The sequence below is a fragment of the Aotus nancymaae genome, unplaced genomic scaffold (assembly GCF_030222135.1).
Source record: "Aotus nancymaae isolate 86718 unplaced genomic scaffold, 86718_ANA_hifiasm-v0.15.2.pri h1tg000049l, whole genome shotgun sequence".
Taxonomy (NCBI): domain Eukaryota; kingdom Metazoa; phylum Chordata; class Mammalia; order Primates; family Aotidae; genus Aotus; species Aotus nancymaae.
The window spans coordinates 26,932,760-27,058,895 of NW_026988463.1; the positions used below are offsets into that span (position 1 = coordinate 26,932,760).

Consider the following 126,136-nt stretch of genomic DNA (forward strand, 5'->3'; position numbering starts at 1 on the left):
AAATAATCATTCCCCAGGAAGGCGGTCGATTACATTTAACATCTTTAAACCCACAAATGCAAAAAGGCCTGTTTTCTGCAAGCCAGGCTTCTCCCCTGAGGATTCTACTTCAGCTGACACTGTGGAGCTATTTGCAATGCAGGGCTGTCCTGTGTAACACTGGAGAAGCCATAAACTTCCTGCTGCTGGAGGACAGTAACACTTATGTGTCTCCACGCACAGGCATGGATAGGTGGCCAAGTGTGATGTCAAGTTAAAAAGGGCAAGTAGAGGCTGGGCACGGTGGCTCATGCCTGTAATCCCAGCACTTTTGGGAGACTGAGGCGGGTGAATTACAAGGTCAGGAGTTCAAGACCAGCCTGGCCAAGATGGTGAAACCCCGTCTCTACTGAAAATACAAAAATTAGCCAGGCGTGGTGGCAGGTGTCTGTTAATCCCAGCTACTCGGGAGGCTGAGGCAGAGAATCACTTGAACCCAGGAAGCAGAGGTTGCAGTGAGCAGAAATCGTGCCACAGCACTCCAGCTGGGCAACAGAGGGAGACTCTGTCTCAAAAAAAAAAAGGCAAATAGAGGCTGGGCACAGTGGCTTATGCTTGTAATCCCAGGACTTTGGGAGGCTGAGGATGGGGGAATCACTTGAGCCCAAGGGTTCAACACCAGCCTGGGCAACATCATAAAACCCTGTCTCTTCGAAAGATATAAAAATTAGCTGGGTGTGGTGGCATACACCTGTAGTCTCAGATACTTGGGAGGCTGAGGTGGGAGGATTGCTTTAGTCCAAAAGGTAGAGGCTGCAGTGAGCTATGATTGTACTACTGCACTCCAGCCTGGGTGACAGAGCAAGATCCTGTCTCAAAAAAGGCGGGGGATGGGAGGACAGTAGCATGTATGATGAAATAACCTATGGGATACAACCCCATTTTTGCCAAATAATAGTAAAATACAGCAGTGATAGTACTGTATATTAGTATATGAGAGATACATATAAAACAGCAACTTTGGCCGGGCGCGGTGGCTCACGCCTATAATCCCAGCACTTTGGGAGGCCGAGCAGGGTGGATCACGAGGTCAAGAGATCGAGACCATCCTGGTCAACATGGTGAAACCCCGTCTCTGCTAAAAAAATACAAAAAATTAGCTGGGCATGGTGGCACACGCCTGTAATCCCAGCTAGTCAGGAGGCTGAGGCAGGAGAATTGCCTGAACCCAGGAGGTGGAGGTTGCAGTGAGCCGAGATTGCGCCATTGCACTCCAGCCTGGGTAACAAGAGTGAAACTCTGTCTCAAAAAAAAAAAACAGCAACTTTGGGTTAGAGAGCTGGTTTGTACAGTGATTGGTAATTTTCATGTATTTCTATATGTATACTTTGTAAATAATACTTTTTTTTTTTTTTTTTTTTTTGAAATGGAGTTTCGCTCTTGTTACCCAGGCTGGAGTGCAATAGCGCGATCTCGGCTCACCGCAACCTCCGCCTCCTGGGTTCAGGCAATTCTCCTGCCTCAGCCTCCTGAGTAGCTGGGATTACAGGCACGCGCCACCATGCCCAGCTAATTTTTTGTATTTTTAGTAGAGATGGGGTTTCACCATGTTGACCAGGATGGTCTCGATCTCTTGACCTTGTGATCCACCCACCTCGGCCTCCCAAAGTGCTGGGATTATAGGCGTGAGCCACCGCGCCCGGCAATAATACTTTTTGTAATCAGAAAAAACATATAGGTTTTAAAAGATACCCAGCTCTTGCCGGGTGCAGTGGCTCATGCCTGTAATCTCAGCACTTTGGGAGGCCCAGATGGGCGGATCACCTGAGGTCAGGAGTTCAAGACCAGCCATGGCCAACATGGTGAAACCCCTGTCTCTACTAAAAATATAAAAATTAGCCAGATGTGGTGGTGGGCACCTGTAATCCCAGCTACTTGGGAAGCTGAGGCAGGAGAATTGCTTGAACCTGGGAGGCGGAGGTTGCAGTGAGCTGAGATCGCACCATTGCATTCCAGCCTGGGCAAAAGTGAGACTCCATCTCAAAAAAAAAAAAAAAAAAAAGAGAGACCCTTAGGCCAGGCAGGGTTGCTCACACCTGTAATCCCAGCACTTTGGGAGGCCAAGGTGGGCAGATCATGAGGTCAGGAGTTCGAGACCAGCCTGACCAATATGGTGAAACCCCACGTCTACTAAAAATACAAAAATTAGCTGGGTGTAGTGGCATGCACCTGTAATCCCAGCTACTCAGGAGGCTGAAGCAGGAGACTTGCTTGAATCGGGGAGGTGGAGGTTGCAGTGAGCCGAGCTCATACCATTGTATTCCAGCCTGGGTAACAAGAGCAAAACTCTGTCTCAGAAAAAAAAAAAAAAAACCAGCTCTCCAGGAGTTCGAGGCTGCAGTGAGCTATGATTGTGCCACTGCACTCTAGCCTGGGTGACAGACCAAGACTCTGTCTCTAAAAACAAACAAAAATCCATGGCCGGGCATGGTGACTCACGCCTGTAATCCCAGCACTTTGGGAGGCCAAGGCGGGTGGATCATTTGAGGTCAGGAATTCAAGACCAGCCTGGCAAACATGGTGAAACCTCATGTCTACTAAAAATACAAAAATTAGCTGGGCAGTAGTGGTGCACGCCTACTCAGGAGGCTGAGGCAGGAGAATTGCTTGAGCCTGGGAGGCAGAGGTTGCGATGAGCCCAGATCTCACCACTGCACTCCAGCTTGGGTGAGAGTGAGATCTTGTTTCAAAACAACAATAACAACAAAAAACAAAAAACTCGGCTGGACACAGTGGCTCACGTCTGTAATCCCAGCACTTTGGGGAGGCCAAGGTGGGTGGATCACCTGAGGTCAGGAGTTCGAGACCAACCTGACCAAAAAGATGAAACCCCATTTTTTTTTTTTTTTTTTTTTTTTGAGACGGAGTTTTGCTCTTGTTACCCAGGCTGGAGTGCAATGGCGCGATCTCGGCTCACCGCAACCTCCACCTCCTGGGTTCAGGCAGTTCTCCTGCCTCAGCCTCCTGAGTAGCTGGGATTACAGGCGCTCACCACCATGCCCAGCTAATTTTTGTATTTTTAGTAGAGACGGGGTTTCACCTTGTTGACCAGGATGGTCTCGATCTCTTGACCTCGTTATCCACCCGCCTCGGCCTCCCAAAGTGCTGGGATTATAGGCATGAGCCACTGCGCCAGGCTGAAACCCCATCTTAAAAACAAAAACAAACAAAAAAAACCAGCTCTGGAGGGAGGAAAGTAAGGACAAAAACAACAACTCGGTTCTCAGTGTTGCTGGGAAAAATGTCAGTAAAAAGGCCCTATACCTGGAATATCGTTCATTTGGTGAACAGGAAGGAGCTGTGTGAGCTGTTTTGCATTCAGCTCCCATTTTTAGAAGTGCTGGTTATGTGTTCTACATGTTCCACACATCACCTTTCTCCGGCTGGCATGCTATTTTCTTTTCTTCAAGGAGCTTTCATCACCAGACATTGTCTGATAGATTGATTTTACCCGGCTCCATGTGATTCATACCCCGGAATAGTGCCTGGCCTAGAGGTGCTCAGCAATATTGTTGAGCAAAAACATGAATGTACAAATAATACCTAGATCAGACTCAGCGGGGCAGTGGGTAGGAATGGAACTCACAGCTCCGGTGGGCTGGGGGCAGCAGGCATCCAGGAACTGGGCCGGGCTAGGCAGAGGAAAGTCGCAGACTTCGGCACAGGTCCAGCAGCAGTCTGGGGGCCCGGAGGCACCTTGCTTCCTGCAGGGGGAGCTACCGTCCACACAGCAGCCCTGGGCCTAGATCACAGGGTTCAGGATATGGGCCAGGCAGCAGGTAGTGACAGCCAAGGCAGCTTTCCCGAGGGGGCAGGAGAAGGTTTGGCTGGGGATGGGAGAGGAGGGACCCCTAGTACCACAAAAGGGATAAATGCGAGGACTTAATGGCAAGTGTCTCAGGGTAAGAGCCTGCAGATGAAGGGACAGGTTACCAGGATTCCTCTTCCCCAGAGCCCACCCTTTATCCACAACCAGACCCCTCACCAGCAGGCAGTGCCTAGTCAGCAGCACTAGACCCAGCAGCAACAAATAGATGCCCACAGCGATGAAGACGATGGCAGGGATGGGGAGCAGCAGGGGAGGGCTGCTGACGGGAGCCGGGGTTGGATTCCACGGGCTAGAGGAGGCCTGGACGAGCACAGGAGGAAGGGGTGACAAGGAAGTGGAGAGGGGCTGCAGGAATACCATGAGGGACACGGAGGTGGTTGGGAGAGGAAGGGCCACCAGATGGTGGGGAGAGCATCAATAGGACTACACCCTGACTCACTATCTTGTACCCCAAGCCTGCCTTATTCCCTGTCATCCCCAGTTCCTTCCAGAATGCCTCTGCAAAGAGATCTCTTGTCTCTGAGTCCCCTGCCACTCCCTGACCATCCCTCAGCCCACATTACTGGCCCCTCTCATCCAATTCTGCCCCTTTCCACCCCAGGTGTCCTTGTGTATCCCTCCCTCCCTTACAATCCATCAATGGCTCCCAGTGACTCACTTAAAACTTCTTCTTTTATATATGCATTTATTTATTTTATTATTATTATTTTTGAGACGGAGTCTTGCTCTGTGGCCCAGGCTGGAGTACAGTGGGGCAATCTTGGCTCACTGCAACCTCCGCCTCCTAGGTTCTCCTGCTTCAGCCTCCAGAGTAGCTGGGATTACAGACTCGTGCCACTATGCCCAGCTAATTTTTATATTTTCAGTAGAGAGGGGCTTTCGCCATGTTGGCCAGGCTGCTCTTGAACTCCAGACCTCAGGTGATCCGCCCGCCTTGGCCCCTCAAAGTGCTGGGATTCTCGGCATGAGCCACTACACTTGGCCAATTTTTTTTAGAGGCAGTGTCTCAGTCGCCCAGGTTGGAGTGCAGCTGCATGATCATGGTTCGATGCAGCCTGGAGTCCCTGGGCTTAAACGATCCTCCCACCTCAGCCTCCTCAGAAGCTGGGATTACAGGCGACAGCCACCACACCTGGCACTTAAAATTTATGTCAGTGACAAAATTCCAAATTTAGCCCTGCCTATCTCTCTCCCTCCCCTCTTCCAACCACACGATAGCCCTAGCGGTTCCCCGAATGCTGCAGCCTCCCTCTCACCCCAAGGCTGTTTCCTCTGCCGGAAATGCCTTTTCTCCTGGATTACTTGGTGAACTCCTTATCTTGGCCAAGAATACCAGAAATGTGCCCTCCCGTGGGAAGTCCATTCCTGGCACTCTTCCTCACAGCTCTTGTCCTGAGCTGGCAGGGTGCAGACTGTGTTGGGTAGAAGCCCCCTCCCCAGTCCGTGATGGAAGGTAGGCCCAGTTGGGGTAAAGACGGGGCGCTGAGGGGACCCAGAGAGGGGAAGGGGCCCGGACTTACGTCCATGGAGCAGGGCAGGGCCAGTCAGTCCGGGAGCTGCAGAGAAGGGAAGGTTCTGGGTCTCAGAGGCTGAAAGGGGCCGTTAGACCGGGGTGCCCACCCTCTTCCCCTTTCCTGTTTGGGGAAACTGAGGCCATCGCTGGGCCGGAAGGTGGGATTTGGGAAGGGGACTGGGGAGCCGGGGATCAGAGGCGGCGCTTTCCTCGCAGGCACCAGCGCGCCGAAGCCACTCTCCTCCTCGGTCCCCACACCTCGGGCTTCCCCTGTCGGTCGGTCCCCACCACCTGCACCCTCGGGCCGCGGGCAATCACGGATTCCGCGCCGAGCTGGGTCCAATCGGCCGAGGCGCCGGCTCCACCCAGAAGCCGTTCGCGGCATCCCGCTGTCGCCATGGAGACCAGAGTGGTGTTTTTTACGGCGGCCGCCGAGGCCCATACTCCCTCCACACGCCTCGCGGTTCCCGCCTGAGCTTCCGTGGCCACCGGGTCTGCGCCGCCGCGGCCCTAAGGGCCTTCTCGCGGGGACCGAAGGGGAAGAACGAATCCCGCCGTCGCCAGCCCGGGTCGGATCCTCATCAGATGCTGGACGTTAGAGGAGGCACTGGGTTCTGGGGCGCCGCAGAGGATTGAACCCCGAGGCTACACTCACTGCTTGGATGTGTCTCTGCCAAGCCACTGCGCGTCGCAGTGTCCCTTCCCTCCTCTGCAAAAGGGAGAAACGCCTGCCCTTCAGGGATATTGTAAAAATCAGAGCTACTTTTTTTATTTTATTATTTTATTTTTTTAAGAAAGAGTTTCGCTCTTGTTGCCCAGGCTGCAGTGCAAAGGTGGGATCTCGGCTCACCGCAACATGCGCTTCCCAGGTTCAAGCGATTCTCCTGCCTCAGACTCCCGAGTAGCTAGGATTACAGGCACGTGCCACCATGCCCGGCTAATTTCGTATTTTTAGTACAGCTGGGCTTTCTCCATGCTGGTCAGGCTGGTCTCGAACTCCCGACCTCTGGCGATCCGCCCGGCTTGGCCTCCCAAAGTGCTGGGATTACAGGTGTGAGCCACTGCGAGCTGCCTATATTTTATTTTTATTTGTTTATTTATTTATTTTTGAGATGGAGTCTCGCTCTGTCGCCCAGGCAGGGGTGCAGTGGCGCGATCTCGGCTCACTGCAACCTCTGTCTCTTGGGTTCAAGCGATTCACCCGCCTCACCCTCCTGAGTAGCTGAGATTACAGTCACAGGCCACCACACCTGGCTAATTTTTGTATTTTTAGTAGAGACAGGGTTTCACCATGTTGGACAGGTTGGTTTCGAACTCCCAACATCAGGTAGTCCGCCAGCCTTGGCCTCCCAAAGTGCTGGGATTACAGGCATGAGCCACCATGCCTGGCCTTCAAAACTACTTAAAAAAAAAAAAAAATAGGTGGTGACTCATGCCTGTAATCCTTGCACTTTGGGAGGCCGAGGCAGGCGGATCACCTGAAGTCAGGAGTTTGAGACCAGCCTGGCCAACATGGCAAAACCCCATCCTAGTAAAAAATACAAAAATTAGTTGGGTGAGATGTCAGACACCTGTAATCCCAGCTACTTGGGAGGCTGAGGCAGGAGAATGGCTTGAACCTGGAGGGCAGAAATTGCAGTGAACCGAGATCGTGCTACTGCACTCCAGCCTGGGCAACAGAGTGAGACTCCATCTCAAAAATAAATAAATAAAATAAAAAATAAAAATAAAAAAAGTAGTAATGGTGTCTTGCTATTTTGCCTATGCTGGTCTCAAACTCCTGGCCTCAAGTGATCCTCCTTCCTCAGCCTCTCAGGTAGCTAGGACTAGAGATGCATGCTATGGTGCCCAGCTAATTTTTTTTTTAATTTTTTGTAGAGGTGATGTCTCTCTATGTTGCTCAGGCCATTCTTGGTCTCCTAACCTAAAACAAACCTCTATCCTCAGCCTCCCAAAGTGCTAGGATTACAGGCATGAGCCACCGTGCCCCGCCAAAGCTACTTGTTAATTGTGTGGAATTATCAATATTTTTTCAACCTGACCCCACTGCTCCATTTTTACTCCATTTTCACAGCCTTCACATCACTGTCAAAGTGATTTCCTACCACCTACATCAGATCTTGCTTCTTTTCCACTTTAAAACTTCGAAAGTCTTCCCACTTACTCCACGGGAAAGCCCAACTGCTTTAGCAGACTGTCAACACCATCTACTCTGAGCCCTGCCTCCCTTCCTTTTATTCATTCACAGCATATTCAGCAGGTAACAGGCACTGCTGTATGTAGTATCTAGTAGAGAATAAGGCAAACTTCCTGCCCTCACATTGCTGACATTTTACCAGAGGAGGGAGACCAGATATTAAATACATATAGACAAATTAAATTTTGTGGTGGGGCGCGGTGGCTCATGCCTGTAATCCCAGCACTTTGGGAGGCCCAGGCGGGGGGATCATGAGGTCAGGAGATTGAGATCATCCTGGCTAACATAGTGAAACCCCATCTATACTAAAAAGAAAAATTATCCGGCGTGGTGGCACATCTGTGTAATACCAGCTACTCGGGAGGCTGAGGCAGAGAATCGCTTGAACTCAGGAGGCGGAGGTTGCAGTGAGCTGAGATCGCACTACTGCACTCCAGCCTGGAGGACAGAGTGAGATTCTGTCTCAAAAAAAAAAAAAAAACAAATTAAATTTTGTATCCCCTTGGTTCTTTTCTGATTTTTTTTTTCAGAAGGAGTTTCATTCAAGTGATTCTCCTGCCTCAGCCTCCTGAGTAGCTGGGATTACACAGATGTGCCACCACGCCCAGCTAATTTTTTTGTATTTTTAGTAGAGTCTGGTTTCACCATGTTAGCCAGGCTGGTCTCCACTCCTGACCTCAGGTGATCCGCCCACCTCTGCCTCCCAAAGTGCTGTGATTACAGGCGTGAGCCACTGTGCCCTGGCTTTTTTCTGATTTTTAAAAGACGGGGTCTTGCTATGTTGCTCAGGCTGGTCTTGAACTCCTGGGCTCAAGCAGTCCTTCAGCCTCAGCCTCCCAGGTAGCTGAGATTACAGGCATGAGTCACCATACCTGCCTTCCCAATGGTTCTTTCAATAGGATCTGCTGAAGCTTCCTGAACCAGTGCATGAGGTCTCACATTTCCATAGCTTTGCAGATGCTGATCCCTCTGCCTGGAGCACCCTCCGTCTTCCCCTCAAACCTCTTCCTCATCCCTCAAGCATGTGCTCAGTTTGCCTCTGTGAGATCTCCCTGCCAACCTCAGGCAGAGGTGGCTGCTTTGGGCTGTGAATTCCCACAGCATCACACAGATACTGCTATTTTGGCACTTGTCACAAGATACTTGAATTCCTCACATCCGTGTCCGGCTCCACAATTAGACTGCAAGTGTCTGGGGCCTGGTCTGATTCACCTCTGTATCTTGAGCTCTAGTATTTGGCCTAGCCCTGGGAGCCTTGGTAAATACTCACTGATTCTATTGATTGATTGATTGTTTTGAGACGGAGTTTCACTACTCACTGTTTCTATTTATTTATTTATTTATTTATTGCTTTGAGATGGAGTCTCACTCTGTCCCCAGGCTGGAGTACAATGGCATGATCTTGGCTCATTGCAACCTTCGTCTCCTGGATTCAAGCAATTCTCCAGCCTCAGCCTCCCAAGTAGCTGGGATTACAGGCGCACGCTACCATGCCCAGCTAATTTTTGTATTTTTAGTAGAGACAGGGTTTCACCATGTTGGTCAGGCTGGTCTTGAACCTCTGATCTTGTGATCCGCCTGGCTTGGCCTACCAAAGTGCTGTGATTACAGGTGTGAGCCACCGTGCACAGCCTATTTCTTTCTTTCTTTCTTTTTTTTTTTTTTTTTTTTGGAGACGGAGTTTCGCTCTTGTTACCCAGGCTGGAGTGCAATGGCGCGATCTCGGCTCACCGCAACCTCCGCTTCCTGGGTTCAGGCAATTTTCCTGCCTCAGCCTCTCGAGTAGCTGGGATTACAGGCATGTGCCACCATGCCCAGCTAATTTTTTGTATTTTCAGTAGAGACGGGGTTTCACCATGTTGATCAGGATGGTCTTGATTTCTTGACCTCTTGATCCACCTGCCTCGGCCTCCCAAAGTGCTGGGATTACAGGCGTGAGCCACCGCGCCTGGCCTTGCTTTCTTTTAAAAAAGTAGACATGGGGCCAGGTGTAGTTCAAGACCACCCTGGCCAACATGGTGAAACCCTGTCTCTACTAAAAATACAGAAAATTAGCCAGGTGTGGTGGTGGGCACCTGTAATCCCAGCTACTTGAGAGGCTGAAGCAGGAGAATGGCTTGAAACTAGGAGGCGGAGGTTGCAGTGAGCCAAGATCATGCCACCGCACTCCAGCCTGGGCAACAGTGCAAGACTCTGTCTCAAAAAAAAAAAAATCTTCAACGTGGGCTCTCGCTATGCCAGGGTAGTCTCCAACTCCTGCCTCAATTAATCCTCCCACCTCGGCCTCCCAAGTTGCTGGTATTACAGGCAAGAGCCATTGCGCTCAGCCAATACTCACTGATTCTATGAATCAATTGAAACCAAACACTAACCACGAATGAAGCATTGTTATCCACATGTCCTAGTTCCCTTGGCTTTCAAGGCACTCAGACCTCCCCATTTCATTCCTAACCTTTTTAGTTCACACACACACACACACTCTCTCTCACACTCATACTCACACAGGCACCCCACCCCATGGCGGCCTCTGATTTCCTACACAATCGCTGCATCCTGGCATTTTCCCGTAAAAACAGTGCTACCATATACTATTCTTGTCCGTGTTCTCCACCCCAACATACCTCACCACAGCGGCTGCCCTGGGGTTTCCTACACCATGAGGCAGCCATGGAAATCACCAGGGGCTGTGTCCCTGGATCCCAAATCTTCCCTCCCAGTGTCAACCATGCTGAGGTGGTCTCAGCCACCCTCTTGGCCACCCCTGGCCTCTCAGAGGGCATTTCAAGCCCAGAAAACAGAAGTCTAGCTGTCTCTAATGTCGCCATTATTGATTCTAAAGAAGATTGCCTTCTTAGGCTGTCTTTTTTTGGGGGGAGGGATATGGTCTCATTCAGTAGCCCAAGCTGGAGTGCAATGGCACAATCATGGCTCACCACAACAGCCTCGACCTCCTGGCTCAAGGGATCCTCCCACCTCAGCCTCCCGAGTAGCTGAGACTACAGGTGCATGCTACGACACCCAGCTAATTTTTAAATTTTTTGTAGAGACGGAGCCTCACTGTGTTGCTCAGGCTGTTCTTGAACTCCTGGGCTCAAGCAATCCTCCTGCCTCAGCCTCCTGAAGCACTGGGATTACAAGCGTGAACGACTGTGCCCAGCCCTGGGCTGTCTTCTTGTCTGATGGAATCCTGAGGACCAAGATGAGGCCAGTTCCCACCTCAGCCCCAGAAAAGGCCTCCGGGAACACATATTCTACCAACAGAGAGACGTCAGCCTTGGCAAGGCCCCTGGACATGTCTGTGGCCCGCAGTGCCCAGACCCACTGCCGCTGGTGTTCTGTTCCTCCCATGGGCTCATACATTATGCAGGCACATGGGCAGTGCCCCAGGCCTGCGTGTTGCCAGGCAAGCCGAGAGAAGGGATGATGTATGCATCCCACTTTGCCAAGGCCCCACTTCTTTTTCTTTTCTTTTTTTTTTTCTTGAGACGGAGTCTCACTCTGTCACCCAGGCCGGAGTGCTGAGGTGCAATCTTGGCTCATAGCAACCTCTGCCTCCCGGGTTCAAGTGATTCTTCTGCCTCAGCCTCCCAAGTAGCTGGGATTACAGGTGTGTGCCACCATGCCCGGCTAATTTATATATATATATATATATATATATTTTTTTTTTTTTTTTTTTTTTTTTTTTTTTTTGAGACGGGGTTTCACTCTTGTTACCCAGGCTGGAGTGCAATGGCGCGATCTCGGCTCACCGCAACCTCCGCCTCCTGGGTTCAGGCAATTCTCCTGCCTCAGCCTCCTGAGTAGCTGGGATTACAGGCACGCGCCACCATGCCCAGCTAATTTTTTGTATCTTTAGTAGAGATGGGGTTTCACCATGTTGACCAGGATGGTCTCGATCTCTTGACCTTGTGATCCACCCACCTCGGCCTCCCAAAGTGCTGGGATTACAGGCGTGAGCCACCACGCCCGGCCCCTAATTTTTATATTTTTAGTAGAGACGGGGTTTCACCATATTGGCCAGGCTGGTCTTGAACTCCTGACCTTGTGATCCACCCGCCTTGGTCTCCCAAAGTGCTGGGATTACAGACGTGAGCCACTGTGCCAGGCCCAAGACCCACATCTATCTACATCACATCATTTGCTGGGGAAAGAGAAACTGACTTCACAATAGCCAGCTAACCGCAAGGTCTCCGCTCCCTAAAGTTGGAAGCTGGAGAAGTCAGGTGGTACCACACATAGTTTCTCACTTCCCCGGCAAAGGGAAGACAGGATTGTATACTCCCAACCATCATGGGGTGGGTGGGAGATCAGAGATGCAGAGAAGTCCCAGAAGATGAAAGAATCTTTAGCAGGCTTGGACCTGGGAAGGGACCTGGGAGTTCTGATTCTGATCTAATATTTTCAGCTGCCACCAAAGGGCATCCAATGATATCATCTCCCAGAGATTATGAAGAGTTTACCAGCCTCCTTAGTATGAAAATGAAAGGCCCATGTTTAGGTAATTACCCTGGGGGAATAAAGAAGCCGAGCTAGAGCTCGTGTCAATAGAGGCCTCTCCGCAGTCCTTGTCTTACTTAATCCTCACAGGGTGTGTGAGTGACAGAAAAAAATTATTTCCATTTTATAGGCTGGAAATAATAATGACCCAGTTGAAAACAAAATGAAAAAAACCTTTAGGCTGGGCGCAGTGACTCATGCTTGTAATCCCAGTACTTTGGGGGGCCAAGGCGGGCAGATAACCTGAGGTCAGGAGTTCAAGACCAGCCTGGCCAATATGGCGAAACCCTGTCTCTACTAAAAATGCAAAAATTAGCCTGGCATGGTGGCGGGTGCCTGTAATTCCAGCTACTTGGGAGGCTGAGGCAGGAGAATTGCTTGAACCCAGGAGGCACAGGTTGCAGTGAGCCGTGATCGAACCACTGCACTCTAGCCTGGGTGACAGAGACTCCACCTTAAAAAAAAATAGCCGGGTGTGGTAGTGCATGCCTGTAATCCCAGCTACTCAGGAGGCTGAGGCAGGAGAATCACTTAAACCTGGGAGGCAGAGGGTAGAGGTTGCAGTGAGCTGAGATCACATCACTGTACTCCAGCTTGGGCAGAAAACAAACAAAAACAAAAAACAAACAAATAACAACAACAAAAAAACCTTTAGAACCAGGCAAGATCTTGATCTGAATTCTAGTTCTGCCATGGTGTATCTGTGCAACCCTGGGCAAGTCAATTGACCTCACCGAGCCTCAGTGGTCCTCATCTGGAAAGTAGGGATGACCCTCAGGGACTGCAGGGCTTCCTGTGACAATTTGAGAAAATGTATGCAAGGTACATGGCATAGAATGAGGGCTCATTAAAATATATAGTCAGGCCGGGCACAGCGGCTCATGCCTGTCATCCCAGCACTTTGGGAGGCCGAGACAGGCGGATCACCTGCGGTTGGGAGTTCAAGACCAGCCTAACCAACATGGAGAAACCCCGTCTCTACTAAAAATACAAAAGTAGCCAGATGTGGTGGCGCATGCCTGTAATCCCAGCTACTTGTACTCGGGAGGCTGAGGCAGGAGAATCGCTTGAACCTGGGAGGCAGAGGTTGCAGTGAGCTGAGATCATGCCATTGCACTCCAGTCTAGACAACAGAAGCTAAACTCCGTCTCAAAAATAATAATAATAATTAGCCAGGAGTCTTGGTAATCCTAGCTACTCAGGAGGCTGAGGCAGGAGAATCGCTTGAACCAGAGAGGCATAGGTTGCGGTGAGCCGAGATCGCGCCATTGCACTCCAGTCTGAGCAACAAGAGTGAAATTCTGTCTAAAAATTGCAATATAGGCCAGGCGCAGTGGCTCACGCCTGTAATCCCAGCACTTTGGGAGGCTGAGGAGGGCGGATCACGAGGTCAAGAGATCGAGACCATCCTGGCCAACATAGTGAAACCCCGTCTCTACTAAAATACAAAAATTAGCTTGGTGTGGTGGCACGTGCCTGTAGTCCCAGCTACTCGGGAGGCTGAGGCAGGAGAACTGCTTGAACCCAGGAGGTGGAGGTTGTAATGAGCTGAGATCACGCCACTGCACTCCAACCTGGCACCTGGTGACAGAGCGAGACTGTCTCAAAAAAAAGAAAAAATAAGAAAAAATAAGGCAATATATATATATAGCTGGGTGCAGTGGTTCATGCCTATAATACCAGCACTTTGGGAAGCTAAAGTGGAAGGATCTTTTGAGCCCAGGAGTTCGAGACCAGCCTCAGAAACATAGTGAACCCCATCTCTACAAAAAAAAAGAGAGAAAGAAAGAAAGAAAAGAGAGAGAGAGAGAAAATGAGAGAAAGAAAGAAAGAAAAAGAAAGAAAGAAAGAAAGATAGATAGATTAGTCAGGCATGTTGGCTAATTTTTGTGTGCATCTATGGTCCAGCTGCTTGAGAAGCTGAGGTGGAAGAATCTCTCTCTCTGTTTTTTAAATATATATATTTTATTGCACTTTAGGTTCTGGGGTGCATGTGAAGAACATGCAGGATTGTTGCATAGGTACATACATGGCAGTGTGGTTTGCTGCCTCCATCCCCCATCACCTATATCTGGCATTTCTCTCCATGTTATCCCTCCCCAACTCCCTACCCCTCGCTGTCCCTCCCCTAGTTCCTCCCCTACAGACCCCAGTGTGTGATGCTCCCCTCCCTGTCTCCATGTATTCTCATTGTTCAACACTCGCCTATGAGTGAGAACATGCGGTGTTTGATTTTCTGTTCTTGTGTCAGTTTGCTGAGAATGATGGTTTCCAGGTTCATCCATGTCCCTACAAAGGACACAAACTCATCATTTTTTATGGCTGCATAGTATTCCGTGGTGTATATGTGCACACTTTTCCTGTCCAGTCTATCACTGATGGGCATTTGGGTTGGTTCCAGGTCTTTGCTATTGTAAACAGTGCTGCAATGAACATATGTGTGCATGTGTCTTTATAATAGAATGATTTATAATCCTTTGGATATGTACCCAGTAATGGGATTGCTGGGTCAAATGGAATTTCTATTTGTAGGTCCTTGAGGAACCGCCACACTGTCTTCCACAACGGTTGAACTAATTTACACTCCCACCAATAGTGTAAAAGTGTTCCTATTTCTCCATATCCTCTCCAGCATCTGTTGTCTCCAGATTTTTAAATAATCGTCGTTCTAACTGGTGTGAGATGGTATCTCAATGTAGTTTTGATTTGCATTTCTCTAATGACCAGTGATGATGAGCATTTTTTCATATGTTTGTTGGCCTCGTGTATGTCTCCTTTTGAAAAGTGTCTGTTCACATCCTTAGCCCACTTTTGAATGGGTTTGTTTGTTTTTTTTCTTGTAAATCTGTTTTAGTTCTTTGTAGATTCTGGATATTAGCCCTTTGTCAGATGGGTAGATTGCAAAAATTTTTTCACATTCTTTTGGTTTCCAGTTCACTCTAATGATTGTTTCTTTTGCTGTGCAGAATCTCTGGAGTTTAATTAGATCCCATTTGTCCATTTTGGCTTTTGTTGCCAGTGCTTTTGGTGTTTTAGTCATGAAGTCCTTGCCTACGCCTATGTCCTGAGTGGTTTTGCCTAGGTTTTCTTCTAGGGTACACGTTTAGGTCTTATGTTTAAGTCTTTAATCCATCTGGAGTTAATTTTAGTGTAAGGTGTCAGAAAGGGGCCCAGTTTCTGCTTTCTGCACATGGCTAGCCAGTTTTCCCAACACCATTTATTAAACATGGAATCCTTTCCCCATTGCTGTTTTTGTCAGGTTTGTCAAAGATCAGATCATTGTAGATGTGTGGCGTTGCCTCTGAGGCCTCTGTTCCATTGGTCTATATCTCTGTTTTGGTACCAGTACCATGCTGTTTTGATTACTGTAGCCTTGTAGTATAGTTTGAAGTCAGATAGCATGATGCCTCCCGCCTTGTTCTTTTTGCTTAGAGTTGACTTGGCTATGCGGGCTCTCTTTTGGTTCCATATGAAGTTTAAGGTGGTTTTTTTCCAGTTCTGTGAAGAGGGTCATAGGTAGCTTGATACAGATAGCGTTGAATCTATAAATTACTTTGGGCAGTATGGCCATTTTCACATTATTGATTCTTCCTGACCATGAGCATGGAATGTTTCTCCATCTGTTTATGTCCTCTCTTATTTCATTGAGCAGTGGTTTGTAGTTCTCCTTGAAGAGGTCCTTTACATCCTTTGTTAGTTGTATTCCTAGGTATTTTATTCTCTTTGTAGCAATTGTGAATGGTAGCTCACTCTTGATTTGACTCTCTTTAAGTCTATTATTGGTGTATAAGAATGCTTGTGATTTCTGCACATTGATTTTTGTATCCTGAGACTTTGCTGAAGTTGCTTATTAGTTTCAGGAGATTTTGGGCTGAGACGATGGGGTCTTCTAAATATACAATCATGTCATCTGCAAATAGAGACAATTTGACTTCCTCCTTTCCTAATTGAATACGCTTTGTTTCTTTTTCTTGCCTCATTGCTCTGGCTAGAACTTCCAATACTATATTGAATAGGAGTGGTGAGAGAGGGCATCCTTGGCTAATGCCAGATTTCAAAGGGAATGCTTCCAGTGAAGAATCTCTTGAGCCCAGGGGTTTAAGACTTCAACGAGCTGTGATTTTACCACTCCACTCCAGCCTGGGCAAAAGAGATGCCGTCTCAAAACAACAAAAACAAAAAAACAATTATAGGCCATGCATGGCGGCTGACACCTGTAGTTCCTGTACTTTAGGAGGCTGAGGTGAGCAGATTGCTTGAGTTCAGGAGTTCAAGACCAGCCTGGGCAACATGGTGAAATCCTGTTTCTACAAAAAATACAAAAATTAGGTTGGGTGTGGTGGCTCACACCTGTAATCCCAGCACTTTGGGAGGCTGAGGCAGGTGGATCATTTGAGGTCGGGAGTTTGTGACCAGGCTCCCAACATGGTGAAACCCTATCTTTACTAAAAATACGGAAATTAGCCGGTGTGGTGGCATGCACCTGTAATCCCAGATACTCAGGAGGCTGAGGCAGGAGAATTGCCCGAACCTGGGAGGCAGAGGTTCAGTGAGCCAAGATTGCACCACTGTACTCCAGCCTGGGCGACAGAGCAAGACTCCGTCTCCAAAAACAAACAAACAAAAACAAACAAACAAACAAAAAACCCAGACTGGGTGCAGTGGCTCACGCCTGTAATCCCAGTACTTTGGGAGGCCAAGGTGGGCAGATCACAAGGTCAGGAGTTCGAGACCAGCCTGGCCAACATAGTGAAACCCCGTCTCTACTAAAAACATAAAAATTAGCCGGGCACAGTGGAATGCACTTGTAGTTCCAGCTACTCAGGAGGCTGAGGTGGGAGGATTGCTTGACCCCTGGGGGCGGAGGTTGCAATGAGCCGAGATTGTGATCAATCGACAGATAGACAGACAGAGGGACAGATAATAGATGACACAACAGGCCAGGCATGGTGGCTCATGCCTGTAATCCCAGCTACTTAGAAGTCTGAAGAGGGAGGAGCAGTTGAGCCCAGGAGTTCGAGGCTACAGGGAGCTATGATCGTGCCACGGCACTCCAGCCTGGATGACAGAGCAAGATCTCATCTCTAAATATATACATATATAACAACTATTAATGAATGTCACAATGCATCTGTGTATAGGAGCTGTGCTTTACACAGATCTCATTTAATCACCTCAGCAGCCCTATATAGAGGTGCTGCTGTTTTTGTTAGGTTATATTAAGATGAGAAGCCGGAAGGTCGGTGGAGTTGAATCCCTTGCACAAGGATGTCAGGCTAGTGACTGGCAGAAGCAGAACTTAGGCATGGCAGTGGGACTCGGTGTATTCACGGTGGAGGCTCAGTGAGGTTGTGAAATTTGGCCAAGTTCGCACAGCCAGTCTATGTGAGAAGAAAGGGCTTGGACCCTTAGCTGTCTGATTCCAACTCATCTGCTGTGCCCTCAGCTTTTTCTGGTGTGTAGATAGAGGGTGGGACTGGCATTGCTTGGGACAGTCTCTAACCTGGGACAGGTAAGTAAAAGTACTAAATAATAAATGCTCTGGCACCCTGACCAGGATTCGCCCTAGAGCCCAGGCGGGGGGAATCAGACCCCTCCCTGGGTATCATGTGGGAAACAGGCCACTTCTGGCAGCTTATTGTTTACTTATTCACAGCCTGCGATGGTATCACACCTGCACACCTCCGCAGGGCTGACACGTCGCCGCACACAGGTGGAGAGGATGATGAGCGGAACGGCCCGCGGGCGGCAGAGCCTGGACAAACAGAGACGGTAAACTCCAGGCCAAGGGTAAATTGGGTGGCGGGTCTCTAAGGGCTTCGTGGAGGGGAGACTTGCCTGGGGAGACAGGCTAAGGGGAGGAAAGACGGTGGCCAAAGTCATAGAGGCCTGGATAGGCCCTCATATGCCCCTGTCCTGCACTGCCCCTCCACGCACGGGCTGCCTAATGCTTTCTGTTTTGTTTTTGTTTTGTTTTTGAGACTGAGTCTCAAAAACAAAAACTAGGGATGACCCTCAGGGACTGGCAGGGCTTCCTGTGATGATTTGAGAAAATGTATGCAAGGTACATGGCATGGAATGAGGGCTCATTAAAATATATAGCCAGGTGCAGTGGTTCATGCCTGTAGTCCTAGCACTTTAAGAAGCTGAGGTGGAAGAATTGCTTGAAGCCAGGAGTTCAAGACCTGCCCCAGAAACATAGTGAACGCCATTTCTAAATAAACTGATAAATAAATAAATAAGAAAAATTGGCTGGGTGTGGTGGCTCATGCCGGTAATCCCAGCACTTTGGAAGGTTGAGGTGGGTGGATCACCTGAAGCCTGGAGTTCGAGACCAGCCTGGTCAACAAGGTAAAACCCCATCTCTACTAAAAATATAAAAAATTAGCTGGGCATGGAGGCAGGTGCCTGTAATCCCAGCTACTCAGGAGGCTGAGGCAGGAGAATTGCTTGAACCTGGGAGGCAGAGGTTGCAGTGAGCCGAGATCGCGCCATTGCACTCCAGCCTGGGTAACAAGAGCGAGACTCCGTCTCAAAAAAAGAAAAGAAAAATTAGCCAGGCATGTTGTCTAATTTTTGTGTGAATCTATGGTCCAGCTACTTGGGAAGATGAGGTGGAAGGATCTCTTGAGCCCAGGCTGGAGTGCAGTGGCATGATCATGGCTCACTGTGGCCTCCACCTCCCTAGCTCAGGCGATTCTCCCACCTGAGCCTCCTAAGTAGCTGGGACTACAGGCACACAGCACCATATGTGCCTAATTCTTTTGACTTTGTAGAGAGGAGGCTGCCCCAGTACTTTCCAGCTGCACACCCAGGCCAGGACAGGCTGGTGTGTCTCCCTTCCTTTGCTGGGATGTCCAGAATACCCACTGACCACCCAGACAAGGGTTCAGAGTGTGGAGGGCGTTTCATCTTGGGTTTATTTTAGGTGGTATGTCAACAAGAAAACACACACCACACACACCACACATAAACACACGCCACACACAAATACATACCACACACACCACACAGAAACACACAAACACACACACCATACACACACCACACATAAACACACACATCACACACACACATACCACAAACACACACACACCACACACACACCCACACACATCACACATCACACGCCACACATACCACACACAAACACACAAACACACACACAACACACATACATACACACACACCCCACACACACCACACACACCACACACACACACACACACACACACACCCTGAACACTATTCTCTTTCTCTTTCCAATTCCCTTTCAACGCTTGTGATTACTGCAGGATGAAGGTCTCAATTTGCTGCCAGAAATCCTTTAACATCTTTCTATCCAAGCTTATCTTTTTGTTATTTCTTTTTTTAACAAGGAGAGAGCCAGCCTCCAGTTCAGAATGAGCAGCAGCTGATAGAATCTAGCTAGAATGTTATAACATGCATTTTAATTTTATATATTTTTTGTTACCTTCTATTTACCACAGGTGGTACTGGTTTTCTATTTTCCACAGTGATAAAAAGTTTCCTTTTAAGGTACATGGTGGCTGGACACAGTAGCACATGCTTGTAATCCCAGCACTTTGGGAGGCCAAGGCGGGAGGATCACCTGAGGTCAGGAGTTCGAGATCAACCTGGCCAACATGGTGAAACTCTGTCTCTACTAAAAATACAAAAATTAGCCAGGTGTGGTGGTGCACACTTATAGTCCCAGCTACTCAGGAGGCTGAGGCAGGAGAATCGCTTGAACCTGGGAGGCAGAGGTTGCAGTGAGCTGAGATCATACCATTGCACTTTAGCCTGGGAGACAGAGTGAGACTCTGTCTAAAAAAAAAAAAAAAAAAAGGACATGGTTAGCTCATGCCTGTAATCCCAGCACTTTCGGAGGCCGAAGTGGGAGGATTGGGCAGATCGCTTGAGCTCAGGAGTTTGAGGAGTTTGAGACGAGCAACATGGAGAAACCCTGTCTCTACCAAAAATACAAAAAAATTAGCTGTGCATGGTGGTGACATGCCTGTGGTCTCAGCTGCTCCAGAGACTGAGGCAGGAGGATTGCTTGAGCCTGGGAAACAGAGGCTGCAGGGAGCCAGGATTGCGCCACTGCATTCCAGTCTGGGCAACAGCATGAGACTCCCATCTCAAAAAATAGTACATGATAAAAACAGGAACAAAAGCAAAAAAACCCATACTCTGAAAACCAGATGACTTTGTTCAAATCCCCGCTTGGGCCTCTTACTACCTGCATGATCTTGAGCAAGTCATACAACCTGTCTGCCTCAATTTCCTCATCCAAACAGTGACTGAGAGTATGTCTCCCCTGGCACAGTGACTTGTGCCTACAATCCCAGCACTTTGGGAGGTCAAGGTAGGAGAATGGCTGGCTTGAGGCCAGGAGTTTGAGACCAGTCTAGGCAACAAATCGAGACCCCCATCTGTACAAAAACTTAAAAATTAGCTGGCAGTGATGAGCCTGAGAGCCTGTAGTCCCAACCACTTGGGAGGCTGAGGCAGAAGGATCACTTGAACAAAGGAGTTTGAGGTTGCAGTGAGCTGATCATCCCAGTGTACTCCCTCCACATGGACAAAATGAGAGACCCTGTCTCAAAAAACAAAACAAAACCCCCAGTATGTCTGTCTTCAGATTATTATTAAAATTATATTAGTTAATAGACGCAAAGGGCTTAGATTGTTGGTGGATACCTACTAAATGCTCTATAAATGTTTACTTTTTTTTCTGGAGACCGAGTTTCACTCTGTCACCCAGGCTAGAGCGAATGGTGCAATCTCAGCTTGCTGCAAGCTCCACCTCCTGGATTCAAGCAATTCTCCTGCCTCAGCCTCCTGAGTAATTGGGACTACAGGTGCTCGCCACCACACCTGGCTAATTTTTTGTATTTTTTAGTAGAGATGGGGTTTTGCCGTGTTGCCCAGGCTGGTCTCAAACTTCTGAGCTCAGGCAATTCACCCACCTTGGCCTCCCAAAGTGCTAGGATTACAGGCATGAGCCACCTCGCCCAGCCTACTTTTTTGTATTTTTAGTAGAGACGGCATTTTACCATGTTGGCCAGACTGGTCTCTAACTCCTGACCTCAGATGGTCCAGCTGCCCGGCCCAAAGTGCTGGGACAGGCATGAGCCACTGTGCCTGGCCAAATGCTTGCTCTTATTAGGTCAAATAGAGAAACAGAACAAAACACCCATAACTGAGGGAAACAAAGATTTGGAGAAGATAGAGGCTGAGTTAGGATGTTGGTAAGTTTCTGGATTCCCAGTGTAATTGCCAGCCGTTTCAATCTCTAATAACGAATATAACCTCTCAGCCTTTACTTACTCACCTGCAGAATGGGACTAATCCTATCTTATTGGATGTTCAGATTGGTGTGTATAAAGGCGGCTCAGAGGCTGGGCGCGGTGGCTCACACCTGTAATCCCAGCACTTTGGGAGGCCCAGGCAGGTGGATCACTTGAGGTCAGGAGTTCCAGACCAGCCTGACCAACATGGTGAAACTCCATCTCTACTAAAAATACAAAAATCAGCTGAGTGTGGTGGTGGGTGCCTATAATCCCAGCTACTCAGGAGGCTGAGACAGGAGAATTGCTTGAACCCGGGGGGCAGAGGTTGCAGTGAGCCGAGATTGCACCACTCCACTCTAGCCTGGGCAAAAGAGCAAAACTCCACCTCTCTCTCTCTATCTATCTATATATGAAATAGAGGCAGCTCAGAAAATGAGCATTAGGATGATGACGCCTTCTCAATTTGGATAATATTGCTCCCAGGGGGGCAAAAAACTTACTCTTTTTAATATCAAAAAGACATACGTAAATAGGCATATAGTATATCTGTGTTATTAAACTTTGCAGCGATTAGGCAAAAAAAAGTCTAAAAAGGGCTCTCTAGGGGAACGATGATGAAGGAAAAGTTGAGAAACGCTCCTCTCCACACCAAGGTTTTCCCACTTGGCTTGTTAGCCACCAGTGGGTTGTAAAATCGGGTTCATGGGTCATGAACAGCATTTGGGGGAAAAAGGATCTGGAAAATGCCACAGGGCACTGCATATAATGAGTCAGAACGTGTTGTGCAAACGTTTTCCATTCCACGTGTGGGTGCGTGAACGGCAGTCACAAAAGATATCTCTGCTGGGCACGGTGGCTCACGTCTGTAATCCCAACACTTTGGGAGGCCGAGATGGGCGGATTACTTGAGGTCAGGACTTCAGACCAGCCTGGGCAACATGGTGAAACCCCGCCTCTAATAAAAATACAAAACTAGCCCAGCATGGTGGCATGTGCCAGTAGTCCCAGCTAGTGGGGAGGCTGAGGCAAAATAATTGCTTGAACCCAGGAGGCGGAGGTTGCGGTGAACGGAGATCGCGCCACTGCACTCCAGTCTGGGCGACAGAATGAGACTCCATCTCGAACATAAATAAATAAATAAATAAATAAATAAATAAATAAATAAATATCTCTTGTGGATCACTGTTTAAAAAAAAGTTTAAAGCCATTGCTCAAAACCACGGTTTTTTTCTCTCACATTTTCTCTCTCAGACAAGCGTGTGCAGCCTTGGACCATTTTGCTCGAAACGAAGAAATCGACAACGAAAGGAAGAAATGTAGGACAGATCCCAGATTCCAATGAGACTCGGGCTGACCCTCACCAGCTCATGGCCCAGAAACTTCCTTCCTTCCACATTTTCTTGTCCAGGTGAGCACTGGTGCAGAGGAAAACAACCATCCCTGGCTGCATGCGGTGGCTCACGCCTATGATCCCAGCACTTTGGGAGGCAGAGGCAGGAGGATCGCTGATCCCAGGAGTTCAAGACCAGCTTGGGCAGCATAGCAAGACCTTATCTCTAGAAAGAATCCCCAAATTAGCCAGGTGTGGTGGTGCACACCTGTAGTCCCAGCTACTCGGGAGGCTGAAATACGAGGATCCCTTGAGCCCAGGAGGTGGAGGCTGCAGTGAGCTGTGATTGTGCCACTGCACTTTAGCCTGGATGACAGAGTGAGACCCTGTCTCAAAATTTAAAAAAAGGCGGGGGAGAAAATGACCCTCCAGCGGGATACTACTCCTCCTCACTCCTTCCTCTACCTCTTCTCCTCTCATTCCTTCTCTTCCCCTTTTCCCTCTCCCCTCTTCTCTTCTATCCCCATCCCTGGCCTTCTCCCTTTGCCTCCTTTCCTCCAGACGTGGAAGCCAGCAGTCACATTGACCGAGTTTGTCATGTACTGTATGGTCTGGGGCACGTCATTCAACTTCTCTGAGACTCAGATTTCTCAGCCATAAAATGGGGAAGTTATTTGTAAGGTCGAACAGACAATTAAATGTGAGCATGGATGTAAAGTATTTTAGCCCGGCGCCTGGCATACGGTGGGTGCTCGGAATGACAGTAGCTGGCTACCAGCTGCTGTGTGAAGTACTGGAGTGTCTATGCATCAGCATGATTTAGTCCTTACAATGAGCTATGCAGGAGCTGGGAAAATACCAGGGCAGGCCACCTGGTTTCAGATCCCAGCTCAGGATCTTTTCGTATCTTTTTTCTTTTTTTTTGAAACGGTCTTGCTCTGTTGTCCAGGCTGGAGTGCAGTGGCATGATCTCAGCTCACTGCAACCTCTGCCTCCTGGGTTCAAGCTATTATCCTGCCTCAGCCTCCTGAGTAACTGGGATTACAGATGTACACTACCACACCCAGCTAATTTTTGTATTTTTAGTAGAGACGGGGTTTCGCCACGTTGGCCAGGCTGGTCTTGAACTCCTGACCTCAAGTGATCTGCCCACCTTGGCCTCCGAAAGTGCTGGGATTACAGGCATGAGCCACAGAGCCTGGCTGGAAATAGAGTTTTTTAAATAGGCACAGTTCAGTCCCCAGGAAAATAAGGCAGAAGGTGAGAGTGGATGCTGATTAGGCTTCTAGAAGCCTCATTGTCAATAACCTTATCTCCCTCTTGTGTTTTTTTTTTTTTTTTTTTTTTGAGATGGAATCTCGCTCTGTCACCAGGCTGGAGTGCAGCGGTGCGATCTCGGCTCACTGCAGCATCCGCCTCCCAGGTTCAATCAATTCTCCCACCGCAGATTCCCAAGTAGCTGGGATTACATAGGCACACCACCACACCTGGCTAATTTTTGTATTTTCAGTAGAGACAGGGTTTCACCATGTTGGCCAGGCTGGTCTCAAACTGCTGATCTCAGGTGATCCACCCTTCTCAGCCTCCCAAAGTGCAGATCACAGGAGTGAGCCACCATGCCCAGCCACTCACATGGTTTAACTTTTTATTTTCAGAGGGCCACCCAGAGGGAAGAGAATAAAGTTGGTAAAGAAATGAACACTGGCCAGGCATGGTGGCTCATGCCTGTAATCCCTGCACTTTAGGAGGCTGAGGCAGGAGAATTGCTTGAACCCAGGATGCAGAAGTTGCAGTGAGCCGAGATCATGCCATTGCACTCCAGCCTGGCGCCTGGTGACAGAGCAAGACTCTGTCTCAAAAAAAAAAAAAAAAAAACCAACTACTACTGAGGACTGCTTTTCGCAGGGGCAAGGTCTTGCTCTGTTGCTCAGGCTGGAGTGCAGCGGTGGGATCATAGCTCACTACAGCCTTGAAATCCTGGGCTCAAGCAATTCTTTCCATTCTTTTGCCTCATCCTTCCAAGTAGCTGGGACCACAGGTGTGTGCCATTGCGCTGGACTATTTTATTATTATTCTTATTTTTTGTAGAAACAGGGGGTTCCACCATGTTGCCCAAACTCGTCTTGAATTCCTGGCCTCAAGTGATCCTCCCGCCTCGGCCTCCCAAAGTGCTGGGATTCCAGGCCTGAACCACCCCACCTACTCTTTTTTTTTTTTTTTTTTGACAGAGTCTCACTTGTGACCCAGGCAGAGTGCAGTGGCGAAATCTCAGCTCACTGCAACCTCTGCCTCCCAGGTTCAAGTGATTCTTCGGTCTCAGCCTCCCGAGTAGCTGGAACTACAGGTGCCCTACACCATGCCCGGGTAACTTTTGAATTTTTAGTGGAGACAGGGTTTCACCATATTAGCTAGGCTGGTCTCGAACTCCTGACCTCGTGATCCACCCGCCTCGGCCTTCCAAAATGCTGGGATTACGAGCATGAGTCACTGTGCCCGGCGGTTTTTTTTTTTTTTTTTTAAGACAGAGTCTCTGTTGCCCAGGCTAGAGTGCAAGGCACGATCTCGGCTCACTGCAACCTCTGCCTCCCAGGTTCAAGGGATTCTTCTGCCTCAGCCTCCCAAGTAGCTGCGATTACAGGCACCCAACACCACGTCCGGCTAATTTTTTGTGTTTTTAGTAGAGATGGGGTTTCCCTATGTTGGCCCAGATGGTCTCAAACTCCTGACCTCAAGTGATCCGCCCGACCTCAGCCTCCCAAAGTGTTGCGATTAGACTTGAGCCACCATGCCCGGCCTTGCACCTGCTCTTATTTCCACTCTCCTTTTTCTTCTTTGAGCACTGTCCCTGAAATGTAGCTGTCCATCAAGTCATCAATGGATTCTAATTGGCCAATTCGAGGCAAGGCTTGCTGGAACCGCCCTCCAGCCCCCACAGGAAGCAAATGATAGGGCACATGTATCAACGGCTGGCCAATGGGAGGCTGGCATCTTCCAGGCAGTCCACCAATGGGAGAGCATACTCCTGCCCTCCCCAACTGCCTCTGCAGGGCAGCCTCGTGCCTTTGCAGTTTGACACCTTCCTTTTATCCCAAGAAGGTCCCTCGGAGGTCACTTCAGGAAGGCAGAATGGCAGGGCCTCATTCCCTTCATCCTGCCTGTGCCTGCCCCATGGCTCTGCTCCCCAGAGTGGATGGGAGGGGAGGTCTTTCTAAACAAAAATGACATCTATGCAAATATATGTAGTTTCAGGCTTGCGCCTATTATTTCTTATTTATTTATTTATTTATTTATTTATTTTGAGACGGAGTTTCGCTCTTGTTACCCAGGCTGTAGTGCAATGGCGCGATCTCAGCTCACTGCAACCTCCACCTCCTAGGCTCAGGCAATTCTCCTGCCTCAGCCTCCTGAGTAGCTGGGATTACAGGCACGCGCCACCATGCCCAGCTAATTTTTTGTATTTTTAGTAGAGACAGGGTTTCACCATGTTGACCAGGGTGGTCTCGATCTCTTGACCTCGTGATCCACCCGCCTTGGCCTCCCAAAGTGCTGGGATTACAGGCGTGAGCCACCGCGCCCAGCATTTATTTCTTTTTTAATGGAACAACAATTGCTTTGGCTTTATTTTGTTTTTTCAAGAAATGTCATTTTAAAGTTCCAAGTATCTTGGCAACCCCTTCCCTTTTACCAAGTTTTGGGTACTGAGGAGAAACAATCAACCTCCCTTTTTCTGTCTTCCAACCTGTCCCTCAGTGATGAGGCCTGGGGAGAAGGGAGGGGTCACATAGGATGGGTGGCAGTCGGCGCATGCAGAAGATGGAATAGGGTGGAGTTTAAGAGTAGGAGAGGCCAGGTGCAGCGGCTCACACCTGTAATCCCAGCACTTTGGGAGGCTGAGGCGGGCGAATCACCTGAGGTCAGGAGTTCGAGACTAGCCTGGCCAACATGGTAAAGTCCTGTCTCTACTAAAAACACAAATATTAGCCAGGCATTGTGGCGGGAGCCTGTAATCCCAACTCCTCGGGAGGCTGAGGCAGGAGAATCACTTGAACCTGGGAGGTGGAGGTTGCAGTGAGCTGAGATGGCATCATTGCATTCCAGCCTGGATGACAAAAGCAAGACTTCGTTTCCAAAAAAAAAAAAAGAGAAGAAATTGTCTAAATTGGGTGTAAAACAAGAAATTAGGATGTTGACTTGCCCCAGATGGGGAATATTAAAAGAATCATAAAGATGCAAAAGAGCTTAGAGAAGAGGTTTGCCTGGTGGCTTTTGATGGCCGCAGATGGATGGGCGTCTTGGGCCGTCGCCTCACTGGGGGTGAAGAAGGCTAGGGCGGTCTGAGGGTGTTGTGCTGAGGTGTCTCATGGCCCTCTTCTCTTGCCTTCTTGGTTGCAGGCAGGCATGGCCCTGCTGTTCGCGGTGGGTTGCGTCTTCTTCCCGGTGTGCTTCACTGTCCTGCGCTGGGGCTTGCAGAACCACACTGGCCTGCAGATGGAGAGACAAGAGGCTGTCCTGGTGGCATCCAAGTAAGAGGACCAGGGTGAGGGTGTCCTTCCTGGGGCCACGGCTGGTGGAACTGATCTCTCACTTTCAGGATGAGTTTGTGGTGAAAGCAGAAGCAGTGTGGGGTGGAACTGGGATTTGAAGTCAAAAGACACCAGCAGGAGGGCACGGTGGCTTATGCCTGTAACCCCAGCACTTTGGGAGGCTGAGATGGCGTGTCACCTGAGGTCAGGAGTTCGAGACCAGCCTGACCAACACAGTGAAACCCCATCTCTACTAAAAATACAAAAATTAGCTAGGTGTGGTGGCAGGCACCTGTAATCCCAGCTACTCCAGAGGCTGAGATAGGAGAATCACTTGAACTTGGCAGGTGGAGGTTGCAGTGAGCTGAGATCATGCCACTGCACTCCAGCCTAGGTGACAGAGTGAGACTCTGTCTCAAAAAAAGAAAAAAAAAAAAAGACAACAACAGTGGGGTCTTTTGTGAGTCATTTGATTTCACTGAAATTCAGATCCCTTACTGATTAACGAGCTTAATAATAACACCCACTTCCCTTTCTTCATGGCAATGTTGTATGAGCATCATGTGAATCAGCGTCTGTAGAGCAGGGGTTGCAAGCTCCTGCAGATAATATGAGGGATGTGGGCTCTGCAGGGATGGTGTGGGCTGGAGGACTCACCTTCTCTGCTGAGGGCCACCGTGGCTCCATGCCAGCCTACTGATAATGTTATACGGTTAGAACGTGGGCCAGCATTTTTGGAGTTATGATTCTTTGTCATTGTTGTTGAGATAGGGTCTTGCTCTGTTGCCTAAGCTGGAGTGTAGTAGCAGGATCATGACTCACTGCAGCCTTGAACTCCTGGGCTCAAGCAATCCTCCTGCCATAGCTGGGACTACAGGTAGGCACCACCACACCTGGCTAATTTTTTTTTTTTTTTTTTTGTTAGAGATGGGGTCTCACTATGTTGCCCAAGCTGGTCTCGAACTCCTGGGCTCACATGATCCTTCCTTCTCAGCCTCTGAAGTGCTGGGATTACGGGCATGAGCCACTGTGCCTGTCTTCTTCTTCTTTTTTTAGACAGGGTCTCACTCTGTCACCCAGGCTGAAGTGCAGTGACATGATCATGGCTCACTGTGGCCTTGACATCCTGACAAGTGATTCTCCCTCTTTAGCCTCCCGAGTTGCTGCGACTACAGGTGCGCACCACTATGCCTGGCTAATTTTTGGATTTTTGATAGAGACGGGGTTTCTCCATGTTGCCCAGGCTGGTCTCAAACTCCTGGTCTCAAGTGATCCTCCTTCCTTAGCCTCCTGAGTAGCTGAGACTGCAGGTGCATGTCATTGTGGCTGGCTCTCTCCCAATTCTTTTTTTATTTTTATTTTTTTGAGACAGAGTTTTTTTTTGCTCTTGTTGCCCAGGCTGGAGTGCAGTGGCGCAATCTCGGCTCACTGAAACCTTTGCCTCCTGGGTTCAAGTGATTCTCTTGTCTCAGCCACCTGAGTAGCTGGGATTACAGACATGTGCCACCACGCCCAGCTAATTTTGTATTTTTTCTTTTAGTAGAGATGGGGTTTCTCCATGTTGGCAAGGTTGGTCTCGAACTCCCAACCTCGGGGGTGATCTGCCTGCCAGCATTTTTTTTTTTTTTTCTTTAGACAGAATCTCACTCTGTTACCCAGGCTGGAGTTCAGTGGCTTGATCCTGGCTCACTGCAACCTCTAACCTCCACCTCCCAAGTTCAAGCAACATTCCTGCCTCAGCCTCCGGAGTAGCTGGGATTACAGTGCATACCACCACGCCTGGCTAATTTTTGTGGTTTTTAGTAGAGACGGGGTTTCACATGTTGGCCAGGTTGGTCTCGAACTCCTGACCTCAGGTGATCTTCCCACCTCGGCCTCCCAAAGTGCTGAGATTACAAGCCTGAGTCACTGTGCCCAGCCTCTCCCAATCCTTAAACACTAATAAGTAACTTAGAATTTATTTAAGAACTGCTATACTGACAGCTACATACTGGCCAAACAAAACATGTCTGTGGGCTGGGCTGGGCCCTTGGGCTGCAGGTCTATAGCCTGTGTGGCAAAGCTTACCATAAATGTGCATTATCAGCAAGCCATCGGAAGGGGAGGGAGTACACAGAACACAGATTTAACTAGGGTGTCTACTTGGATTCCCTGGCAAACAAACAAACAAAAAAACCCGTCTCTACTCATCCAAAGTGAAACCACAGTTCCGTGACCAGCCTTTAGTCCTCAATCGGGTAGTGATAGTGATCACCCATCACCAGCCTCCCCGACCTCAGTCTTTTTTGCAGTTTTGCTCATGTGTGGCTTTGGGGTTCATGGGTTTGAAACCCAACTTTCATCCAGGGGTTGTGGCTCCCACATGTAATCTCAGCATGTTGGGAGGTGGAGGCGGGTGGATCGCTTGAGCCCAGGAGTTTGAGACCAGCCTGGGCAACTTGGTGAAACCCCATCTCTACGAAAAATAACAAAAATTAGCTGGGCATGGTGGTGTGCACCTGTAGTCCCAGCTACTCGGGAGGCTGAGGTAGGAGGATCACTTGAGCACCGGAAGGTTGAGGTTGCAGTGAGCCATGATCGCGCCACTGCACTCCAGCCTAGGGGACAGAATGAGACGCTGACCAAAAAAAAAACACACACACACAAAATTTCTAAACCTGTTTCTTCTATAAAACAGGGATATCACCACGTAGGAAGATTAAGAATCAGTAGAAATCACCTGGTACTGTCCCTAGCATGTAGTAAAAACTCAGGGAGCTGGATCCCCTTTCCCCCTCCGGTGAAGCGCTGAGGTCAGGAGCCAGGTCCGCTATTGTCTCTAAACCCGCTCTAAATCGGCCTAAGGTGAGACTTCCTGGGGCTTTCCTATAGATGGCCGCTAGAGGGCAGCACAAAACAGCAAATCCCAGTCCCCGGCCTTTCTTGAGGGAGGCGAGGAGTGGGCTCTGGGCAGAGAAAGGTAAAGCACAGGGTTGATAATTGAGCTTAGAGGCCCAAGGAGTTTGCAGAGCAGGCCCTTGCCATGCTGAAGTTCACAGGACAGTTGGGATCAGGACAGGACGGCAGAAGTCCAAGGCGGCAGCGCCTCTGGTTCGGGCCCCGCAGCGCGATCCTGGCCCGGTCCCCAGGCCTCACTTTCCTTATGGGGCAGTGAGGGGCTTGCACCAGTCCACCCCGGGGTCCTTTCCAACTCTGAAACTAGGCTGCCTGTGGACGTTGCAGAGGAAGGGGCGCTAGAGGGTTGGGAATTTAGGGGAGGTCAGGAGGGGCAGGCAGCCTGAAGAACAGGGCCAGGAGTCCTGGGGCTCCCTGGGACTTCCTGAGAGGCAGCCTCCCCCATTCCCCAGCACTTCTTCCATCCTCCCTGCCGCTCTGACGCCTGCAATGAGAGGAGCCTCGGGACCGCTGCTGGCCCTGTGGGAAGGACAGGCGCAGTGCCCTGGGAGCTTCTGCGGCAGACAGGACCCAGGCAGCCCGGCAGCAGTCAGGTGTCCCCAATGGCCAGTGTCAGCTTCCTTCCCTGCCAGCCGGTGAAGGGCCTCTGGGTCTGAGGATGCTGTGTTGAGATGCTTTTGCTCCCATCCCCTTCTTCAGCTCTGCCTTCTGAGAAAGCACCACTTGCTCCTGCTCCCTCTCCCGGGGAACCCTCTCTTCCGCCCAGTAGGCACCCGAAGCCGGACCCGGGGCAGGCCACAGAGGGTTGCCTTGGCGAGGGGGGAGATGCCAGGCATTTGCAAAGTGCTGATGGGAAACAAGGTCGGGCCCGGTGGGGGCTCAGGGCCCCCTCCCAGCTGGCCAAGGAGCCCCAGGCCCCCTTTATCCCCAAGAGAAGAGCTGCTGTCCCTTTAAGGGCCTCCCCCTCCCTCTTTCTCTGCTCCCCCCATCTCTGTCGCAGCCGCGCGGCTGTGGCTCAGAGCTGCATGGGGAGACGCTGCTGCAGGTCCGGTTTCTTGGTGTCTGGTCGGTGCCATCATTTCCCCGCCCCTCCCCCGCCCTCCCCAAGCTGGTCACTTCCCCTCCCCCTCCCCCTCCCCACCGAGGGGGCAGGGGGCTGGGCGCGGAGTCTCTATGATGCCATGTGTCCATGCTGGGCGGCGGGGACCGGGGCGGCAGCGAGAGGAGGCAGTGGAGCCGGGACAGCGGCGGTGACCGCTGACCGCTAGCCCGGCTGCTCCTCCACTCCCTCCCGCCCACCTCCTTCCTTCGGGGCTGGCACCCGGACCCACCCCCACCCCCTCCCCGCCTCCTCGGGCCCTCCCAGCCTCTCACGTAAGCCTCCCCTCCCCACCTGCCTGGTGGTTCCCTCCCCTCCCCCATCTGCACCCTCCTCCTCCTGTCCCCTCTTCCTCTGTCCCTCCCCAAGTCGTCCCCTCCTCGCCTCTCCCCATCCCTCACTGGCCTGCTCCTGCTCCCCTTATCCCGTCCTCCCCTCCCCCGTCTCTGCTCAGCCGGCCCCTTCCCGACTCCCCAGTGTCATCGGACTCCCTTCTCGGCTCTGGTGCCCTGGCCCCATCCCGTCCCCGCCCTGTCCCCTTTGTGCCCCTACCCGTTGTTTTCTCCCTCCTTCCTGGGCTTGGCGTCCCTTCTCCACCCCTAACTCCTTCCGCTTGGCCTTCCTGCCCCTTCACGGCCCTCCTGCCTCCCTGGCCAAGTCCTGAGCCACCATGCTGACCCCGATGGTGGCCGGGGGGGTGGTGTTCCCCGGACTCTTCCTCCTCTCCAAGAGCACGCTCCAGAGGCTGCCCCAGCTGCGCTGGGAGGAGGCCGACGCGGTCATTGTCTCAGCCAGGTAAACGGCTTCCCTTCACCTCAGCCCCTCTCCGCTTCCTGGGCTTCTCAGGGGATGGAAGGGACCCAGCACTTCCCTGGCCCCTCAGTTGGGAGGGACTGGGAGCTCCTGCGGGGATCTGGGGCTTTACCCCCAAGCTTCCTCCCTCCTCACTGCCTGCCTTGCTCGCTGTCCTGGGAGACCTCGTCCAGCCGGGCCACCTAGTCTACTAGTGTTCAGCCTGTCTCTCTCTCCTTCCCCGTAGACCCTCCCACCCTCGAAAACAGGGCCAGCAGGTGAGGAAGACATTCCTATAAGACATTAGGGACCGAGGCCAGGGCCAGACAGCTAGGTGTCATTCAGGGAGAGTATTTGGGGGCCAGGGATGAAGAGGCGTGGATGGTAGAACTCTACACCCCTAAACAGGGCTGGAGTGTGGAGGGGAGGCTGGTGGCAGTCAAGGAGACTGTGGGACAGTGACTGGGGAGCTCAGGGTCAAGAAGGGGCCAGAGCGAGGCGCGAGTCATGACTGGGCAGCTGAGCAGTGCAGGAACTGGCCCAGGGTCCCCTCTCGGGAGAGGCCCAACCAGCAGCTCACTCTTGGCAGAGTCTCACCTCAGGACAGCCTCCCTGCCGGCTGGAGAAGAGGGAGACTCGGCTTCCACACAGAGGGAAGGGGAAGGGAGAAGGTGGCGAGGAGGGGGGCGGACTGAGGAACAGCAGCCAAGTGGGCCAGAGGGCTGTGAGGTGGCGGTGGTGGGGCACATCTCGGGCTAGCCCAGCCTTGGAGAAGGCGGGCAAGGACTGGCCCAAGCAGTGGCTGAACTCAAAGTGCAGTCGCTAGACTAGCAACGAGGAGAAATGGAGGCACACGCCTCTTCCCTTCGGCCCTTCTAGCGCGCCCCTCTCTCCCCCAGGCTGGTGTCCTCTGTCCAGGCCATCATGGCCTCCACCGCCGGCTACATTGTCTCCACCTCCTGCAAGCACATCATCGATGACCAGTAAGTGCCACGAGATCCCTCTGCCCAGGTGCCAGTGGTTGGTTTGTACGCGTGACCCTGGAAGACCCCACATCTTGGAGGGAACTCTGTCCGGAGTCCCTAAGCTCTTACCTTGGGCCAGATCAAGTTGACTGCAATAACTGCAACTCAGCACCCGGGATGAATTTATCCTGTCCTGTCCTTAAAGGGCAGCGCCAAGAGGGGAAGGAGTGGGAATCAGAGAGGATCCTCAAAGCTCTTCCTAGTAGTTTCCAGGTCTCCCTTGGTGTCGCGGGTTCCCCACCTCCTTCCAGCCTTCCGCCCCAGGAGGCAGACCCCATTTCCAGCCAGCACCAAGGTGGGGCGCCCCCTCCTCACCCCAGGCTCACCCCGTAGCCCCTCCCAGAATCCAGGCATTCGGCACCCGCTCCACGCGTGAGGGAGAGGAGATGGGAGAGATGACACGCACAAGGCCACACGCGCCAGGCAGTGGGGGAGGAGACGAGGGCGAAGAGGCCAAACTGTGGCCGGGCAGCTGCTGCAGTGTCTGGCGCTTGCCAAAAAAGCTCAGAGGTGTGCAGGCAGGAGGCGGAGGACCGGGAGGAGAGGGGCCCTGTCCGTGGTGCTGACGGCCACCCCAGGTGACCCACGGGCGGCCCGTTGCAAGTTGTCTGGGAGGCATCCACACGCCCTCCTCATAGCTTTCGGCCCTGCTTCCCTTCCCTGGCAGCCACTGAGCCCCAGGGGACATTCTCCGGATGCCCCTGGTGGGGGGTGTTTGTTTGCCTCCTCTTTTCCCGAAGATGAATCGCCGCCTCTGTGGTGAGGCACTGGCCCTTCCTGGAAGGACTTCAGCGAGAGGAATTGAGTTAGGTGGCCGCCTCGGAGGACACTTCTTGGCTTAACTCTTTCTTCAGACCCTGCCCAGGGACTTGGCTGCCTCTTGGCCTCTGCCCGCCCCTTCCCATCCCTGCTCCAAGCTGAGCCTGGGATCCAGTGCTTCCGCCCCAGCCTTCACACACAGAGGTCACCATTTGGCTTCTGCACCCCCGCTGCTCCCCAGGCCCCCCTGTGTCTGTTCCTGTCCTTCCTCCCCACTTTAATCCTCAGGTAGGTGGGGAGGATCCAGGTTAATCCAGGGCAGCAGCTGTTCCTACTTCTGAGCACCTAATTGCTGAGAGGGTGGGGATGGGATTTAACATCCTGGTGGCCCCTCCTGGTCTCCCGCCCCAGCCCAGGGCTCCCATCTCCCATCTCATCCACTGGGCCAGCTCGCTGGGCTGCTCCCTGCCCTGACTCCTCCAGGCCACGTGGACCCTCTCTCCCTGTGTTCCCACCTCATGTTCTCCAAAGCCACCCCTCCCGTCTCATCTCTCCTGGCCTCAGCTCCACACCACTGCACCACGGCCTCCAGTTCTCTTTTCCGTGGCACCATCCCTGCTGGAGAATGGGCTGGCTCCCTTCACAAGCTGGTTGTCCCAGGCTCCCCAGCCTCAGAGGCCTCAGCCCCAGCTTCTCTACAGCTCCCTTCACGCACCTCATGTTTGGTGGTGACCTCTGGCTGACTTTGCTTTCATCCCTTTTCCCCCTCGTGGGGCAAGCTCCCCAGGGCCTGCCTCTCTGACCTCCTGCCCCCACCCCAGACCAGTCTCAGGACTACAGGATTTAAGAGAAACTGCCAATGTGCTGACTCCAGAAGAAAAATGCAGTCTTGCATATTCTCCATTTCTCATTTTTGTTTACTCTCCAAGTACGTGGAACTTTCTCTGTCCTTGGCTCCTTTTGCTCTGCATTTTCCCCTTAATGCTTGGCTGTCCCTGAAAAACAACACAAAACAGACAAGAGATTGGGTCACTTTGGGGCAGGGCGAACAGCTCTGAGAAGACCTCTCACTTGCCGGCAAGCAGGGCCTCTGATGCCTCTGAGATCTTCTGGGGACAGCGGGGCTGAGAGTCAGGGCTGTGGAGCCAGACGGCCCACATCCCCTCCTTGGCCAGGTTACCTAGCCCCTCTGTGACTCACTTCCTCATCTGTATAGTGGGGATGATGGCCATACCTACCTTTTACAGGGGTTTGGGAGGGGTAAATAAGCGCATGCGTGTGAAGGTTTAGAAGAGCGCCTGCCCTGGGAGGCAGGAACAGGTGTCCACTCCCGAGACCTCTCTCTCTAGCACTCTTGCCCCTTTAGCTGTTGCTGATCCTCACCTCAGGGTAAGGTTAGGACAAATAACCATGGCCAGGTCCCACCTGCCTGGCCTGGGCTTATTTTGGCACTCTATCTGGGCCCTTTGGTCTGTGGGCATCTTCTGGTCTCTTCTTTTCCCCCCACCGTAAGGCAGGGAGAGAGGAACATGGGTGGGTTCTGAGGCCACAGGTTTGAATCCCAGCACCATCTCTTACTAGCTGCGTGACTGCCTGACCTGCGTCACTGTGTGACCCTCCGGATCCCTCACTGTACCCGAGACTCCACGCATGCCCAGGGCTGCCGAGCAGACCCCTGAGGTCCGGCCCCGCTCACTGGCGCCCCTTTCCTCCTTGCTCCCCACCTCCTCTGCCCAACAGACACTGGCTGTCCTCTGCCTACACGCAGTTTGCTGTGCCCTACTTCATCTATGACATCTACGCCATGTTCCTCTGTCACTGGCACAAGCACCAGGTGAAAGGGCACGGAGGGGACGACGGCGCGGCCAGAGCTCCAGGCAGCACGTGGGCCATCGCGCGCGGCTACCTGCACAAGGAGTTCCTCATGGTGCTCCACCACGCCGCAATGGTGCTGGTGTGCTTCCCGCTGTCCGTGGTGAGTTCCAGAGAGCTGGGCAGGTGGGGTGCGGGTGGCCTGCTCCTTGGTCCTGCTGGTGCCAGCAGGAGCCTGGGAAGCCCTGGGTTTGGGTACCGGCAGATAAGCAGACCCAGCGCGTTCCCAGGGAAAGCTGTGGACCAGTAGGGTTCACTGCCCAGCCCAGTTGCAAGAGGCACCAGAGTGTGGGGGCAGCCTGGCCCAGGGCTGGACGATGCCCAGCTGTGGCGCTTTGGATGCGTGGTTGCATGTCTCTGAGCCTCAGTTTCCTCACCCATGATGTAGGGAACACAGTCTTTCTGCAGGACTGTGGGAGGGAGGCAGCCAAGTCATGACCTGCTCCTGCACCCAGGTGTTCTTTCTTACCCCCCACCCCAAGACAGAGTCTCACCCTGTTGCTCAAGCTGGAGTGCGGTGTTGCGATCTCAGCTTACTGCAACCTCCGCCTCCCAAGTTCAAGCAATTCTCCCGCCTCAGCCTCCCAAGTAGCTGGGATTACAGGTGCCCGCCACCACGCCTGGCTAATGTTTTTGTATTTTTAGTGGAGATGGAGTCTCACTATGTTGGCCAGGCTGGTCTCAAACTCCTGACCTCATGATCCGCCCGCCTCAGCCTCCCAAAGTGCTGGGATTACAGGCGTGAGTCACCGCACCCAGCTTTGCACCCAGGTGTTCCGATGTTCAGAGTCAAGCATCTCCAAAAGTGACAGAGGGGAAAGAGGAAGGGCGGGGGCTGCCCAAGAACCCAGGGGGAGCCCCAGCCCCTCACCTTCCTGCTTCTCTGCTCAGGTGTGGCGACAGGGGAAGGGAGACTTCTTTCTGGGCTGCATGTTGATGGCAGAGGTCAGCACGCCCTTTGTCTGCCTTGGCAAGATCCTCATCCAGGTGAGTGGGCAGGGGAGGGTGCGGGAGCCCAAGGGGAGGGCACAGGAAGGGGAGGGACCTCCAGGGCTGCTGCCGAGGGCTCCGGCCCCTCTGTCATCCCTTCCATGCCTTTTGAGCTGGTGCTTGTGTCCTGGCAAAGTGTCCAGTCTGGGAGGAGCTGCCTGCTGGGGTAGTGGGGAGGCAGGAAGCGGGCGGGGAGGGGGCGACGCCCTTCTGCTGCCTCGGCCACTGCGTCTGTGTCCCCGCAGTACAAGCAGCAGCACACGCTGCTGCACAAGGTCAACGGGGCCCTGATGCTGCTCAGCTTCCTGTGCTGCCGGGTGCTGCTCTTCCCCTACCTGTACTGGGCCTACGGGCGCCACGCTGGCCTGCCCCTGCTGGCCGTGCCCCTGGCCATCCCAGCCCATGTCAACCTGGGCGCCGCGCTGCTCCTGGCCCCCCAGCTCTACTGGTTCTTCCTCATCTGCCGCGGGGCCTGCCGGCTCTTCTGGCCCCGCTCCCGGCCGCCTCCGGCCTGCCAGACCCAGGACTGAGGACCCTCCCCCTCCCCACCCTCAGCCCCATGGAGACAGGGCTCTGGGGCTGCTGGCCGGGGGTGGGAGCCAGGGCCCTCTTGTCCGGAGAGCCCCAGGACTGATGATGAGCCAGAAAGGGAAGAGGCGCCATCTCTCGGGGATTGAGGGCAGGAGAGAGGGGACCTCTTCTCCCCACTGTGCCCACTTCCTGCACACCCCTGTGCTGGAGGAGGGGAGGGGGCACCACTTCCCACCCACTGAGGGTGGGAGGGCTTGTTGAGGGGGAGATCGACAGGGTTTCAAGGGGAACCAGGAGTCAGAATGTTGGAAGGCGCGCTGCTGCCAAGGCCATCCCAGCCCCTCCGCTGCCACCCCCTACTCCGGCTCCCCGTCACCCGGGAGAAGAGGATGCCCCAACTAACCCCCACTGGCCCTCGGGTCTTCCTAGTGGCCAGCTGCCCCCGTGGCTCCTTTCCAGTTAGGCCAGCTTGAGGAATCTTATTTATTTTATTTATTTACCCAAATTTGAACTAGTCTGTTGGGTTGGGGTTGGAAGGTGGCTGCTACCCGCAAGCCTTCCCAGTGCTGACAACCCCGGGGGCAGGCGAGGGGCGCCCCGTCCCTCACCATCAGCTGCACATCGCGCCCTCGGGCCCTGGCATGTCCCTGGTGCTACTGACCTCTCAAGGCTTCCTCCAATCTGGGGTCGGGGGACCCTGGGAGGTGCTTTACAGACCGCTAATAAAAGACGATCTGCGTGAACGTGAACGCCACCAAGGCTCTCGTCACCAAGTTCTTTGGGGCTGGGAAGGGAGGAGGTGAGGGGCTTGGGCTATGGGAAACACAGAGGGGGCAGGACCCCTGGCTGCTCGCTGGGCAATCAGGGAGGAGGAAAGTGGAGACTTTTACTCATCGACAGGAGAGGAGATGCGATTGGGCGCTCAGGTTGAGTCCGGGGCCCTTGTCTGGCTCTTTAGGCCCCTTTCTGGAAATTTCTGTGGGGCATGGAGATCAGAGTGGGGAGCTCACACTGCCCCGCTAGGACTGGGGTCTTCAGATGCTCCCAAGGAAGGTGGAGGTGGGTAGGGTCAGAGGAAGGGGGCAGGCCTTACATGTGGGTGCAGAACTGGAAAAGGAGGAAGAAGAACACCACCACCAGGAAGCCCACCAGGATGTGATGGAAGAGTCCGGGGCTGGAATCTGCTAGAGAAGCAGGACCCTTAACTCCTTTCTGATGGCTCAATGGATGGGTCTGGGGCTGCTCTCCTCCAGGACCCAGCAGGAAGGGAGGCCCCTTCTCAAGCTGGTTCATACCTGAGTTAATGAACACAACGGGTTTCTCTCCAATAAACTGGGCCACAGCGAGGAGCCTGGCTTTGTCCGAGTCTGGATAATCGAAGAAGTCAGGTCTGTCTAAGAAGCTTGGAGACTTTGTCCTTGGGGTCGACACCATGGCACGCTTGGGTCTGGGTGCTAGGGCCCAAGCAAAGTCTGTGACAACGGCGAAGCAGACCCCTGCCTTTAATTCTCGAGGCAGGGGCTGACTTGGGACCCTGTGAGACCATCCAGCCTTCTTGTGGCTGTGGAGGGCCTTGATTTCTCTCAGGGTCAGCTGAGTGCACCACGACAAGGCCCTCAGTTGTTGGGGGATGGGTGGGACCGGCAGGATGGGAGAGGAGTGAAGAGAAAAGGGGAGGGGGCAGGGTTGGGTTCTCAGTCCCTAGGCGGGCATCACTCTATGTCCCAGAGCTGCCTGCCTTCCCGCTGCTCCCAAGACACCTTCTCACCAGTTTCGATGGCCCCCAGCGCAGCCAGCCATGCCCACACCAGCAGCTGTGGCCTCAGCCTCATGACTCCTATCATGAGGTGGGGGCTCTGTGATGTCACAGCCCAGAGCTGTTCTGATGGCACTTTGGGGTGAGGGGAGAAAGTGCTAGAAGCTGGGACCCCTCCCTCATCCCTCACCCTCATCAGAAGAGGAGAGGAGAGGCCTTTATCCTCTAGAATGTCACTGATGATAAAACCATAACGGTGGCAGCCCCAGCATTTACACAGAGGAGGATGGCGGCAGGGCCATCTTGCTGAAAGCCAGAACTAAGGGAAGCTACATTTGGACAGCAGGCACAGTTTGGGTTGGCAGCACAGGGTCACACGCCTCCAATCACCCCTTGCTTGGATCAGCCACAAGTAATATTTGTTTTATTTCTTTTCTGTTCTTTTCTTTTCTTTTCTTTTTTTTGGAGACGAGGTCTCCATCTGTCACCCAGGCTGGAGTGCAGTGGCGAGATCTCAGCTCACTACAGTATCCACCTCCTTAGTTCAAGCAATTCTCCTGCCTCAGCCTCCCAAGCAGCTGGGATTACAGACACGCACCACCACACCTAGCTAATTTTTGTATTTTTAGTAAAAACAAGGTTTCACTATGTTGGCCAGGCTGGTCTCGAACTCCTGACCTCAGGTGATCTGCCCTCATTGGCATCCCAAAGTGGTGGGATTACAGGAGTGAGCCACTGCGCCTGGCCTATTTTATTTATTTTCAGAGACAGGGTCTCACTCTGTCACTCAGGCTGGAGTACAGCGGTGTGATCACAGCGTACTGCAACCTCGAACTCCTGGGCTCAAGTGATCCTCCCACGTCAGCCTCCTGATTAGCTGGGACCACAGGCATGCACCACCATGCCTGGCTAATTTTTGCATTTTTTGTAGAGATTAGGTCTTGTTATGTTGCCCAGGTTGGTTTTGAACTCCTGACACGTGATCCTCCAGCTTTAGCATTCCAAAATGCTGAGACTACAGGCATGGACCATGATGCCCAGTAGGTAGCATTTATTGAACACCTATTACTATGCTGGTTGGACTCCATTTATGACCAAGTCCCTTGCACAGATTGATTCATTTATCCTTGGGCTGATTCTTGGAGCCAGGTACTCTTTTTTTTTTTTTTTGAGATGGAGTTTCACTCTGTCGGCCAGGCTGGAGTGCAGTGGCATGATCTTGGCTCACTACAACCTCCACCTCCTGGGTTCAAGCGAGTTTCCTGCCTCAGCCTCCTGAATAGTGGGATTACTGGCGCTCACCACCGTTTGGCTAATTTTTGTATTTTTAGTACAGACGGGGTTTCGTCATGTTGGCCAGGTTGGTCTCTGACTCCTGAACTCAGATGATCCGCCCGCCTCGGCCTCCCAAACTGTTGGGACTACAGGAGGGAGCCACTGAGCCCAGTACAGAGGCAGGCGCTCTTGCCTCCCTTATACACGGGAGGGAATCACGGCACAGTGGGGAAAAGTAGTGTGGGAAATGCACACTTCCTGGGGACGGTGTTCCTTCCTGAGGCTCCCCCTTGCATCGTGTCCGCAGATCCAGGTGCACAGGAATCTCCCCCATCCTCCCGCAAACCTGCCTCAGTGCTCAGCCGGGAACGACCCTGCAGTTAGGAACCGAGAGGAGTAGCAGGCGTCTCCCGCTAGATGGCAGCAGCGTCCGCGCCTGAGTCCCGGCTCCCACCCGCGGGAAGGCGCAGCCGGGCGGACTCACCGGCCTCCTCCCGCCTCTTCCACAGGTTGCATCTGCGGCTGCACGAAAACGGATGGCTGGGAATGGCCGTCGGGGGTTTGTCAGAGGAAGTCCCCCGGCCCTTTCCGAGGCATATCTCTTGGCCATCCACGCGGACTTGGCAGACTCCGCTCCCTGCACCTCTGTTTCCCCTTCTGTGGCCGGCGGCTCCCCCGTGGCCACCCCATCTCCCGTCTCTGCCACTCCCCACCAGCCATTTTCACTCCTGAGGCCCCATCTCAACTCAGGACAGTTCCCTTCTGATTGGCAGGTGGGCCTGTCTGTCACCGGCATGTTCCACCCCACCCAAGCCCAAGGACACTCCAGGGTCTCCTAAGTTTCACGACGGAGATGCGTGCTCAGCGGACTCTGCAGACCCAGTGCCATGACTTCCCCCACCCCAAGGCCAGGCGTGTGTCTGTGCGCGTGTGACGTCCTCCGCAGCAACCGTGTGCAGAGAACGGGTGGGCTAGGACTCGGGGTACTTGACATGAACAGCTTCAAGTTCCTAAACAAGTAAAAAGCCCAGAGAGACAAAACAAAAGGGGGTGCGGGGAAGAGGCGGGAAACTAATATCTATGGGACTGGCTCAAATGGCTGCTTCCCTGTGCTGTGCTGTGGCTTCCTTTTTCCTTTGTTTGAGACAGGGTATTCCTGTCACCCAAGGCTGGAGTGCAGCCTCGACCTCCTGGGCTCAAGCGATCCTCTAACCTCAGCGTCCTGAGCAGCTGGGACCACAGGCATGCACTACACCTGGCTATTTTTGTTTTGTTTTGTTTTTTTGAGATGGAGTCTGGATTTGTCACCCAGGCTGGAGTGCAGTGGTGCAATCTTGGCTCACTGCAACCTCTACCTCCTGGGTTCCATCGATTCTCCTGCCTCAGCCTCCCGAGTAGCTGAGATTACAGGTGCCCACCACCATGCCTGGCTAATTTTTGTATTTTTAGTAGAGATGGGGTTTCACCATGTTGGCCAGGCTGGTCTTGAACTCCTGACCTCAAGTGATCTGCCTGCCTCGGCCTCCCAAAGTGTTTACAAAGGGATTACAGGTGTGAGTCACCGAACCCAGCCTACCTTTTTTTTTTCTTTGTAGAGATGGAGACTTGCTATGTTGCCCAGGCTAGTCTCAAACTCCTGGGCATAAGTGATCCTCCAACCCTGGCCTCCCAAAGTGCTGGGATTACAAATGTGAACCACCATGTGGGTCACTTCTAAGGAAGAGGAAGGGATTTATCCAAAGCCACGGGGCATATGAGAGATGGCAGAAGGGACTCAGTAATCTGGTTTTTGGGCCAGGTGTGGTGCTCATGCCTGTAATCCCAGCACTTTTGGAGGCCTAGATGGATGGATCACTTGACACCAGGAGTTCGAGACCAACCTGGCCAACATAACAAAATCCCATTTCTACTAAAAATCCAAAAAAAGGTTGAGTGTGGTGGCTCACGCCTATAATCCCAGCACCCTGGGAGGCCGAGGCAAGTGGACCACCTGAAGTCAGGAGTTCCAGACCGGCCTGACCAATATGGTGAAACCCCGTCTCTACTAAAAATACAAAAATTAGCTGGGCGCGATGGCATGCACCTGTAGTCCCAGCTACTAGAGAAGCTGAGACAGCGGAACTTCTTGAACCCAGGAGGTGGAGGTTGCAGTGAGCCTAAATCACGCCATTGCACTCCAGCCTGGGCAACAGAGTAAAACTCGGTCTCCAAAAAAAAAAAAAGGCTAGGCAAGGTGGCTCACACCTCTAATCCCAGCACGCTGGGAAGCTGAGGTGGGTGGATCACCTGAGGTCAGGAGTTTGAGACCAGCCTGGCCAACATGGTGAAACCCCATCTCTACTTAAAAAAAAAAAAAAACAAAAATTAGCTCGGTGTGGTGGCAGGCACTTGGGAGGCTAAGGTAGGAGAATCGCTTGAACCCAGGAGGGAGAGGTTGCGGTGAGCCAAGATGGTACCATTGCACTCCAACCTGGGTGACAGAGCAAGACTCTGTCTCAAAAAAAAAACCTGGATGTGGTGATGCGCGCCTGTAGTCCCAGCTAGTTAGGAGGCTGAGGCAGGAGAATTGCTTGAGCCCAGTAGGTGGAGGTTGCAGTGAGCCAAGACCACGCCACTGTGCTCCAGCCTGGGCAACATGGCAAGACTGTGTCTCAATAAATAAATAACCTGGTTCCTGATGCTGGGCCAGGGTTCGTGCCCCAGGCCCATGTGCAACTGCTACTTGAGGTTAACTGAGAGAAGGGACACAGAGCCTATGGCCTTTGGGGTTGATTTTTTGTTTCCGCAAATGCCTCAAAACATACGGCTACTGTCTTTCCCAGAAAAGGCTCTTTTAACCCAAACAATGCATTATCCATGCACTCATTTATCCAACCATGAAATAAACGTGCTGAGCTCCCGCTATGCCCTGGCTGGACTCCATTTATGGCTCAGAAATCATCAGGGCATGGTCCCTTCCTTCAGGAATGACAAGGGAGGGAACTCACAGATGTGCATCATTCTAGTGTAGACGGGCAACTCTGGGTCATCTGTACCTGTGTCTCCACTCCCTCACCTTTAATGGACTCTTCAACCTCTTCTTCTTTTTTTTTTTTTTGTTGTTTTTTGAGATGGAGTCTCACTCTGTCGCCCAGGCTGGAATGCAGTGCCACGATCTCTGCTCACAGCCACCTCCGCCTCCTGAGTTCAAGTGATTCTCCCACTTCAGCCTCCTGAGTAGCTGGGATTATACAGGCACCTGCCACCACGCCCGGCTAATTTTTGTATTTTTAGTAGAGACAGGGTTTTGCCATGTTGGCCAAGCTGTCTCAAACTCCTGACCTCAGATGATCTGCCTGCCTCTGCCTCCCAAAGTGCTGGGATTTCAGCTATAAGCCAGCATGCCCGGCCAGTTCTTCAACCTCTTCTAATCTGGCTTCGTCCCCACCACTCCACTGAAGCTGCTTTGATCAAGTCCATGAATGAGCTCATAATCTGCCAAATCAAATGGTTCCCTCTCTTTCCATTCCGTCTGCCCCCCAGCAGCTGCACCTGTCCCTGACTCAGAGTCCTGGAGACACACTCACCAGTTCTCGGGACTCCTCCAGCCAGCTCAGACTGGGGCCTTGTGCTATCTATATTCGCTGCTTAGGTGATCTCATCCATACTCGTGGCTTTAAATATCATCTATATGCCAGTGACTCACAAATGTATATTTCCAGCCCAGACCTCTCCTTGGAGCTCCAGACTCCTGTATCCAGCTCGCTACTTGATGTCTGTTTGTGATGGCCAAAAACATCTCCAAGACGATGGATCACAAATGGAGTCCTCGGTTCTGCTGCTCCAGGCCTGCTCTTCTCCTATCTTTTCGTCTCAGCAGATGGTCCCATCCTTCCTCTAGATGGTCTGCCCAACACAGAAACCTAAGAATCATCCCGGATCCTTATCTCTCACCTAATTAACCCCAAATTGAGACCTGTTAGGCCAGGTTTGGGGGCTCATGCCTGTAATCCCAGTACTTTGGGAAGCTGAGGTGGGAGGATCACGGGAGACGAGGAGTTCAAGGCTGAAGTGAGCCATGATCATGCTGCTGCACTCCAACCTGTAAAAGATAAGAATAAAAATACCTGTGGGTTCACTTTTCTTTTTTCTTTCTTTTTAATTTTTTTTTTTTTTTTTTTTGAGACAGTGTCTCACTTTGTTACCTAGGCTGGAGTGCAGTGGTGCGATCATAGCTCACAGCAGCCTCGACCTCCCAGGCTCAAGCGATCCTTTGCCTCAACCCCCCAAGCAGCTGGGACTGCATGCTGAAGTCACCATGTCCAGCTAATTTTTTTCTTTTCTTTTTCTAAAATTATTTTATTTTATTTTAGTTTTATTTTTAATAGAGACAGGATTTCACTGTGTTATCCAGGATGGTCTCGATCTCCTGATCTTGTGATCCGCCCACCTCAGCCTCCCAAAGTGCTGGGATTACAGGCGTGAGCCACCATGCCCGGCCCCAGCTAATATTTATTTATTTATTTATTTGTAGGAACAAGATTTCACTATGTTGCCCAGGCTAGTCTTGAACGCCTGGACTCAAAAGACCCTGCCTTGGCCTCCCAAAGTGCTGGGATTACAGTGCCCAGCCTCAATTTTTTTTCTTTTTTTTTTCTTCGAGACAGTCTCATTCTATCACCCAGGCTAGAGAGCAGTGGTGAAGTCTTGGCTCACTGCAACCTCCGCCTCCTAGGTTCAAGTGATTCTTGTGCCTCAGCCTCCTGAGTAGCTGGGATTACAGGTGCACGCCACCAAGCCCACCTAATTTTTTTTTTGTATTTTAGTAGAGATGGGGTTTCGCCATGTTGGTCTCGAACTCCTGGCCTCAAGCAATTCACTTGCCTTGGCCTCCCAAAGTGCTGGGATTACAGGCGTGAGCCACTGCACCCAGCAATAGGTAATTTTTCAACCCTTTCCCTCCCTCTCCTTTTTTGGAGTCCCCAGTGTCTATTATGCTCATCTTTATGTACATAGGTACCCAGTGTTCAGCTCTCACTTACAAATGAGAACATGTGGCATTTGATTTTCTGTTTCTGCATTAATTTGTTTAGGATAATGGCCTCCAGCTGCATCTATGTTGCTGCAAGGGATATAATTTCATTCTTTTTATGGCTGCATAGTATTCCACGACATATATGTACCACATTTTCTTTATCCAGTCCGCTGTTGGTGGGCACCTAGGTTGATTCCGTGACCTTGCTATTGTGAATAGTGTTGTAATAAACACACAAGTGTGGGTGTATTTTTGGTAGAATGATTTCTTTCTTTCCTTTTTCTCTCTCTCTCTCTTTTTTTTTTTTGAGACACAGTCTCACTCTGTCACTCAGGCTAGAGTACAGTGGCTTGATCTCAGCTCACTGCAGCCTCAAACTCCTGGGCTCAATCGATTCTCCTGCCTCAGCCTCCTGAGTAGCTGGGACTACAGGTGCATGCCACCATTCCTTTTTTTTTGAGACATGGCTTTGCCATGTTGACCAGGCTGGTACAATGATTTCTTTTCTGAATGTGCCATACTCTGGACTGCCTCCCAGCCTTGGCATACATCTCTGCCTGGAAAACTCTTGCCCCTACGCTTGACCTGGCTTACTCCTCCCTATCTTTCAGGTCTCAGCTGAGACAACACTTCCTCTGGGAAGTGAGGTATTAATCTTTGCTCCCTCCTACCTCATAGGATCTTGAGTTCCGATGGCTTTCTGGCTGTCCCCTGTCCCCATGTCAGTTTCTCTGGATGGGGATTGTCTGTGTATTTGTTTATCTTCCCTACAAGGCTGTGAAGTCACAGCTCATCCATCTTGGTCCTGGTTATATCCCTACAATTTTTTTTTTTTTTTTTACTTTTTTTGAGACAGAGTCTTGCTCTGTTGCCAGGCTAGAGCGCAGTGGCGCGATCTCGGCTCACTGCAACCTCGGCCTCCCAGGTTCAAGCGATTCTCCCGCCTCAGCCTCCTGAGTAGCTGGGATTACAGGTGCACGCCACCAAGCCCAGCTAATTTTTGTAATTTTAGTAGAGACGGGATTTCAGCATGTTGGCCAGGCTGGTTTGAGACATGGCTTTGCCATGTTGACCAGGCTGGTTTTGAACTCCTGACCTTGTGATCCGCCCACCTCAGCCTACCAAAGTGCTGGGATTACAGGTGTGAGCCACCACGTGGCTGGGATCAAAGTGGCCTGCACTTTGCTTTTCTAAGTTAAAATGAAACTGTGAAGATGATTCTAGGGCCAGTCATGGTGGCTCATGCCAGTAATCCCAGCACTTTGGGAGGACAAGGTGGGAGGACTGCTTCAGTCCAGGAGTTTGAGACCAGCCTGCCTGGGTGGTAATATACAAGTGAGACCTTGTATATTGAAAAAAAAAAATAGATGATTCTAAACAAGAGCAAAACAGTCTCCTTTTTTGTGGCTGCATACTATTTCACTGTATGGAATTACATCGTGACTGATTTAATTGGTCCCTACTTCTGGGCATCTTCGTGGTTTTCAATCTTTTAGAGCATGCTGCATTTAAGAATCTTAAACTTCTATTATTTGGTTCACGAATCGGCATATCTTTAAGATAAAATCCTAAAAGTGGAATTTCTGGGTCTAAAGATGTATATAGATTTTTTTGAAACAGGGTCTCACTCTGTTACCCAGGCTGGAGTGCAGTGGAACAATTATATAGCTCACTGCAGCCTTGATCTCCTGGGCTCAAGAGACCCCTCCCACCTCAGCTTCCTGAGTAGCTGAGACCACAGGCACACACCACTACGTCTGGCTTTTTTTTTTTTTTTTTTTTTTGCATTTTTTTTTGTAGAGACAGGGCCTTGCTATGTTGCCCAGGCTGGTCTTGAACTTCTGAGCTCAAGAAATCAGCCCACCTCTGTGTCTCAAAGAGCTGGGATTACAGGTGTGAGCCACCACACCCGGCCCAGACACTTTGATTTTGCCCATTTTATGGGTAATAAGTGATATCTCAGTGTTTTTGTTTTGGTTTGTTTGGTTTTTTTGAGACGGAGTTTTGCTCTCGTTGCCCAGGCTGGAGTGCAGTCGCTCCATCTTGGCTCACTGCAGCCTCCCCATCCCGGATTCAAGCAATTTTTCTGCCTCAGCCTCCTGAAGCATGCGCCACCACACCTGACTAATTTTTTGTATTTTTAGTAGAGACAGGGTTTCGCTATGTTGACCAGGCTGATCTCAAACTCCTGACCTCAAGTGATCCACACACCTCCGCCTCCCGACGTGCTGGGATCACAGGCAGGAGCCACAGCGCCCGGCCCCTCTCTCTTGACTTTACATTTCTCTTACTTTTTTTTTTTTTTTTTTTTTTTTAAAGAGACTGCTTCTCATTATGTTGCCCAGGCTGGCTTCACTCAAGCAATCCTCTTGCCGCAGCCTCTAGAGTAGCTGGGATTACACGCGCCACGCTCGGTTCCATTTCTCTTATTTTAAAAAAAAAATGGCGGTGAAGTACACATAACGAAATGTGCCATCTTGACCATTTTTAAGGGTAAGGCTAGGTGTGTTAGGTATGCTCGCTTTGTTGTGCAACCAGATTTCTCTTTTAAATAACAGCACTTAGAGATGCCGACTTCGCGCCAGGCCCAGTTTGGGACACTAGGGACTCCCAGATGAATCAGCCACTCCAGTGAAACTCCCAGCTGGTGGGGGAGGCACTGGTGAAACGGTGCAGGCAGAGCGAAGTCCTGAGGCGCTGGAGCTGAGGGGCAGAGCGGGATGCCCCAGGAAGGCTCCTAGGAAGAGGGGACCCAGGGTGACTCCCTGAGGAAGCACGGCTCCCAGGTAGAGGAGTGCATGTGAGACAAGATCCTAGGCCTGAGCCGTCTAGCCGTGTCCCAGGAACTGCAGGAAACGGTCGGGTGAGTCAGTGGTGGGCAGTGGGGGTGATGAGCCCTTTCGTGTTTTCGGGATGGTAAGTTTGGGGCACAGGAGAGTGAAGATCGCAGGCCAGGGGTGGACTGACAGCCCATGGCAGGCCCAGGACGGGGCACAGGATGGGGTCAGCCTGGGGGTGGCAGGGTTTGGGTGAGAAATGGCAGCCCATGGGGAATTGCCACGGCAGGGCTCTAGGGCCTTCAGAGCCAAGCCCTGACACCCCTCCCCATCTGCGGTGCAAAACTGGAGAAGGCAGGGGACAGGGTGAGGTAGGTTGGTTCCCAAAGGGGACACAGGCCCCTGGAAGTTGGGTTGGGCCACAAGGAGAGAGGCCTGAACGGCCAAAGGGAGGGGGCGTGGGGAAGCGGCAGCCTCAGACCTCTGCCTCCTCCCTCAGACCCTGAGGCTCCCCAGCCCGGCTCAGGGGACCTCGACATCCCTGGCCTGCGATAGCAGGCGGATCAGATCTGCTGCACCTCTCCGCCCCTGGGTCCCTACGGACCTGGAGATGGGAGGACCGAGGCCCTAGCTCCCTGCAGGGGAGGGGAGTGAAGACGCGCGGGGTTGGGGGGGAAGATGAGCCGGCGTCGCCATGGCAACAAGGCCGGTGGTCCGGCCCTGGGGACCCGGGAGGGATGGAGGTAGGGAAGGAGGGAAGGAGGGAAGGAGGCGCCGTAGCCGCGCGCGCGGGCGGGAGCGGGGGCCCGGGTCTCCCAGGAGGAGTTGGGGAACACCCGGCGATTCTGCCGGCCGCTTCCCGGTGGCGCAGGGATCCCGCGTGTTTGCGAGTGCGTGTGCGTGCGAAGTTCTCCGGGTGAGTGTGCCAGCGCGCGCCTGGGGGTGTGCAAGCGTGTGAGCGTGCACACGTGGGCACGGGCGTGTGCGCGCGGGGGTGCCTGGCTGGATGCGTACACTCGAGTGTGTGCCGGCCCGCGTGCCCTTGCGTGAGTGTGCGCGCGCGAGCACACGTGTCTGTGTGTGCCCTCGCGTGCGCTACCGAGCGGGCCCTGGGTGGGAGCCCGAGATCCCGCCCCCTCCCCAGCCCCGGCGCCCCTCCCTGCCCCCCGCCGGCAGCGCCGGCTGCATCCTCGCCTCCACCTCGCTCACCCCCACCTCCCCTCACTTTCTCGGCTCTCCTTCCCTGTCGGCTCACACCGCCGGACTCCGCGCTTTCCTCGCCCGCCGCCCTGGGGATCGCCGGCCGCCGCCGCCCAGCCTGCGCCCGCCGTTCCCCCAGTGCCTGGGCACCTGTTGGAGGCAGAGACAGGTGCAGGGGGCTGGGCAGGCCGGGGGCGTGAAGGTGCGGGGGAGCGTGCCAGCCTGTGTGCTCTACGGGGGAGCCTGAGGTGGCATCTGAGGCTGGGGTCTCCACCGTGGACTGCGGTGAGCGCGCGGGGGAACCAGGCAGGCAGACAGGTCCTGGGGCTGAATGAAGGAACAGTGGGGAGTGGGAGCTTAGAGGGGTGGGTGATACCCTGACCAGACCAGCGCCTGCTGCAGAGGAGGACAGAGCCTCCGAGAAACAGAGGCGGGGCCCTGCAGGGCCCCTTGAGGGACCGGCAGGCTTAGGAGCAGATGGGAGCCCGGGAGGAGAGGAAGGAGCTGGCAAGATGATACAGGGACAACCTAGAAGTGGCTGGGTGAGGACGGGGTGGTGCAGCCTCGATCTCTGAGGGGAGTGGGTTGGCAGCCCAGCTCCTGTGGAGCCGGCCTGGGGTCTGCAGGGCCCAGGCCTCCCGCCTGCCACCAGCTGGCACAGGCCACCCTCTCCCTCGACCTAGGAAGGGAGGCCAGTGAGGGCCCCACAGACCCAGGAGGCTGTTGCTTGGCTCTCAGCCAGGACGGTTAGGTATGAGGAGTTGGCCCTGGGCTCATTGGCTCACACGGCCTCCCCCAGCCAGGGGTGCTGCATGAGGGGCCGCAGGGGCGACCGCATGACCATCAACATCCAGGAGCACATGGCCATCAACGTGTGCCCCGGGCCCATCCGGCCCATCCGCCAGATCTCTGACTACTTCCCCCGCCGGGGACCAGGACCTGAAGGGGGCGGCGGGGGCGGTGGGGAGGCCCCCGCCCATCTGGCCCCCCTGGCTCTGGCGCCCTCTGCAGCCCTCCTTGGGGCCACCACGCCTGAGGATGGTGCAGAGGTGGACGGCTATGACTCGGATGATGGCAGTGAGTCTGGGGCTTGGAGGCCCCACATGCTGGTGGGGGTCTCCAGGCTTGCTGTGAGGGGTGGGGGGATGAGCCCTGCTTGGTGTGCATGTAGGGGAGGAGGGCAGTGGGGGTGGTGGCGGGGACGGCCGACACAGCTGCAGTCGGCGTGCAGATTACAGCTTCGGCAAGGCTCAATATTCAATATTTCTGCTGAGACACTCCACCACCCACACAGCCCCAGTTGCGGTTGAGCCAGGGACCCAGACGCACACACGCACGGGCCCACTCAGCCTCTTGCACACACACTCACAGGTGGGCAGAGAGGGAGACACACGCAGCCAGTGCCCACCTGCCGGCCTCTCGCACGCACTTGTCTCCAAACAGACCCACGCTGCCTTTCCTCTCTCTCCAGCCGCCCTGGGCACGCTGGAGTTTGACCTTCTCTATGACCGGGCCTCTTGCACTCTGCACTGTAGCATCCTCAGGGCCAAGGTGGGCACTCCCTGCCTCCTAAGCCCACGTGCGGCCCCCATAGGGGTGGGTTTCCATCTCTCCCTTCCCAGGCCTGTTCCTTCCTCTCACCCCTGCACCCTCCTTCTGGGCCCCTCCAGGGTCCAGCTCCACAAGAGGGAGGGAGAGAGGTGCTGGGAGCCTCCAGCCCTCTCCCCTCCCCTCTGCTCCAGGGCCTCAAGCCCATGGATTTCAATGGCCTCGCAGACCCCTATGTCAAGCTGCACCTGCTGCCTGGAGCCTGTAAGGTAATAGCTTCCTCTCCCTCCCAGTCCGCTGCCCATGCCTTCAGCTGCCCTGTGGCTGGAGGACAGGTATTTATCCCCACGCCCCAGGCCAATAAGCTAAAAACGAAGACTCAGAGGAACACACTGAATCCTGTGTGGAATGAGGACTTGACGTACAGTGGGATCACGGATGACGACATCACACACAAGGTTCTCAGGTGAGGGCCCCCCTCCCTGCCACCCAGGATCCAGACCCAGCAGCAGCTCGGTGACAGCTGTCATTGTAACTGCTGGTTGATCTATATCCCATTAAGCCCCAATCTCTCTGATGCTCTAGAACCATCAGTGGCTCCCTATCCCCTTTGGCAGCAGGCCAAAATATTTCCCTGCCATTCCTGCCCCCCAAATATCTCCTGCAGGCAGGGCGTAGCAGCCCCACCTGTAATCCCAGCACTTTGGGAGGCCAAGGTGGGCCGATCACTTGAGGTCAGGAGTTGAGACTAGCCTGGCCAACATGGTGAAACCCCGTCTCTACTAAAAACATAAAAGTTAGCTGGCAAGGTGGCATGTGTCTGTAATCCCAGCTACTTGGGAGGCTGAGGCAGGAGGACTGCTTGAACCCAGGAAGTGGAGGTTGCAGTAACCAGAGATCATACCACTGCACTTCAGCCTGGGTGACAGAGCGAGACACTCTCAAAAACAAAACAAAACAAAACAAAACAAAAACAAGTATTTCCTACCTCTCAAACAGAGGACTCCCAACTGGCCAGTTTCACAACTCCTGAACTTTTCCTGTTCTGTTTTTTTATCTGGAAAGCTCCTCCTGGCTAGCCTAAATTCCACTCATCTGGGGCTCAGTCCAAGCTCTGCCCACTCCTGAAAGTGTTCCTGGGTCGCTGAGACCCCTTCTCAGAACCCTGCAGCGTTGGTCTGCCCCTTCTGTGCCCTGAGTTCCCTTAAAATCTCTAAGGAGTGAAGTCTTGAGGGACAGGGAAGTTACTCCATCATCCCAGGAGATGGAGATGTGGGGAGAGTATTCCCTCAAGTCAGGCGGTGGGCAGCGAAACCCAGGCTCCAGAGAGACCTCTGCCTTTGTGCTTGGATCTGCAGCCGGGACCCTTCCCTGATGGTCAGGGCTGTGTGGCAGAGAGGCCACCTTGGTGTCGGGTATGTGGGTGGAATGGAGGGGAGGCCAGAGGCCCAAACCAGAATGAACCTTAAAATGACCGAGCACTCCCCAGTGCCCAGCCTGGACTAAGCATTTTCACCTTTCCTTCTTTCCCTTAATTCTCTCCATTTTACAGATGGGAATTGAGGCATAGGGAGATTAAGTGACTTGCCCCAGGTCACACAGGTGGCTCAGAAGTGGCAGGGCTGGGATCTGCCTGCCCTCCATGCCACAGATGGCCGATGTGGCAGTGGGTCACAGCAGAGGCAGAGCAGGTGCTGTGGGAGGATGGGTGGCCGGAGAACAGTCATTTCTTAGTCGCTGGGCTCATGAATCCCTGCGGGGCTGGCTCTGTGCTGCATGCAGGAAAAGGACGGGGGTCCTGAGGAGCCATGGGATCCTCGTCTGGCTGCCCAAGGCTCCAAGGTCCTTCTAGATCTCATGGCCTGTGTCTGTGGTCACATCTACCTTGGTGTTTGGCTTCTGCCCCCAGGCCCTGAATGGAGGCAGTGAGCGGTGCTCCAAGATTTCTGTGGGCTTCCCGCAGAGGCTGAGCAGCTCCTGAGGGACCAGGGACAGCTGGGTGGCTGCTGAGGGAGGGACAGAGGACCGGGCAAATCTGCTTGTCCTTCTCAAGTGCCAGCCCATCTTCCAGATGTGACAGAGTGTTTAGGGCAGAGCTGTGCTGGTCCGAGGCCCTTCCTCCAGGCTGGAACGGGGCTCAGGTACCCCCAGGGCCCTGACACTGCAGTTCTCCCCCAGGATTGCCGTGTGTGACGAGGACAAGCTGAGCCACAATGAGTTTATTGGGGAGATCCGCGTGCCACTCCGCCGCCTCAAGCCTTCGCAGAAGAAGCATTTTAACATCTGCCTCGAGCGCCAGGTCCCGGTCTGTGTGGGGGGCGGGCTGCAGGGGTGCCAGAGGAGGGGGCCCTGCCGGAGTGCTGGAGGGGAGGCCAGGGTTCCAGAACCTTCTCTTTGCCCCCTCAGCTGGCGTCCCCTTCTTCCATGTCGGCAGCGCTGAGGGGCATCTCCTGTTACCTGAAGGAGGTGAGGCACCTCACAGGGACAGGGATGCATGTGGGTGGGAGGCGGTGGGGACCCAGGCTGACCCTGCGTCTGTGCCTGCAGCTGGAGCAGGCAGAGCAGGGGCCGGGGCTGCTGGAGGAGCGTGGCCGTATCCTGCTGAGTCTCAGCTACAGCTCTCGGCGCCGGGGACTGCTGGTAGGCATCTTGCGCTGCGCCCACCTGGCTGCCATGGACGTCAACGGTTACTCGGACCCCTACGTCAAGACGTGAGCCCCTGCACTGAGCCTCTCCTCCCCAGGGAGACTGCCCCTGCCCGAATCGGGCATGGCCTATCCCTGACCCCTCGGTTCCTCTCTCTCCAACACACCCCCAGGTACCTGAGGCCTGATGTGGACAAGAAATCCAAGCATAAGACGTGTGTGAAGAAGAAGACTCTCAACCCAGAATTTAACGAGGTACCCGGGTGGGACTGGACGCAGAGGCAGGCCAGGGAGGGGCTGGGGGGCTGAGGAGTCAGCTCACGAATGGGCGGCCGGCCTTGTCCCCAGGAGTTTTTCTACGAGATAGAGCTCTCCACTCTGGCCACCAAGACCCTGGAAGTCACTGTCTGGGACTATGACATTGGCAAATCCAATGACTTCATCGGTGAGGGATGAGCTGGCTGTGGGTGCCGGGGGAGGGTGAGTGCCAGGGAGGTGGCCCTGACTCTACCACTTGCTCCCCCAGGTGGCGTGTCCCTTGGGCCAGGTGCCCGAGGCGAGGCCCGTAAGCACTGGAGCGACTGCCTGCAGCAGCCGGACGCAGCCCTGGAGCGCTGGCACACCCTGACCAGCGAGCTGCCCCCTGCGGCCGGTGCTCTGTCCTCAGCCTGAGTGGACAGCAGTGCCCTGCACAGGCCCATCGGGCCGGGCCCAGTACCCAAACTTCGCACGAGTGTGTTGCACGTTTACACGGGGTGGGCTGCCCCCACCCTGCACTACCTGTCTTATTTTTGTGAGTCTCAGTGACCCGGGTCTGTCTGCTCGTGAGGGGCTGTGGAGTTCTATATTCACATATGCAAACCTCCTGCCTGACTCGCTAGTCCCTGCAAATATGCAAACACCCCATTCTCTCTGCATACCCGGGCAGTGCTCAGAGCCCGGCCCCAGGCCCTTGAGCTCCTCACTCCTGCCTCTCCACGCTGCCCCGTCCCTCTCCCCCCACAGGGAGGGGTCGGATTAGGGGAGGTTCAGAGGAGGAGAATGTCTCAAAAAAAAAAAAAAAAGAAAGAAAGAAAGAAAAGGACAAAAAAAATCAACCCAGAGTCACTCCTTTAATACAGAAACTTCATTAAAAAACCTAGCCCCATACAGCTGCCCTTTTAAAGGGGTGGCGATCACAGGGTCTCTGCCTCTCCAGCAGGTGGCAGATGCTCCCAGCCACTCATTTAACTGTCCCCTGGATGGGGCCAGGGTTTAAAGGCAGGGCCCCTGCCACCCTCCTGGGGGACACCCGTGCATGTTTACGCCTTTTCTGGTTGTGTCAGTAGCCGGAGCATGGCAGCTGGGTATCAATAAACACCTCCGGGAAGCTGGGCTCGTGTGTGCTGCACAGGGAGGCACCGGGTGGGGCTGCGGAGGGCGCGGTGCAACGTCGCAGTCATTCCGGGATGTCGATCACCAGGTCGTCGTCCCCATCTAGGGCATCGTCCCCGCTACCTGCGTCGCTGAACATCTGCCGAGGGACTGTGCTCAGGATCGTGGGGGGGGGCATCTTGGGGGGCGGGAGGGGGGTCAGGGCTGTCCCGACCCCGGCCCCAGAACCCCGGCCAGGGAAGGTCAGCGGCCCTCCCACAGGGCAGTCAGGGGGTCCCACCGCCATCTGCAGCAGGGGGAAGAAACAGGGGGGGGCTAGTCAGGGAGGCACTGGGGCCTCAGGGGACCGGGCCCTGCCCCCAGCCAGGCCAGCCAATGCTGCACTCAGGGCCTGCCCACCCTCAGCCCCTCATGAGTCTTAAAGCAGCAAGTGCCTGGGGGTGGTGATGGACGTGAGATGAGGGGATGGGGGTGTCTCACAGGAAACCGGGAGGGAAAGGCCCGGCCCTGTCCTCTCTAGGGAGGCGCCTGGGCTGCCCTGAGGCGGGTTAAGCCAGAGGCAGAGTCGGCCTGGAGTGCCTGCCTGCCTGCTGCTGGGTCCCGAAGGTGCCACCTGCCGCCACCGGCTTCTTCTCCCTCCTCCTCCTCTTCACCTCTTCTGCGGGACTCACTGGTTCAGTGGAGGGTATCACAAGCTGCCTGAGCCTGGAGCCCTGGCGGCTTCTCTGCCCCCCAGAAGCTTCTCTCATGTCTTGGATGGGCCCCTCCTCGGGATCCCCGCAGCCATGGCCTAGGCCCAGCCCTCCTCTCGGCTCACCTGGGCTGCGGTCCCAGCCTCCTAACTGGACTCCCTGCCTGCAGCCTCTCCCAGATCCAGCTCCTCCGCACTGCAGCCAGAGTGCACGCTCTAAAACACAGACCTGAGCGCGTCACCGCACCACTCGGGGCCTCGGGACGGGAGTGCCACCTGCCAGATGACAGGTGGCCCCTCCACCTGGCCTGCTCTATTTGTCAGAAGTCCTTTGTCCTCTGAGGCTGGGATGTGACCTGCCCAACTCTCCAGCCCCCCACTGCCAGGTCCTCACAGACCCTCCCCAGAGAGCTCTATGGGTCTCCTCTGCAGTCCCCATGCTTTGTCTGTGGGCACAAACTGGGCACCTGCTGTGTGCCAGGTGGTTTCTGTTAATGCCTTCCCAGCTTCAGCATGCTGGGGAGTGGGAAGAGGTCAGGTGCCAGCAGAGGAGGCTGAGCCTGGCGTAGACATGGAGGTGCTGAGGCACAGTCCTGCTGAGTCCTGAGGGGCAGGTCCAGTCTCGCCCTGGGCTAGGTGCTGGGTGGGCTGGCAGGAAATGCCATGCGTGGTCTCCAGTGGCCCTTCTGAGTGTCACATTTGGCCCTGTGGCCTCTTCTTTGCTTCCTAAGGAGTCCCCACCCTCACCTCTGCTCCTGGGGTGGCATGAGAGCCAGGGTGGGTCAGGCCTCAGGATACAGGAGGCTGGCAGGATGGACAACAGATGGGGGCCCTGCTCTGAACAGCACCCCCTCGTCCCGTCCCAGGCCCCCTCATGTACACATAGGAGCAGGCGTGCGTGCTCGACTGGAAAGGCTGCTGCAGGAGGACCGTCCCCTCCTCTGCCCACCACCTCTCCTTCCCCGCTGTGCGCAGCACGTCCCACCCTGGCCTGGACTTCCTCAGTGGCGTCCTCAGCCTGACTGGCAGCAGCTCACAATTCTCTGTGGCTTACTAAGGGCCAGGCACGGGGCCAGCGCTTTTCATCCCTTCACTCACTTTCTCTGCACAATGACGCTAGTGAACGGAGAAGAGAGCTGTGGCTCCAGGCGTGAAATGACACGCCGAGGTCGCACGGTGAGTACTGGAAGAGCTGGGACTCAAACCCGGCCAAGTCCGACTTAGGCCTGACAGAACCAACCTGCTTCTGTCTTCACAGCTGTCCCTCCTCTGCTTTAACTCCCTTCCTTCTATCTCCTCACACCAAGTCCCCCAGATCCTTCAGGGACCCCCACTCCCCTGACAGTCACAGGCAAACTCCCATTTCAGACGGGCATCTAGGCCTTCCGTGACCCCGCCCCACCCGGTTCATCTTGCTAATGTCGTGTCTCTTACCGCTCCTGCTCCGGCCCCGGCTGCACTTTCACTGTGCCTGTCTCCCTTCCCACCACAGCCTCAGCTGGGAATATCCAAATCCACTCACCCAGGGCTCACACGTTCTCCTCGCTGAGGCCTTTCCTGGCTTCTCCCTGCCTCCCTGCACAGCCGTGGCCCTGAGCTGCCCTCCCAAACCTTCTCTCCAGAACGTCCAGAACTTTGCTCTAGGACGAGACTCCACTTTAGGACTCAACGCCCAGCCGGAAAGCCTCAAAGTGCCCCCCTATGCCACGCCACCCTCCTGCTAAGAACCAGGGCCAGTACTGTCACCTCTGCTTCTCAGGCTCAAGAGGTGAAGTCTCACAGGTCCAAGGTCACACAGAGAAAAGGGTAGAGTTGGGATTTGAGCTCCAGATCCTGCACTCCAGACCACCGCAAATGCAGCCTCTCATTCTGCTTCTGGCTCCAGAACCCTGAGAGCTGCCCAGCTGGTCCCCACTCAGCTTGGCCCCTCAGCCCATCCCCATCTCTCCTAAGGCTTGCATCTACCACCAGCCTGGCGGCTTCCAAATGCGCAGCCCCTCACAGGCCGCTGTCTAGCTGCCTTCCAGATGGCACCTGATGCGTCTGCGGCCTGACTCAGCTTCCCTCTAAGCCTGTGCTCCCACAGCCCTCCCATCTTGAGGGAGGGTGACTCCACTCATACTCAGGCTACAGCCCTGCAGGCATCCTGGCCTCTCTCCTACACAGCCCACACCGGGTCCTCCAGGAACTCCCAAGGCTCATTCTCTGAAATGGGTCTGCAGCCCTCTGGACCCTCTGCCTGGTTTACCGAGGTGGCCTCCTCACTCCCATCCCAACTGACCCCACCGCTCACCCACTGGTGTCTGAAATTTGGCCACTGGTGTCCGAAATTTAGTTAAGATGCAATGAGATCAGACTCTCCTCCATGCCTGCATCCTGCGCCCCGCCAGGGAACTGCCCTCCCCAAGGCTTAATTCACAGCGAAGCCTGCCCAGTGGCACCTCAGGAGCTCCTGCCTCTGACCTGCTCCAGGACCCACGTCCCTGCTGACTTTCCTCCCTGACACAGACTCCTTCCAGATCCTGCAACAAGCCCAGCTCGCACCCTCCCAGGGTCTCTGCCCGACTGAAACACGGCCCAGGAGCGACACGGCTTGCTATCATTTCCTGTGTCTCTGATCAAAGAACATCCCAGACTGTAGGGCCCAAAGTGTCAGCTTTGTCCCCGGGGGTCCCCACGCTTTGTACCTCACTCTGTTCTTCTCTACAGGTACCTATTTTTCTGGTATGTTTTCTGCCTATCTTGCTAGAACGTGAGCTCCATGAGGGCAGGGACTGGTAGGCTTTGTTCACTGCCATGTGTCTGCCGCAGCCGGGACAGTACCTGGCCCATGGGAGGCACTCCAGGGGCGCTTGTTGGTCACATCAAGTGGGACCACTCGCCCTACAGGTGCCAAGTCTAGGAGGCCTAGAGGGTAGCAGAGACCTGCTCAAGGTCACGTGGTTTCTAATGGGCAGTCTTGACTTGACTCCAGATCCCATAATCCTGCCCCCTGGGGCTGCTGGGCATCACAGAACATGCCCACCTGGGAAAATGAGCCTGGCCCTGCTATGCTGCAGCTGTGAAAGGGCAGACCCCCGGCATTGACACACGGGGTCCCCCAAGGCTGGTTCTGCCCTGATTTGTCTTCACACGGGCCTGTGAGCCAGGACTCCTCTGGTCCACCCCTCAGTGCAGAACGATGGCTGGATCCCCTGCAGCCCCAAATCAACCATTCAGGGTTCTCTCACAGGCCCCTGCCTTGAGCCTCCCTCAGGTGGCTGTCCTCCTGCCGTCCTGACCCTCCCTAGCGCCCCCACGTCAGGGTACCTTGAGTTTCCGGGGCAGGCGGGGCCGTTTCTCCCGCTTGGGCCTCAGGGGGCTGGGCTCGGGCAGCTGCAGGGCCAGGTAGTCAGAAGGGAATGGGGGGTAGCGGGGGGAGGCCAGCTGTGGGCGGGAGTAGGGATGGAGATGGGAGGCGGAGTGGACAGGGTGAGGGTGAGGGGAAGAAATGCAAACAAAAGGAGGATGGAAAAACAAAAGAGATGGTGATGAGTGCGGCTCCCGAGCACAGAAGCGGGGGCAGCAGCAGGACGCTGTCCTGGGCTCTGCTTTCCTCAGTCACGCCTGGCCCCGTTCCTACACCAGAGAGAAGGGGGCAGCCCCCACTCACACCCTCCATGGGACACTTGCTGGCCACACCCAGACAGATGTCCCCAGAGTTGGGCTGGCCTTGCCCCGAGGCCCAGCCCTTCTGCCCAAATGACGCCACCTTACTCCCAGGCATTTTAGTTCGACACTTCCCACCCCTGACCCCAACTCACCGAGCTCAGGTATGGGGAGGGGACCCCGGAGGCCTGAAGGGGAAACCCTGTTGAAGGAGGCAGGGAGAGGCTGGAGGGAGAGGGGGCCCCCCCCAGCGGAGGGCTTCTCTTCCTGGAGAAAGGACAGGAGGGGTCAGAGGTGGCTAGGAGCCCAGGCAGTCCACCTGACCCTCCCCAGCGAGAGGAATGCATCTTCTTCTCACCTCTTAGGGGCTGGAGTGTCAGACAACTTGGGTGTCCCCTCTGTCTCGCTGTTATCTGAAGATGCAGTGGCATCTGAGTCTGTGACAGGAACAGCTGGTCAGTAGGGGTGGGGGAATCCCAGTCCATCCCAGAAGGGTATAACCTCCTCTACACTACAGAAGGGCGCCAGAGGACCAAGCGCAGGGCTCACGCCTGAAATCCCAGCACTGTGAGAGGCCAAGATGGGCAGACTGCTTGAGGCCAGGAGTTCAAGAGGAGCCTAGACAACCTAGCGAGACCTCATCTCTACTAAAAACAAAAACAATTATACAAGCATGGTGGTGTGTGCCTGTAGTCCCAGCTACTCAGTAGGCTGAGGCAGGAGAATTGCTTGGAGATCGAGGCTGCAGTGAACAGTGACCATAACACTGTACACCAGCTTGGGAGACAGAGCAAGACCCTGTCTCAAAAAAACCAAACAAACCCAAAACCTAACAGAAGGGCCCCTGGGGGAATCTGAGTCACCAGCTGGTGGGCACGTCCATGCACACACACACCCATGCTGTCCCAGGGAGCCCCACAGCCTCTCCAGCCTCCCCAGCCTCCCTCCCGCTCTCATTCCTCCATAACACACCTGCCATGCATGGTCAGGGTGCCAGCCTCCTTCCCATTTACCACCTCTCCTTGTCATCAGACCATCCAAGGAGGATGGGAAGGGCAGTACCTCCACTTGTCACATGAGGTCACCAAGGCTCAGAAAGTAAGGTGTGACACTGCAACTCCAACCCAGGTCTGTGACTCCTTGGCTATTTGATGCCACTCGTTCCTTGCCTCTGAGCAGAGCCGTCTTCAGCTCCTGCCTCAGCTCCACTCTCCATAACCAGGGCCTGTTCACCCACCCCTCATCCTCCCCTTCATCTACTACTCCTCACGCCAACTGCCACAGGTCAGGCCACCAGCATGTCAAAATCACCTGCTGAGTAGTCTCACCTCACCCTGCCACCCACAGTCCAACTCCAACTCCAGAGTAACCTAAAACCGACCTGGTCACATCCTTCTTGATGATATCCCCCACTAACTCGATGAATTCTTAGTGCTTCTTAATCTGGCTTCAACATTTCTGGTCAACTAACATAACTGTACTCTTCTCACCACAACCTCCACCTCCCGGGTTCAAGTGATTCTCCTGCCTCAGCCTCCCAAGTAGCCAGGACTACAGGCACTCACCACCATGCCCAGCTAATTTTTCTATTTTTAGCAGAGACGGGGTTTCACCATATTGGCCAGGCTGGTCTTGAACTCCTGACCTCATGATCCACCTGCCTCTGCCTCCCAAAGTGCTGGAATTACAGGTGTGAGCCACCGCACCTGGCCCATAACTGTATTCTTTACAGCACACTGACCTATTTCCTTAAAAAAGAAATGTATTTCCTAGTTCAGTGCCTCTGTCTAGAAGGGTCATCTTTCACTGAACAAACGACTGCTACACATAGAAGCTGTTGCCAATGCCTCTGCTCAGACAGACCCTTTAAGGAGCAGATTAAATGCCACCTCCTCTTAGAAGTCTTCTAGAATCCCTCAAGCCCAATCAATGGCAGGCTCTCCTGGAACCCTCTACTCTCACTTGTCATGGCTATCCCCACACTGTGCTGAAGAGCATCGTTTGTGTCTCCCTGACCAGACTGTGAACCTCCATGACAGGAGTGGGGCCCACATCGCTGGCTCTTCCTTCTCAGATGCAACCCACTCTGGCCATGAACATGCTGGTTTCTCTCCTATGAGGCAGGAGCCCTGAAATGCCCTCAAACAGGACGTTAACTGGAAGCCCTTAGGGAAGGGAGAGGCAGGGGATGAGAGGCTACAGTAAGAGCCAAACCTCCTATTATGATCTACCTAAGTGGGCCCCTGCCTATTTCCCTAACCTCATCTTCAGTACTCCCAGAGCAAGCAAATGCGTATCATGCGTTCCAACAAAACACTATGTCCCAAAACTTGGCTGGCTGCTACATGCCGACCCCTGCCTCAGACCAATGTTTCAAGGCACTGTGGAGAGGTGATTCCACGTGACGTGGCCTATGAGGGTCCCACCCAGGAATAGGCCCACAAATGGCTAGCTCAGGGCTTTTTCAAACTGTGGGTCTCAATCCATTAGTGGAGGTCATGAAATCAATGTATTGGTTTGCAACCAGCATTAAAAGAAGGGAAAAGGGCCGGGCGCGGTGGCTCAAGCCTGTAATCCCAGCACTTTGGGAGGCCGAGGCGGGTGGATCACGAGGTCAAGAGATCGAGACCATCCTGGTCAACATGGGAAACCCCGTCTCTACTAATACAAAAAAGTAGCTGGGCATGGTGACGCATGCCTGTAATCCCAGCTACTCAGGAGGCTGAGGCAGGAGAATTGCCTGAATCCAGGAGGCGGAGGTTGCAGTGAGCCGAGATCGCGCCATTGCACTCCAGCCTGGGTAACGAGCGAAATTCCGTCTCAAAAAAAAAAAAAAGAAGGGAAAAAAAGCAGTCTAAAATGTATCCAGTTAGGGTGAAGTCTTCCTAAGGCAAAAAAAAAAAAAGTATCCAGATGAACTGGTACAGTGATCTTAAAAACGTTTTGGCTGGGTGCGGTGGCTCACGCCTGTAATCATTAGCACTGTGGGAAGCTGAGGTAGGTGGATCACAAGGACAGGAATTTGAAACCAGCCTGGCCAACATGGTGAAACCCCATCTCTACCAAAAATAGAAAAATTAGCTAGGCATACTGGCAGGCACCTATAATCCCAGCTACTTGGGAGGCTGAGGCAGGAGAATTGCTTGAACCCAGGAGGTAGAGGTTGCAGTGAGCTGAGATCATGCCATTGCACTCCAGCCTGGGCCACAAGAGCGAGACTGCATCTCAAAAAAAAAAAAAAAAGAGTTTTGTTAAACTTTGTTTTGTAGGTATGTATATTGAGCCCTGGTCATGATGTAAAATATAGTTAAATGCAGACAATACTCAAATAAAGGGAGGAAAACAGTGCTCTTTTTCATCCCTCTGCTCTTCAACCAAGCCCAGCCCAGGGTACCTGAATGTGTTATTCCTCCAGGACAGCTCTAGCTTACTTCTTCACAAGGCTGGTTTATTTTTTTTGAAACACTCTTGCCTTGTCTCCCAGGCTGGAGCACACTGGCATAATCACGGCTCACTGCAGCTTCAACCTTTCAGGCAAGGGATCCTCCTGGTTCTGCCTCCCAAGTAGCTGGGACTACATGTGTGCACCACAACGTATGGCTAATTTTTTTTTTTAATTGATATGGGGGTCTCACTAGGTTGTCCAGGCTGGAAGGCTGGTTTCTTATCTGGTCCCAACTCAAGAAAGGCCTTTCTTGAGTTCTCTATTCAGACAGTGCCTGCTGTCTGCTTGTGTAGTCTGCAAGCTAAGAATGGTTGTTTAACTGTTAAATGGTTGAAAAAAAATTCTTTTTCATGTGAAAATAATACAAAATTCAAATTTCAGTGGCTATAAAGTTGTATAGAAACATAGCCATACTCATTTATTTGAATGAATATGGGCTATGATTGCTTTATATTACAACAGCAGAGCTCAGTAGCTGCTTCAAAAATTGTATGTTGCAGAAAGCTTATTTACCATCTGGCCCTTTGCAGAAACAATTCGTTAACCCTTGTTCTACTATAATCATTAACACATAATTCTGTTATCATTACCTTCTAGTCCTTGCCATGACCTAAAATTCTAGTCTATTTCTTCATTTGCTTACAACTAGAATATAAATTACAAGAGACCAAGGGCTTCATCTATCTCTGCTCCTCCAGTATCGCCTGTGCCAAGCACAGTGCCTAAAACACGAGAGGTGCTCAGGAGGTGGAAGGCAGGCAACTAGACTTAAGATCCACTGGGGGCTCCATCAGCCACCACTGCCTAAAAGGTCGGGGCCCAGGAAGCTTGCTAAGTGCCAGGAACCATGCCCTCCACCAAATTTTCAAGAACTCGCTCACCTGAAGAGTCTTCGTCCACGTTCTCATACTGCAGAAGTCGGTCTAGGAGGAAACTGAGGGGAGGGCAGAAGAGGGGAGATGGACAGTGCTTTCCCAGCGAAGCAATGTCCTCCTGGGCCCCTGTCCCTCCCAGCTGGCCCATGGGATCCCTGAAAGAGTCCATGCACTTGTGGCCCTACTGGGGGATGGGGTCCGAATGTAGATCGCTAGGAACCACATCGCCCCCCGCCCCTATAACGTGCCTTACCTCTTGTCCCGGGACACCTTCAGTAATTTCCTCTGCGCTTTCCTCAGCTCCTCCTGGAAGCACTCGTGCTCCTGTATTACGGGCAAGGGGGGCGCTGGGCCAACGGTCATCCGTGAAGGGCCCCGGAACCCGGCGGCCGCTCGCCCCACCCGCTTTACACCTGAGTAAACTGAGATCTTGTCCACGCCAGGCCTCACCCACCACAGCCTTCCCATGGCAGCACTCACGTAGATGAGGAACTTGAGCTTCCGCTTCAGATTCCTGTATTTCTTTTTGTAGTCCACTTCGCCGTCCGCCGGCCCGTTCATGACCGGCCCGGGAACGGCACCCAGCTTCTGCAGTCCCGCTACCCAAAGCCTGCGCTGCCCCAAGCCTGCGCTGCCCCGTCGCTCACGCCTACACTTCCGGAGACTCTGTAAGGCTGTGCCGCCGGAACTACAACTCCCAGCGTACCCCGCGCCCAGGCGAGTTACCGCATGGGCCGCCCTCCTGCGGGGCATACTGGGAAAGGAGTGCGGCGGCCAGTGGCTGCAATGGGGATGGCGTAGCAGCGACGCGGTGACGCCACAAAGATGGCGGACGCTGGAAGGCGCTGTTCTTTACTCTAATGTGCTTAGATACTTGAAGCCACAAAAACATTTCCCCCCGAGGTTCCTCGTCTCCTGGCGAGGAGGCCTTTTTTCTTCTGCCTTGTGAAATAACAGCGGCCCAGCTGGTGCCCATGACCAGGAAGGAAGGCAGTGTCGCGGGCTGATTACACCCAAAGGGTGCCGGCGCCGAATCGGTTTCTAACGAGAACTTTTAAAACGATTCGTTACAAGAAAGGGTAGGAGCCGCGAGACCCTCTAACTGCCCAGGGAAAACAAGTCTTGTCCAGCAAAGTTCTTGGCTCAAGCGGTTCGCGGCCGAGGCCCAACGGTCCCTCGCTCTACGGTGCCGCAGCATAGCGCGTGCGCGAGCCGCTGTCAAACGCGCTGACGGAGGCCGGGAAGAAAAAAAGGCGGGAGCCGCCAATCCCGGATGGAGCAAAATGGCGCGGGAGGAGGAGATGCAGGAGTTCACCCGTAGCTTCTTCCGAGGCCGCCCGGACCTCAGGTGCTCAGGGCTTGGAGGCGGGGTTGGAAAGGGCACGGGTGGGACGGGGACTCCGTCCTGACATCCTGTCCCCGCAGCACGCTCACGCACTCCATTGTGCGGCGGAGGTACTTGGCTCACTCGGGCCGCGACCACCTGGAGCCCGAGGAGAAGCAAGCACTGAAGCAGCTGGTGGAGGAGGAGCTGCTGAAGATGCAGGTGTGGGTCGGAGCCTGGGCCGCGGGAGGTGGAGGCGGAGGCGGGGCTTGCTGCCGAGGAGGAGGGGTCTGATGGGGCGCGGTGAGCGCAGCCTTGGTGCATAGTTCGCCCTCTTGGCGCACACACAGGTGGATGAAGCTTCTTCCAGGGAAGTCAAACTGGACCTTACCAAGAAGGGCAAGAGGCCTCCCACTCCTTGTAGCGACCCGGAGAGAAAAAGGTTCCGCTTCAATTCAGAGTCGGGTTAGTGCTTCCTCCCTGCTATGGGGGCCTTCTACATCGTTAGTGCTTCACTCAAGAAGCATTCACTACGCATCTGTTATGTCCCCAGGCGTTAAATGAATGAGCGAGGCCAATGAGTCAGGAACCGGGACAGCGAGGACAGATGGCTGTTTCCTGCTGCCCCTCCCTCTGTCAGGGCAGCCCTCGAGACAACCTATCCGATGTGAAGGGAGAAGGGACAGGAGGAGCCTGTCTCAGCTTTCTCTTCTTTCCATATTCCAGAGTCTGGCTCTGAAGCTTCCAGCCCAGACTACTTTGGACCCCCAGCAAAGAATGGGGTGGCAACAGAAGTCAGCCCAGCCAAGGAGGAGAATCCAAGGCGAACCTCAAAGAAGGCAGTTGAGGACAGCAGTGATGAGGAACGGTGGAGAGACCTGCCCGCACAGAGGGGTCTCTGTGGAGAGGAAAGCAGTGAGGAGGAGGAAAAGGGAGACAAGGGGAAGACTAGGAAGAAACCTGTGGCAAAGAAGCAGGCATCAGGCAAGGCCTCAGTCAGTAGAAAGCAGGCCAGGGAAGAAAGTGAGGAGATCGACCAAGAACCCGTTCAGAGGACAGCAAAGAAAGTGGAGAGAAATAAAGGAGCTAAAAGCCTGAAGGAAAAGGAACAGAAGAGTGAAGAGGAGGGGGAGATCCTAGCCAAGAAGAAAGAGCATAGAGAGGAGGAAGCAGGGGAGGAAGAGAAAGAAGGGGAGGTGGAAGAGGAGAAAGATCGGAAACCCAGAGCCAGGAGCAATGGCAGGAGGTCAGCTAGGAAGGAGAGGAGCTGTAAGCAGAAAAGTCAGGCAAGGATGCTCATGGGAGACGCGGACAGCGAGGAAGAGGAGAAAGAGGTGCCAGGCAGTGGGGATGACAGTGGGAAAGATGAAGAACCCCTAGTGCAGAGGAAGATCGAGGACGGGACCCAGCTTAAGGGTGGGAAGGGGTTGAGTGGAAGCAGTGAGGATGAGGAAGACAGTGGGAAGGGGGAACCCACAGCTAAAGGCACTAGAAAGATGGCCAGACTGGGCAGCACCAGTGGTGAGGAGAGTGACAGCAAGGCAGGGGGAGGCCACCAGGGGGAGAGGAAGAACCGCTCTTCCAAGAAGAGCACCAGGAAAGACAGGACAAGAAACTCATCTTCGTCCTCAGATGGAAGTCCAGAGGCCAAAGGAGGGAAGGTAAGGGTGTGGAGGGCTGGGAAGCCACCATTAGGGAAGAGGGAGACCCTGCCTCAGGCCCGGCAGGCTTGGCCTTCAGCTGCTGCTGTCTTTCCTTGCCAGGCTGGCTTAGGCCGCCGTGGAGAGGACCACCCGGCTGTGATGAGGCTAAAGCGCTACATTCGGGCCTGTGGTGCCCATCGAAACTACAAGAAGCTGCTGGGCTCCTGTCGCTCACACAAGGAGCGCCTGAGTGTCCTCCGGGCAGAACTGGAAGCCCTAGGCATGAAGGGTGAGGCCAGGCATGCCTTGGGGGCTGCAGGAGAGGGCCTTCCTGCTGGGGAGGAGAGGATCACCAGCTTCTTCTGCTCCAGGTAACCCTTCCCTAGAGAAGTGTCGAGCCCTGAAGGAACAGCGGGAAGAGGCTGCTGAGGTGGCCGCCTTGGATGTTGCCAACATAATCAGTGCCTCAGGTAAGGGGTTTCCTCTCACTGCCCAGGAGCAGATGGGTGAGGTTGGACATTCTCAGATATCTGATCTCACATTTCATCTTTCCTCTAGGCCGGCCACGCAGACGTACGGCCTGGAACCCTTTAGGAGAAGCAGTCCCCCCAGGGGAGCTATACCAACGGACCCTGGACTCAGAGGAAGAACGGCCCCGTCCTGCACCTCCAGACTGGTCACATATGCGTGGCATCATCAGCAGTGATGGCGAGAGTAACTGAGCTCCACCCCTCCCAGGAGGGACCCTTGACACAATTACAAAGCATACATAGCACCCTGTGTCTGCAGAGCAGAAGCAGCTTTCTTCAGAGAAGACTGCATCCCCCAAGTTGGGATGCTACTTCTCAGCTTCACCCTCTCCATTTAAGGTGTTTATTTTTTAAGACTCAATAAAAGGAGTGTTTATAGTCACTGCATCAAATGTGGTCCCCCATTCTCACCGCCTGTATTTTGGGCCACAAAAATGAGTAGCTGCTACTGCCTCCACCCCTTCCCTTGGCCTGGTTGCCTTTAATTTCCACCAGGTTCCTGAAGTCCCTGCCTCCAGACCCTGTCATCCAGCAGCCACCAGGCTCTATTGGAGAAGGGTGTGTGGCTCCTCTGCTTTTAGCCCAGTCTGATAACTTAATGCCCATTTAGGAGGGGAGTAGAATGACTTGACGGCAGCTGTGCTTAAGCCTTCTCCCTTCTTTTGGAAACAGCCACTTTGTCCGGGGGCTGTTAGCCTCAAAGGGTTGGGGAAAAGCCAATCCTGGGCCAGTCCAAGCCCTCCAGGCCTCTTGCTACAGGCCCAGCCTGTGCAGTCATATCAAGTCTCCACTGGACTCTTGGCTGCTGAGGCTTGCGGGAAGATGTGAGCATGGAGCTGCCCGGGATCTGTATAGAAGGCAAACCTTCTATGAATCTTTGAAGCCAAAGCAAAGAAAACAGGAATTACAGGTCAAGGGGTTGAAGACCTTTGAGAGCTGAGATCTGGTCACACCTGAAGTCATTAAAATCACTGAAGTGTTTAGATACATAGCCCAATAAATTCTTTTTAAACACAAGTACTATTCACCAGCCACTGAGCAGTCCTTCACACACACCGTAAACAGAAAGGTAAGTCTTGAAGTCTGTTAGAATAACCAACAGTTTATTAAAAGCTAGCCTGGGGCTCTGTGCCAGCCCCACAGCTGAGAGGGGCTCCCACGACTGCCCCCAGGCCCGGGAGCAGCCCCTTCCAAGGTCCTTCCCTTGTTCCCCCGCCCCAGCCCTGATCCCAATTAAAAAAAAAAAGATAAAGGACAAGACGGCACAGGACGTCAGACAGCAACAGGGGAATGGGGAGACCCAGGCATCCTGACCCCAAGACCCCATCCTGATTCTTCTTGCCAGTAAGGCGGCCTCTCATTCTCCCCGCCTCAGGCCCCAGACCTGCTCTGCCCTATGGCAGGTCTGAGGGTCCCACTGTGAGGGTAGTATAGTTCTCTAAATATAATATATCTAGACCCACCCTTCCCCTCCCCCAGGGGACTAGATGAATATTTGACACGCATATCTCCCTCCTTTCCCAGGAGGTGGTGGAGGGAGACCCTGGCACCATGGTGGGGAGGCGGGGCTCCCGGGCAACCTTGGGGCACCTATGCCCAAGCTGGCCCTGGGCCGCTGGCCAGCCCCAAGAAGCTCATGAGATGAGGAGGTCTGAGGGGAGCTGGAGCCAACATCCTGCCCCCTGCCCTTGCTTGGGCCTCCAGCTCAGTGCCCTCCAGGGTCAGGCTCCACCCACCCCTGCCCTGCTCCTCCCCGCTGCACTTCAGGAATAGAAGTGGGAAGAACCATTGAGGATGTGAGAAGCGACACTTGTGCTGCGGCTCAGGGGCCCGGGCACTGCAGCAGCAGGAGGCCCCACGTTCTCACTGCCACTGCCCCCCGAGGCTGCCCGCCGCAGGGGCTGGGGGCTGTTTCTTAGCAGCAGCAGGGCTCCGCCTCGGGGTGTCCCGCTCTGTGTTGGGGGCCCCAGCCAGTTTGGGGGGCCTGGGGGAGCTAGTAGAGACGGCTGGCGCCAGGCTGGAGGGGGCATGCCTGGTGGAGGAGGGCCGTGGCTCCAGTGTGCCCCCGAACGGGGAACAGGACGGGAGGGCCAGGCAGGAGCAGGGGGTGGAGCGGGATAGCCCTGGGCAGCAGCCTCGGCCGGGATGCCCCCCAGAGCCATGCTGGAGAAGCCCAGCCTCATGCTTTCAGCATCGAAGGCCTCTATCTCACGGGCCTGCCGCTCCAGCAGACTCCGGATTCGCTCGGAGCGCCCTGTCTGCAGGGCCAGCAGCTCCTCTTCCACCTGGGGCATCCAGAACAAAAGTTAGAGAGTCAGGGGTGGGGGGCGGGGGGCAGGAGCCTACCCTCCATCCCGGGTCCTGGAGGCTGGGCCCCTTACCCGCTGCTCCAGCAGTGCCCGCCGCAGCGCGACCCTCTGCTCCAGCTCCCGCAGCTCCCTCTCATGCTGGCTCTCTGTGCGGATCTTAATCTTGCTCTGGTAAGCGTTGAGCAGCTCCAGCTCCTGTTGAAGCTGCTGCCGAAGGGCCTGGAACTCTGCCTCCTGGGTCTCATCAAGCCGCAGCTGAAGGAGACAAAGAACCAGTTGTAGGGATCTCCTCCCCAACCCCCACTATCCTCCCCTGCCCCAGGTAGGCCTGGGCCCTAAGGTTTCAAGAAGCAGCGGTCTCAACATCTATCAGAATGGAAGATGGTCATACCCTGTGGCACAGCAATTACACTGCAGAATCTATCCCCCAGGTATACTTGCACATGTGTTCGAGGTGTTCACGGAAGCGTTGTGATAGCAAAATACTGGAAACAACCTAAATGTCCACCAATAAGGGATGGGTTAAATAAATTATGGTACAGCCATACCATGGAAAATTCTATGCTGTAAAAAAAATGAGACAGGTGTACTGACAGGTGAAAATGTCCAAGAAGTATTAAGTGGAAAAAGAAAGTTAGAGAATAGTAAATGTACAGTATGATTCCATCTTGTCTAAAATTCATGTTTTCAAAATGTGCACTGAAAAAACACAAAATACAGTTAATTATTAACAAGTTACCTGTGAGAAGTGGGACTAGGTGAGTTAACAGCCTTAGGTGGGGCGTTTCCAGTCTCTACTCTCTATGTACATTAGTTTTTTAAAGTGGCCCATTCCAGTGTTAGGTGTGGTCATTTTTTTAGAACAGCAACTTTCAAAATCCTCCAGAAGTCTGAGTAAATGGGCTTGAGGGCCACACACTTTAATCTGCACCCTGTTTACCCATTAAACTAACTCAGGCCCAGGAAGAAAATAATAGCCACTCTTTTCCTTCGTGGTTCTTGGGAGAGTAGGCACATGGCTTTGTCAAGACCTTAAGAAAATACTAAGAGAAAGAATAAAACCATTGAGGAGAATATGAAATAATCAAATCACTGTGGAGAACACTAACAGAGAAAGAGTATGTGAGTTTCTCAAGTAAAAAAGCCCTAGCTCTGTGCACACCCCACACCGTTCACTTCACTAAAGCAAAGTACAGAGCCCAGCCTCTACCACGCTCCCTCCCTGGGCCCCCAGGCCTCACCGCCTGCGAGCTGAGCATCTCTGAGATGGACTGGTCATATTGCTCGGCCAAGATCGCCAGCTTGCGGGTCTGCTCTTCCTTGAGCCGCTTAAGGAGGCTCTTGTGCTGAGCTTTGGGTGTGGTCTCCAGCAAGTGTGCTCGCAGAGCCTTGTACTGCCGAGTCTGGATCTTACACGTCTCCTGGAACTGCTTCTTGATCTGCAGCTCCTTAGACTATGCAGTGGACGGATCAAGGGGAGATGGGGGCAGGGGGAGGAGTAGGAAAAGGAGGAGGAGGAACAACCAGGGGCAACAGGGAGAAGAGAGAGAAGAGGAGAGGAGACAGAAGCAGAGACAGGGAGAGGGAGAGAAACAGAAAACATGTTAGACAGAGGGGGTGGGGGGAGCTGTATACAGACAGACATGGAGAGGTGGGATCGTGTTGAGAGAGAGAGATCAGGAAGGTCTCGACGGGCAAGAGATGCAAAGAAGACAAGTTTTCAAGAGCACGTGCACGGAGTTGGGTGGGATACCCACGAGAAAGAACATCAGAGTTACTGGACGGGGAACTGAGGATCTTGGAAGCTCTGACCAGGCAAAGAGGGAGAGATTGTGACCTAGAGACAGAGCACGTGAGCAAATATGAGAACGTGCACAATAACAAGCAAGAAGAACCAGTCACACAAAACACCCATGAAGAAAGCAACACAACTAAGGACAGACACAGGAAGTCCCAGGTCCAGCACCTCAGGGAGGAAGGCAGGGAAGGAGGAGAAGCACCGAGCTAGAAAAGGGTAAGAAGGGGCTGCCCCATTTTGGGCCACAGAAAAGAAGGGGGCAAAGGAGGTGGCCAAAAAGGGCCTGACAAGTTCAACCGGCCAGGAGCTGCCACCCTGACCAGATCCGCATTCCAGCCCGGCCCCTCACACACTCACTCCCACTTCAGGCCCACACCCGATCCTGCTGCCACGGCCCCCATACTCCGCCTGGTTGCCCCCAGCTCAGCACCCCCTACTATGGAGGGGGGCCCCCAACCCACTAGGGTAATGCCTGATGCAGGAGAGCAATTTGGCCCCCAGCAGCCGGGAACCAAGGAGGGAACGGGTTGGGAGAAAAGGCAGGGGATGAGGAGACCAAGGGCCTGGAAACTAAGGGCTCTGGAAGGAACCCACAAACAGGGTCTCTGTGGGACCAAGAAGTTCAGTGAAGTTCTACAGGGGCCCAGGCCCCAGAGCCGGTGGTGGTGATGGTACAATGAAGCTATGAAGGCAGAGAGCATGAGGCTGAGGAGAGGGGCTGAGATAACGGAGGTGGAGTGAAGAGGTCATGGAGCCGGGCCAAGGGTCAGCCTGGGGGCATACCGGGGAGGCTAGGCGGCAGGACAAAGCAGACAGAGGCAGCCTGGGCCAAAGGCACAGTTCCGCTCAGATATTTTATTTGTGTTTGTCTTTTTCGTTTTTTGGTGGGGGGGGGAAGGGGACAGGTTGGAAGGGAGACAGAAAAACAAAATCAAAGAGGAGAAAAAAAAGATGACTCTTCCCACCCTCCACCACCCCTGGCCCCAGGCCTGAGTCAATGAGGGTGAGGATGAGCACACACAGCGGGAGAACAGCAATAACTTAGGGGAGGAGTGCCAGGAGAGCACAGAGTGAGTGACCGCTGGACTCCACGGCGGAGGGGGCTGCCTGTCTAGAGGTCCGAAGGGCTGGGCCTGGGGTGAGGGAGCAAACTGAGGAAGGTGGGTGAAAGGAGAGGACTGGGGGCTGGAGAAACTTCACTGAATCGTGGGAAATAAAGTGCTCAATGCTCTAGATTTGGGCTGGAGTCAGCTACCTCCAGGGAGGCAAGGCCCGGGACTGGCGGGTGCGGGATCTCCGCCCGGCGAGAGTCCCTGAAAGCGGCTGGCAGGAAGCAGGGGGCCCTAGCCGGCGCTGGCTGCGTGGTAGTAGCCGGGGGATTCGGGTGGGCCGTTCACCCCGAAGCAGGCCCCAGCTGGCCAGTGTGTGGATGGCCCACAGAGGCAAGTGGGATGCTAGACCTTGACTGGCCCGTGCCAGACGCCAGTTCCAGCCCTTGCACAGGGCCCAGACCCTTGCCAACAGGGCCAATGGGTGTTGGGCAGTGCGGTGATTACGCCGCCGGGGCGCAGGGACAGGCAGGCGGCTGCGGAAGCCATCCTTGTTGGTTTTGGGGTAGAGTGCAAATAGACCCCGGTCCCCCACAGCCCCACAGCCCTGTAGGGCCCGGAAGGCCATGGGTGACAGGCGCAGCAGAACCCGCAACCAGAGTCGAGATATGCCCCGGCGCACCCGGGGTCCCTGCTGCCGCACCCACCTGCCCCCCGCTGCTACCGCCACTAGAGGTAGAGCCAGGCCTGGCCAAGCTAGGAGCCAGGCAGCGCCAAGGCCCAGGGGCACACCCATGAGGCCTCGGCGCCAGCTCAGGCCCAGGACAACCCCTAGTGCAGTACCCTGGGCCAGGAGTAGGAAAAGACTTGGGGGCAGGTGCAGAGCTGTACAAAGGAGCAGGTAGGAGGCCCCCAGGCCCACCAGCCCTACCTCAAGGGCCAGCAGTGCTGCCTGCAGGCCACCCCCACCCTGGGCTGCCAGCAATGGGAGCAGCAGCAGCAGCAGGAGGGGCAGGAGGCCGGAGGAGGACCCCACTGCAAAGGAGAGCCCAGCCAGGAGGCCATGGGACAGGAGTCCAGGGAGCTGGCTGGCAGGGCCGGGCCTCAGGTGTGTCGGAGGGGGTTCTGGAGGGATATCTGGGGAAGGACAACCGTCTCCAGGATCCCTAGGGGTTCCAATTGGAGCCCCCTCTTCCTCTTCTTCCTCTTCCTCAGGGACTGGAGTTAGTGCTGGGCCCTGCACCCAGCCAAGCTCAAACTCCTCATCCAGACTCCCATCCTCGTTCCCCCACAAGCTCCACGTCCCAGCCTCCTCCTGGCCAACAATGCTCCTCTCCTGGGGTGCCAGGGAGGGCACCCTAAGCTCCTCTATCTCCTCCTCAGGCAGACCCCAAACTTCCTCGTCAACCAGGCTCCCATGTTTTTGTGGACTGGAACTAGGGGCTCCTGATTCTTCCCCCAAAATCCTTTGCTGCTCAGGCTCCAAAGTGGCCCCTTCCTTTCCCAGAATCCTTCTCTCTGCAACTGCTTCCTCCTCCTCGCCCAGCATTCTTTGGTCCAGGACTGCCTCCTGGCCAGGTGAGCAGAGCTGCTCTTCTATAGGGGTGCCTGTGCTGGGTGGGCCCAGAGCCCCAAGAATGGGGAGTGGGAGGCCCGGGGGGCGCTGGCCTGCACGTACTTTGAGGCTCTTGGGCTGCTGGCGAACCTGGGCCGCGTGCTTCTGCCGCAACTCTTGCTCTCGCCGCTTGTTGTACTCCAGCTGGTTGCCCAGCTCTGTCTGGTGCTGCAGGCGGGTGAGCTCAGCCCGCGTGCGCTGCACGGCCTGGAGCTGCCGCAGCTCCAGCTCCCGCGTGGCCTCGTGCTGCCGAAGCAGCAGTGCACACTCCAAGTCTTTCTGGGTCTGCTTCTTGTTCAGGTCCTGAGGCAGAAGAAATGCAGGGCCCGAGGCCCAGTCAGTGTCAAGAAAGTGAGGGGCCAGGGCTCCTTGACAGAGGGGCCTGGGGACGGCAAGAGATGAGGGTGTAGGGGAGCCAAGCTCTTGCCTAGCCTGGGAACAGAGGCCTAAGGAAATTCTGGCAGGGTCTGTTGGGGATGGTAAATAAAAGGAGCACTGAAGCAAAGCTGAACCTTTAATACCACGAGGGCCAAGGAGAAAGAAGACAAGAATGAGGCAAACGGAAAAGGGTGGGTCCCTGGGATCCATGAGCTAGCGGGAGGCGGGGGACTGGGACGCCTACCTCCCGCAGCAGGTCCTGATCCAGGCTGTGCCGAGCCAGCAACATCTTGCGCTTGTACTGGCGACACTGCAGCTCAAAGTACTGGCGCTGCCGCCGCAGCAGCCCTGCCTCCTCCTCCGCCTGGCACTGCTGGAGCTGCTCCTTCTGCCGCAGCAGCCACTCGGCCTTCTCTCGCTTGGGTGTGCTGGGGTTCTCCTGGAGCTCCTGGGAGGGCAGAGGGGAGCAGGGTCAGGGCCCACCAGGCCCGCCATCCACCCCGCCTCCCCAGCAGCCCTAGCCCACCTCCTTCAGCTGCTCCTTGCGCAGTTTGTAGGTCCGCTTCTGTGCCTCCAGCAAGGCGGCCAGCTCCTTCTTCTGCTGCCCGAGGATATGCTGCTGGAACTTCCGCTCCTCGGCCTGGGCAGCTCGAGCCTCCTTCTCACCAATGGCCTGGTGCCGCCGGGCCAGCTTTTCTGCCTCTGCCCCAAAGCCAGCCCGCTGAGCCTCGAGCTCCCGCTGCAGCCGCGCACTGTGCTCCTCTCGTTCACCTCTCAGCCGCGACTCCAGGGCCAGCAGCTGCTTCTGGTGCTGTCTTCGCATCCGCTTATAGCCGCTCAGCTGCTCCCGCAGCGCAGAGTCCTGCTCATGCTCCTGGATCTGACGGCTGACCTGGGACAAGAGAGAGGGTGAGAGCTGGGGCTCAGCCTGGCCCCCAGTTAATTAACACAGAGGGTCTTCCACAGGGAAGAACACGGGTTTTCAACTCATGGGTTTCATTCTCATTTAGCACCTTTCTCACACACACCCTCTCTAGCCTGTTTCCTCAACCTGATAATGGCGATATTACCTCTTCACAGGTTGGTCTAACCGAATGATAAAAGGTGGCAAGCACAGGGCCTGGCACAAAAGTAGGAACAATGCACACTAATTTGAAACAGTGAGTCAGACAGACCTGGGATCAAATCCCAGCTTTGCCACTTACCAACAATGTGATCTCGAGTAAGTTAACTTCTCAAAGCACCAGTTCCCTCATCTCTTAAACAGGGAAATAATACCTCCTTATACAGGCTGTGGAGTACATTTGGAATCTATCTAATAAGTGCTGGCTTCCTTCTTCAGCAAACATGGTGGGTACTAAGCTGGGATGGGGCCACATGATGCTGGAGTAACAAGAACACTGGGCTTGGACACCCTCACCAAAAGTCTGATCTCAGATCTCATTCTCAAATGACTCTGTCAGTGGCTCTCAAACTAGTCCTGGCAGCCAAGCCCCTGGCAGTCAAGACCTCTCTGCACAGTACTGCAGAGCACAACAGGATCTGAAGAGTTGCTGGAACACAACCAGCCCCAAGCAGAGGCTGTAAGAACATACTAGACTGCATCAGTGGCCTCTAAGGGGATCGCTGATACTCAAATGCAGCTGAGCAGGAATGTGATCTAAAAGGCTTATTAAAAACATGGATGAAAAGCTATGTTTTACAAAAAGCCTAACCACTTTTCCCTGTGAACTGAGAAAAAGATTGCCGTGAGTTGATTTTCGGAGAGGACTAAGGGCCTGCTTACAGGAGCAGAGAGCCACCAAAAGCACTGGGCAAGTGGCTCCTCTGAGCCACAGGTGCCTCATTTCTCCAATGGGATCCTATCCTCCCCGTCCCCAGGGAGCTGGGAGTGTTAACACAGGCCTGTGTGAGAGCCTGAGAGCTAACTGCTGGTACAAGACAGACACCTGAACACCATCCCTGCCCTTTGGGGCACAGAATCTGGCAAACCTAACATGCTGCTGTTCAGGACCACCCAAGCACAGGGCATCCCCGGCACAGGGCTCCCCCGGGACAGGGCACCCCCAGCATAGGGCTGTGAAGCACCTGACTCACTAGAGGAGCCTAGGAAGGCAGCCCACGAGATGTCAGTTAAGTCAGGCCATGAAAATGGAATAAGAGTTTGCCAAGCTAGAAACACCCAGATTGGGCCACGTGACCAAAACAGTCCGCTGGGAGGAGGAGGGAGGCGGGAAGGTTAAGGGGAGCAGGCAGGAGCCAGCAACAGAAAGTGAGGATAGAATCCGGACTCAATCACGGGCTATTGGGAGGAAATAATTTCTAGACTTAAAAAACGGACAGTGAGCAGGCCGAGTGAAGATGGCTGCACTCACCAGGGAGGCAGTTCGGATGGTGGCAAAGTGGTCCCGGTTGCGGCAGTAGGCCCGGCGGCGAGCGGAAGAGGTGGTGGAGGTGGGAGCTGGGGCTGCAGGCGGCTGGATAGGGCTGGGGGTTATCTCTGGCTGGTAGGGGTCATCATACAGGTTGTCAGAGCCCTAGAAGGAGGTAGAAGGACCACCCAAGGCTCAGAGGACACTGGGCCCAAAAACAGCTACCTGAGGAGAGCCACTCAGACACAGAGGAGGAGTGCTGAGCTTAGGGAGGGAGGGTGAGGACCCAAGCGGTTCTAGACCAGGAGGCTTGGGCTCCCCAATTGTGAGCTGCATACCGGCAGCCGGTGGATAATGGAGCTGTGAGAGGTGACTGTGTGCTCTCCTTCCTGCATCATGGCCATCTCCCGGGCTTCAGGGCCTTCCTCTTCCTCCTCCTCTTCCTCTTCCTCCTCCTCCTCTTCCTCGTTGTCTGAGGCATCTGCTAGACTGTTGACAGAGCTGCTCTGGCTGGAGGCGCTGATGGACATGCTGGGCACTGAGTGGCTACTCTCAAGACTGGTCAGGGTCCCAGCTCGGTGCATGTAGGGCTCGGCCTCCTGCGAACAGGGCGTAGGCTGCTGAGCAGGGAAAGGGAAGCCCTGGGGTGTATGCAGGGAGGGAGTATAGGGAGATGGTGGTGTGAGTAGGGCTGAGGAAAGGGCCAAAAAGCTGCAGGTGGCAGGGACACACAGGGGATAAAGAGGGGTGTTAGGGCAAGCTGGGTCACCTCTTCCTCCTCTGGGGCCTCGGCACCAGGGCCATTGGGTGCCTCTTGGAACAGGATCTTCTTCATCTTGCGGTACTGCAGATTGTCCAGCTCCCGCACAGCATCCTTGGTCCTCTGGATCAGGTCCATGATGACTGTGGGTGGCCGCTCTCGGAGCACAAAGCGGTGCTGGGGGAAGAAGACGCTGAGGCCTGCTGCCAACTCCCCTCCCGCCCTCCATAACCCACAGCCCTTGGCATTCCCTCTGGCCTGAGGCATTCTTCTGGGGCCCACACCCACCATGGGCTGATGCTGGCCTTGTCCCAAGCCTTTCTCCCACAACAATTTTCTGCACCACCCAGTACCTACTCCCTAGACAGACTCTTGTTCCTCCAGGCATGGCTGACAGACAGGAACAGTCAGGAGATCTGGATTCTCATCCAGCTCTTCTACTAAAGGGCTATGTAACCTTGGACATGTGATGGACACAGGCTTCATACGTATCCCACAATTACAAAACAAGTGGGTCCAACTACATAATCTAAAGTTTCCAACTAGGGCTCCTTAAGCCCCCATGGGTCTGTGAAGGGAATGGGGCCCCTCTATTTTTGATAATTCAAAAAACACCTAAGGGAAATCATACATTTACCCATGATAAGGCTACACAGGCTTTTGGCTTGCATTACATCAGATCAGTGGGGCAACCCTGGTTATCGCACGCTGACCAGAAGCTCTGGCTGGCAATTATATACATCTTTGATTAATAAAAGATGGGAAAACAGATTATTACTTAATAAATTAAGGCAGTCTGGTAGACACAATCTTTTAAAACACAGAGTCCACTGGGCATTGGGGATGGGGTGGGAATTCATCAATGAAGCTCTTGACGGAGGAGGAACTGGGAACGACTAATTTCCCTTGGGGTTCTTGAGGCTCCAACAAGCTACATTTCCAGGAGAATGCTAGGCTAGCAGGCCCTCACCTTCAGGAGAACCTCTGAGGTTGGTCTGTCTTGAGGGATTTTCTGAAGACAGGAGTCGACAAAATTCCGGAAGTACTCAGACCTGAAAGTCACAGGAGGGTTGGGAGAAGAGTGGGGAAGGCATGAGCCAGGCAGCCGTATCCCATGGCCTCACCTCTGGTCCCAGGAATCTCAGTCCTCACCAGTGTCCGGACTGGAGCACGGGGGATTCATTCTGTGCAATGTGGTATAAGGCACTCATCGCATTCATGTTAAACAGCGGTGGTTTCCGTTCCGCTACAGAGAAAGGTGAAGGGGAAGAAGGTGAGAGGGGGCGGGGAAGGGGGTTAGAGGACAATGGAATGGAATTGAGACGACTTGGGTTCAAACCCCAGCTCCTTGACTGCCTTGCCACATGACCTTGGGAAGTTCCCATCATCCTGCTATGTCTCAATTAATTCCTTCCTCTGTAAAATACAACACCCATCCTCCACTGCACATGGGTAGAATAGGGGTCAAAGAAAATAACATATACAAAAGCACTAACAAGACAGAAGGACGGCCATTCGGTTATCACCCCAATAATACTTCTTAGGTGCCAAAGGGAGCAAGCAGGTAACTTGTTAATTGCTATAGGGAAGATAAAATCAAGAATTAGGCCCTGCCCTCAAGGAACTTCAGTCTAAAAGATAAGATTAAATAGGACTGAAAAAATAACATCAAAGTACTAACTGGTATAAGAAGGAGACGGGAAAGTGGCTGGGAAGTTGAGAGTTTGCAGTGGGCCTTCAAGCTAGTACATCTTCAGGGAATTCAGGGAAGGGCTTTGTAAAAAGACCTGAGATTAGAAATTGCAAGCTAAGAGTCCCTAAGAATCCCTTGTAGCGCAGAAAAAGTTATGTTGTTTTGGCCTAAACGATGATTTTAAAAATTAATTGCCAATAGTAATAATCAAATAATATAAGTTTCCAGTTTCTCCTTAAGAATTAGATCTAGTGAAATGGAGTCTACATTACTGCATAACAATGGTCGGGAGCTAAGCAATAGCTGCCCTCTTTCTACGGCAACAGCAATCTCCAGTTTGCCACAGCCTCCTCCACACTGCTTCCCTGATACTGACTATGAGCTGACATTTGTAATCAGACTTGTGTTTTTTGTTTGTTTGTTTGTTTGTTTTTTTGAGACGGAGTTTCGCTCTTGTCACCCACTCCAGGCTGGAGTGCAATGGCGCGATCTCGGCTCACCGCAACCTCCGCCTCCTGGGTTCAGGCAATTCTCCTGCCTCAGCCTCCTGAGTAGCTGGGATTACAGGCACGCGCCACCGTGCCCAGCTAATTTTTGTATTTTTGGTAGAGACGGGGTTTCACCATGTTGACCAGGATGGTCTTGATCTCTTGACCTCGTGATCCACCCGCCTCGGCCTCCCAAAGTGCTGGGATTACAGGCTTGAGCCACCGCGCCCGGCCTTTTGTGTTGTTTTTCAATTGTAGAGTAATATTTCTCTGTATCCCCATCTCTTCCAAAAACTAGAAATAAAATGGACAGATCTAGCTTTTTCTTATACTTGGGTCTGTTTCTTACATTTTCATCAACTGTCTGGGCCTGGCCTCAAATGGTAAATGCAGACTGTGGAGATGGAGGAAAAGGGCTCATCCAAATCTCTGACCTCGGGCAGGGGACCCAATATGAACCAAAGCAAGGAAGTGGAAAAGTTCATGACACACTCAGAGGTGGAGCCCACGAAGGAAAGGGCCAGCCTTTAGGAAGCAGAGCTTCTAGGTTAGTACAAGGAATGATAGAGATGGCTTCAGTCTTGAAGGCAACAGGGGGGCACTGATGGCTCCGAACAGGGAGTGAAACAACAGCACTGAGCTTAGGCAGACCTCTCTGGCATTGGTATTTAAGACACACTGGAAGGGAGGAGAGACTGGAGAGATCACCGCAGGAGGCTGTTGATAAGAGAAACTAACAGCAACTCTTTCATAGGTAACGATTTTGTGTCTGGCATTGTGCTGGAAGCCTTATAAAGGTTACCGACCTCATTACAGAATTGTTTCAATAGTGCTGATGAGAACCCTAGCATGGCTTCAAGGCCTTAAGAACTCACTTGGGCCTAACTCTCTGGCCTTATGCCTCACTATATACATGACATGCTATGTTCCAAACAATTGAAGCTAGTCCCAGTTCCCCAGGCCTGCTCTTACCTCTAGGCTTCTCACAGGCTGTTCTCCCTGCCTGGAAAGCTCTTCCCTATATCCTTCAAACAGCTCTTATTTACCTTGTGGGTCAGCTTCAACATTCTGCTACAAGGAGGCCTTCTTCAGCCCCTAAACTAGGTCAAGTCTCTTATTTTACATTTGAACTGCTCCTGTAACTTCTCCACTCAGCTTTCATCACACTGAAAGAAAACATGCCTGCCTGGTTTCCCTAACTCAAATGTAAGTTCCATGAGGGCAGGATTCTCATTCACTGCTATCCCTCCAGAATCACAGTCCATGGCACATGGTGGGCACTCAGAAAAGATTTAGAACTAAAGTAGTGGACAGGAAGAGATGACTGCTACAAAATCTCTAGGCCTAAGAACTGGCAGAATTTGACAGCTGCCTATATTGGGGCTCCAGGATAGTCACAATGGACAGGAAGTTGGAGGCCTGGGATCCCATCCCTAGGAGAATGGGGTAGTCTGGGAAGTAAAAGAAAAGAGTGGAAAAGAGGATGAGGAAGCAGAGAGGAGGAGGTTCTTACCCAGCTCGATGCAGGTTATCCCCAAGGACCAGACGTCTACTTTGCCATCATACTGCCCCTCATCCATGGCCAGGATCACCTCGGGTGCCATCCTGGGAGAAGGGTCAGGAGAGAGAGATGAATCACCCACTGAGACCTTATCATGACTACTCCCAATATCCTGGGAGCTCTCTCCACTCACCACCACTCTCTCACTCACCAGTATGGGGTGCCCACAAAGGAATTGGCGGGTGCCATGATGGACGCAGAGCCAAAGTCCCCCAGCTTCACTAACCCTGGCTCTGACAGCAGAATGTTTCCAGCCTTCACATCCCTGTCAGAGGCAAAGTACAGGGATGAGACACATGTCTCAGGAAGCTAGGCAGAGGCTTTGGCCAGAGCTTCCAGGAGGACTACAGTCCAGCTAAGTGACAGGTGGTGCAGATAGTACGCCCCTCCCAGGCATCGCCGGTGCTGCTCATACCTATGAATCATGTTGTGGGAGTGCAGATACGCCAGGCCCTGCAGCGCCCCATGGGTCACGGCCGCGATCTCCACCTCCTGAAGGGGTTTCTTGTGCACTGGAAAGTGAGGGAAGAACTTCAATTTGAGGGAGCGCAAGTGTGGGACTGGAATAAGCTCCCTTTAACCATTCCCCTATGGCTCCTCTGTTCTTCACCCTTCTCCACTTATTGGCCAATGAGTCACTTACCTTCTAGAAGGTCAGAAGCTGAGCCCAGGCAATATTCCATCACCAGCTAAGGAAGGGACAAGAGTCAGAGATCAGAATCTCCTGTGCAGAGACTCAAAACAGAGTTTCCTTGACTATCCAGCACTCAAGCTATGTCCCCGGGGTGATGACGAGGAAGGACAACTGGAGACAATGAGGGGGTGGTGGGAGAGTTCCTGGAGTTCAGGCCTAAGACATTCACCACCATCCATCTGAATCCCTTCAAACTCTCATTCAATCACCACCTCCTCCAGCCGACAGTGCCCTGTCCCAACAGCTAACAGCCTATGTCACTCTGAGCCAGGCTTTTGGTCAGAGGGTATGTTTGAGGACTAAAGTGGTCAAAAGAAACTTCCTCCTTCCCAAGATCCCACAACAGCACCATGAACAGGGCCCACCTAAGAGACTTGACCAGTATAAGGACAGGCGTGAATAGGGGTAAAGATCAGGCCAGAGTCTGGCACCAGCTCACCCAAGCTGTATGCTCCCTCAGGTAACAGCCCCGGTACTGAATAGTGTTGGGATGCCGGAGCTTCTGTAAGAACCGCACCTCCTTGATGATATCTTGCCATTTCTAGGGGGTCAGGGTAGGTGGAGGTTACCTAGCCTGTATCTTGAGACAGGTCCCCTGCCCCCAACCTGGCTGTACTGCACCTGGCCCACCTCATTGGACTGCTTCCCACTGTAAGACATCTTCTTGATGGCCACCACCTCACTATTCCGGACATCCCGGGCCTAGAAGACCAGATCAGAAGGTGTTGAAGGCCCCAGTGACAGCTGGGCACGGGAAGACTTGCAGGCCCAACAGGAGAGGGCAGGAAAGGCCAGTATGTTGGAGTGGTGTGCAAGGGCTGTTGGGAGGTCCACAGGGGTAGGAAGAGTCCCCACCCCATTACACCCTCCCCAAGACCCAACTCACAAAGTATACGGCTCCAAAGCTGCCATGGCCAATTTCCCGGAGGTCAGAGAAGAGCTTTTCTGGGTCATCCTTGAAGAAGAGCTCAGCCACATCAGGGTCCTTCAGGCTCCCGGCCCGGCCCCCAGCTGGCATGATGGCCCCTGGGGGCCCTGAGAGTGGGGCCTGGCCTGGGGAATGGAAATGGGACCTTTAGAGCAAGGATCAGGCCTTTAGGGAGAGGAAGGGACCCATCAAGTTTCTGCCATCTCCTCCCCTCATTCCCTGATGAGGGGGAGGCACTGCTGAGGAAGGGGAGGGGGAGATTAGGAACAACATCAAAGCTCCAAAAAATGAAGTTGCCCGGGCAACCAGATCACGCGGGCTGGGTCCCTGGAGTCCCTAAAACTGCTAGGAAGATTCCAGGAGGCTAAGCATCCTCACCACCCGCTTCAGCGCTCAACAAGTTCCCATTTCCCTACAGCCCCTGTATCTCCCCTCAAGGATAAAACATTCTGCCTCCCAGGCAGCACTCCAGAGCCCCAAGTGTCCTGTCCCACAAGTCCCATACCCCAACTGTTTCCAGGCACCTTCCTGTTCCCCTTGGCGGTGAGGCCCCCTCCTCCCTCAACCTCTCACACCCTGGAAGAGAACAGGAAATGGCCAGGCCGGAGGCGGTGGAAATCCGGCCATTGTTAGAAGTGGGTACTGGCCCAGAGAGGCCAGCAGACTCACTCTCAAAAAGGGGAAGGGGGAGATCTAAGATGGGAAGAATAGGGATATAAATGGCATCTGGCTGTGAGGGCCTCTCTGTGGTCTGGGCTACCTTACTTGTCCAGTCCAATTGCATAAGCATCACACACAGGTACAGGACATTTGCAGGGTACAAATAACATTTATTGAGCAGGTACAGTAAGCACCTTACATGCATTATCTCTATTCAGTCCTCACCACAACCTTATGAAGCAAGTATTATGATTTCCGCAATCTTACAGATGAAGAAACAGGCTCAGTAAGGTTAAGTGCCTTGTCCAAAGCTGGTCCTCCATCAGTATGATTTCACAGCATCCCTTCGAAACAGGCAGGGCAGAATCATGATCACCATTTCCCAGGTGAGGTCACTGAGGCACAGATAAGAAAAAGGACTTCTCCAAGGTCAGAGAACAGGACCTTCCGCACCCCGGTTAGGCCTGTGTGCCCATTACTCTCTCGGTTGTCACCCCAAGCTCAGCTCCCCTCTCACAGGAAGCCTGTCCTGACCACTTCAGCCGCTGGGAAGCGCTCCTAGGGCACCCAGCCAAACACCCGGAGAAAGTTCCTGCAGGATGCCAGAACCAGGACCCTCAAGGAGATTCTAAGACAGGTTCCAGCTTAAGCACTTGTCAGAATTTAGGCACAAAGGAGCCTTCAGCAAAGCTGGACTCCTGGGGCAGAGTTCTAGCTACTTAAAAGCACCTAACGATTTTAGCATGTAATTTATTCTGTCATGCATTGTTTCCTGTTGTGTTATTAATTTTGTCTCCTCAGCCCAATTGGAAGCTGGAGGGCAAGGAGGGAGCCTGACTCTCCAGTGGGCCCCCAGGGTGCAGAGGGCTCAGAATAGCCTGGGAGACTGATTGATTGCTCTCTGCTCAGCCCTCAGCAGCTCCCAGGCTGCTGCTCAAAGCAGGCCCTTTTCTCCCTTCTGCCAGCAACAGTGCCAAGCACCCCTCACCCGCACCATACACCCACACACAAAGGCAGGTGCTCTCAACTTGCCAAAAGAATCTTCCTGACCTCTTTACCAACACAGGGCCCCAGAATGCCAATCCAGGACCCTAGGCCACATGGAAGGGGTGCCACCCACTGGCAAAATATCATGCAGGTCCCCTTCCTCATAATAACAACAAATACTTGAACAATGACCAAGGTCTTTGCTAAATCATAACCACCTTCCAAAACGGGTAATGTTATCTCCATTCTACAGATGAGGAAACCCATATCTATCTGTTCCTACGCTATGCTACCAGTAGATTCCATCTGCAATGTACAGCAACAGGGCTTTCAGTAAGTTCCTTCTAGTTCTTGGTCTTCTCTTCAGTGAAATGGATTACAGCATGGAGCTTTTGTAAGATTTTAATGAGATTTCATACTTAGGAACACCATGCAGACACTCAGCATATGGATTTTTCCTTCCCTGCCTCCAAGGTCCCCACAAAGCTTTAATCTTTTGGGAGATCATTCCACCCCAACAGACTGGCTTGAGCGGTTCAAAGATGCACTAGGGCTACCATTTGTCAAGAGAGAGCCCTCTCAGGAATCCAGGCCAAACTCTGGGATCAGGGTAAAGATGAAGGTCACAGTGGACAGAAAACTCCATGAGGCAGAAGCAAAAGCCAGAGCCTCCCATCAGAAAAAGCTTCTGAGTAGAGCCCTCCTGGAAAGGAAGCTTATCTCATTCCCATTCTTAAATCTCGCCCCAACCTGGTCTCCTAGGGACACCTAGGCTGAGCCCAAACTCAGAGGAAAAGAGATGGCAAGAACCAGGCATGCATCAGGAAAAGACGTGACTGAGGACCTGAGTTCAAATTCTGGTTCTGCCACTGTGTGACCTTGGGCAACCTCTCTGGGCCTCAATGTTCTCAACTGTAAAATGGGAAGATGCCAATAAAAGAGACCCACAGGGTGAATGAGGGGGATGTCACATGAGAGAATGGCTATCAAAGCACTTTGTAAAAGATCGTTTGACAAATGGATGAGATTATGGACACCATCACAGCAAGAGGTTGGAAGGTAACTGCAGTTAAGGGGAAACATTGCCAGGCACTTCAAAACACACACATATACACACAAACACACATACACACACTTCTTTGCAAGGACAAGAAATCCAACCAGACCAGGCCTGAAAAGCAGATAAGCAGACCCACCATGGGAATCAGAGGTATGGGAATCAACACCGCAGAGCAGTCAGGAGAAAGGGGCATATCAGGGAGGAGGTGGCTGTGAGGCGCAAAGTGAAGGGAAGAAGACTGAAGTGCAAATCCATCTGATTAGCTGAAGCACCCTAGGGTGTGAACCCCGGTGACATCAGAGACCCTGTCACCTGAGGTCCCCCACCAACCAGACACAATGAAGGGAAGAGGAAGGGGAAGAGGGAGGCAACAGAAGGCAAGGCTGGCCAGAGGCTGACCACTGGCTCAGCTGGGCTTCCCCATCCTGAGGAGAGGGCCTACCCAAGTCCAGCTTCTCAGAAAGGCGCACCCTTTCTTCTCAGAGCTAGACACAGGGACCCGCACCCCTGCACCCCGTGTCTCACCTGGTAGGGGTCACTATGGTGCCCCAGCGCCTCCGCTTCCGCCTGGGGTCCTCCAGCGGCTCTGCCAAGCAGGGAGAGGGGCAAGGAGACCTTTCCCCTTGCCACCTCTTCCTCGGCTTTCGCCCTTCCTGAGGGGCGGGCCCGGGAAGCCTCCCCTGGAGGGGAGGGGGTGACAACCTGATCTGACCTCGCGGTCCAGTCCTCCCCCTCCTCGAGGGCGACAGTTGCCGAATTCCGGATTTCTGATTGTGGGGTCTGAACCCCGAATATTTGAACGGGAGGGAGACCGAATCTGATATTTGAATGCCTGGGGAATGAATCCCGGATACTGGTGCACGAAAGGGCCTGAACCCGATATTTGAAATTCAATGAAACAGAGACCCAGGTTTAGAGAGGTTGGGACTCGAGTCCCGGATATCTGAACTATGAGGACTGATACCCGGGTATTTGAGAAGCGAGGGACAAAGCCCGGAAATCTGGGACCCAGGGGCCTGAGCCCTAGGTCTTCGGCCACCGACTGGGGGCCCACCCCGAGGACGTCCGGCCGCACGGCCCCTCTCACGCCGGGGTCCGAGGGTGACAGCCCCCACTCCCGGCCCGGCCTCCTCCCTCTCCCTTCTCTCTTCCAAGAATAGCTGGAAGATTGTAGCTAAGGCGCTGCTGACGGTCCCCGCGCCCTCTCTGCCTCGCCTCCTCTCCGTCTCAGCCTCTCTCCGCACCACAGCCCCGATCTTGTCCCGGTCTCCCTCTCCCTCTTCCTCCCAATTCCAAGATGGAGACCGGGCGGGAGCGCGCAGGCGCGGTAGGGACGCCGGGCCAAAGGGGGCGGGGTCGCGGAGGACTCAGCCCCGCCCTCTCTCCTCACTGCCGCGGCCCGGGAGACCGGCAGCCGCCGAGCCCGAGTGCGCGCGCGCCCCGCCACGCGGACCCCGGGCCGGAGGAGGCGGGGAGAAGGGCTAGGCTTGCAAGAGGAGGAGCCCAGCACTCTGTCCCAAGACTGGCGGTGGAAAGAGCTGCGGCGCATGCGCCCGCCCCGCCTTCGCGCTTAGCCTGAGCTTGTTGCTAGGGGAAGCTTTGAGGGGGCGCGGGTGGACAGACAGCAGTGGCGATCTGCGCGTGTGCGCAGGGTGGAAGTTGGGAGGGGCAAGGGAAGCTGCCGCTGGGCGAGGAAAAGGCGGGAAAATGGACTGTTCCGACGTTAGCAACCATCTAGACTGGACGAGGGCCCCCAAGTGCGAGGAATCTTTGTGCATCGACGCTGGGAAAACTCAGTCGGTTAGATCTCTTAAGGAAACTGAGGTGCTGCAGGTTGCATCACGTGCCAAGGTCACAGTGCATTTATGTCACAGCATTACCATGACCTGACACCCCCCCCCCCCGCCCAACTAACTGTAATTATCCATTTTATTTCGTAGAAGAAAACAAGACAGGTGTTTTCCAAAGCCAAGTCAACCGTGGGGAGGGCTGAAGTAACCTATGCCCTATGCCAACCTGTGTCCAAACTAAAGAGTCAATAGGAAAGAGTCCCCCAAAACTTCTAAGCCTGCCTACCCTAAAATCCCCACCTCAATCCAACCCCCAATAAACACCTTACACACCACTGGGCAAAAAAGCTTTTATTTTCCCCCACATTCCAGCTTTTCAATTTTTCTAAAACCTTTTCCAACTCAGAGCCAAGGCCAAAGAAGTTGATTCACACCTAAGGAGAAAGGAAATAAAACAGAACAAGTCAGAAAGCTGCTAGGGGAAGGAGCAAAGGGAGTGACAGCTAGAGACTAAAACAGGCATTTAATCTCAACTTGGGTAGCCTCAGGACCTCGGGGTCTGCCAGGGGCCAGGAAGCCCTCCTTTCCCAATCCAAGGTTGAGAGGGTCCTGTCATTTCCTGTCCCAAGTAGGTGGCTGGGGCCTTTAGGCCCAGCCATCAGCAAAATAAACAGAGTTGATCTTGAGCTTCCAGTTCCTCTGGCCTGACAGTTCCCTGGGCCTGAACTGTTTCCACTTCTCCCATAGTAACTTCCTAGGACACTGCAGCCAGCTCAAGCTGAGACCAGTTCAAGAGCTGGATGCATAACACATGGGGCTCTGAAATTACATGTGTCCCCTCTGACAAGTGAAGATTTTTTGCAGAAATATTTTTTCCTTTAGTGAGCTGACGTGTTAACTAGTTAACCAATATGGCCCCCACCCGCTGCTACGTTTATGAACCTGATTCCTTCCAAAGATCTTGTCAATGGAATCAACTTTTTCTAAATGTAATGATGACTAAATGGAAGAGAGAAGGTGCATGTCAAGTTCTTGGGCACATAATATGTCCCCAGTAAATGGACATCATCAGTTAGACTCTTCTGAGAGGTTCAAGTTGAATTTTACAAAATTTCCATCGTAAAACTGGGTATCAGGATTTCAGGACAAAAGCAAGACAAACATGGTTCGTATCAGGACGAATCATCAAACGCGAACCTTCTTAACTCACCATTGTTACCCAAATGCTTGGATGTGAACTAGAGTTATGGATGAGTCTTAAAATCACAGTTTCTTGAAAGAAGTCAGTCACAAAAGAATATGTATGATTCTGTCTATATAGGTTCAAAAAAAGTAAAACCAAACCATATTATTCAGGAAGACATACTTGGCAATAAATTATAAAGCAGGACAGTAGTTATTTCTTTTTTTTTTTTTTTTTGAGACAGAGTCTCACTCTGTCACCCAGGCTGGAGTGCAGTGGTGCGGTCTTGGCTCATTGCAACCTCTGTCTCCCAAGTTCAAGCAATTCTCCTGCCACAGCCTCCCAAGTAGCTGGGATTACAGGCGCCTACTACCACGCCCGGCTAATTTTTTTGTATTTTTAATAAAGACAGGGTTTCACCATGTTGGCCAGGTTGTTATCAAACTCCTTACCTCATCATCTGCCTGCCTCGGCCTCCCAAAGTGCTGGGATTACAGGCATGAGCCACTGTGCCAGGCTGACAGTAGTTATTTCTAAGGAGAGGGAGAGCATCGTCAGGAAGGAAGGGACCATGGGGGGTTTCTGGACTGCTGGTAATATTCTCCTCCTTCCCTCAGTGGTATTTACAAGTATCCACTTTATAACAATATGCCAAGCTGTCCTTTTATGCTTTTGGACTTTTCTACATGAGTGTTAAATATTTTATAATAAAAAAGTAAAAGTAATTAGAAAAATATTGAATGCTGATGGTGTCAAATTGTTCCCAGTCCCTAAGGGAGAGCTGTGATTGAAGAGGTTCTCAGGGACTCAGAAGCAGCAGCACTTAAGGAAGAGTTCAAGGATCTGCTCTACCCCAGTTACAACCTCCACCCCCGCCCCATTCCCTGCTCCCACAGGACTGGAGCAAAGAACCTCACCTGAGAAACAAGTCGGGAACTAGGCCAGTGCCCTCAGAGCCGGGTTCTAGACCAGTGGGACTCCCGGCGCGGGTGGAAGCACACAGCAGTGACACAGCAGAGGCCACAGAAGAGAAGCAGGAAGGAGCCCAAGACCAGCAGCCTAGAGCCACACAGAGCCAGCTCCTCCTAGAGAAGGGTACAGGGAGGAGAGGAGGAGGACATCTGAACCCAGCCCAAGGGCCATAGAGGGAGCCTCCAGGAGGGAGACAGCTCTCCACATCTAGGGAACAACTGAAAGGAAAATGTTATTTTCATATAAGCTGACATTTGTCTTTTTTTTTTTTTTTTTTTGAGACAGGGTCTCATTCTGTCACCCAGGCTGGAGTGCAGTGGTGCGATCTCGACTCACTGCAACCTCCGCCTCCTGGGCTGTGGCAATCCTCCCACCTCAGCCTCCTGACTACCTGGGACCACAGGTGTATGCCACCATGCCTGGATAATTTTTTTTGGATTTTTTGTAGAGACGGGGTTTCACCATGTTGCCCAGGCTGGAACATTTGTCTTGATAGTTTAAAAACAACTTTCTTACCCAATTATCAACCTGAACCCTCATCATGACTCCATGAGATGGGAAACTTCATTATGATCCACCTTTTAAAAATGTGCCAGCAGTGCTGGATGTAGAAACATCTCTGATTCCAGGTCCCAGGTCGCACTACTCATGGGGTCTTTTTCTTTTCTTTTGAGGTGGAGTCTCACTCTGTTGCCCAGGCTGGAGTGCAGTGGCATGAGCTCGGCTCACTGCAACCTCTCCCTTCCAAGTTCTGGCAATTTTGCCTCAGCCTCCCCATAGAGTAGCTGGGATTACAGGTGCCCACCAAAACATCTGGCTAATGTTTAAATTTTTAGTAGAAACAGGGTTTCACCATGTTTGCCAGGCTGGCCTCGAACTCCTGACCTCAAGGAATCCGCCCACCTTGGCCGCTCAAAGTGCTGGGATTACAGGCGTGAGCCACCGCACTTCATGGGGTCTTTTCAAAGGTGAGACTGGAGTGTGCAGCAGCCTCCTGACTGATGGCCCTCCACTCAGCCAGTCTCCTCCACCCAGTACCAGGGGAGCAGGTCTCTCTCCTCTTTCAAACTCCTTAGAGGCCCCCACAGCCTTCAGCATCAGGTCATAGCCCTCTAGCCTGCATTCACAGCACCTGTTCATCAAATCCCTGGGCTCTCTTGCCTTTCTCCTTCCTAAGCCTCTCATCATGGAGTGTTCCCAAAGGCTGAACACTTCTTTTTTTTTTCCTTCTTGAGATAGGGTCTCCCTCTGTCACTCAGGCTGGAGTGCAGTGGCACAATCATGGCTCACTGCAGCCTCAAACTTCTAGGATCAAAGGATCCTCCCACCTCAGCCTCCTGAGTTGCTGGGACTACAGGTGTGCAGCACTACACCCTGCTAATTAAAAAAAAAAAAAGTTTTTTAAGAAACAAGGTCTTGCTGTGTTGCCCAGGCTGGTCTTGAACTCCTGGCCTCAGGCATTCTCCTTGCTTTGGCCTCTCAAAGTGCTGGAATTACAGGTGTGAGACCTAACTGAACACTTTTCTTTTTTTTTTCTTCTTTTTTGAGATGGAATTTCGCTCTGTCGCCAGGCTGGAGTGCAGTGGTGCGATCTTGGCTCACTACAACCTCCACACCTCCTGGGATCAAGTGATTTTCCCGCCTCAGCCTCCCGAGTAACTGGGATTATAGGCACCTGCCATCATGCCTGGCTAGTTTTTGTATTTTTGTAGAGACAGGGTTTCACTATGTTGGCCAGGCTAGTCTTGAACTTCTGACACCAGGTGATGTGCCCGCCTCAGCCTCCCAAAGTGCTGAGATTACAGGCTCCACACCTGACCAACACTTATCAATCTCTAGACCTGTACCCATCCTGGTGCCTTGTCTGGAGTATGCCTCCCCATCTCCTGAAACTCCTCTACTGCAATCCCTGTCCAAATCTTCCTCATTCTTCAATGATCATCCCGACCACATGGAAGGTGTGGGTTGCAACCCTGGTTCTGCCACTTAACCAGTTGTGTGGCCTTTAGCAATTCACTCCCTCTCTCTAAACTGGTTTCCTCATCTGTAAAATGGGATAGCACCTACCTCAAAAGGCTATTTTAAGATCAAATGAATTAATGAACCCTGAGAGCACTCTGTGCATTATAAACTACTGTACACAATGCTCTTTTGTAAATGCCACCTTCTCTGTGAAGCACTCTCCATAAATGTTCAAGTTAGGGTTAATGGCTCCTTACTTTGTGTTTGCATAACACTCTGCTCACATCTGTCTAATAGCAATTAGCCCATTTGCCTCTTATTACAGCTTCTGAAATCCTTTGAGGTAGAGATAATGTTTTAAAGACAACAGTAAATAACAATAGCTGTCATTTATCAAATCTCTATGTTGTGCTGGGCACTTCACAGTCATTCTCATTTAATCCTTATTTGGTGGAATTAAGAGATAGGGTCATGTTTTCTGTTTTACAGATGAGGAAGCTGCCGCTCAGAGATGTCTAGACACTTGTTGTAGGTTACACAGCACCCAAGGCGGGGTTATAAAACCTGTGCTTTTTCTACAAGGTAGAATTGCTTCCAGGAACCTTCAAGATATAGCAGTCAGCATGGAGTCTACAAAACCCTAGCAACCAATCTGAGGCTCTTACCGAAGTGAGCAGCTTGGTTAGGACAAGGCCTTCGTGGCTCCAGACCCTAACACACTCCTCGCCCATTCTAGGGCTCAGGGTGACATTTCCGGCCCCCTCCTCTGAGCAGGATATGGGTGGCTGGCTGGAGGGCAGGATTCCTGAAACAGTACTAAAATACAAGCAGGTTCCTGCAGTCCTTTCTGTGGTCACCCTGGCTGTGATGAGGACCAGTTGTCCTGCAGCAGATCCTGTGAAAGGCACAGAAGAGAAGATGGAAGAACATGAGGGGTGAGGCAGGAGCCTCCATCTTCACACTTTCACACTTCTTTTCTTGTATTTCTTCACATTTTCACATTTTCACACTTCTTTTCTTGTATTTCCTCTTTTTTTTTTTTTTTTTTTTTGAATGGGGTCTCACTGTGTCGCCCAGGCAGGAGTGCAGTGGCATAATCACAGCTCACTGCAGCCTCAACCTCCTGGGCTCAAGTGATCCTCCCACTTCAGTCTCCTGAGTAGGTGAGACTACTTGAGCCCAGAAGTTTGAGATTAGCCCAGGCAAAATAGTGAGACACCATCTCTATAAAAAAATACAAAAATTAGCCAGGCTAGTGGTCCCAGCTACTCAGGAGGTTGAGCTGGGAGGATCACCTGGGCCCAAGAGGTCAAGGCTACAGTGAGCTGTGATTGCACCACTGCATTCCATTCTGGGCAATAGAGTGAGACCCTGTCCCGGGGGGGGGGGGAAAAAAAGCATGCACTACCTGCCTGGCTAATTTTAAAAGTTTTTTGTAGAGACAGGGTCTCACTGTGTTGCCCAGGCTGGACTCAAACTCTTGGGCTCAAGCGGTCTTGCTACCTTGACCTCCCAAAACGCTGGGATTCCAGGCATGAGCCACTGCACTTGGTCCTACTCAGTTTTTAAGGCTTTCTGTAATACCAGGTGATTTGGTGTTAATTCTATTCAATAAAGTATTCCATATACCATTATTTATGTCACTGAGAAGTGAAAATAACTTTGTATCAATATAAACACAAATTAAGTTATAATTTAAATTAACTTAAATTACAATCAATACAACGATACCAATACTCGCAAGGCTGCAGTGAAATGGGCAGATACACATTGCCAATGTCAGTTTGCATAAACTAGCTCATCCTTTTTAAGAAAGCAGTTTCCCACTTGGTACCAAAATCCATTAAAAGGTTCTCACTCTATTTTAAATTAGTGGGGAAAGGATGGCCTCAGTAAATGGCCTTGGGAAATTTTCCATGTAGAAAAAAATCATAGCATCTGTTGTCTCATAATATAAAACAAAATCCAGATGTGTTAAAGAACTATACAAACTAAAAAAAAAAAATCTTAAGTATTAAAATACAGAAGAATATTTTATTATTTTTGAGATGGAGTTTCACTCTTGTTGCCCAAAATGGAGTGCAGTGGCGTGATCTCGGCTCACTGCAATCTCCACCTCCTGGGTTTAAGTGATTCTCCTGCCTCAGCCTCCCGAGTAGCTGGGATTACAGGCTTGCACTACCACCCCAGCTAATTTTTTGTATTTTTAGTTAGAGCTGGGGTTTCATCATGTTGGCCAGGCTGGTCTTGAACTCATGACCTCAGGTGATCCACCTGCCTTGGCCTCCCAAAGTGCTGGGATTACAGCCATCAGCCACTGCGCCTGGAAAGAATATTTTCTAATTTTAAAATGAGGAAGGTTTTCCTATGAAAGACACAAAATCTAAAAGTCTTAATAAAGGACAAGAGTGATAAACCTAACCTCATGAAAAGTAAAGACTTCTATGCAATGAAGGATAAGTTAAAAAAACAAGTAACATATTGGTTGAAAATACCTATAATATATTTAAATGACAAAAGGTTTTATTATCTAGAATAAAGACCTTCTACAAATCAAGAAGAAAAAGACAAATAACTTAAAAGAAAAATGAGCAAAGGAAACAAACAGGTAATTCACAGACAACATGAAAATGAGCAATAAACCATAAGAGGAGGCTCAACGCTACTAGCAATCAGGAGAAAGTAAATTAAAACAATTGGGTATTGCTCTCTAGTGAATTAAAAAAGAATAAAGAATAAAAAATTTAAAAAAAGAAAAATAAATAAATAAATAAAACAATTGGGTAACAGGCCAGCCCTGGTAGCTCATGCCTGTAATCCCAGCACTTTGGAAGGCTGAGGCAGGAGGATTACTTGAGCCCAGTAGTTTGAGATTAGCCTGGGCAACATAGTGAGACCCCATCTACATAAAAATATATAAAAATTAGCCAGGATAGTGGTCCCAGCAACTAGGAGGCTGAGTTGGGAGGATCACCTGGGCCCAGGAGGTCAAGGCTACAGTGAGCTGTGACTGCACCACTGCATTCCAGTCTGGGCAACAGAGTGAGACCCCGTCTCAAAAAAAAAACAAAAAAAAAAACCACACACACACAAACAAAAAAGCAGCACAAGAAACAAAAGAGAAAAGTAGATAAATTGGACTTTACCAAAATTAAAATACATTTGGCTGGGCATGGTGGCTCATGCTTGTAATCCCACCATTTTGGGAGGACAACGTAGGTGGAGGCCAGGAGTTCAAGACCAGCTGGCCAATATGATGAAACCCTGTCTCTACTAAAAGTACAAAAAATTAGCTGGGTGTGGTGGTGGACACCTGTAATCCCAGCTACTTGGGAGGCCGACACAGGTGAATGCTTGAATCTGGGAGGTAGAGGTTATAGTGAGCTGAGACTGCACCACGGCACTCCAGTCTGGATAATGGAGCGAAACTCTTGTCTCAAAAAAAATTAAAATTAAAATTAAAAACTTTTGTGTTTCACAGAATACCATCAACAATGTGAAAAAAACTCATAAAATGGAAGAAAAGATCTGTAAATCATTTCTCAGACAAGGGGCTTGTATCTAGAAAGTATAAAAAACTTTTTTTTTTTTTTTGAGATGCAGTTTTGCTCTTGTTGCCCAAGCTGGAGTGCAATGGCGTGATCTTGACTCACTGCAACCTCTAGCTCCCAGGTTCAAACAATTCTCCTGCCTCAGCTTCCTGAGTAGCCGGGATTACAGGTGCACACCATCATGCCTGGCTCATTTTTTCTAAGTAGAAACAGGGTTTCACCATGTTAGCCAGGCTGGTCTTGAACTCCTGACTTCAGCTGATCCTCCCACCTCAGGCTCCCAAAGTGCTGGGATGACAGGTGTGAGCCACCATGCCCAGCCACAAAACTCTTAAAATAACTAAAAGACAAATTACCCAATTTTAAAAATGGGCAAAGACTGTGAATACATTTCTCTAAAGAAGACACATAAATGACCACTGAGTGCATGAAAAATCATTATCAACTCTTCTTAGCCATCAAGACAATGCAAATCAGAACCACAGACTTCATGCTATGATGGCTATAATAAAAAAGATGAATCATAACAAGTGTTGGTGAGGATGTGAAGAAACTGGAAGCCTCGTGTTGGTGGGAATATAAAATGGCGTAATCACTTTGGAAAACAGTTTGGTAGCTCTCAAAAGATTAAACATAGTGTTATTATATATTCTACTTGTAAGTATATTCTCAAGAGAAATTAACCATGCCATGCAAACACTGAGGAACACTCGAGGCAGCATCATTCATAATAGTGAAAAAGGAAACAACCCACTGTCAATCACATGATGACTGAATAAAAGAAAATGTAGAATATTCATACAATGAACGTTATTCAGCAATAAAAAATAAAATAAAATACTGGCTGGGTGAGATGGTTCATGCCTGTAATCCCAGCACTTTGGGAGGCTGAGGTGGGTGGATCACGAGGTCAGGCATTCGAGACCAGTCTGGCCAACATGGTGAAACCCCGTCTCTGCTAAAATGAAAACAAATAGCCAGGCATGGTAATGTGCGCCTGTAATCCCAACTGTTCAGGAGGCTGAGGCAGGAGAATCACCTGAACCCAGGAGGTGGAGGTTGCAGTGAGCTGAGATTTTGCCATTGTACTCCAGTCTGGGTGACAAGAGCAAAACTGTCTCAAAAAAAATTTAAAAATTTAAATTAAAAAAATGAAATACCGATACAACACAGATGAAACTTAAAAACATCCTACCAAGTGAAAGAAGCCAGTCACAAAAGACCATTATATATGAAATGGAATGAAATTATATGAAATGTCTAGGCTAGGCAAATCTACAGAGACAGAAAGTAGATGAATGGTTGCCTAGGGCTGGGAGATGGGGGTGTGGCAGCAAGTGACTGCTAATGGGTACAAAGTTTCTTTTTGGGGTGATGAAAATGATCTAAAATTGACTGTGGTGATGCCTGCATACTTTTGTGACTATGTTGCCCAGGCTGGTCTCAAACTCTGAGCTCAAGCCATCACCTGGCCTAATGGTACATTTATTTATTTATTTATTTATTTATTTATTTATTTATTTATTGAGACAGGGTCTCACTCTCTCACCCTGACTAGAGTGCAGTGGCATGATCTCAGCTTACTGCAAGCTTTACCTCCCAGGGATAAGCAATCCTCCCATCTCAGTCTCCCAAGTAGCTAAGACCACAGGTGTGCACCACCATGCCCGGCTATTTTCTTGTATTTTCAGTAGAGACAGAGTCTTGCCATGTTGCCCAGGCTGGTCTCAAACTCCTGAGCTCAAGCGATCTGCCTGCCTTGAGCTCCCAAAGTGCTGCAATTACAGGCGTGAGCCACCACGCCCAACCCTAACCATATACTTTCAATGGGTGAATTGAATGGTATATGAATCATATCTCAATAAGACTATTATATATCTACTTAAGAGTAAAAAGAATGGGAAAAATTGTCCCAAGTCTGCATATATCAGACACATTCTTTATTTTTGTTAACATACATGTACACCTGGACATGCATAGGCCCACTCTCCCGCAACACATATGTACTCATAGGAGAATCTTAGAATGAGAGTGTTGTAAAAGACCTCAGAAATCAGAAAATACTACCCTCTTCCTTCCCTCTTTATCTCTGCACATTTTAGATAAGGCCAAATGTCACACAGGGATTAATGGCATCTACTGACATTTTTACTTTCTGTCTCTCTCGCTTGTCATTTTCCTAGAAGACTATAAGCTCTTCGGAAATTGATGGTGTCTAATTTTTTTCTGCATCCTTTGTAGCATATAGAGTATGCTAAGCACATAGCAGGCCCTTATGACACTAGTTTAATTGAACAGACTATGCTTCTCTGATATCCCTGAGGAAAAAGAAGGTGTCTCTAAAAGGAGGTGGCTAAAGGATGAGAAACATTAGGTCAAACCTAGCCTATCTCATCAGACCTCCAAGGAAAGACTCAGAGAACGTCAGAACTGGCAGAGGAACAAAGTATTTGTAGAAAACCTACCTTGTCAGCAGCATGTTCACTGAAAGCCCTAATCACATAAGTGACTAAGGTCCAGGGATGTGCCCAAGGTCATCATTGGTGGGGTCAGAGGCAGGGCCCAGCCCTGATTGTTCTGATGCCCGACCCCATAGTCCTCTCTGATCTCACCTTTCATTTTTTTTTTTTTCTTTTGAGACAGAGTCTCTCTCTGTCTGTCACCCAGGCTACAGTACAGTCGTGTGATCTCTACTCACTGCAACTGCCTCCAGGGTTCAAGCAATTCTCCTGCCTAAGCCTCCTAAATAACTAGGACACCCACTACCACACCTGGCTAATTTTTGTTTTTATTTTTGAGATGGAGTCTTGCTCTGTCATCCAGGCTGGAGTGCAGTGGCACAATCTCGGCTCACTGCAACCTCCGCCTCCCAGGTTCAAGTGTTTCTCCTGCCTCAGCCTCCTGAGTAGCTGGGACTACAGGTACATGCCACTACGCCTGGCTAATTTTTTTATTTCTGGTAGACGGCGTTCACCATGTTGGCCAGGCTGGTCTCAAACTCCTGACCTTGTGATCCGCCCTCCTTGGCCTCCCAGAGTGCTGGGATTACAGGTGTGAGCCATCGTGACTGGCCAATTTTTAATTTTTTTTTAAGACAGAGTCTCACTCTGTTACCCAGGCTGGAGTGCAGCGGCACAATCTCGGTTCACTGCAACCTCTGCCTCCTGGGTTCAAGCGATTCTCCTGGCTCAGCCTCCCGAGTAGTTGGGATTAGAGGTGCCTGCCATCATGCCCAGCTAATTTTTGTATTTTTAGTAGAGATGGGGTTTCACCATATTGGCCAGGCTATTCTCAAACTCCTGTCACCTTGGTCTCCTAACATGCTGGGATTACTTACAGGTGTCAGCCACCGCACTCAGCCTCTGATCTCACCTTTCAATCCCATCTGACTACCCAGGACTGTGGCCTGGAATGTCCGGGTCTTGTTCCTGTCTGGACTGTCTCCGAAGTTCAAGGTGGTCAGTAAGCCCACGACGTGAGACCCTCGCCACTTCCCTGTGACTGTCCCATTCCTGGGACACAGGGTCAGCTGGCCAAAAGATCTCAAAAAAGAGACCCAGTCCTACAAGCAAAAGGAGGGTGGGAGACAGGTGAGATGAGATTAACAGCAAAAGCCTTCTATGTTGGAAGGAAGAGCGGGTTTGGAGCAGGTAGAACTTACCTGAGGGATGTCAGGGCTGCGCAGGCCAGTCCTGTGGGTGAGGAGGAAGTTGCCAAGGCCCAAGCCGGAGAGGCCAAGGAGCAGCAGGATCAAAGTGGCACAGACCAGAGGTGGGTGGTGGGTCAGACACAGGTGCAGGTTGTGTACTGCCTGGCAGTTGCCCATGGGGAGCAGAGGGGCCTGGGCCTCCAGGGAGAGCCTGCTGGAGGACAGGGAGGAAGAATGGGACAAGAGCACCTCTTATACACAAAGAGAAGCGAAAGCTCAGAGAAGGCAAGGGACTTCCCAAGGCTTCACAGTTAGTGGCAGAGCCAGAACAAGAATCCAAGGTTCTCGACTCCAAAAATTCACCTCCCTGCACTGCTTGATACATATTTTCTGCATTTCATTTCTGAAGTAAGATCTAAGTGGAGGCAGAGTAGGGCACTCCGTGCTGGAAAAAGGAACCCGAAAGGGAGACTTCTCAGCTGGGGAAACAGGAAGCACTGTTCTGGGGTGAGGGTTTGGCTGAGGAACAGTTCCAGCCAGAGCCCAGACGGGAAGACTCTGGAGTAGAACTCCGCTTCGCAGCTAAATGGCTAGATATGAATCCCTTTCTGCTACTCACTCTGTGAGCTTAAGAATCCGTGAAATGGGACTTCTGAGAACACCAAGTAATAAGGATTAAACGTGGCGGATGAAGCAGTCTGCGTGGTATTTAGCCATGCAGGAACTCAACAAATGTCCATTTCCTTTCTCTTTCCCGTAAGGATCCTCAAAACCAGGTAAGGCCAGGCAAAAAAAAAAATACTGTAGGGGAAACTGAGGCCTGCGGACTTTAACATAGGAGGGGTAGGGCCAAGGTCTGAACCCCGCCTCCTCCTTCCACGCAAGGAACGACAGCCTGATGGAAAAGAACTTCTGGAAGGCGAGGAGATAAACAGGGGCCGGGGAGGAGGAGGGAGCCACGGAAATGCAGGTGTCACAAATGCTCACCCCTGCCCCGCCTCCCGTCCAGCTGGAAGGGGATTAAAGGGAGGGGAGGGCAGAACCTGGGGGTCCGCGGCCGCCAGTGCACCCGAGCAACCCCTCCCCAGAAGCCCCCCCCCCCCACGCCGAACAATCGCAACACACTCGTCCCCTCCCGGTCTCGCGCGACGGATCCTCCGGCCACTCGCTCTTACCCCTCGGGGCCGGGCGGAGGCCGGCGCCCCTAGCGACGTCACGCACTGAGCCGCGAAGGGGCGGGGTCCGTGCTCCGCGCTTCCCTTCCCGGTCCACCCTACACTCTGCCTGGTCCGCATGCGCAGTGGCCACGCGGGCGCTAGCCGCGCCGCTCCCCACCACGGTGGGGGCGTACCAAAGGGACACCCAAGGAAGGGGCCACCGGGAAGAATAACCAACGCGGAAGGGGAGGAAATGGGAGCGATGCCAGGGGGGCGAGTCCTAGAGACGTCTCAGAAGCCCGCAGGCTCCCTCCAGAGAAACTGTGCGAGAACTGTCCCGAGAAGCTCGTCGCCGGCATTTTTGGGTTGCGCGTCCCCCACCCGCACCAATAACACAGCCCAGCCGCGCCCGGGTTCCGGCTGAGGACTCGGGGTCCACTTAGCTCCGCAGGGCTGCCGCTTTAGTACTCTGTCCTCAGGGGCTGGGAGTGGTGTTTGCGGCTCTACTCTTCCATGCACCCCGATCATGCTTAATACCTGCAACTTTCTCGTCTACCCTGGCTTCTGTTGACTCTTTAAAGTATAGGTTCATGGAGCTGAAGAGCTGCTCAGTAGAGAGCATCTCATTTCACTTCTGCCCACGTTTTAGAGGTGAGAACATCTAACCTGAGGTAGCATGACACGTGGAGCCAGGAACTCTGAGTTCAAATCCTGACTGTCTGCGCCCTCGCCCGGTACTAAGTTTACCCCTCTGCTAAATAGGATCATCCTACCTATCTCACCGGTTGAATCAGAAGCTTAAGGGGCAAAGTGTGGGAAAACATGGGCCCAGTGCCGATTGAGCACACGCGACAGATGCTACTTGAAACAGAATCTGTTTAATTTGACTGTGGCTTCCTTAAGGCAGAGACCATGTCGTTTGTATCACCAGCCACAAAAGTTTATGGCACAAAACCTTCGCATATACGGTCAAATGGTCAAATGATTTTTTTTTTTTTTTTTTTTTTTTTTGAGACAGTCTGCTCCTTCGTCGCCCAGGCTGGAATTCAATGACACAATCATAGCTCACTGCACCCTGGACGTCTTGGGCTCAAGAGATCCTCCCACCTCAGCCTCCTGGGTAGTCAAGACACCTGGTAGTCGCACGCCACCCACCATGCCCGCCTAATTTTTACATTGTGTGTAGACAGAATCGAGACATTGCCAGGCATGTCTCCAACTCCTGGCCTCAAGCAGTCCTCCCGCCTCGGCCTCCCAAAGTGCTGGGATTACTGCATGAGCTATCGCACCCTGAATAGTCAAATGATTTTTGACAAGCGTGCTGTGAACTTTCAGAAAAGGACTGTACATCAGTCCTTTTCTGTACATCAAAGGACACAATAGGCTGGGCATGGTGGCTCACGCCTGTAATCCTAGCACTTTGGGAGGCTGAGGTGAGTGGATCACCTGAGGTCGGGAGTTCAAAACCAGCCTGGCCAACATGGAGAAACTCTGCCTCTACTAAAAGTACAAAATTAGCCGGGCGTGGTGGCAGGTGCCTATAATAACCCCAGCTACTCAGGAGGTTGAGGCAGGAGAGTTGCTTGAACCTGGGGAGCTGAGGTTGCAGTGAGCCGAGATCACGCCACTTCACTCCAGCCTGGGCAAAAGAACAAACTCTCTCAAAAAAGAAAACTCAAAAAACAAACAACCCCCCAAAAACAAAGGACACAACAGTGAAAAGGCAACAAACAGAATGAGAGAAAATATTATCAAATCATATATAGGATAAAGGGTTAATATCTATAATATATAAAGAACTCATACAATTTAATAATAAGCAACTCAATTAAAAGGTCAAAGGACTTGAAAATAGACATTTCTCCAAAGAAATATATACCATACTGTAGAAATGACCAACAACCAAATGAAAAGATGCTTAACCACACTAACCACTAGGTAAATGAAAATCAAAACCGAAATGAGATACCACCTTATACCCATTAGGATGTCGACTATCAAAAATCAGGAAATAACAAGTGTTGGTGAGGATGTGGAGAAATCGGAATACTTGTGCACTGTTGGTAGGAACATAAAATAGTGCAGCTGGCCCAGCACAGTAGCTCACGCCTGTAATCCCAGCACTTTGGGAGGCCGAGGCGAGCAGATTACCTGAAGTCAGAAGTTCGAGACCACCGTGGTCAACATGGAGAAACTTTGTCTCTACTAAAAATACAAAAATTAGCCTGGCATGGTGGCAGGCACCTGTAATCCCAGCTACTTTGGAGGCTGAGGCAGGAGAATCACTTGAACCCCGGAGGCAGAGATTGCAGTGAGCCAAGATCATGCCACTGCACTCCAGCCTGAGTGACAAGAGTGAGGCTGTCTCAAAATAAAATAAAATGAAATAAAGTAAAATAGTGCAGCTTCTATGGAAAACAGTATGGCAGTTTGTAAAAAAATAAAAAATAGACCGATGTGGTGGCTGACACCAGTAATCCTAGCACTTTGGGAGGCCTAGGCAGGCAGTTTGCTTGAGCTCTGGAGTTCAAGACCAGCCTGGCCAACATGAAGAAACCCCCCATCTCTACCAAAAGTACAAAAGTTAGCCAGGTGTGGTGGCACATGCCTGTGGTTCTAGATACTTCGGAGGCTGAGATGGGAGGATTGCTTGAGCCCAAGAGGCAGAGGTTGCAATGAGCTGACATGGTGCCACTGCACTCCAGCCTAGGTGACAGAGCGAGACTCCATCTCGAATAATAAATAAATAAATAAAAACAAAACAGAGTTTATTCAGTCAGCAATTTTTTTAAGATTGCTATGATCCAGGCACAAAATTACTATGTATGTAGCAAAAACTTTGTCAATGCTTCTACTTAAGGACAAGCCTAATTTGTGGGTTAAGGCATGACAGTGCCAGTATAGTACCCATACATCATGGGAGGTCAAGAATTGTGAACAGCCCCTCATGATTCTTATGCTTTGGAATATGTTGGAAATAGATGCTCAATACCGCAAAGAAAAATTAGCACTGAGACAAAGGATCTTTCAGCAACACAATTTTTACTTCCTGGACTGCAGGAAGGGTACCCTCACTAGCCATCATGCCATGAGAGTACAATGAACAAAGGAAAACACACAAATTTATCCCTCATGCATTTGGGGTCCTCCTTACTGCTGTGTCTGATCTCCATTGGTTGGAGCCAGACCTCACAATTTAAAAACCCAATTGCCTAACAACTTAAAATTTTCTAAACAGGTAAAAGCAATGGAGAGCTGGGACATGCCTGTGAGCACGACTAGCACAGATATCTTGGTTAAAGTACAAAGAAATAGAATATACTACGTGCCTGTAAGCATGGCATGTCTAACAACTACATAGGATAGGGCTTAACAAAGTTATTAGCACACTTATTCTTTAACGAGAAAGGAAACTAAAAAGGAACTTTTCTACTTCCCACAGAATAAGTAGGCATATTTGGGCAATGGTTCTTGTAAATGACCATAATTGATATTTACTCATTTGGCCACACCAAGCAATTCTATGGACTAGTAGAGGCAAACTGGTTAGAGCAAGGAACTGCCTTGAGGCCCAGGAACAAATGACTTACATAGAGAAAGTAAGTGGTGGTAGGAGAGCAGGACAGGACGCAAAATTAGTTGTGCATTATAATGCTCCAACAGTATACCAACATTTTTTGTTTTGTTTTGCTTTGTTTTTGAGACGAAATTTCCACTCTTGTTGCCCAGGTTGGAGTGCAATGGTGCAATCTCAGCTCACTGCAACCTCCACCTCCTAGGTTCAAACAATTCTCTTGCTTCAGCCTCCCGAGTAGCTGGGATTATAGGTGACTGCCACCACACCCGGCTAATTTTTTGTATTTTTAGTAGAGATGGGGTTTCATCATATTGGCCAGGCTGGTCTCCAACTCCTGACCTCAGGTGATCCACCCGCCTCAGACTCCCAAAGTGCTGGGATTACAGATGTGAACCACTGCACCAGGCCAAGTATACCAACATTTTGATTTAATCCACTCAACAAGCCTTTAAAGTGGATGTCACTCTGGAAACCTGGCCCTTAGTTTAAGTCAGGGGTCCCCAACTCTGGGCTGTGGGGCCAGTACTGGTCTGTGGCCTGTTAGGAACTGGGCCACACAACAGGAAGTGAATGGTTGGTGATGGAAGCTTCATCTATATTTCCAGCTGCTCCCCATCCCTTTTTACCACCTGAGCTCTGCCTTCTGTCCAATCAGTGGTGGCATTAGATTCTCCTAGGAGCGTGAACCCTATTGTGAACGGCGCATTCATGGTATCTAGGTTGCTCCTTATGAGAATCTAATGCCTGATGATCTGTGACTGTCTCCCATCAACACCAGATGGGACCATCTAGTTGCAGGAAAACAAGCTCAAGGATCCCACTGATTCTACTTTATGATGAGTTGTATAATTATTTTATCATACATTATAATGTAATAATAATAGAAATAAAGTACCCAATAAATGTAATGTGCTTGAATCATTCCGAAACCATTCCTCCCCGGTGGAAACATTGTCTTCCATGAAACTGGTCCCTGGTGCCAAAAAATGTGGGGACTGCTGGTTTAAGTAATTTAACCAAGGTCACACATATACTGGGTGGCAGAAGTTGGGTTATGATTGAAGCCTGACCACAGCCTAGCATGTGGGAATAAGAAAGCCTGGTTGAGGCTTGTTCATTCGATAAGCGTCTGTCGGCTGCCAGGCTGTATTCTGTGGGCTGGGAATATGGTGGTGGACAAACTATTCGTGATCTCTGGCCTCCTGAAACTATAATCTGGCTAGGGACTCTTTCCCTAGAAAAATGCATGTTCGCCTAATATTTTTGTTTTTCTTCTTCTTTTTTTTAATTTTTTTAATTTTATTTTTCTTTCTTTCTTTTTTTTGAGGCGGAGTTTTGCTCTGGTTGCCTGGGGTTGGAGTGCAATGGCACAATCTCAGCTCACTACAACTTCTGCCTCCCAGGTTCAAGCGATTCTCCTGCCTCAGCCTCCCTAGTAGATGGGACTACAGGCGCATGTCACCAGGCCCAGCTAATTTTTTTGTATTTTTATTAAAGATGGGGTTTTGCCATGTTGGCCAGGCTTGTCTTGAACTCCTGACCTCAAGTGATGCGCCCTTCTTGGCCTCCCAAAGTGCTGAGATTACAGGCGTGAGCCACCACGCTGGGCCAGGAAAGACAGTCTTGAATCGCTGATACTACTCCTCTCCCACCCCCAGCAGTAGCTGCATGGCACAGAGAGAAACTGTGCACTTGGAGGAGAGGGAGAAAGCGCATGAACTGGGGGACTTGGCATTGAATTGGGGGACTTGGCAATGAACTCGGTGCTGCCCTGTCACAGTGGAGAGCAAAGCCATGCTGGACTCAGCCTGTGCCTGTCCAAGGAGGGAGCATTTGTATCAGCCTGGACCAGAGGGAATCGTCCATCCCGGTGGTCAGAACTCAAGTTATACCGAGCCTTGCCACTGCCGGCTAAAATGCTGTGGGGTCCTAGGTAAATTTGAAAGGCATTTTAGGATACAAGGACTGGAACCTTTAGGCAAGTCCTAGTGCTGGGCTGGGCTTAGAATCAGTGGACTAGGGTGGCACAGGACCTAGGTAGACATCAGCTGGGGCAGCTGATGGTGCATGCACCACCCTTCCCCAATCCTAGGCGACATTGCTCACAGCAACGAAAGTAACTCCTTCCTTCTGCTTGAGGAGAGGGAAACAAAGAGTAAAGAGGATTTTGTCTTGCATCTTGGATACCAGATCAGCCACAATAGGATAGAGCACCAGGCAGAGTCATGAGGCCCTCATTCCAGGCCCTAGCTCCTAGATGACATTTCTAGACACATGCTGGGCCAGGAGGGAGCCTGCTGTCCTGAAGGGAAGGACCCACTCCTGGCAGGACTTATCACCTGCTGACCAAGGAGCCCTTGGTCCCTGAACAGCCAACAGCAATACCCAGGTAGTATCTGTGGGCCTTGGATGAGAGTCTGAGTTGTGCTTGCTTCAGGGTAGGCCCAGCACATTCTCAGCTATGGTGGCTCTGGTGAAAGACTACTGCTGGAGAAAAGCAGAGAGAAAAGTAAAGGGAACTTTGTCTTGCACCTTAGGTATCAGCTCAGCCACAGTGGGGTAGAGCACCAAACAGATTTTGGGGTCCTTGAGTCCAGATCTAAGTTCTTGGACAACATTTTTGGACCTGCCGTGGGCCAGAGCGGGGCCCACTGCCCTAAAGGGTAAGTCCCAGGACTGAGAGCATTCACCACAAGTTGGCTTGAAGAGGCTTTGGGCTTTAAGTGAGTGTTCAGAACTCTCTGTGGGCAGAATTCTCTGTGGGCCAGTGGTGGTGGTGGCCACTGGGAGAGGCTCCTCTATCCGTGGAAAGTGGGCAGTAGGGTGGGAAGAACTTTGTCCTGTGGTTTGAATCCCAGCTTAGCTGCAGTAGAATACAACACCAGGTAGATTTCTAAGGTTTTTGACTCTAATCCCTAGCTCCAATGCAGCATCTGTGGACCCTCCCAGGGCTTGGGGAAACTCGCTGCGCTGAAGGGAAAGATAGAAATCTAACTGGTGGTCCCAGCTGCTGACTGTAGAGCGCTAGGGCCTTGAGTGATCATAGGTGGTATGTGGGTAGTGGTCACAGTGGGCCATGGGTGAGACCCAGTGCTGTACTGGCTTTGGGTATGACCCAGCACAGTCCCAATGGTAGTGGTCATAAGAATGCTTGCATCACCCCACCCCTAGCTCCAGGCAGCGCAGCACAGAGACAGACTCCATTTATTTGGGAGATAGTAAGGAAAGAAAACAAGAGTCTCTGCCTAGTAATCAGAGAATTTTTCTGGATCTTATCTAGGGCCACCAAGGCAATACTTCTATGAGTCCACAAGAACCACAGTGTTATTGGACTTGGAGCTCAAGTCTCTTTGAGCACCTGGAATGCCTTCCCAAAAAAGATGGGCACAAACAAGCCCAGACTGCAAAGACTACAGTAAATACCAAACTCTTCAATGTGCAGACACCGATGAACATCCACAAGCATCAAGACCATCCAGGAAGACATGATGTCACCAAATGAACCAAATCAGGCACCAGGGACTAATCCTGGAGAAACACAGATGTGACCTTTCAGACAGAGAACTCAAAAAAGATGTTTTGAGGAAACAAAGAGATTCACAATAACACAGAGAAGGAATTCAGAATTCTGTAAGATAAATTTAACAAAAAGATTGAAATAACTAAAAATAATCAAGCAGAAATTCTAGAGTTGAAAAATGTAATTGACATGACATACTAAAGAATGCATTAGAGTTCCTTAATAGCAGAATTGATGAAGCAGAAGAAAAAATTAGTGAGCTTGAGGACTGACTATTTGAAAACACATAGGACGGGCATGGTGGCTCACGCCTGTAATCCTAGCACTTTGGGAGGCTGAGGTGGGCGGATCACTTGAGGTCAGGAGTTCAAGACCAGCCTGGCCAACATGGTGAAACCCCATCTTTATTAAAAAAAAAAAAAAAAAAAAAACACATAGGCAGAAGAGACAGAAGAAAAAAGAATAGAAAATAATTTTTAAAATACCCACAAGATCTAGAAAATAGCCTCTAAAGGGCAAATCTAAGTGTTATTAGCCTTAACAGAGGAGGTAGAGAAAGATACAGGGGTAGAAAGTTTATTCAAGGAATAATAAGAGAACTTCTAAAACCTAGAAAAAATATCAACATTCAAGAACAAGGTTATAGAACACCAAGCAGATTTAGCCCAAAGAAGACTACCTCAAGGCACTTGATAATCAAACTCTCAAAAGTCAAGGATAAAGAATCCTAAAAGCAGCAAGAGAAAAGAACTAAATAATATACAGTGGAGGCTAGGCACACTGCCTTATGCCACTGCCTGACTCCCAGCACTTTGGGAGGCCAAAGCAGGCAGATCATTTGAGGTCAGGAGTTTGAGACTGTCCTGACCAACATGGTGAAACCCTGTCTCTACTAAAAGTACAAAAAGATTAGCCAGGCAAGCTGGTGCAGATCTGTAGTCCCGGCTACTCGGGAGGCTGAGGCAGGAGAAATGCTTGAACCTGGGAGGTAGAGGTTGCAGTGAGCTAAGATCACATCACTGCACTCCAGTCTGGGTGACAGAGCAAGACTCTATCTCAAAAAAAAATAAAAACAACAACAACAAAAACATACAATGGAGTTCTAATACATGTCTGGCAGCAGACTTTTAAGTGAAAACCTTACAGGCCGGGAAAGAATGGCATGACATATTTAAGGTGCTAAAGGAAAAAAAAACATTACCCTAGAATAATATGTCTGGTAAAAATGTTCTTCAAACATGAAGGAGAAATAAAGACTTTTCCAGACAAACAAAAGCTGAAGGATTTCATCAACACAGACCTGTCCTACAAGAAATGCTAAGGGGAGTTCTTCAATCTGAAAGGAAAGGAGGTTCATGAGCAGTAAGAAATCATTTGAAGGTACAAAATTCACTGGTAATAGTAAGCACACGGAAAAATACAGACTATTATAACACTGTAATTTTGGTATATAAAAGTACTCTTATCTTTCTTTTCTTTTTTTTTTTTTTTTTTTTTTGAGACGGAGTTTCACTCTTATTGCCGAGGCTGGAGTGCAATGGCACGATCTTGGCTCACCACAACCTCTGCCTTCCGGGTTCAAGTGATTCTCCCTCCTCAGCCTTCCAAGTAGCTGGGATTACAGGCATGAGCCACCACGCCTGGCTAATTTTGTATTTTTAGTAGTAACGGAGTTTCTCCATGTTGGTCAGGCTGGTCTTGAACTCCCGACCTCAGGTGATCCGCCTGCCTCAGCCTCTCAAAGTGCTACGATTACAGGTGTGAGCCACTGCACTCAGCCAACTACTCAAGTAGAAAAGCTAAACAATAAACCAATAAAAAATAATAACTACAACAACACTTCAATATATAGTACAATAAGACCTAAAGAGAAACAAAGTCAAAAAGCAGTGGGAGCTGGGCGAGGTGGCTCTTGCCTGTAATGCCAGCACTTTGGGAGGACGGGGGAGGCAGATCACGAGGTCAGGGGTTCAAGATTAGTTTGACCAATATGGTGAACCCCGTCTCTACTAAAGATATAAAAATTAGCTGAGCGTGATGGTGCGCTACTGGGGGCTGAGGCAGGAGAATTGCTGGAACCCAGGAAGGCAGAAGTTGCAGTGAGTCAAGGTCATGCCACTGCACCACTCCAGGTTGGGTGACAGAGCAAGACTCTGTCTCAGAAAAAAAGAAAAAGAAAAAGAATAATAGGTAATAAAAGAGTATTTGGCTGGGCATGGTAGCGCATACCTATAATCCCAACATTTTGGTAGGCTGAGGCAGGAAGAACACTTTAACCCAGGAGTTCAAAATGTTACCCATTTTGCCTGGGTAACATAGCAAAATGTTGACTCTACAAATAAAAAAATTAGCTGGATGTGGTGGCACGTGCCTGTAGTCCCAGCTCCTCAGGAGGCTGAGGCAGGAGAATCACTTGAACCCAGGAGGCAGAGGCTGCAGTGAGCTGAGATTGTGCCACTGCTGTCTAGCCTGGGTGACAGAGGGAGACTCTGTCTCAAAAAAAAAAAAAAAAAAAAAAAAAAAAAGATCATCATATCATCATGACAAAGTGGAATTTCTTCCAGGGATGCAAGGATGGTTCAACATACACAAATCAATTAATGCGATACATCATATCAACAGAATGAAAGACAAAAGCCGTATGATCATTTCAATTGATGCTGAAAAAGCATTTGGTAAAACTCAACACCACTTTATAATAAAAACCCTAGCCGGGCGCGGTGGCTCATGCCTGTAATCCCAGCACTTTGGGAGGCTGAGGTGAGCGGATCACGAGGTCAAGAGATCGAGACCATCCTGGCCAACATGGTGAAACCCTGTCTCGAAAAACACACACACACACACACACACACACACACACACACAAACACAAAAAAAACCCCTAAAACTGGATATAGAGGAAACATACCTCGACATCATAAAAGCCGTATATGACAGACCCACTGCTAATATCATACTGAGTGGGGAAAACCTGAAAGGCTTTCCTCTAAGATATGAAATCCAACAAGGATGCCCACTGTTACTCAACATAGTACTGGAAGCCATAGCTAGAACAATTAGACAAGAGAAAGAAACAAAGGGCATCCAAATTGGGAACGAAGAAGTAAAAACTATTATTCTTTGCAGATGACAGGATCTTATATTTGGAAAAACAGACTCCACCAAAAAACTATTAGAACTAATAAACAGGGGGGCCGGGCGCAGTGGCTCACGCCTGTAATCCCAGCACTTTTGGAGGCTGAGGGGGGTGGATCACAAGGTCAGGAGTTTGAGACCAGCCTGACCAACATGGTGAAACCCCGTCTCTACTAAAAATACAAAAAATTAGCTGGGCATGATGTCGTGTGCCTGTAATCCCAGCTACTCAGGAAGCTGAGGCAGGAGAATCGCTTGAACCCAAGGGGCAGAGGTTGCAGTGAGCCAAGATCCTGCCACTGCACTTCAGCCTGGGCGACAGAACAAGACTCGGTCTCAAAAAAAAAAAAAAGAAAAAAATTTTTTAAAAATTAAAAATTAAGAACTAATAAATGGGACAGTCATGCCAAGCACCTTAATTCATTCTAATGGTGGAAATAATGGACACACATCCCTAGCGAGTACAAGTCATCTCACTTATAACATATAGATAGAATGAAAAGCTATTTTTTTTTTAGCCATATGATTATTCTTTTTTTTTTTTTTTTTTTGAGACAGAGTCTAGCTCTGTCACCCAGGCTGGACCCAGGCTCGATGCAACCTCTGCCTCCCAGTTCAAGCAATTCTCCTGCCTCAGCCTCCCAAGTAGCTGGGACTACAGGCATGCACCCCCATGCCTGGCTAATTTTTTGTTGTTGTTGTTATTTTTAGTACAGATGGAGTTTTGCCATGTGGGCCAGGTTGGTCTTGAACTCCTGGCCTCAAATGATCTGCCCATCTCGGTCTCCCAAAGTGCTGGGATTACAGCGTGAGCCACCAAGCCGGGCCAGTCAATAATAATTTAATTATATATTTTAAAAGAACTGAAAGAATATAACTGGATTATTTGTAAGACAAAGGATAAATTCTTGAGAAGATGGATACCCCATTTACCATGATGTGATTATAATGAGTTGCATGCCTATATCAAAAGTATCTCATGTACCCTGTAAGTATATACGCCTATTATGTACCTACAAAAATTAAAAATGAGAAATTTAAAAACAAACCAACAAACAAAAAACTTAGTGTGATACTGACCTAAGGGTAGGTGGATAAACAAATGGAGTCGAATAGAGAATGCAAACGTAAACCCTCACACATAGGGTTAATTGATATTCAGCAAGGTTGTTTAGGCCATTCAATGTGGAAAGGATTCGTATTTTTGACAAATGGCGGTGGTCCAGGGCGGGGTGGGTGGGAAATGCAAAATAATGAGGTTAGACCTTTTCTGTACCCCACATAGAAAGCTTAACTCACATACAAAAATGAACTCAAAATGGATCAAAGATCTAAACTTAAGTGCAAAAACCATAAAAATCCTAGAAGAAAACATAGGGGAAATATTCATTAAATTGTATTTGGCAATGATTTTTTAGATATGATATCAAAAGCACAGGTAACAAAAGTAAAAATAGATAAATGAGACTTCATCGAAATAAAAAGTTTTGTGCTTCGAGGAATACCAGCCACAAAGTGAAAAGACAACTCACAGAGTGGGAGAAAGTATTTGCAAATCCTACATCTGATATTGTACTTGTACCTAATAAATAACTCTGGCTGGGTGCCGTGGCTCACACATCTTATCACTTTGGGAGGCCAAGACAGACAGATCACTTGAGGTCAGAAGTTCGAGACCAGCCTGGCCAACATAGTGAAACCTTGTCTCTACTAAAAATACAAAAATTAGCCAGGTGTGGTGGCAGGCACCTGTAATCCCAGCTACTTGGGAGGCAGGAGAATCACTTGAACCTAGGGGCAGAGGTTGCAGTGAGCTGAGATTGCACCACTGCACTCCAGGCTGGGTGATCGAATGAGACTCTGTCTCAAAAAAAAAAAAAAAAAAAAAAGAATTCTGATATATGCTACAACATGGATGAACCTTGAAAACATTGTGCTAAGTAAAAGTGGCCAGAAATAAACTATAGTCACATATTATATGATTCCATTCATATGAAATGTCCAGAATAGGCAAATCTACAGGTAGATTAGGGACTGCCAGGGGCTGGGTGGACAGGGGAATAGGGAATCACTGCTTAATGGGTTCAGGGCTTTCCTTTGGGGTAATGAGAATGTTTTGAAGCTAGATCAAGGTGATGCTTGCTAACACTGTGAATGTACTTAATGCCACTGAATTGTATACTCAAAACTGGTTAAAATGCTAAATTTTATGTTGTATGTATTTTACTACAATTTCTTTTTAAAAACTGAGCTTATTACTTTTTCTATTTTTCCCTTTTGAGACAGGGTCTTGCTCTGTCACCCAAGCTGGAGTGCAGTAGTGTAATCATGACTCACTGCAGCCTCGACCTCCTGGGCCCAGGTGGTTCTCCCACCTCAGCTTCCCAAGTAGCTGGGACTACAGGCCTGCACCACCACACCTGGCTAATTGTTTTGAATTTTAGTGGAGATGAGATTTTGATGTGTTGCTCAGGCTGTTCTGGAACTCCTGGGCTCAGGTGATTCACACGCCTCAGCCTCCCAAATTGCTGGGATTATGGGCATGAGCCACTGCACTAGGCCTACTTTTTCTAAATATAAACTCCTCTTACTGTATCTTCATCTCAGGTAACAGTGTGATCATCCACCCAGTCTCCCAAGCAAGAAACCTGTGAGTCAGCCTGGACTCCACCCTCTGCCCTTATCCCACGCAATCCATGCATCACACAGTCTTCCTGAAGCCTTCCCCGCCTCTCCATTCCTGCTGCCATTGCTTCCTTCAGGCTTTCTTTATCTCTCATCAGGACTCAGCAGTGTCTCCTAGCTGCCTCCACTTTCTCTTCCATTCAATGCATCCTCCACAACGCCTGCTGAGTTTGTTTCCGAAAAGAGCAACCTCAAGACTCAGCTGCTCTGCCTGAAGACCTCTGCTGCCTCCAGCAGAAAGTTCCACCTTTTGAAACAGGTATGATCCTCCAGCCAGGTACGGTGGCTTGTGCCGGTAATCCCAGCACTTTGGGAGGCTGGGGCGGGCAGATCACATGGTCAGGAGATCCAGACCAGCCTGGCTAAGATGGTAAAACGCTGTCTCTACTGAAAATACAAAAAATTAGCCGGGTGTGGTGGCACATGCCTGTGGTCCCAGCTACTCCGGAGGCTGAGGCAGGAGAATCACTTGAACCCATGTTGGAAATAGATGTTCGGTGCCACAAAGAAAAATTAGCACTGAGACAAAGGATTTTTCAGCAACACAATTTTTACTTCCTGGACTGCGGGAAGGGTACCCTCACTACCCATCATGCCATGAGAGTACAATGAACAAAGGAAAACACACAAATTTATCCTTTACGTGTTTGGGGTCATCCTTACTGCTGTGTCTGATCTCCGTTGGCTGGAGCCAGAGCTTACAATCTAAACTAAAACTTGATTGGCTAACAACTTAAAACTTTTCTAAACAGGTAAAAGCAATGGAGAGGTGGGACATGCCTATGAGCACGTCTAGCACAGATATCTTGGTTAAAGTACAAGGGCATAGTACTTGGTTAAAGTACTACGTGCCTGTAAGCAAGCCATGTCTAACAGCTATATAGGATAGGGCTTAACAAAGTTATTAGCACACTTATTCTTTAACAAGAAAGGAAACTTTAAAAAGGAAATTTTTTCTATTTCTCACACCCAGGAGGCGGAGGCTGCAGTGAATCAAGATCATGCCATTACACTCCAGCCTGGGTGACAGAGCGAGACTCCATCTCGAACAAACAAACAAACAAAGTGGTAGTGTTTGTCCAAGATGACGGTGCTCCTGCTCTGTCAGTGGCACACGACTGTAGTCCCAGCAACTTGGGAGGCTGAGGCAGGAGGATCGCTTAAGCCTAGGAGCTTGAGGCTGCAGTGAACTGTGATTACACCACTGCACTCCAGCCTGGGTGACAGAGCAAGATCCTGTCTCAAAATTAATGTATTATTATTTTTATTAATTTTTTGAGAGAGAGTCTTGCTCTATCACCCAGGCTGGAGTGCAGTGGCACAATCTCTGCTCACTGCAACCTTCACCTCCCAGGTTCAAGTGATTCTCATGCCTCAGCCTCCCGAGTAGCTGAGACTACAGGCGTGCACCACCATGCCCATCTCGTTTTTGTATTTTTAGTAGAGATGGGGTTTTGCCATGTTGGCCAGGCTGGTCTTAAACTCCTGACTCCAGGTGATCTGCCCAACTCAGCCCTCCCAAAGTGCTGGGATTACAGGTGTGAGCCACTATGCCTGGCCTATTATTTTTAAGAGATCCTTCAAAACCTGTCCTCAACCCTCCTTTCCAGCATCATCTCTCATTTTTCACTCCTGTCACATAAATGTCTCACAATTCTACCTACTCCATACCTCCATATTTTTGCCTGGTGCAGTTCTCTCTTCGGTGAACTTTCTCCCTTCTTTCTGCCTTGTACACATTTTCTCTTTCTTCAAGACCAGTCTCAAAGATCATAGCCTCTGTAATGCCTTCCCCCACTCTCAGGATTGAGCTCTCATTCTCACTGAACCTAGGTAAGTCTCCTCCCCTTACAGTGCATAGCACCCTGCATGTTAACTCTCTTGTAGGAAAACCATCTCCTTTGTTTTTTATTATTTGTTGATTTATAGACAGAATCTCTCTCTGTCACTCAGGCTGGAGTGCAGTGGTGCAGTCATAGCTCACTGCAGCCTCCACCTCCTGGGCTCAAGTAATCCTCCCGCCTCAGCCTCCCAAGTAGCTGGGACTACAGGCATGTGCCACCACACTTGGCTAATTTTTTTTAATGTTTTGTAGAGATGGGGTTGTTGCCCAGGCTTGTCTCAAACTCCTGCCCTCAAGTGATCCTCCCACTTCAGCCTCCCAAAGTGCTGGGCCAGGTGCTGTGGTACCATGCTAGATGGTATGTCACAGGTTGCCAGCGATTGCTGGTAGTGACTGTGTTCAGAATGGCAGTTACAAGTAATCAGTTTCTTCTGCAGCAAGGCTCACTGTGATGCTACAAGCACAGGGGCACAGAAGGACAGTCCTGACTCCAGGGGCTGGCACCTGTCAGGGATTCTAGGATGCCAGGGCTAGCTCCAGTCCTAGGGAAACTGTATCGTCAGACAGGCCAGCCAAGGCCTTGACCCACAGAGCAGAGAAGAGGAAAGTCAGGGGTCTGGTAGGCAACAGGGTTTCCCGGGCTCATCTCAGGCAGTTAGAGGAAGACAATGGCCCCGGGCATTTTGGAGAACAGAGTGAAGGACATATTGTATGGGAAATGTCAGGGATGCAGAAAAGGGAGGTGAATTAGTGGGGTGCGAACTCCATCGCTTAGCCTAAAGCTTTTCCTGGTCTTTCCATCTTCACAGGCCAAAGCAGCCATCATACAATTGGGTCCTTTGCTGCTATGATTCCCGATCTGGAAGGGTTCTTAAAGATATTCCAGCCAACGCCTTGGGTGATGCTAGAATTCCTTCTAGACTTTAGGCTCAATCCACACACTCCCAGAACTAGGAAAGCCCTCAGAGACCCACAGAGCTGGTATCCAGGGCCTACTCCTGCTTTCTCTAGGGGAATTCTCCCCACTGCCTCCTTTCTTTGCCTGGTCCAAGTCCTGGCTCCCAGAAAAAGGTCCATACCTGGGACACCTCCACTACCTCCTCCTCCAGAGCCAACTTAAAGTCAGGAGGCGGCACAAGGCCAAGAAGCTCAGAAAGTTCCCCAGATTCATCTGTGGTCAAGCCAGCTTCATTCAAATGAACTTTATTCCCTGAGGATTTGTTCACGGAGGCGTAATTGTGTACTTGATCGCAGTTCCCATGGCTACTGGCTCACAGAGCGAAGGGAATGGGCATACGTCCACATCTTCCTGCAAAATTGGGATTTGACCTCATTTATAACGAAACATGCGGCAGGCAACCTTGCAAATGACACAGCACGAAGACAGTCCAGAGAGTTCTGAATGACTTAGTAGAAAAGAATATTAAATAAAATATAGTGCATGTGGAAGGATATGTTCTCTTCCTGGTTCAACTTAGGTGCATAATAGCTGTTCATAGCAGTATTAACTTTGACATCCAGAAGGGAGACCATTCAACTGAAAGGCTGCAAATTGGCAACCCTCCGCTGGAATCTCACCCATAGACCTATTTATCTGATTTCAGAGTACTGTGGTTTGAATGAGTCCCCCAAAGCTCATGCGTTGGAGAGTTAATCCCTGAGGTAACACTGTTGAGAGGTGGGATCGTTAAGAGGCGATTAGGTCAATGGATTAATGCCATTATTGCAGGAATGGGTTTGTTATAAAAGCAAGTTCAGCCCCCTCTTCCTCTCTCTCATGCTCTCTTGGCATGTGATGATGTCTCACCAAGGCAGCTGTGGTATCTTAGACTTCACAGCCTCCAGAACTGTAAGCCAAATAAACGTCTATTGTTTCTAAATTACGCAGACTGTGATATTCTGTGATAGCAACATGAAATGGACGCAGAGTGTTTGAAGCTTGTTTTGAGTCAACTTTTTAAGAATCAGTATCTTTCACTGAAAAAAAAAAAAAATCCAGGCCGGGTACGGTGTTTCATGCCTGTAATCCCAGCACTTTGGGAGGCCAAGGTGGGTGGATCACGTGAGGTCAGGAGTTCAAGACCAGCCTGGGCAACATGGTGAAACCCTGTCTCTACTAAAAATACAAAAATTAGCCAGGCATGGTGGCGGGTTCCTGTAATCCTAGCTACTCAGGAGGCTGAGGCAAAAGAAAAACTTGAATCCGAGAGGCGGAGGTTTCAGCGAGCTGAGATCATGCCACTGCACTCCAGCCTGGGTGACAGAGGGAGACCCAGTGTCCAAAACAAACAAACAAGCAAACAGAAATCCAGATTCCAGTGTCAATGTCCTTCTGTTAAGGGCCAGCAAGAACACACCTAAAAGAAAGTTTTTAAAACAAAGTTGGGAGGCTGGGTGTGGGGGCTCATGCATGTAATCCCAGCACTTTGGGAGGCTAAGGTGGGAGGATTGCTTGAACCTGGGTTTTGAGACTAGCCTGGGCAACATGGTGAAACCCCATCTCTACAAAAAAATACAAAAAATTAGCTGGCATGGTGGCTTGTGCCTGTAGTCCTAGCTACCCAAGGGGGCTGAGGTGGGAGAATCACCTGAGCCTGGGAAGTTGAGGCTGCGGTAAGTCATGATTGCACCACTGTACTCCAGCCTGGCCAAGAGTACTATGCCCTGTCTCAAAAACAAAACAAAACAAACAAACAAAAACAGGTAACTGACACAATAATAAAACTTGTTTGTTGATCCTTGGATTCACATTTCCCAAATGAAAAGACATGTGTCACCTCTTGCAGAATACAACAGAACAAGATTAGTTATTTGATTATTCGGTATTTTTTTTTCTTCCTTTTTTCTTCTGCTTTTTTTTTTTTTTTTTTGGCAGGGGGATAGTGGGCAATGGGTTCATCTCACTCTGTCACCCAGTTTGGAGTGCAGTGGTGATCATAGCTCTCTGTAGCTTCAACCTCCTGGGCTCAAGCGATTTTCTCCCACCTCAGCCTCCTGAGTAGTTAGGACTACAGGCACACATCACCACACCTAACCCATTAAAAAATTTTTTTTTGAGAGACAGAGTCTTGCTGTATTGCCTGGGCTGGTCTTGAACTCCTGGCCTCAAGCAGTTTTCCTGCCTCAGCCTCCCAAATTGCTGGGATCACAGATGTGAGCCACCACACCTGGCCCTTATCCTTTTTTTCAATTTAATTTAATTTTAGATAAAGGGGTTACCAGGGCATGTTGTATGATGCTAAGGATTGGGCTTGTGTTGATCACATCGACCAAGTAGAAAACAATAGGCAGTTTTTCAGCCCTTTCTCCTCCCTCCCTCCTCTCTACAGTCCCCAGCATCTATTGTTCTCATCTTTATGTCTGTGTGTACCCAATGTTCAGCTCCTACTTACAAGTGAGAACATATGATATTAGGGTTTCTGTTTCTGTGTTAATTCACTTAGGATAATGGCCTCCAGCTGCATCCCCGTTGCTGCAAAGGACATGGTTTCCTTCATTTCTATGGCTGTGCATTATCCGTTTTCCTACCCTTTGTTCTGTTATTCATATTGCCTGTTATTGTCTTTAATGGCCTCTTTAACTAAGGTTTTCTTTGCCTGATCTTCTTTATCTTCATCCTGTTACCTTTGACTCTCTATCGTCTTTTGTTACTCAAGAAAAAATTTGGCTCATGCCTCTAATCCCAACACTTTAGGAGGCCAAGCTGGGCTGATCACCTGAGGTCAGGAGTTCAAGACATCCTGGCCAACATGGTGAAACCCCGTCTCTACTAAAAATACAAAAACTAGCCAGGCATGGTGGCAGGCACCTGTAATCCCTGCTGCTCAGGAGGCTGAGGCATAAGTATCTCTTGAACCTGGGAGGTAGAGGTTGCAGTGAACCAAGATGGCCCCGGCTGTTCTCATGATAGTGAATAAGTCTCACAAGATCTGATGGTTTTATAAAGGGCAGTTCTCCTGCACAAGCTCTTTTGCCTGCCGCCATGTAACACGTGTCTTGGCTCCTCCTTTGCCTTCCGCCATGATCGTGAGGCCTCCCCAGCCATGTGGAACTTTGAGTCTATTAAACCTCTTTTTCTTTATAAATTACCCAGTCTTGTGTAATTCATCATACCAGTATAAAAATGGACTAATACACCCATAACAATTTAAAATAAAAAAATTAAAGAATTTGTTAAAGTGCAGCAGAAAAAATAATTTTTAAAAATGCCACCTGATGCTAATCATCTCCACATGAGCAGTTTATCTCTCCAGTGAATTATGTATCACAGTAAAAAGTGATATCTTGTGGTTCTTATGTGTTCTTCATTCTGTTTAATGCAATACTGCAAGCCTTGTATAACACCATGGGACCCATGTGAAGTGCCACTAGTAATGCTGGAAGTGCTTCCAAGAAGCAGGGAAAAGTCATGACATTACAAGAAAAAGTTGAACTGCTTGATATGGAATGTGGATTGAGGTCTGCAGCTGTGGCTGCCCCCCATTTACACAGATGATTTTCATCTTATAAACATATGATGTAAACTTATGGTATTCATAATACAGTACAGTTCTGTAAATATATTTTCTTTTCCTATGATTTTCCTAATAACATTTTCCTTTCTCTAGTTTACTTTGTAGTAAGACTAAATATATAATATATATATCATGTAGAATGCCAGGCGCGGTGGCTCATGCCTGTAATCTCAGCACTTTGGGAGGCTGAGGAGGGCGGATTATGAGGTCAGGAGTTTGACAACAGCCTGACCAATATGGTGAAACTCTGTCTCTACTAAAAATACAAACATTAGTCGGTGTGGTGGCATGCGCATGTAGTCCCAGCTACTCAGGAGGCTGAGGCAGAAGAAGAATCGCTTGAACCCGGGAGGCGGAGACTGCAGTGAGCAAAAATCGAGCCACTACACTCTAGCCTGGGTGACAGAGTGAGATGCCATCTCAAAAAAATAAATAAATAAAAATAACAGGCAGAATATGTGTTAACTGACTGTTTGTGTTATCGGTAAGGCTTCTGATTAACATTAGGCTATTAGTAGTTAAGTTTGGGGGCAGTCAAAAGTTATATGAGGCCAAGGCCAGGCACAGTGGCTCCTGCCTGTAATCCCAGAACTTTGAAAGATGGAGGTGGGCAGATCACTTGAAGTCAGGAGTTCAAGACTAGCCTTGTCAACATGGTGAAACCCCATCTCTACTAAAAATACAAAAATTAGCCAGATGTGGTGATGTGCACCTGTAATCCCAGCTATTCAGGAGGCTGGAGCAGGGGAATCACTTCAACCCAGGAGGTGGAGGTTGCAGTGAGCTGAAATAGAGCCATTGCACTCCAGCCTGGGTGACAGAGCAAGACTCAGTCAAAAAAAAGTTATATGAGGCTGGGTATGGTGGCTCATACATATAATCCTAGTACTTTGAGAGGCTGAGGTGGGAGGACTGCTTGAGGCCAGAAGTACAAGACCAGCCCAGGCAACATATTAAGACCCTATCTCTACCAAAAAAAAGTTATACATGGATTTTCAACTGTGTTAGGCTTGGCATCCCTAACCCCCACAATGTTCAAGAGTCAACTGCAGGAAGACTTGAAAATTGAAATTACTCAGGCTCATGGGCTGAAGAACAGATATTGTGTTAGTAGGCATGAAAACAATATTAATTTCCTTGTACATCTCCATTAGAGCTCTTGAGTGACCAGAAAAACTGTCATAATGTTTTGAAAGGAATCTCTTTCTGAGCAGTAGGTCTCAACAGTAGACTTAAAATATTCCATGAACCATGCCATAAACAGACATATGGCCATTCAGGCTTTCTTGTTCCATTAATAGGGCAGAGGCAGAATGGATTTAGCATAATTTTTCAGGGCCCTAGGATTTTCAGAATGGTTAATGAGCATTGGTTGCAACTTAAAGTCACGAGCTGCATTAGTCCCTAACAAGAGAGTCAACCTGTCCTTCAAAGCGTTGAAGCCAGGCATTGACTTCTCCTTGCTAGCTATGAAAGTCCTAGATGGCATCTTCTTCCAATAGAAGGCTGTTTTGTCTACGTTGGAAATCTGTTGTTTCATAAGCCAGTTTCATCAGTTATCTTAGCTAGATCTTCTGGATAACTTGCTGCAGCTTCTACACAGCACTTGCTGCTTCATCTGGCACTTTTATGTTCTGCAGATGGCTTATTTCCTTAAACCTCATGAACTAGCCTCTGCTAACCTCAAATTTTTCTTCTGCAACTTCCTCATCCCTCTAAGTCTTCATAGCAGTGAAGAGATTTAGGGCTGTTGTGGCTGTTTTGGTCTTTTCAGACCACTAAAACTTTCTCCATATCAGCAATAAAGCTGTTTCACTTTCCTCTTTTTTTTTTTTTTTTTTTGAGATGGAATTTCCCTCTGTCACCCAGGCTGGAGTGCAGTGTCACGAATTCAAGTGATTCTCCTGTCTCAGCCTCCTGAGTAGCTGGGATTACAGGTTTGTGCCACAATGTCCCACTACTTTGTGTATTTTTAGTAGAGATGGGTTTCCACCATGTTGACCAGGCTGGTCTCGAACTCCTGACCTCAGGTGATCCACACACCTCAGTCTCCCAAAGTGCTGCGATTACAGGCATGAGCCACTCACTACACTTGGCCACTTTTTTATTATTCATGTCTTCACTGGAGTAGCACTTTTAACTTCCTTCAAAAACTTTTCCACTGGATTAATAAGTTGGCTAACTGGTACAAGCAGGCTATCTTGGCTTTTGACATGCCTTTTTCACTAAGATTAATCATTTCTAGCTTTGGACTTAAAGTGAGAGCCCATTGTAGGCTTATTAATTGGCCTAACTTCAATATCATTGCATCTCAGGGAATAAGGAGGCCTGAAGAAAGAGAGAGAGACAAAGGAACAGCTGGTTGGCAGAGCAGTCAAACCACACAACATTTGTCAATTAAGTTTGCTATCTTAGGCCAGGTGCAGTGCTCACACCTGTAATCCCAGAATTTTGAGAGGCTGAGGCGGGCAGATCACCTGAGGCTAGGAGTTTGAAACCAGCCTGGCCAACATGGTGAAACCCTGTCTCTACTAAAAATACAAAAATTAGCTGGGCATGGTGGTGCATGCCTGTAGTCCCATCTACTAGGGAGGCTGAGGCAGGAGAATCACTTGAACACGGGAGGCAGAGAGGTTGCAGTGAGCCGAGATCATGCCACTGTGCTCCAGCCTTGGTGACAGAGCAAGACTCTGTCTCAAAAAAAAAGAAAGAAAGAAAGAAAGAAAAAGCTTGCTGTCTTATATGGGTGAGGTTTACAGTGTCCCAAAACAATTATGGTAGTAACATCAAAGATCACTGATCACAGGTCACCATAAGAGATAAAATAATAATGAAAAAGTTTGAAATATTGTGAGAATTACCAAAATGTCACACAGAGACATTAAGAGAGCACATGCAGTTGGAAAATTGACACCGATAAACTTGCTCAACACAGGGTTGCCACACACCTTCCATTTGTAAGAAATACAATATTTGTGAAGGGCAATAAAGCAAGGTGTAATAAAACAAGGAGTGCCTGTGTATATTTTTCATTTAACTTAAACAATTTCTGAAAACCATCACAATTTACTTAACTCATAAGATCAACATAAACACATTGAGAAGGCTTAAATCATGAGGGCCAGGAGCAGTGAGTGGCTTACCTCTGTAATCTCAACACTTTGGGAGGCCAAGGTGGGAGAACTGCTTGAGCCCAGGAGGTCAAGATCAGCTTGGGTAACATGTGAGATTCTGTCTGTACAAAATATTTTTAAAAAAATTAGCTGGGCATGGTGGTGTGCGCCTGGGGTCCTGGCTACTTTGGAGGCTGAGACAGGAGGATCTCTTGAGCCCAGAAGGTTGAGGCTGCAGTGAACTATGATCATGCCACTGTAGTCCAGCTGGGGTGAGAGAGTGAAACCTTGTCTCAAAGAGAGATAATTAACCCTATTCTTGTACAAATCAAAATATGCTGGCATCATTTTTACATGGGTGAGTAAAAATTTAAACTGAGTCATGCCAAAACCTCTTCTTTTATCTTGGAACTAAGATGACTTCTGTTTTTTTGTTTTTGAGATGGAGTTTTTGCTCTTGTTGCTCAGGCTGGGGTGCAGTGGCACAATCTCAGCTCACGGCAACCTCCACCTCCTGCTTCAGCCTCCTGAGTGGCTGGGATTACAGGTGCCTGACCCCACACTCAGCTAATTTTTTTTTTTTTTTAATAGAGACAGGGTTTCACCATGTAGGCCAGGATGGTCTTGAACTCCTGATCTTATGTGATCCACCCTCCTCGGTGTCCCAAAGTGCTGGGATTACAGGCATGATAGACCTTTTCTTATAGCTGGAATACCAAAGGCTATTACATTAAATATACTTTTCAGTGATTATATAGACAGACACTATATATATATGACTTTATGTTTCTTTTAGACATTCCTATTTCTTTTAGGACTAGCTTTCCCTAGAATTTGCACATGCAACTGAACAATTTTTTGATTAGTTAATCTTTAAAGCTTTCTGAAAGAGGTGGGGAAAAAGAGTGAAATGGAACAGCAAGAAAATATGAGAAGAAGCTTCTTCAGACAAACATGAAATTATCACTCCAAAAGGCTCAGGTTATACTCCCTCTGCAAGGAGAAGGTAGATAGTTGTTTTTTTTGTTTTTTTTGTTTCATTTTTTGAGACTAAGTTTTGCTCTTGTTGCCTAGGCTGGAGTGCAATGGCACAATTTCGGCTCACTGCAACCTCCACCTCCTGGGCTCAGACAATTCTCCTGCCTCAATCTCCAAAGTAGCTGGACTTACAGACGTGCACCACCACACTCAGCTGATTTTTCTATTTTTAGTAGATACGGGGTTTTACCATGTTGGCCAGGCTGGTCTCAAACTCCTGACCTCAAGTGATCTGCCCACCTCAGCCTCTCAAAGTGCTGGGATTATAGGTGCGAGCCACTGTGCCCGGCTGGCAGCATTTATTAATATGCAAAATAAGTAAATGAAATATTGCCTATGTTAAACAAAATAATCTCTGTTTTTAACAAACAAGGCAAACAATCTCATGAAGGTTTTTTCCCTTTGTGTTCTGAGGCACCTCCCAAATGAACAATCTTGTTACTATCAAAAGTTCCACCAAACGGCTACTGCAATTACAAACTGTCCCTGAGGAAACTGTGTCAGTTAGAGATGTATGGGTACAAGTTATTGAAATCATGAGAAAACATAAGGAAGCAGGTCTTTGGCTCGGTTTTAGTTGAGACTGGGGTCTAAAAGAAAGATGCTTGTACAATTTTGTATCTCTAGAATGTGGCCAAACACCATCGCTGATCAGAGGCCAGAGAAAGCCTCCTGATTCTGAGCAGAAGAAATGAAACAAAGCAGTTTGTAAAGACATAGGCAAAACCAAAGAAATCCTTATCAAGGTTTTGAAATGGTGACCTGGGGCCCAGCGTGGTGGCTCACGCCTGTAATCCCAGCACTTTGAGAGGCTGAGGCGGGCGGATCACCTGAGGTCAGGAGTTTGAGCGTAACCTGGCCAACATGGTGAAACCCTGTCTCTACTAAAAATGAAAAAAATTAGCCGGGTGTGGTGGCGGGCACCTGTAATTCCACCTATTTGGGAGGCTGAGGCATGAGAATTGCTTGAACCCAGGAGGCGGAGGTTGCAGGGAGCCAAGATTGTACTATTGCACTCCAGCCTGGGCCACAAGAGTAAAACTCTGTCTGAAAAAAAAAAAAAAAAAAAAAAAAAGGCTAGGCACGGTGGCTCACGCCTGTAATCCCAACACTTTGGGAGGCCAGACGGGCAGATCACCTGAGGTCAGGAGTTCATGACCAGTCTGGCCAACATGGTGAAACCCCGTCTCTACTAAAAATACAAAAATTAGCTGGGCATGGTGGTGTGTGCCTGTAATCCCAGCTACTCAGGAGGCTGAGGCAGGAGAATTACTTGAATCCGGGAGGCAAAGGTTGCAGTGAACTGAGATCATACCACTGCACTCCAGCCTGGGTGACAGAGCAAGACTCCATCTCAAAAAAAAAAAAAAAGAAAGAAAGAAAGAAAAAGAAAAAGAAATGGTGACCTGGGCAAAGTTTATCCAAAGGACTTTAGTCTGAGAACAGCTTCTGAATTGTACAGTTTCTGTGGCTGGTTGTAGGACAGATTTACTGGCTCTTGGTTGCTGGAGTGATTTCTCTAGTTAATTCTGATAACAAATAAGACTCCGGGATGCTAACTAGTTGCACAACCCCTCAACAGTTGGCATCCCTACATTTCTAGAGGGACAAGTTGTGTTTAGTCACCAGAGATTCAGCAATAATAGATTTGTGATACCCTTAGACATTTGAGGCTGCTCATCCTTCCTTTTCTTATTCTTTCTTTTTCATTTGTTTTTGTTTTTGTTTTCTTGAGACAGAGTCTTGCTCTGTCACCCAGGCTGGAGTGCAATGGCATGATTTTGGCTCACTGCAACCTCCACCTCCTGAGTTCAAGTGATTCTTCTGCCTCAGCCTCCCAAGTAGCTGGGATTACAGGTGCCTGGTACCACGCCTGGCTAATTTTTGTATTTTTAGTAGAATTGGGGTTTCACCATGTTGGCCAGGCTGGTCTTGAAATCCTGACATCAGGTGATCCACCCGCCTCGGCCTCCCAAAGTGCTGGGATTACAGGCCTGTGTCACCGAGCCCAGCCTACATCCATCCTTTTCATATCGACTTTGCCTCTTTTTTTCTTGTTTTGAGACCGACTTTTGCTCTTGTTGCCCAGGCTGGAGTGCGATGGCACGATCTCTGCTCACTGAATCCTCCACCTGCCGGGTTAAAACGATTCTCCTGCCTCAGCCTCTCAAGTAGCTGGGATTACAGGCAGGCACCACCACACCTAGCTAATTTTGTACTTTTAGTAGAGATGAGGTTTCTCCATGTTTGTCTCAAACTCCCAACGTCAGGTGATCTACCCACCTCAGCCTCCCAGTGGGTAGTGGGAGGCTCAGTGCTGGGATTACAGGCAGGAACCACAGTGCCCGACCTTTTTTTTGAGACAGAATCTTGCTCTCTCACCCAGGCTGGAGTGTAATGGTGCACTCTGGGCTCACTGCAACCTCCGCCTCCTGGATTCAAGTGATTCTCCTGCCTCAGCTTCCCAAGTAGCTGGTATTACAGGCATCTGCCATCATTCCCAGCTAATTTTTGTATTTTTGTAGCGACAGGTTTCACCATGTTGGCCAGGCTGGTCTTGAAGTCCTGACCCCAGGTGATCCACCCACCTTGGCCTCCCAAAAGGCTGGGATTACAGGTGTGAGCCACTGCACCTGGCCCAACTTTGCCTTTTATAGACAAACAACATTCAAAATACTAGACAAGGAGACACCATAGGAATGAGTGTAGAAGGACAGAAAACAATTGCACCAAGGACAAAATAAAAATCTGATCAGATAACTAAAAATCCAGGGTGGGGACCTTATTACAGGAGTGAAAAAACTGAAAAACAAAATATACTCAATGTTTAGCAGGGTGTGGTGGTTCACACCTATAATCCCAGCACTTTGGGAAACCGACATGGGAGGACCACATTGAGCTCAGGAGTTTGAAACCAGCCTGGGCAACATGACAAAACCTCATCTCTACCAAAAAAAAAAAAAAATAACTGACATTGGTTAATTTTAGTGTCAGCTACTCAGGAGGCTGAGACTGGAGAATCACTGGAGCTGGGAAGCAGACGTTGCAGTGAGCTGAGATGGTACCACTGCATTCCAGCCTGGGCAACAGAGACCTTGTCTCTAAATAAATAAATAAATAAATAAACCCAATGCTTAAGGCTATCAACAAAATATCAGAACTC

At 51.1% G+C, this 126,136-nt stretch overlaps 8 protein-coding genes across 33 annotated transcripts in view; 3 read left to right on the forward strand and 5 right to left on the reverse strand.

The window, feature by feature from the left end:
- Window positions 1-5,729, reverse strand: part of LOC135269046 (uncharacterized) — a 12,637-nt gene extending 6,908 nt beyond the window's left edge. The window contains exons 1-4 of one of the 3 annotated variants that reach the window (XM_064362628.1): window positions 5,673-5,729; window positions 5,389-5,424; window positions 4,025-4,168; window positions 3,626-3,781 (exon numbers count right to left, since the gene is read on the reverse strand). In XM_064362628.1, the coding sequence (XP_064218698.1) occupies window positions 3,626-3,781; window positions 4,025-4,168; window positions 5,389-5,394 (306 nt within the window). In that variant the 5' untranslated portion in view covers window positions 5,395-5,424; window positions 5,673-5,729. The other 2 variants (XM_064362627.1, XM_064362626.1) reach the window with 2 other exon arrangements.
- A 25,225-nt stretch (window positions 5,730-30,954) lies between these two features.
- Window positions 30,955-37,941, forward strand: TLCD3B (TLC domain containing 3B). 4 transcript variants are annotated; one of them, XM_012464547.3, is made up of 5 exons: window positions 30,955-32,013; window positions 32,910-32,993; window positions 35,535-35,769; window positions 36,558-36,653; window positions 36,902-37,941. In XM_012464547.3, the coding sequence occupies exons 1-5, from the start codon at window positions 31,889-31,891 to the stop codon at window positions 37,184-37,186; spliced, it is 825 nt and encodes a 274-aa protein (XP_012319970.1). In that variant the 5' UTR covers window positions 30,955-31,888; the 3' UTR covers window positions 37,187-37,941. The 4 variants fall into 4 exon arrangements, with proteins under 4 accessions (XP_012319970.1, XP_012319972.1, XP_012319971.1 ...); XM_012464549.2 differs by lacking the exon at window positions 30,955-32,013 and adding an exon at window positions 33,369-34,722; XM_012464548.2 differs by lacking the exon at window positions 30,955-32,013 and adding an exon at window positions 34,574-34,722 and having other exon boundaries at window positions 32,912-33,545.
- Window positions 37,657-39,156, reverse strand: CUNH16orf92 (chromosome unknown C16orf92 homolog). Of its 2 annotated transcripts, none has more exons than XM_012464551.3 (4): window positions 38,956-39,156; window positions 38,483-38,641; window positions 38,281-38,368; window positions 37,657-38,163 (listed from the first exon to the last, which is right to left on the reverse strand). In XM_012464551.3, the coding sequence occupies exons 1-4, from the start codon at window positions 39,137-39,139 to the stop codon at window positions 38,142-38,144; spliced, it is 453 nt and encodes a 150-aa protein (XP_012319974.2). In that variant the 5' UTR covers window positions 39,140-39,156; the 3' UTR covers window positions 37,657-38,141. The 2 variants fall into 2 exon arrangements, with proteins under 2 accessions (XP_012319974.2, XP_012319973.1); XM_012464550.3 differs by having other exon boundaries at window positions 38,483-38,721.
- A 10,251-nt stretch (window positions 39,157-49,407) lies between these two features.
- On the forward strand, window positions 49,408-54,776 carry DOC2A (double C2 domain alpha). 3 transcript variants are annotated; one of them, XM_012464541.1, is made up of 11 exons: window positions 49,408-49,494; window positions 50,009-50,286; window positions 50,681-50,760; window positions 50,952-51,026; window positions 51,114-51,223; window positions 52,936-53,062; window positions 53,164-53,223; window positions 53,305-53,468; window positions 53,576-53,657; window positions 53,751-53,847; window positions 53,929-54,776. In XM_012464541.1, exons 2-11 carry the CDS (start codon window positions 50,022-50,024, stop codon window positions 54,072-54,074), a joined length of 1,206 nt encoding a protein of 401 aa, XP_012319964.1. In that variant the 5' UTR covers window positions 49,408-49,494; window positions 50,009-50,021; the 3' UTR covers window positions 54,075-54,776. The 3 variants fall into 3 exon arrangements, with proteins under 3 accessions (XP_012319964.1, XP_064218701.1, XP_064218700.1); XM_064362631.1 differs by lacking the exon at window positions 49,408-49,494 and adding an exon at window positions 49,512-49,751; XM_064362630.1 differs by lacking the exon at window positions 49,408-49,494 and having other exon boundaries at window positions 49,512-50,286.
- INO80E (INO80 complex subunit E) lies at window positions 54,188-64,092 on the reverse strand. Of its 4 annotated transcripts, XM_012464545.3 has the most exons (8): window positions 63,916-64,090; window positions 63,689-63,759; window positions 63,442-63,494; window positions 59,474-59,552; window positions 59,271-59,382; window positions 58,777-58,893; window positions 55,594-55,683; window positions 54,188-55,062 (listed from the first exon to the last, which is right to left on the reverse strand). In XM_012464545.3, the coding sequence occupies exons 1-7, from the start codon at window positions 63,994-63,996 to the stop codon at window positions 55,615-55,617; spliced, it is 582 nt and encodes a 193-aa protein (XP_012319968.2). In that variant the 5' UTR covers window positions 63,997-64,090; the 3' UTR covers window positions 54,188-55,062; window positions 55,594-55,614. The 4 variants fall into 4 exon arrangements, with proteins under 4 accessions (XP_012319968.2, XP_012319965.3, XP_012319967.3 ...); XM_012464542.3 differs by lacking the exon at window positions 55,594-55,683 and having other exon boundaries at window positions 63,916-64,092; XM_012464544.3 differs by lacking the exon at window positions 55,594-55,683 and having other exon boundaries at window positions 54,188-54,915.
- A 147-nt stretch (window positions 64,093-64,239) lies between these two features.
- HIRIP3 (HIRA interacting protein 3) lies at window positions 64,240-67,690 on the forward strand. Its single transcript, XM_012464540.3, has 7 exons — window positions 64,240-64,783; window positions 64,861-64,981; window positions 65,110-65,224; window positions 65,486-66,420; window positions 66,523-66,691; window positions 66,774-66,872; window positions 66,961-67,690. The coding sequence occupies exons 1-7, from the start codon at window positions 64,719-64,721 to the stop codon at window positions 67,122-67,124; spliced, it is 1,668 nt and encodes a 555-aa protein (XP_012319963.2). The 5' UTR covers window positions 64,240-64,718; the 3' UTR covers window positions 67,125-67,690.
- A 324-nt stretch (window positions 67,691-68,014) lies between these two features.
- On the reverse strand, window positions 68,015-86,587 carry TAOK2 (TAO kinase 2). 3 transcript variants are annotated; one of them, XM_012464539.2, is made up of 19 exons: window positions 85,810-86,587; window positions 82,536-82,702; window positions 82,280-82,351; window positions 82,089-82,190; window positions 81,599-81,644; window positions 81,371-81,467; window positions 81,107-81,220; window positions 80,908-80,999; window positions 78,366-78,459; window positions 78,184-78,265; window positions 77,223-77,390; window positions 76,792-77,052; window positions 76,457-76,618; window positions 74,608-74,973; window positions 74,326-74,529; window positions 73,767-74,006; window positions 70,483-70,695; window positions 69,314-69,496; window positions 68,015-69,217 (listed from the first exon to the last, which is right to left on the reverse strand). In XM_012464539.2, exons 2-19 carry the CDS (start codon window positions 82,665-82,667, stop codon window positions 68,696-68,698), a joined length of 3,150 nt encoding a protein of 1,049 aa, XP_012319962.1. In that variant the 5' UTR covers window positions 82,668-82,702; window positions 85,810-86,587; the 3' UTR covers window positions 68,015-68,695. The 3 variants fall into 3 exon arrangements, 2 of the variants coding, with proteins under 2 accessions (XP_012319962.1, XP_012319961.2); XR_001109300.2 differs by lacking the exon at window positions 68,015-69,217 and having other exon boundaries at window positions 69,409-69,496; window positions 69,633-70,695; XM_012464538.2 differs by lacking the exons at window positions 68,015-69,217; window positions 69,314-69,496; window positions 70,483-70,695 and having other exon boundaries at window positions 71,875-74,006.
- An 823-nt stretch (window positions 86,588-87,410) lies between these two features.
- On the reverse strand, window positions 87,411-99,620 carry TMEM219 (transmembrane protein 219). Of its 13 annotated transcripts, XM_064362634.1 has the most exons (8): window positions 99,011-99,371; window positions 98,404-98,605; window positions 98,115-98,304; window positions 91,857-92,086; window positions 89,175-89,342; window positions 88,710-88,790; window positions 88,285-88,387; window positions 87,411-87,508 (listed from the first exon to the last, which is right to left on the reverse strand). In XM_064362634.1, the coding sequence occupies exons 2-5, from the start codon at window positions 98,566-98,568 to the stop codon at window positions 89,208-89,210; spliced, it is 720 nt and encodes a 239-aa protein (XP_064218704.1). In that variant the 5' UTR covers window positions 98,569-98,605; window positions 99,011-99,371; the 3' UTR covers window positions 87,411-87,508; window positions 88,285-88,387; window positions 88,710-88,790; window positions 89,175-89,207. The 13 variants fall into 13 exon arrangements, with proteins under 13 accessions (XP_064218704.1, XP_064218712.1, XP_064218706.1 ...); XM_064362642.1 differs by lacking the exons at window positions 88,710-88,790; window positions 99,011-99,371 and adding an exon at window positions 99,567-99,620 and having other exon boundaries at window positions 98,404-98,602; XM_064362636.1 differs by lacking the exon at window positions 99,011-99,371 and adding an exon at window positions 99,567-99,620 and having other exon boundaries at window positions 88,285-88,790; window positions 98,404-98,602.
- Window positions 99,621-126,136: the final 26,516 nt, after the last annotated feature.

What these genes read in the sequence shown, in the direction of transcription:
- TLCD3B (XM_012464547.3), top strand. Translation starts at nt 31,889, where the DNA reads ATGCTGACCCCGATGGTGGCCGGGGGGGTGGTGTTCCCCGGACTCTTC. An exon ending in TGTGCTTCCCGCTGTCCGTG is followed by an intron (nt 35,770 to 36,557) that starts GTGAGTTCCAGA and finishes TTCTCTGCTCAG; the next exon opens with GTGTGGCGACAGGGGAAGGG. An exon ending in TTGGCAAGATCCTCATCCAG is followed by an intron (nt 36,654 to 36,901) that starts GTGAGTGGGCAG and finishes GTGTCCCCGCAG; the next exon opens with TACAAGCAGCAGCACACGCT.
- CUNH16orf92 (XM_012464551.3), bottom strand. Translation starts at nt 39,139, where the DNA reads ATGAGGGTGAGGGATGAGGGAGGGGTCCCAGCTTCTAGCACTTTCTCC. An exon ending in GCTGGGGGCCATCGAAACTG is followed by an intron (nt 38,642 to 38,955) that starts GTGAGAAGGTGT and finishes CTTGGGCCCTAG; the next exon opens with CACCCAGACCCAAGCGTGCC. An exon ending in TTCCAGTTCTGCACCCACAT is followed by an intron (nt 38,164 to 38,280) that starts GTAAGGCCTGCC and finishes CATGCCCCACAG; the next exon opens with AAATTTCCAGAAAGGGGCCT.
- DOC2A (XM_012464541.1), top strand. Translation starts at nt 50,022, where the DNA reads ATGAGGGGCCGCAGGGGCGACCGCATGACCATCAACATCCAGGAGCAC. An exon ending in GCCTCGAGCGCCAGGTCCCG is followed by an intron (nt 53,063 to 53,163) that starts GTCTGTGTGGGG and finishes TTGCCCCCTCAG; the next exon opens with CTGGCGTCCCCTTCTTCCAT. An exon ending in TCGGACCCCTACGTCAAGAC is followed by an intron (nt 53,469 to 53,575) that starts GTGAGCCCCTGC and finishes ACACACCCCCAG; the next exon opens with GTACCTGAGGCCTGATGTGG.
- INO80E (XM_012464542.3), bottom strand. Translation starts at nt 63,996, where the DNA reads ATGAACGGGCCGGCGGACGGCGAAGTGGACTACAAAAAGAAATACAGG. An exon ending in CGTGGACGAAGACTCTTCAG is followed by an intron (nt 59,553 to 63,441) that starts GTGAGCGAGTTC and finishes TTCCTGTCACAG; the next exon opens with ACTCAGATGCCACTGCATCT. An exon ending in CCTCCCCATACCTGAGCTCG is followed by an intron (nt 58,894 to 59,270) that starts GTGAGTTGGGGT and finishes TCCCGCCCACAG; the next exon opens with CTGGCCTCCCCCCGCTACCC.
- HIRIP3 (XM_012464540.3), top strand. Translation starts at nt 64,719, where the DNA reads ATGGCGCGGGAGGAGGAGATGCAGGAGTTCACCCGTAGCTTCTTCCGA. An exon ending in CCGCTTCAATTCAGAGTCGG is followed by an intron (nt 65,225 to 65,485) that starts GTTAGTGCTTCC and finishes TCCATATTCCAG; the next exon opens with AGTCTGGCTCTGAAGCTTCC. An exon ending in CAGAGGCCAAAGGAGGGAAG is followed by an intron (nt 66,421 to 66,522) that starts GTAAGGGTGTGG and finishes TTTCCTTGCCAG; the next exon opens with GCTGGCTTAGGCCGCCGTGG.
- TAOK2 (XM_012464538.2), bottom strand. Translation starts at nt 82,667, where the DNA reads ATGCCAGCTGGGGGCCGGGCCGGGAGCCTGAAGGACCCTGATGTGGCT. An exon ending in AGCTTCTGACCTTCTAGAAG is followed by an intron (nt 81,468 to 81,598) that starts GTAAGTGACTCA and finishes CTCACTTTCCAG; the next exon opens with TGCACAAGAAACCCCTTCAG. An exon ending in TCCCACAACATGATTCATAG is followed by an intron (nt 81,221 to 81,370) that starts GTATGAGCAGCA and finishes TGCCTCTGACAG; the next exon opens with GGATGTGAAGGCTGGAAACA.
- TMEM219 (XM_012464532.2), bottom strand. Translation starts at nt 98,568, where the DNA reads ATGGGCAACTGCCAGGCAGTACACAACCTGCACCTGTGTCTGACCCAC. An exon ending in TAGTCAGATGGGATTGAAAG is followed by an intron (nt 92,087 to 98,114) that starts GTGAGATCAGAG and finishes TGCCTTTCACAG; the next exon opens with GATCTGCTGCAGGACAACTG. An exon ending in TAACCAAGCTGCTCACTTCG is followed by an intron (nt 89,343 to 91,856) that starts GTAAGAGCCTCA and finishes ACCCTTCTCTAG; the next exon opens with GAGGAGCTGGCTCTGTGTGG.